The sequence below is a fragment of the Danio rerio genome, chromosome 11 (genome assembly GCF_049306965.1).
Source record: "Danio rerio strain Tuebingen ecotype United States chromosome 11, GRCz12tu, whole genome shotgun sequence".
Lineage (NCBI taxonomy): Eukaryota > Metazoa > Chordata > Actinopteri > Cypriniformes > Danionidae > Danio > Danio rerio.
In genome coordinates, this window is record NC_133186.1 from 8,006,559 (window position 1) to 8,150,737 (window position 144,179).

The following is a 144,179-nucleotide window of genomic DNA, read 5'->3' on the forward strand; positions in this document are numbered from 1 at the left end:
AATGTGAGATGCAGCACTCAAGAAATGTTCCTCCAAGCTGCCATCTAATTAAACTAGCGATTCAAGTGGTGATAAAACATGAAAACTTGATATAAAATTAATTTTGATTAAGGTAGACAAGTTTTTAATTTTAAGTATAACATGTTCACTTTCCCAGAGATGGGTTGCGGCTGGAAGGGCATCCGCTGTGTAAAAACGTGCCGGATAAGTTGGCGGTTCATTCCACTGTGGCAACCCCGGAATAATAAAGGGACTAAGCCGACAAGAAAATAAATGAATGACTAACATGTTCACATATTCATAGCCTTTAAATGTATGTGAAAATTATATATATATATATATATATATATATATATATATATATATATATATATATATATATATATATATATATATATATATATATATATATATATATATAAATTCTGGCATTGGAACTTATTTATACAATAAACAATAAATGAAATTCACATGAGTTACATGAAAAAATTAACTATTAGTTCAGATAAAATATACAATCAGCCTCAGTATCTGCTTGAAAGTGGAAAATCAACAAGTCTCATAAAAAAAGCACCTATTATGCATTAAAAAGGTCAATTTTTGGTTTTGGGGGTCTCCAACAAAAGTCTGACATGCATCCAAGGTCAAAAAAAAAAAAAAAAAGCACTTTCATTGTCTTATAATATGCATTCATTTTACCTAATTATCCCAATGACTCCCATACTGTATGATTTGTTCAGCAATTCAGTTGTTCCCAAACCCCTCCTTAGCGTGATGCTAATCTCCATTGATGTGTCCGATGACCCAGTCTATTGCGGTTAGTCGACTGCATTCAGCGTGAGACAGAGATAAATGCCCAACATGGCTTATCAACAGTTTTGAAGTATTCAGAGTGCAGGATGTATGTGTGAACCCAATGCAGGAGTGCATTAAAACAATGCAGTTTAACACCAGCATATTGCCCAAGTCTTAACCATAATTGATAACAGTGTCACACATTCAGTATTAATTCACACAGTGGTAAAAGCTGAACTATTTTGTAACTTGACCACCGCATTCATAAATTGCATTGCATTGTTATTTAGTCTTTTTTGGTAATTTACATTAAAATGTATTAATAGAGGCATATGATAATGCATTAAGTTATTTATACTTAATACTTATACTTATACTTAGCACTTCTTCCAACTTGCCTTCAGAGTATTTACTTTGTTTGGAAAAATAAATCCACCCTCCAGGGCCTTTATTTTGAGCAACCTGGTTGTGTGATTCTTTACCCCGTGACTATATATATATATATATATATATATATATATATATATATATATATATATATATATATATATATATATATATATATATAAAGTTGAAGTCAGAATTAATAGCCCCCCTTTGATTTTTTTTTTTATATTTCCCAAATGATGTTTAACAGACCAAAAAAAATTAACAGTATGTCTAATATTTTTTCTTCTCTAAAAAGTCTTATTTATTTTATTTTTACAAGAATAAAAGCAGTTTTTAATTGTTTAAATTTTAATTGTTTAAGGACCAAATTATTAGCCCCTTTAAGCTATATATATATATATATATATATATATATATATATATATATATATATATATATATATATATATATATATATATATATATATATATATATATATATATATATTATACAATAAAAAATCATTATACAATAGCTTGACTAATTACCCTAACCTGCCCAGTTAACCTAATTAACCTAGTTAAGCCTTAAAATGTAATTTCAAGATGTTTGAGAAGGGTCTTGAAAACTATGTTGAAAAATAATATTTATTGTAATCATGGCAAAGATAAAATAAAACAGTTTATAGAAATGAGTTATTAAAACTAACATGTTTAGGAATATGCAGAAAACGGGGAAAAAACAGGGTCCAATAATTCTGATTTCAACTATATATATATATATATATATATATATATATATATATATATATATATATATATATATATATATATATATATATGTGTGTGTGTGTGTGTGTGTGTGTGTGTGTGTGTGTGTGTGTGTGTGTGTGTGTGTGTGTGTATTTTTGCATGCAATTCAGACAGCTGTAGTTTTTGCATTCATTACTATCTCTCAAATTAATTTATTTTTAGCACCCCTTTACACTGTTAAGCCCCATCTTGGCACCCACAATAAAAAATCCTGTGGCCGCCACTGCTGGTTTGTCTGAACTTTTAAGATCAGTGCTATCTCTTCTTTTGTCAGAGAAGTTTCTCTTTATGACCCGGTTACATTTATCCATGCTGTAAACTCTCGAAACGAGGCTTATAAAACATGAATGTTTAATGGAGTGATAGTCAAATTACGATCATTTCCAGCCACCGCATACTTACGCATATTTATTATATGAACATGCTGTCATCTGTGAGATTATCTGAAAACAAATATTTCACGAATCACACGTGAACCTTGACATAAGTTGATTTGTGCACTCGGATCTGTGCTTGTTTCTATGTTGGATTGATAAATGAGGCCCACTATGAGCATAACATTTTGTAAAATCCCAAGTAACACACATGCTGAATTTATTGTTTGATGTTTTATAAGTTGCATTGTTTACATTTGTATGGCGTAGCTGTAAAATCAATTCCATCATTTGTTTTTCCCATGAAACCTAAACCATTCTTTCTCCAAGTTTGAGGCCCACAGGCGAAGAAGCTAAAATTAGAGCTTCACAAAAGACATGAAGGGCCATGTACATTTGCAGAAGGCCTCCTTAAATTTATTCTTGCACATCTGGAAAGACACATTCTTCAATGCTGCGTGTTCAAGATGTTTGGACACTCATACAAGTAGATTCCTCAGCTTGAGGAGATTCTCTGACATCAACTGGTCCGCACACTGTGGTAAAATTTGATTCGCAGTGGGAGTCGCCTCCCAGATGGTGCGAATTGCAATCGCTGTGTGAATTGGGGCGAAACTGCTGGGCTAAAGATGAAAGGACAGTATTGTAAGTAGCTGACAGGCCTTGTCGCTGAGATGGCTGCTCTAGTTTCACAAAGATGGCCTCTTTCGCTTCTTTCTCAAACCATCTGTCCTCCCTGTCCAAAATATTCTCATCACTGTCCTTTATTGAGTGATTCTTATCCTTTAGATGCTGGTACACGGCTGAGTCAGGGTTTGCCTGTTCTGTGTTAAATCATTGGCATGTAAAACAGTTGTGCCATTTTCAAAAATTGTAAATCAAGGGATCATCAATTTCATTGGACTGTGTTGCTTTTTGCATTTGTTCAGTGTGTGATCCTTTGGTGTACAAGCTTCTCTTCTGGTGTATTGCATTTGTCTCTGCTTAGTTTTACAGTTTTCCAAGTTTATTGTTTCAGTAAAATCCATGTTTTGGATGTCTGCAGAGTTTTACTGTTTTCTATTTCATTGAATTCAAAGCTGGTTACCACCCTTTTCTCCATTGTGAGGTCTTCAAACTTGTTCCTAGAGGGTCGGTGTACTGCAGATTTTAGTTCCAACCCTAATGAAACACACCTGAACAAGCTAATCAAGGTGTTACTAGGTATAATTGAAACATCCTGGCAGGTTTGTTGAGGCACGTTGGAGCTAAACCCTGCAGGGACACCGGCCCTCCAGGGAGGAGATTGGTGACCCCTGTTCTAGATGGTGCTCTAGCAGATGATGTGACCCAAAGAGCAATTATATAAAGTGTAAAACATGAAATGTAAAAAAAAACTCAACATACAAGTTTGTTGTGAATCTTTTAAATCAGTACCCAAGGCAAAATTGGAACTAAGCTAACAAAAACATTTTAGACCACAGTCTAAATATTAGTACACACTAGAGCTGCACAATTTATCGAAAAAAGATCGTAATCTCAATTCGGCCCACTAGACAGTTTTAATCTAGCATTTCTACGATTCTGCCAATCATATTTTCAAGCTCAGGAGAAAAGCAAAGGCCGCTGGACGAGTCTTTTCATTGTTTCACATACATTGCTCAGCGACATGGACACCTCCAAATGACATTAAAAGAGTCACATACTGCATTTAAAAGGTATAATTCACCTAAAAATGTCATTTTTGTCTTCATATAATGCTGTATTCGCGGCCGGGAAATAACATGTGACAACCTGATCTCAGGAGAAAACGTAAGTATTTTACATTTTAGCAGTTTAGTGGCTAATTCGTACGAATTCGTACGAGTTCAGTCGTAAGAAATTGTACGATTTTAAAAAGGAGGCCTGGCATCTAACCCAATCCCTAAACCCAACAGTCATTGGGGGATGAGCAAATCGTACTAAAATGTAAGAATTAGATCGTACAAATTTGTACGAATTAGCCACAAAATGAAAAAGTTACGAATTGCCGTGAGATTGTGTTGCATGTGACGAGAGCTGCTGACCGTGAGCTGTTGCCACAGAGAGAGCGGGCGCGCACCCTAATGATAGACGCGCACACAACTACTTTAGTGAACAGAACTTGCATAGGCTGTGAGTAAAAGGTAATAAAGTTGTAAATAATATTCAGTTTGTGGCACAGAGTGATCATCTGAGAGCCGCGCGCAAAGTATTAACAGCACTTAGCAGTGCCCTACTAAAAAAAAAAAAAAAAAAACAGCTTAAACCAGCCTAGGCTGGTTGGCTGGTTTTAGCTGGTTGACCAGCCTGATTTTAGAGGGGTTTTGGCCATATCCAGGCTGGTTTCCAGCCATTTCCAAGCTGGATTTTTCAGCAGGGTGAAAATAAAGCTGAAAGCGTGCACATCATTTAAATAATCATATCACATTTTAGAGTTATTATTACGACAAGCATTTAATGTTTTTCTTTCATAGCGAACACACAGTTGTGCATGAAAATAAATGTTTACAGTGTCAGTATAACTACTCTAGCCTCTTTAATGATGACTTTAGCAGTGAATAAAATGGTCTAATAATGTTGTCCATGACAGATTGTGAGCACATATCTCAAACATAATTTAAAATCAGAAATATTATAAATAGAAAAAAATTATTTATAGAAACCAGTAGACACACATATTATTACTGTTGTTTTACTGGTATCAGAGATATTGATACAGTATTGATCAGCACATCACTACCACTGGGCCACCGTGCCACCCCGCAATACAAATTTCTAATCAAACTTTTGCTATATTGCAAAACAAATTAATGTACAAAATGTCATCATTGAACATGATCTTTGCGTGATATTCGAATGAATTTTGGCATAAAAAAAAAATCTGTAATTTTGACCCATACAAAGGATTTTAAGTGTTGAAAGAAATGCATCCATGCAACTAACTGATTTTGTGGTCCAGGGTTACAAATATGCCATATATCAGTTCCCTGTTTGGCAGCTTTTGTATTGATGTGTCTGATTTAAACACATTTCTTTGTGTAACTTCATAGACAAGTTTTTCCTGAACATTTAATTATTTGCAAATGAGGCACAATGTAAAGAAGAGCAAAAAAATTTTTTAGTAACTTCATTACAACTTTATAACAACTTCAGATTGCCAGACAAGGGAGAAATACAAAATGAGCATTGTTAAGAGAATACATGGTCGGAAACCACATTAACCAAAGGTGTTCTGTCTTGCTCCTGGATTGTCAACTTCCTATAGAGTTTAGCTTCAATCTGCTCCAACACACCTGCTTCTCCTGAATACCTTGATTAGCTGGTTCAGCTGTGTTTAATTAGGGTTGCTGCTAAGCTCTGCAGGAAGGTGGCTTGCCAGGAGCAGTATTGGACACCCTTGATATAGACATGAAACGACTTCTCCAGGGCACTTATTTCTGACCCTGATTCCTGGAGTACTCCCAACACTCCGCATTGTGTGTTTCCCAAATCAAATACATAAGGTTCAACTCATCAGCTCATTAGTTGAGACTCCAAGCCATGAAACTGGTGTTTCAGATAATGGAGGCATGCGAAATGTGTCCTTGTTGAGATTCCTGCAGGATCATGGGTGGAAATAGTGACTCCAGGTTAAAGGTTTGCACTTATGTCAAGATTAGGGCCCCTTTGTGTGCCAATGGTGGCAATATCCAGATTTAAACAACAATGGATTGCATGCTTTTTGTGCAACTGAATATGTTGTTCTGCCTATTATGCTACCTAAACCACACAAAAAAGTAAAAAATAAATGTTAAATAAAAGCTACTAGATAATATAGAGGAGGATTTAGTAAGCAGGAAAAGGTATTAGATTTATTAGATGGTAGAAGATAGCATTATATGAGCAATGTTGGTTAAGATATTATAGCCTAATACTTTACTTATTAGACTAAATAGGCACGAGTAGCAGTGTGATATGGCAAGAATGTGTGTGTTATGCTGTGTTCACACCAGACGCGGAACGCACAGATAAATGACGCTATTGGCGCGTAAATAGCCGCGTGAACATTTGAGTTTACTCGCTTCATTCGCGTGTCAAACCCCGCTTCATTCACGCGTCAAACCCCGCTTCATTCGCGCGTCAAACCCCGCTTCATCTTCATCTTCTCTCTGCTCAACGACAGGCTGATGGCTGCCGACACACTGTATCTCCGAAGTTATAAATATAGTCACTGTCCTTATAAATAAACTGCATAGTAGAGGTGTGAACCTATACTGGTCTCACGGTTCGGTTCGGTTACGATTATCATGCCATCGATTCAATTCAATTCGATATCTCTGTGCATCACGGTGCATTAACAATGCTTTCCATACACAGTGTTATATTTTGGGGGGAGGCTATAACAAGCTGTCTGTATAAACACACAGACACACAGCACCACACTGTCTCTCATTCACACACATACACAAACATAGACAGCACCAAACAAACAAACACACACACACACACACACACACACACACACACACTTAAGCCCTCGCAATATGCGTTTAGCAGGGAAGCTCGCGATAAGTGGAGCAAAAAAAAAAAAAAAAAACGAAAAAAAAGAAGCACTTTTCCGACAGTCCCTTACTTAGAGCTCCGCTTACCGCAAGCTCTCCCGGCTAAACACATATTGCAAGGGCTTAAACGGAGCAGTGGTCATAATGTTGAGCAAAAAAAAGAAAAGAAAAGACAGCTGTGAAACATAACCAGCTTAGCCTTGTTGTAGGAAACACACTTTAGATCATTTTAGGGTAAGAGGTTTTTGAGTTATTTGCGCTATAACTGAATGTGTCAGGAATATCGAAAACAAAACCAACTTAACCGTGCTCATTTCTGGTGCCCCCCCTGGATGTTCAGCGCCTTTAGCATTTGCTTATATTGCCTATGCCACGGACCGGCCCTGAGTTGGCTCCTGAGTGTTGTAAAAACTCACGCTCACCTCCCTCGCTAAAGAGTGCATAGGAGATAATTGACGTCAGTACATAATAACCGGCAGGGCGGGAGCAAGCTGAACTGCCACTCTAGGCAAAGGCCGCCCTCAACCCCAATGTGAAAACAAAAGTGACCGGTTATGAAAATGAAGTGAGGTGTCGCGGACCTCTATTCTGCCGCCCTATGCGTGGATATAACTGAGGACGCGCGGGTGCTGAGAGAGGGAGGGAGGTGTCGCCGATGCTGCCCTCTCTATTCTGCCGCCCTATGCGCGAAATAACTGAGGACACGCAGGTGTCGCGGACCTAATCTGCCACCCTACGCGGATTTATCTGAGGACATGCGGGTGCTGATGGAGGAGTCGCTGCCCTCTCTATTCTGTCGCCTATGCGCGAATATATCTGAGGACGCTGGTGGTGAGGGAGGTGTCGCGGACATAACCGAGGACGCGGGTGGTAAGGGGGGTGTTGCAGACGCCGCCCTCTCTATATTGCCGCCCTAGGCGGCCGCCTAGGTCGCCTCTATGGACGCGCCGGCCCTGATAACCGGTTATAATTATTACTGAACCGATACTGAATTGTCCACGTCTGCATCGCGGTGCACCGAAAAAACAATAATATTTTTGACACCCCTACTGCATAGTTGCAATCTAAACAACTCTCTAAACACTCCCACCCAAAAAAAAAGCCTGAAATGTACATTATTTTGTCATTATTTTGTCATAACAGCTGCAATATTTGTAATATTAATTATAAGAACCAATATGAATGTTGTAAATATTTTGCCCTGGTATCCCTGGCAAACTACTTATGCTCTTTGCCTGTTCATGTGTTCAGTCTTAAAACTACTTTTAAAGTACTTGACAACCAAATGAGCAAAACCAGGCTACATGACCATGCCTGCACACATGCATACAGTGATTCTACACCTACTACTAGCTTGGGATGATCATTTTGGTGGATTCATGTGTATAGGGTTAATTTTGTAAAACAAAACAAATGTCAAGGATAACACATTTCTTGTAGGGTTTCTTCTAAACAATGTTATGTGTTTCATCTGTGCCAGAAAGTTGGAGCAAAATGAACTTTTGTTGTCTGAGACAATGACCCAGAACAATGACCCTGACAATCTTCACATACAGGCATGCACTATTCAGTATAGTACACACCAGGTTACAGCAGACACTCTGGGATGTTCAATGCAAGGTGTTCATGGGTTGCAGGCAGTAGTGAGTTCAGAATATGGACTGCAGCAGAGGTCACAAATACTGTCCTGAATTGATTCTGCAGGATCTCAAAGATGAACAAATGACCCCATTTGCTATTCAATTTGTAGCACCCGTCAATCTCAAAATGTATGGAGTGAAGACAATATACTTTAATAAAATGTGAGGGCAAACGAACATAAACCTACAGCTATGTAAACATTCACTAGGGTGAATTCACACAGACTGTTTCCAAAGCTTAATTAAATACATGTGGTGCTTTTAGTTTTTGAAGTTGGGGTCTCAAAGTATCCTATGTGCTGCAGTCTGTGTGAATTCAGTGACAGGCTGGTATTACATACAGAATGCACAATGCGGCAAAAAATCTGACAAATCAAACTACTCAAATTTGATATAGTGTTGTTAATGGTAACAATTATTTTAAAGAAAAAAACACTTTAAGGTTTCTTTGTGCAATTGTAATGATGTCAAGATTTCATGATTTAGCAAAATAACTAATTTCAATACATTGTAAAATAAAATCCTTAAAATTGATGGTAAAAAAAAGAAAAACAAAAAACGGTCAGCTCTGTGGTACGTTTCTGAAAATCATCGTTAGCCAGCTAAGGTTGCAAGTTTCGTCATTGCAGACGTCGTTCCAACTAACAATCGCAAACTTGTACTCCTGCAACTACACCTCTAGAGCTATAATTAGAAGCATAGTTCCCCTTCGGGAAGGGAATCCAATCATCTGAAAGAGTATATAAACAGGCCAATGAAATGCCAATAAGTTGGCAGCATCAGAATGTACAGCTGTCGCTACTTGCAATCAATTTTAAATAAAATCGCAGCGCGTGCCGAGCTGATTCAATCCTTTCGCTTCAGATCCTTTCACAAAGCTTTTGATAGAGTTGATGATGGTTTTTCTCTGTTGTTGCTGTTGCTGTTACTACACAGAGAGAGAGAGAATGAGAAAGCGGGCTGCTTCTCCTGGTCCAGAGTGTGTGATACGTGGCGCCATATGGTGGAGATGGGGTTCTCCCTTGCCTCACATTCTTTGGGTCCGGTCCTCCAGAGCGGTATGTATTGTTGCGAATTTCCTAAAAGAGCAAAACAGTCATGCAGGGCGTGTTTTTCAGGACGTCGCTCCAACTGTGCGTTTCTGGATGCGGTGGTTTCCTGTCCTTGGATGATGGGCACAAGCACTGTGTTTTATGTCTGGGGGTCCAGCATGTTAATTTGGTGCTCGCGGGCAGTGCATGCCATCACTGCGGTGGAATGTCTGTTGCGTTGTTAATATTGCGACTTGTTCTTGCAAAAGTGCCCTTACGGGATCATTTGATTATGCACAGAAACAGGATGCTTCGGCACCTCGACCTATTGGGGCTTCAGGTCAACCAAGAAAAGAGCACGTGCGCCCACGTGCAGAGCATCTCTTTTTTCGGGTTGGAGCTGGACTCGATCATCATGTCGCCACGCCTCCCCTGAGAGCCCACCTTGCTGATGTTAACCTGTCTGAGAGAGTTTGAAAGAGAAACTGTGGTCCCACTGATATTGTTTCAGAGGCTCCTGGAGCATATGGCATGTGCAGCCACTGTCTCGCTGCTCGGGTGGTCCAAATAAGACCCCTTCAGCATTGGCTTCACAATCGGGTCCCAAGATGCGCATAGCACGTGAGCGTGCACTGGGTGACTATCACTCCGCTGTGTCGCTGCGCCCTCAGCCTCTAGGTGGACCCTGCACTTCTACAGGCCTTTGTGTCTCTAGAACAAGTGTCTAGGCATGTCATCGTTTTGACGGATGCTTCCAGTTGTCATGGGGGGCCATGTGGTGCAGGCATGTAGCTGTGGGTCCGTGGTAGGAATCTGGTTGGCATTTTAATCGCCTGGAGCTGTTGGCAGAGTTTTCACGCTGCGCTGTTTTTTTTTACCGGTGCTAGAGGAGAAACGCGTACTTGTTAGGATGGACAGCACAGCAGCATGGCCGTACATCAACCACATGGAAGGTATCCGCTTTCGCCGCATGTCTCAGCTCGCTTGCCGTCTCCCCCGGAGTCACACATGGTGGAATCATTGCAGTGCAATTGATTCACATTTATCCTGAGATCCCAGCCCACTTAGGTGCCCTAGGTTCCTACAGCATTCTTTTTAGACTACGTAGTGAACCTGCAAGCGCTGTCTACGGAGGAGGCAGATCCAGCCCCTTTATTGCTGTGTCCTGTTCACGCTTTGCATAATATACAGACTGTATGCAGAGCTTTTAAATCCTCTGAGCAGCTCTTTATCTATTACGGCGATCAGCAGAAGGGAAGTGCCATATCCAAACAGAGGTTGGAACACACCCACTGAACAGTGGATGCCATCGCCCTTGCTTATCTGAGACAGGGCGAGCTGTGTCTCCCAGGAGTAAGAGCGCACTTCACTCGGATCCTTTTGGGCATCAGCATGCGGCGCCTCTCTAACAGACATTATAGAGCTGCATGCTGGGCGACACCTAATACATTGCAACATTTTTTAATCTTAAGGGGAGCCGATTTCCTTACCCATGCTGGGAAACCCCTGTGACTGAGAAAATTTGGCTAGGTGTTGTAAAATGCTTGCTTCGTCTCTCTCTAACACAGAGATACGTGCATTTTCTTGCTTTGTCAGGTGAGTTTCCCACTTGGCGAACCCTGGAGAGAATCTGACTCAGCGAAGGAGTCCATACATTGTTGCCATGCCCATTGGTCAGCCCGAGTTCTGGGTATAGGTGCCCGCTATGTGCGATCCCCACTGGCGATCCCATATGCTTACTCAGCCACGATGCAGCCCCTTCTCCCAGGTGGATTTGTGTCCTCCCTCCCCGCTAACCATCTCTTTTCATATGTGTACCCCCTTCTTGCCACAAGGGGAGTAGGTTGCCTCCGCAGCGTCCTCCAAATCGGGACTGCACATTCCCCCCTCCCCCAACCTCCCCCCCAAAAAAAGAACGGTTGCAATAGCAAACATGTCGTGTTGTGCGTTAGGATGCCAAAAACTTACATTTTACCATACACCCCACTGCTTTTAATGCCAACTGCAGACATTGTTTCGCTAACAGCGATGGATCATAAGAGCTGAATGGAGTAATGACCTAATTAAAAAGGCTGGACTCTGCAATTCTCATTTCATATCAGGTAAGTTCACATTACTTGTTGCCGTACAGGTGCAGTTCACTGTCAGAATGCAGTTGTTTTGTTAGTTGATTACCCAGGCCTTGTACAGTTCCGTCTTCTTTCCTTGTCTTTGGCTAGGTTTTTAGCACTACATAGTTTTAAATCTGGTGATAATGGAACAATATTTCTTGCACATGACCACACAGAACTAAATTGTCAGCATTCAAAGACTTGTAGGCCTTTAACTTCTCTCTTGTAAAATCACTTGGAGTTTCAATGAGATAGTTGTATATTTTGGGCTGGATGCTTGGCCATTTCATTTTATCCAATATCCATTGGAAGGGTGCTATCGCAAATGAACCTGTCAGATGAAAGCCGCTCCCTTTAACGCAAATATATATATATATATATATATATATATATATATATATATATATATATATATATATATATATATATATATATATATTAGGGATGTAACGGTATTGTAAATACCGTCATACCGCAATATTAATTTTTTTTCGATATTACCGTAGTCGCATGACTCTGTAAAACTATAGGTCTTCTGAGAAAATTTGCTCAGGCGAATGAAGCGAACGGGAGGTACCGGTAACTACAATTCCCATCAGCCCAGGCTTGGCCATAATCCCTTGCGGTCTGTTGTCGCTACAGATCCAGTAATGCGGAAATGGAGTGTGCTGCTAGAAGCGGGGATCAAAAAGATCTGGAAAACCCTAAAGCTGGTGTTGTCGCCGCGCGCGTACTGAATAGTGGTGTTGTCGCGTGCGTACTGGAAAGCGCGGACGGAGGGTATGTCACGTCGCGGGGGCACTTTTGATCATTTTGGAAGGGAACTTTCTATCCAAGACTAAAAAGGGCATGTGCACTGCACAGGTTGAGCACTGTGTGTGCACGTGCCTGCAAGTTGGGGAATACGACTAATCAGTCATGGGGACTGCAGAAACACAGCACACTGTTCAGATTGATGCAGACATGAGACCTCTATCTCACTCATGGTTTGCCCTCTCAAGTGGGGGAAAGACAATGCACAACGTTCCCCATTGCTAACAACCTGGGCCAAGTCATATCTCTCTTGTCCCAGAAACCTCAGTCCCAAATGAGAGGGTTTTTTTCTGTTGCAGGGGACATTGTAAATGCCCAGAGATACCAGCTTTTACCAGATTATATTTATATGATAATTTTCCTTTAAACCCATCTCTATCTAAGTGAGTGAGTGATTAAATGTTGAATGTGATGAGTTTTCAACACTACTAAATTGAAACTTAATTTTTTTACATGGTTTAAAATTTTTTTGTTATTAAAATTGAAGTTCCTGTTTCAAAGCTTACAGATAGATGGCTAATTTGTATGTCAGTGACACTTTTGGCACTTTTTTGGAGTATTTTCATAAGTTTTGTTTTTTCCTGTAAATGATTCAATAAATACCGTACCGTGACATTCATACCGAGGTATTACCGTACCGTGAAATTCTGATACCGTTACATCCCTAATATATATATATATATATATATATATATATATATATATATATATATATATATATATATATAGATAGATAGATATAGATATATATGTATATAAAATATATGTCATAACTTATCTCTAATACAACAACAAACTCTGTACCGCATCAGATGTCATGCCCTCACTGTAAATGCTAGCGCTCTTGTTTTTTTTTTTCTGCAACCTGAATGTTTACAAACCGGTAAGTTGTCAATATGTTCGTAATAATTATGAAGTTCTTTCTGATTTCAAATTTGCCTTCATCTACTTTTTTTGAATGCAGTAGAGGTGATGAATGGGTGATTGTTGGATGTTCTGGGGTGAGCAGGCTAAGCTGGTCCATCTCCAGCTCTGGGCATATCTGCACTCCTGCAGGCTGAACCCAGCTGCACAGCTAGCTTCTAATGTGGACTCATTAGCACTAGCGCTAAGTGGCCCTCTCAAATTAGAGCTCAATTTCATTTGCTCTTCCATAGTGTCCCATTTGTGCCATTCTAGAGCAACAATGCCAAACGCTCAGTGGTGAATCTTGTCTCTTGAATTTACTGTTAATGTGTGAGCCAGTCTATCAGCAAGAACATGAAATGTGCATTTGTTAACCAGATCATGATGAAAGGTTGTCGGTAGTTGTCAGTGAAATGTGAATGGCTCTTTGATTTTCAGATGAAATTTGTGATCTTTTCACAGTGAATTGGTGCTTTTTTTTCTTTTTTGGTGTGTGTGAATGCACAGTCTAATGCTATCCCTGGATGCCTACAAGAACATTCAGTCTATTCCTAAAATTCTGTCTGAAATTAGCTTTCAGACATGGTGCCAAGAACTCTCCAAGAACTCCCAAATGTCTTTCAAATAGCCTTTTCAAATGTTGAAAAAAGTTTGTTGAATAGCCTTTCTGCTACAAATGGCAGCTATTAAAGGCCGTCCATATCAAGCTGTGGGTGCACAGCCTTTGCTTGTGCGCTTTATTCTTGTCAAACCAAATTTGCTGACCTGCAATTCACGGGGATGCAGCTTTTCAAATGTCTCCTACAATGCCATCGTGGATGAGGAAGAAAGCATTAAAATGTTTCATCAAATTAATTTTAGACGTTTCAGAATTCATTTAGGCTTTCGTTTCAATTTAAATTTCATTGTTAAAATCCAAATCTGACACTGGAAAACAGAAACAAGAGAGCTCTGTCAAAAATAAAGCAGCAGGCATCAGCACAAAAGTTCAAGCGTTCCTCTAGAAATTCAGTTGTTTTTAAACCCAGTATGAATGATGTCTTCATAAATCCACTCAGAAACTCTCTGTTATGGACTTTGTTTGTGTGTGTGTGTGTGTGTATGTGTGTGGCTCACTCACGCAGCTTGCGCATTTCTTTTTTTTTTTTTTTTTAGCATTCTTCAATAACAGTGTCAATAATAATTAATCTGGATGTTGTTCATTCATTTATTTATTCATTCATTCATTCATTCATTCGTTTATTTATTTATTTTTTGTTTGTTTGTTTATGTACCGGTGTATTTATGTGTGCATTTATTTATTTGTTTGTTAGCTTTTGTATTTATTTTATTTATTTTATTTTTTATTTGTTTTATTTATTTATTTATTTATTTATTTAATTATTTATTTATTTATTTACCTGTCTATCTATATGTGCCTTTATTTATTTATTTGTTTGTTTGTGTGTTTGTCTGCTTTTTTATTTATTTATTTAGCTTTGTATGCTTTTATTTGTTTATTTATTTGTTTGCTTATGTATGTTTTTTTTTATTTAGAGGTATATATGTATTTGTGCATGCACATACTGTATGTATTTTTTTCATATAATTAGTTTCCTGTGTATTTATGTATGCATTTATTTATGTTTTTGTTTGCTTTATTTATGTTTATTTATTTACCTTTTTATTTATTTTTATTTATTTATTTATCTGTATTTATGTATGCATTTATTTATTTATTTATTTATTTATTTATTTATTTATTAGTGTTTGTGTTTGCTTTGATATGGTTTATTTATTTATTTATTTTCCTTTGTATTTATGTATGCATTTATGTATTTGTTTGTTTGTTTGTTTGTTTTTGTATAATTTTAATTAATTAATTAATTGATTAATTAATTAATGTTTTTATTTATTTAGCTTTGCATGCTTTTATTTACTTGTTTGATTGCTTTTATATTTATTTGTTTGTTTATTTATTTACCTTTGCATTTATTTGTTTATTTGTTTGTTTTCTTTTGTATGTTTTCATTTATTTATTTTTTTTTTTATTTAGAGGCATGTCTGTATTTATGCATGCACACACTGTATTTATTTACCTGTGTATTTATGTATGCATTTATGTATGTGTTTGTTTGCTTTTGTATTTATTTACTGCTGTATTAATGTTTGTTTGTTTGTTTGCTTGCTTTTGTGTGTTTTTATTTATGTATTTATTTATTTAGAGGTATGTATGTATCTGTGCATGCACATACAGTACTGTAAGTACATATTTATTTATTTACCTGTGTATTTACGCATGTGTTTATTTAACAGTGTATTTATCTATGCATTTCTTTATGTGTTTGTTTGCTTGCTTTTGTATTTACTTATTTATTTTAAATTTTATTTATTTATGCATGATGTACAATGCATTTTATTATTTGTTTGCACTGTATGCTCTTAATCTTAGTCTTAATCATCATCTTCAAGTTTTTGTTGATTAATGTAACAATTTTCCCCCTGCAGTATCAACATTGTCTTTATTTACAAGGGATCATTCATCTTCACAGCATCAGTTGATCTCTTTATCATTTTGTTTCACTGACACAAATATTAACACTACCGTCTCATAAGGACAATAGCGGAGATCTCTGCCTGCCAGACAGCGGCCTACATGTGGAGCTGCTTTATAAAGACACAATAATCATGGGATTTGATTGCCTGTCCCTCAACCTCAATAATTGATGACTCCAATATTTACCCCATTACCTGTGTGTTGTAAACATTCATTACGGTAGTGTGTTTGAGAGAGGTGTGTGGCAGCGAGCACAAGGGAGCCTGGCCTGAGGGGAACTCCTGTCAGTTTGACTAATGACAGAAATGAAAAAATATCTCCTAATTACTTTAGAAAAAGGTACAGTACTGCGCTCCTTATCTGTGCAATATGCATTTTAAAACTTTGTGCAGGTTTATTACATTTAGCTCTTTCCATCGTGGCACTGACATTAGAGACGGAGCAAGTTCTCAAATTTCAAATCAAATTTGAACTCTCTCCATGAAAGGCTAATCCCATTTACGACATTATTGTATTTCTATTGACATTAGCAATTTTTGGGGGGTAATATGTAAATAGCAGTCACAATATTAAAGCAAAAACTGCATCTTTCAGGATTTTGTATATTCATCAATTTTAGTAGGCTTATGGATAAACTTTATATCTTTTTTAATTAAGAGGTCTTTAGAATTGCGTACAAAGACAGCATGTTCAGCTATAAGCTGAGCATCTCTGCAAACTGATAGGAAATAATCATAACAATTTTTATTTAGCACTATTGCTAAATAACAGATAATTGGTCATCTTTGGAACAAAATGTCCCACCGCAAATTAGTAGACAGAAAATAGAAGATGTTAAACTTTCTGCACCACCTTAAACTTCAGATCCTGTAAACATTTCACTGATTCAAAATAATCTACAGTGCTTCGAAATCCAAGATCAGTAAGAGCTAGATACAATTATACATAGTTCTAAAACAGCTGTGTATGTTAGACCCAATTCCAACAAAATTACAATAACATGAATTAGTACATTCTGAAAGAAAAGAAATACATCAAAAATGTGTGTGTGTATCGGGGGGGACAAATTATTGGGTGTATCTAAGCTCTTTGGGTGTATCTGTCTCTCTTTCAGTGAACATGTGACCTTGCTCACTATGAAACCTGTGCCTTTTCACTCTGTTAAAGTTTCAATAACAGAGTGTGTGTCACACAATGCAACATAATGGATACTTTTTTTATACAGTATACACAGTGATCTGAAAATGTCCACTGCAGAGTATGCAAACCCATCAGAGTGTGACAAATCATGCAGTGCACTGCAGTAAACGAATGCTAGGGTACTCACAGTATCACATGCATCACACACTCTGTACACCAAATGTTATGCTATTAAATTTAACAACTATTAAATGCCAGTGGTGTAAAGTAACTAATAACAAATTCTCAAGTAACTGTATTGAGTAGATTTTCTCAGAAATTGTAATTTACTAAGTAGTTTTAAAAATGTGTACTTTTACTTTTCCTTGAGTACAACTTTCCTTTAACCTGCAGTCACTACTTTATTTTTTCTTGTTCATGGGAATTAGAAAAATCAGTCCTGTGATTCCTGTCCAATCAAATCACACATAGAAGGTAAATTGCATCATAATGAACTACTTCAAGACATGTGCACTTTAGCATTGCAGCAAACTCTGGAAGCATTAAAAGTGTCCAAGTAGATGTTCAAAATTTTTAAACGCATTAGCCCAGAGACTGTTTAGATCAGGGATGCCCAAACACAGTCCCGGAGGGCTGATGTCCTGCAGATTTTAGCTCCAACTTGCCTCAACACACCTGCACGAATGTTTCTAAAGCCTAGTATGAGCTTGACTAGCTAGCCCAGGTGCATCTAATTGGGATTGGAACTAAACTTTGCAGTACACCGGCCCTCCAGGGCCGAGTATGGGCACCCCTGGTTTAGATGCATATCACTGATGAGAAGATGATGGATATTTACTGTATGATGACCGAAATGGCCTTATACACCCAGCAGGCACAAGACGTCAACATGCCGCCAGATGGAAATTGTACCCTAACGTCGTGGAGATGCTACATTTAGCTTGGAAATAAAAATCAAGTTTACATCAGAGCTCAACGTCAGCCCGATGTCAATGTCCAACGTCCAACATAAAACCAACCAAATATCAACGTCTAATGATGTTTAAGCTTGATGTTGTTTCGACGTTACCACTATGACATCTATCAGACGTTGAATTTTGGTTGCCATAACTGATGAATAAATGTCAGTATTTGACGTCAATAGGATGTTGGTTTAAGATGTTGGATCGACATTGGATTTTGGTCACTTTCTAACAACCTAAAATCAATCAAATATCAACGTCATTTGATGTCATTATTGGACATCAAAATAACGGTGTCCTTAGACGCTGACTAGACATTGAATTTTGGTCACCTGACATCACAATCTAAATCTAACCTAACATTAACGTCTAATGACATTGTGGGCCTGCTGGGCAATAACTAAATGCACTACAGAATGTTACTTTTACACACACATCAACAAATTACATTTAAATGCATTAACTTTTAACAGCCTAATACTCACTACTCATGAGTACTTTTAAAAGGGCTTCTTTTGACTCCTACTTTGAGTAATATTTACAACAGATACTTTTCCTCCACTCACACTACATTTTGAGGGAAGTAATGGTACTTTTACTTAAGTATGCTTTTTTCAGTACTCTTTATACCACTGTTAAATGCACAATAGAACATGTGTACATGTGTACATTAAAATCTGAATAAGGCAATAATACGATTAAAGTGTTTACATGAGCTGCTTTTTGATTGTTCATGATCTCGTTTTACATCTTATTGTACATAGATCAATATGTAAGTAAGTAATAGGTATGTAAGTAAGTAAGTTCGGGTTGTAAGTTTGTGTGCTTCATTTTTTATTTTTCAAATTAACGGCAGTTTGGCAGTCTCACTTTCATTCAGGAACATTTCATGCATGTACCCCATGACAAACTGAGGTATTAGATGCATGTATGAAGTAAGGACTGGTTTGCACAGACCATCTGCAGTGCAAGGATAAAGAATGAGCCTCCTCCATTCGGCATCTTTACTTTCTCTTGACTTTACTTTTACTCTGTTCTTTACTTCTTTACTTTTATAGATAAGGAAATGGTGTTGTATGCACTCCACTGAAGACATCCATTAGCCTACATGTTTAATTTTGTTTGTTAAGTGCAAAGATTTGTTTCAAACTATTTGTAAATTCAGTTCTACTTTCCAGCAAATAATAAATGAAAAATAATAAAGAAGTATGGTCAAAAGACTGAGTGAAAAACCCGACAGGTGAACAAATCTAAATTAGTTTTTTATAAAAGCAAATAGAAATATGGACATATTAAATAATACTACAAATAAAAATAACATGATACAAGTTTAAATTGTAATGAATAAAAAGAAGAAAGCCCCCTAAGATGAAGAAGTCATGGTAGTGTTTTTTATTATATTTATGAATAAATCTAAATTTTTGCAACATTTTAATCCTCTGTTTTGTTTTCATATGTAAATATATTTGTGTATTGCTGTACATCCTGTATTTATAAAGCAATGTGTAAGCATTTGGACCTGCATAGCCGCACAACTAACGCACTTTGCGCTGGAATTAAGACCAGCTTTTAGTTGGTCAATGGTGTTTTCTATTTCAATTTTTCAAAATAGCAACGCACAAACAATGCTCCTTAACACACCTCCTTTTTAGACCAGCACAAGCATGAGTCCAGAAAGTGGCACAAACAAATTTGCTATTAAAACAGGCTATTTAGCGCAAAACGTGAAAATTACAGTTGCGCTGGTCTGAAAATAACAACAAATCGCGCCAAACGTGTTGCCATTTTTTTTTTTGCACCGGGTGTATGATAGGGCCCTTTAATTTTACAACATGTTGCAAAAAATCTTAAATCAGCAATTATGTAACAAAAAAAAAAAAACATGCAAATTCAAAGAACTGGTTTTGGGTTAATGAGTTAATTTTAGGTTAATTTTGACTTGGGTTAATAAAGCATGCTTTGTAAAAAGAATTCTTGATAATTTATTAAAAGAATTGCAACATTCTTTAAACTGTTACTGGTTTTTTTATCTTAATGCTAGCTAATTTAAATGTTATGATTTAAAGTTATAATTTTAAGTGTGTGAATTAATCTTAGCGCAGCCACCAAATCTCATACAAATGTTGTTAATTACTACGAATTATGAAATGTCTCATTCATTTGGTTTCAGAACACAAGAGGCTAAAAGCTGATTGTAAATTCTACAACGTCTACTTAGTAAAGGCCTGAAGTACTGCAGAGTATTGTTACTCTCCTAACAACACAAGAAAAGTTGATGCATCTTTTCTGTTGTTGAGCTTTAGAGCGATTCCATGTGATTAGTGCAATCAAACCCCCCGATGTCTTTTGCGCATTGAGTTTGCGGCAAGAAATATTATGGGATATTTGTGTTTTATAGAAGGAGACCGTTTATCACGGCCATTTTTCATGCTGTCAAGTTAATTACCAGAGAACGGAATACGATTACACACACACATACACAAACACATACACACACTCCTTTGTGCACAGAGGAATACTAACACACCCTCTCACACACACACTCACACAAATACACCTAATCCCACCCCCATGGACAGCCAAACTAAATTGTTAGCCTGGAGCAGCAAACTTGCCTCTGTCACTTTTAGACGCAGCTGAATATCTGTCCATCCTGCTTGGAATAACAATCACTATTACAAGGTCAGAGCAGTTTTAATGTATTTATTTCATTTCTCAGGGGTTCTTTGAGAGGCGGAAATGAATCATGGCTCTATTCAGGGGTGGATGCCGGTTATCCGTTCTAAGGTTACATCACATCTATGTTTGCTAAAGGATTAGAGCTGCCGTATAGGTTCCCAGGGCTTCATCATACAGTAGTTAATGACTGCAGAAAACAACATTTAACCCTTGGATGAAATGAACAGCTGATAAGGATCAGGGAAACAGTCCGAGTAAAAGCTGCAGTGTGTGCAGCTACATGTTGATGTATATATTAATTAACAAAAAAAGGCTTGTGAAGTGCTGTTCATCTGTGTGAAAATCATTTGTATTTTGGTAGTGTCTTGCCAGTGTGCTGCCGTACTGTTGCTTTTTCTTTTTTTTAAACACATGCCATGTGGTTGCTATGGAGGTTTTGAGCATTTTCTTATTGGCCTAAGTAAAAAAAGGGGGAAAAGACCACCGCCAATGCTTCATTACATTGCTTTCTCTGTGTAAGGCCCAATGTTATCAGTTTTTATTTTTTATATTAAATCAGTTAATCATTTTGATGGTTCCGGAAAAGTAACAGCACATCTCACCAAGCTGCACAAGATGCATGATTTGTGTTATGTTTTGTTCATATAAGCAGTGTTGGGGAAAGATACTTTTAAAAGTAATGCATTACAATATTGATTCACTAGTTAGTGGCGCAGTAGATAGCACAATTGCCTCACAGCAAGAAGGTTGCTGGTTCGAGCCTCTGTTGGGTCAGTTGACATTTCTTTTGAGTTTGCATGTTCTGCCCACGTTTGCATGGGTTTCCTCCGGGTGCTCCGAATTCCTCCACAACTCCAAAAACGTGGTACAGGTGAATTGGGTAAGTTAAATTGTCCGTAGTGTATGTGTGTAAATGAGTGTGGATGGATGTTTTCCAGTGATGTGTTGCAGCTGGAAGGGCATCCGCTGCATAAAACATATGCTGGATAAGTTGGCGGTTCATTACGCTGTGGTGACCCCAGATTAATAAAGGGACTAAGCCGAAAAGAAAATGATTTACCATCCACAATATTGATTGACTATTTACATAGTAGCTGCGTTATTTAGATACTTTTTTATAGTAGGTAACGCGTTACATTACTCTTGAGTTATTTTGCGTTATTTTTTATCACATGGCTAAGGCTTAATCTCCTTCAGAACTTGTTTTTTTTTTTAAATAAATTTTAATAGAGGAGTTCTGCAATTAAACTTCATTAATTTTCTTTTCGGTTTAGTCCCATTAATCAGATGGTCTCCACAGTGGAATTAACCGCCAACTTATCCAGCATATGTTTCACGCTGTGGATGCCCTTCCAGCCACAACCCAACACTGGGAAACATCCATACACTCTTGCATTCACACACATACACTACGATGCTTGTGCACCCACAGTTTTGCTGCTTTCAAGAGATCTCCAGATCAGCAGCTGTTGCCGCTTTCGCTTTTACCATTCTTTGACCAGATTATTTCTGGGCTTAACATTAAGGCCCAATCCCTATTCTACTCAGCCCTTACCCCTACCCCTCGGTTTGCGTGTTCACATGAAGGGGTAGGGGTGTCCCAATTCTCTTTAGCTTGAAGGCATAGGGCTAAGGGAAAGGGTATACCCCTACGAGCAGAGATTTTTCAGCAAAGTCTAATGGCTGGGAATTACCTTATTATAGTGTCTGCTATAATTTTAATGTTGTTTTTGTGTGTTTACATAGATGAATATGGCCACGGTGTAAATGCGCAGTATAGTTACGATCTTATTGCCACATTATATCATTATGATAACATGATATTTGCCTTCAGTGATATCCTGAAGATAAATACCAAAAATAATGCAACTGGAATAACTACAGCAGCCGCGATTGTCTGATCTCATATGAAGCAAGAGATCGCGATGACAGATGATGATGTGTGCAGGTGTTGTAGTGGTGTCCCAATTTTTAGGGGTAAATTTTGAAGCCCTTCCCCTTCACCATCGGTTTTAAGGGCCATGTCCAAAACATGGACCACCATGTTTTAAGGGCCAAAAATAGAATTGGGATTAGGCCTAACTGTGTGCATGTGATCAACCTTTCACTATCGCACACAGAATGTTTTTCACCTGCTTTCTTTTGCATGCAGTTATTTTTGTTGATATGGTTTAATTATCATCTTTTAGAATAACATGGCTTTGATAGGTGATTAACTCTCCATTTATAGTTACCTCATGGTCTGAGATCTTTAGTCTGGACAAACTACTGTGTATAGTTTTAGATAAATGAGAATATTTTTTGAGAAAATTTTAAATGAGAAAAAATTGTTTTATAAAGAACATTTTTTGTTGAATAAAAAGTGTATGTACACAGCTATATTTAGCTTGTTTTGACAAATTTTTTATCATTTGTGGCAAGGAAATAATTTGTTTAGTGTGACCAGAGAAAATAAATGGTAAATTCTTAGTGTCGAGCCCTAAAACATGTAAAATAAAATTGAGGTATGTAGACACATAATTTAAATCAAGTAATTTTACCATGCCAATGTCAAGGCAAATATATTTTTCAAACAACAAAATTGTGGCTAGTGAAAATGGCGAGTGACTAGTTACGTTGGACAACTACTAGCCACAGTGGCTGGTGATCAAAAAGTTAATGTCAAGCCTTGCCTACAGCCAATTTAGTTGATTTAATTCACCTATACCACATGTCCTTGGACTGTGGGGGAAACCGGAGTACCCGAACACGAACACGGTTAGAACATGCAAACTCCAAACAGAAATGCCAACTGACTCAGCCGGGTCTCGAACCAGCAACCATCTTGCTGTGAGGCAATTGTGCTAGCCACTGCTCCACCGTGACACCACACATACACATGAAATAAAAGCCCAGTACATGCCGTATACAGATTATTGAAAGTTTAAAGCAATATGTTTGCTATATTTCTATTATTTGTCTTAAGTAAAATCACTGTCCGTTATTGAGACAATCCTCTTTTCCTTTTCTCCGATGTGTTCAAAATAAAAAACACATTTTCTCATTGACTGTGTGATTCGTTGTAATCAATTTTAATTTAGCAATTTATTTTTTTTAAAAGCTAATTAATTAAAGTAAAAAGTGACTCACATATTATTAAATATTATTAAAAATCAATTAATATTAAAAGCTCAAATATTATAATTTTTTAAGTAATGTGTTACTTTACTTGTTACTTAGAAAAGTAATATTGTTACATAACTCAAGTTGCTTGTAATGCGTTACCCCCAACACTGCATATAAGACTGTAACAATGATGCTTAACTATGCAAACACAACTTCTCTTTTTCACAGAACGTCAAAAAAAGAGAATGCTGTCAGCTCAAAGTGTCAACGTACAGATTATAGACAAAAAAATCATCATATACTGCATCTAATCTGAAAAATGAAAAGCTGTCAGTCATCATGACTTAAATGAGCCAAACTAGCTCTACATTCTCTCCAGATGGTTTCGTTTTTGGGTTTTAATCTCATTCACGAGAGGGAGTAAAACAAGATGTGTGTGTTTTGCCACATAAAAATGAGAGAGAACATGGAGTGTTTTTGATCACATGAAGTTACAGATAGAGACAGAGCTTTATATAATAACGGCTCAGAGCATGAGAGACTCTCAGTCTCCCAGGAAGGAACATACAGTGTTCTTATTGGAAAGCAGGGATTTTTCTATGTGTGTGCATGTGTGTGTGTGTTTGTCAAGACTCAGATATGAGGCGGGATATGACTTAACTAACGCTGTCGGTCCATTCAGAGAGGCTCAGCTGATTTTGGCAGCTTTGCTGTTGTTTCTTGGTTGCTTCTGTCAAGGAAGGAAATGAAAAGACAACTCTTGCCATTCCTAATTAAAAAATCTAGTTGCACCTGCACTGAAGCAGCTTGGAATTCTACATGCTGGTGTGCTCTTAAGTACTAACAAGTGTTAATGGTGTTTTGAAAATTATTGAATTTGGAATATTACTCCAATGATCAGATGTCATTCATTCATTTTCCTTCAGCTTAGTCTTTTTTTATTTATCAGGGGTTACCACAGCGAATCAACCACCAAATTATTCAGCGTAAAGCTGGGTGATATTGCAAAAAAAAAAAAAATTATATATATATATATATATATATATATATATATATATATATATATATATATATATATATATATATATCAAGATATCGATAATTATTGAATTTCTTTTAACAATACATTCAGGAATATTAAGTTTTTTTTTTTTTTTTTTTTTTGACCACCTTTTTTAATTTACCAACATTCCTAAGGCAAATAGTTTTAATAGTCAAAAACAAAACATATTATAAATATTAGATTTCTTAAAAAGTGTGCAATGGTCAACATCTGTAAGGTGTCAATAATAATGATACAGTAAACCTTAAACTCTCTAAACAAAACTAATTATGATAATCAGATCTGAGCTTTCAAGCAAAGAGCTTAGAATGACCAAGAGGCGACACTCTAGTGTATGTTGAAAAACAGCCACTAGAGGGCGCGGCGGCCATTTTGGAATGAAAACTCCAATAGAACAACAGCATATTATAAGTCTGTAAGATAAACTATTACAAGTGCAGATGATTGTGATAATAAGTGTTGTATTGTCGTCTTTCAGGTTGTATCTTAGCTTTAATGTGCTTTTTGAATAAATAAATAAAAAACAAAGCAGCTGCTTGCCATCGTGACAGTAATGAGATCCAATGGACAACCGACTGCTTTTACTCCAAAATGGCGGAATCCGGGGCTGTTTCTGGGCGCTGCTTTTTCAATAGCACATTCTATTGAGTGTTGTCTCTTGGTCGTTCTAAGCTCTTTGTTTCAAGTAAGAACTAACCATCATTATTCAAATACAAACAACAACATTACACATTGTGAAGTTGAAAGACTACATTACCCCTATGCTAAAACATATTTCAGATGTGGTGCTGGCTGGGATGCACAAGGAAAGAAACCAAAAAGCCACTCTGGTAACATCCTTTTCATCCATCCTTTTCATCCATCCATCCATCCATCTATCTGCTTTTTTTATTTACAATCTCCTCACTGCTGCTATATGGCACACATTTTCACGTGTGTTGTTATTCTGACCTGAGGTGACAAGTGCAAGCACGTTATTTGTCTGCTGTTATTACTGAAATGTGTATATTACAAACAAAATGTAAAGCAGATTGGGTAGTTCTAGCATTCAGGGCATTCAGAAAAGTTCAGATGTTTTTCAACTAGGTGTACCTGGAAAATGTGTGCACGTTACGCATGCCCCGCTTGCACACCATGTGCACGTCGCTCCCGTGTCCATGTTGTGCGCTCAGCAGCCACGCTTTAATAAAAATATAGACTTCATACCAATACAACATACTGCACTTTTTTAAAGAGATATTTACAATAGTGTTAGGTCAAAAAATACCAGGCCTAAGTCAGCATATCTTTTACGCAGTGGATGACCTTCCAGCCATCCAACCTAGCACTGGGAAACACCTATAGACTCTAACATTCACACTTACACACTACTAGAAAACCCACACCAACACGGGAAGAACATGCAAACTACGAACAAAACTGCCAACTGACCCAGTCGAGACCACTGAGCCACCGTCCCAATCGTGATCAAATGCCAAATCATATAATAATGATAGTAATAATGATTATGATAATAAATATATTAATAATAGCAATAATTATGTTCATATTTTTGTCAATGATGTTATAAAACAGTCATTACGCATTTGTTAAATAGAGATTCAGTACATATAACATAAATACATAATTTGTTACATCTCGATAGTAAGCACAGAAACCTATTCAATACAGCAGTAGTATTACAAAACAACAAAATAAAACAGACTAATACATAAATCATGTACAGAATGTACATATCATAATATAAACAGAACGGTACATCAAAATGTAAAACACTATTTCAAATCATCTATTCATTTGTTTGTTCATTCCTCATACATTCATACACGTATGCAATTATGTGAATCAATATGTACTGACAAAATGCATTCATTATGACCCCAGTACCAAATCATCAGTCATCACACAAAAACACAGCTTAGGGTTTATTTGATTTAGGAAAGACCTTGACATTTATTTTACATTCAGACATGAAGACCAATTATATTCTGTGGTCACACTATTAGACATCATATAAATAGCCACACCAGCATAGTCATACATAATTCAAGAGTTTCCCAGTTTGCGACAACACTAACCTTCACTTGGGTTAATTAAGTATCTGTTTCAAATTCATGTTCTGTTGCTGTATAGGTGACATTTTCCCAATCCTAAAGAAAAGGAAAAAATGCAATATTGTTCGTTCACTTGGAGCTAAATGTCGTCTGAAGGAAATAATAAAATCTACCATTGTTGTTTTATCAGTTTTAAAAAAAAGAAACGTTGAAGCTAAAAGGCCAGAAGCACCATGATTTAGATGAATCGTTGCCTCTATAGCATTCTCTGTCAATTACTGGCAGCATATCCTTCTTATTTGTACATCATTATTTGATAAAGTCTATAATGTTTTAAACAAATGTCTGTGGTTATTGTTGAGTGGAATTAATTCTAGATAAAAGGAATACTGTTTAGGAATCTATCTGTCTAGTTATCGAATTATCTATGTATATGCTTATTTATATTTATTTTATTCTCGTTTTGTTTGGTATTTATGTTTGGACATTTATTTATTTATTTATTTATTTATTTATTTATTTATTTATTTATTTATTTATTTATTTATTTATGTCAATGCACTTTAGAGACACATTGTTTAAAATAAATGTACAAGTTAACATACAATTCACAGAATCTAATAAAATATTAAATTAATTGAAAATACACCTTATATTTAAAAAGATATTTTAAAAAGATGTTTAACTCAAAATAATTTAACACTTTAAGTTGGACTATGTTACACTGTGTATGATTTCTATATATATTCAGTTCGCAAATGTATTTGCAATAAAATTTGTGTCATAAAAGCGTACGTGGTGAATATTTGTGTGGTAAAATACAGTAGAATTAAATAGCAACTCACTTGAATTATCTGATGTTCGGGTTGGTGTATAGCAGGAATTATTCACCTGCTTTCTTTAACTTTAACATCTGTGTGAATAGGACTTAATGTGTCACAGTATTATCGCAGTATAATGAGTGTATTCATTGAATCATTTGCTTGTTTTTGCATGAAGCTTGCTCAACATTTACTTGTAAAACTGGGAATGGTTTTTGTCATTTCAGTTCTCAGCATCCATAAAATGCATTAGGATTTAATTTATTAATTGTTAAAGATTTCAGTGTCAGCATATTCAATCATGTATTTATTAAAAACCTTTGGTTTGGTTCTTATAAGTTATAGCACACATCACTCAGTGAGAGAAAATAAAACAGCTTGTAAACAATGACATTGAATTGACTTTCACTTAGGCAGTATATTAGTTAATATGTTGATTATATAATAAGATTTCACTTAACCAGATCACATAATAATAATAATGTATATTGTAACTTAAATGACTTTAATTGGCCTTGCATGCAAACTGCATATTTACAATATGTATGTGTGTAAATATATGAGCAATTCCACACAAGTAGCACTGCAATAAAGCTGTAACCTACTGTATAAGCCATAATATCACAGCAGTGGTGGATATACAGCCATATCGTACTGCTTCTCTTGTGATAATGCGGTTGTATGAACAACAGTTCAATGGCACAATCATTTAAAAAAAAAAAAAAACTTTGTGTGAGGAACTACTTTCTTATGCCAAACATTCACATCTGCAGTTGACAACAGAAGCCATTGCAAATTAAAAAATGTCACTTTAGATCTAGTATTTGAATTATTCTAGTAGTACTGTACTGAACTACTACTGTACTTTAGTGATGACAAAACAGAGATTTATACAGATCAAAATAATAAGGCAAAACGGTATAAAACAAGATAAATCTAAAGAGTTCTCCTGCATTTCTCTGCTGCTTTCAGGGAATTCAAAACTAATAATTGTATATAAAAAACGTATAACTTACAAAAACTTAACATTGAAGCTAAATCTATTTGCTCTGGAGTAAATAAATGATTAATGTGAGCAAATTTTGCCTTGAGATATAGCCTAAACTAATTAAATTTCACAATAGATTACAATACAGACATCCATTAAACTCCTGTAACAAGGTGTAATTATAAGTATAAGAGCTTTCTGTGGTCAATGAAAAGCAGCTGGAATTCCCATTTCCAAAATACCAAAACCCATTTTATAATAAATAAAGTGCATATTTGTAATCTGCAATCTCACCTAAAAAATAAAATAAATAAATAAATAAATACAGCAATACAAAAGAAGGAAATTGACTTTTCTGTAATCATTTGTTTAGCAGCAGTTTAAACTATCCGCTGAAGTCCCTTAAAAATGACTGAATCATTTTATATTTTTATGGAGGCTGTACATATTTAAAGTTCAACGGTTGTTCTCAAGGTCAACTATAAAAACCATTTTCACACCACAAACACTACTGGCACACCAACACAATCTCACGGCAGGTCGTAAGTTTTTGATTTAGTGGCTGATTCGTATGAATTCGTACAATCTTATTTATACTATTTAGTATGATTTGCTAATCAACCAATGACGGTTGGGTTTAGGGGCTGAGTGGGGTACAACAGCTCCCTTTTAAAAAATAGCACATTTTTTGTACAACTCAACTCGTACGAATTAGGCACTAAACTGACAAAACGTAAAATACTTTTTGTCAGTGAGATCAGGCTGGGCAAACACATGCACCACCACCAAAAAATGTTACACTTGCGCAGATACCTTTAGCATTAGACAATATGCTGCGTCGCTCATTGATTAAACATTGATCAAATACTCCAGACTGATAAAAGAAAAACATAAACATTAAGAGAGTTTGTGAATAGAAACAGTTGTTTCTTTATGCAAAATACATTAAAGGATTGAAATGTAAAATTTCTGCCTTATTTTAGAGGTTTAGTAAAGGTGTATCATTTTTGATCCAAAGGGCGAACTGCGTATACATAATTCTAGGACAACAGGAGGGTTAAAAACTAAGCTAACCCGTATGCTGTTACACTTCTACTATCTACCCATTAACAATCCTACTATCTACAATCAACCACTCCTCTGGAAAGGCTACCCATGTGTCATATCTTTTTGCCTGATCAGTCAGGTTTGATTTCATCAATATAAAGTTTTACTAAGTGAATCTTTAGCCATTTTCGTCACCACACTCCAAAAATAACCAAAAATAAAGGTTACAAAAGTTAAATTGGTGCAGTGAGGGCATAGAAAAGAGGTGCTCAACCCTGTTCCTTGAGATCTAACTTCCTTTCAACCCTGATCAAACACAAATAAACCAACTCAGTAGGATCTGAAGGAGCACTTGGTAATTAAAGACAGGTGATCAAGGTTGTAGCTGAACTCTACAGGAAGGTTGATGTTTAAGAACAGGGTTGAGCATGCCTGGCAAAGAAGGGTTTTAAAAGGACCATTGTATTCCTTAGTGGAAAAAGCATTTCAATATTCTAAAGCTAGCCTATAGGCTCATTCTGAAAACGTAGCCCTATATACATTTATGGAGTGCTCCAAATAGGTTCCAAGGTTTTTTTTTTTTTTTTTTTCTGTGTATGCTTTTTGGGATTTCAAATGTCTCTCATGAGTGCCATTCTCGCCTGGTGTTCTTTCGTAAATCCACTGTCGACTAACTGACTAAATGTCTGACTGACCGACTGACCCCCCCCCCCTGCCTTCTTTGTCCCTAAACCCAACCAATAGTGTTTTCAAAAGTACAGAATGACTGGCCCACCCATTTCCCTAAACCCAACCAACAGTTTTAAAAAGCAATCTAGAAAAAGAAAAGCTTTTTGCCTGATTTTAACACGCTTTCAGATTTTACCACATTCTCCCCGTTATTTACCTGTTTATTTTATTTTTTGGATTCTGTTTTTGTTTTACCTGCTTTCTGGAACTGTTCTTCGCCGAACTCAAACCCTGTCATCATGGTCAACTCCTCTCTGCATCTCAATTCCACCAACGTACATGGCGAGCTAACTGGACAAACTGTGGGAAAGCTATCCATACGGAGGTAAGCGGTCAGCTATAAGTGAGAAAAGGAAGCGTCCCATAGCGTTCGTTTTAAAAATGAAATGCAGCAATACGTACTTCTGGCTACAATAATTCATGATCTCCAAAAATATATATAGGGCTAAGTTTTTTAGAATGAGCCAATGTTGTGTAGAGCAGTGGTCCCCAACCCACGGGCTGAGGACCAGTCCGTGAATCAGTTGGTACCAGGCTGCACAAAAAAAAAAATATTTATTTCTGTCTTATTCATTATCTGATCTTTTATTTAGAAAAATATTTCGAAAAAAAAAACATTCTTTCTGTTACATCTCGGTCACTTAAATGTCAAAATTTAATCCACATGCTATCAAACGCAATAAGAAACAAACGACTTGAGAAAAAGTTTCTTTTTGCGAAGAGGAAAAAGCCCGGAGAGGGACCCATGAACTGCCAAGAAATGCATGTACAACCCATTTTTCAACAATTCAGGTGAATCCAGCTTGTCTGTGCAAAAAAAACTCAATTGATGGAGATCACAAATGATGGAGGAGGCCTGATCACATCTTTACCGCACACAAGTTCGGTATTTCCAATATAGATGCGCATATTGGGAGCAACGCCGTTGAAAACATCTTAACTTTCCAGAATGTCTTGAGCGCACCGCAAGTCACATGAAAAGAACTGACCAATCAGCTTTTTTCTTTGTATGGATTTTACATTTTGGTAGACTAATTATCTTAGACAAAGACAGAACACTGCAGTGCATTGCAATTTCCTCCATTGATAAAACTTGTATCAGAGTTGCAGCAAGGTTTTTTCAGCTTGTCATCCTCTGAGAAAACCCCCTCCCTCTATTCCGGGCTGCAATAAAATTGTCAAGCATTGACTGGTCCGTGGTGATATAAAGGTTGTGGACCACTGTTCTAAAGAACATCTTGCCCACTTCAAAGAATGTTTTATGCAGTTAAAAGCCTCAAAGCCAATGAGCCTTTTTTTTTTTTTTTTACCAAAAGCATGTTAGTATGCAGCAGATATCCTGAAACATAATTTGAGGGCATGGCCTTGGATATCTGTATAATTGCACCCTAAATATACAAACATGAATAACAATTATATTCGATATAACAAAATCAATACAGCACAACATTTTGTGAAAACCCCAGAGAATGAAGCAACACATCAGCAGATCTGCAGGGAACAAGCACATTTATCATAAGAGATCTGCTTCATTTGTTGAAAACAGAATAGAATGATGCTGCTCGACCAGCGAAAGATTTTCTTCACAGTTTACCACCATCAACTGGTGTGATTATCACCACTGCAAAATCAAATTGCCTACACAGAAAGAACCTACATAAACATATGTTTTAATATAGGTTTTGATAAAGGTTTTTAATATGTGGCAGATAAAATTGGCAATTTTACTATTTTATATGTACATATATGCACATAGAGTTGAAGTCAGAATTATAAGCTCTCCTTCGATTTTTTTTTTAATCTTTAAAAATTTTGCAAATGATGTTTAACAAAGCAAGGAATTTTTCAAAGTATGTCTGATAATATTTTTTTCTTCTGGAGAAAGTCTCATTTGTTTTATTTCGGCAAGAATAAAATTAGTTTAAAATTTTTTAAAACCCATTTTAAGTTTAAAATTAAGTTTAAAACTATTAGCCCATTTAAGCTATTTTTTCTTTATTTTTAAAATATTCAATTTAATCATGGCAAAGATAAATTAAATCATTTAATAGAAATGAGTTATTAAAACTATCATGTTTAGAAAAGTGTTGAAAAAATCTTCTCTGCGTTAAACAGAAATTGAGGAAAAAATAAACAAGTGGGCTCATAATTCAGGGGGGGCTAATAATTCTGACTTCAACTGTATATGTGTATATACGTGCATACATGAATCTATATATATATATGCACATATATGTTCACCTATATGTTTACCTATATGTTAGTAAAAATATTAAATCCATAGCTGTCAGACAACATATATTAAATCCCATGTAGAAATTTACGTTTTTTTTTTATCTAAGACCAACCAAATAGCACAAGAACGGAGTACAAGAACAAAAATAAGACAAATAACTTAACAGAAAAAAAACTATAAACCACTTTTCCATCTTCATACAAGAAATAATTGACCTTTCAGGAAATGTTTCAGGAAAATGTGTAAACATCATAGCTTTTCATCTCCTCTCACTACTGCAAACAGTTTGAGTTGCCTTAACTTACATAAGTGTAAACGCTAAACAATTAAAACAAACTTTAAGATGTGAATAATAATCATACAGTAAACCTCAAACTCTCAAATCTGAGCTTTCAAGTAAAGAAACTAAATATAATTATTCCAATACATACTGAACATTAAAAATTGTAAAATTGAATGACTATACTACCCCCTTTTCTAAAAAAATCCTTTAGATGGGGTGCTAGTGGCTGGGATGCACAAGAAAAGAAACCAAAAAGCCACTCTGGTGACACCCTTTTTTATTTACAATCTTCTCACTGCTGCTAGCCACCGCATTCATTTTTGCATGTGTTGTTATTTTGACCTGAAGTGACAAGTGCCCCTGGCGTCTCAATTAACTAAGCGACCATCAATCGTTTCCACAGAGGATGACAAGTTTATGGAGAAAGTAAAAAGCACTGCAGTGTTTGCATGTGCTGTGTTTGTCTAAGGTAATTAGTCAAACATTACTACTGAAATCTGTATATCCCATACAAAGTGTGAAGCAGATTAGTTAGTTCTACTTACACGAATTGCATAGACATGCTGGATTCTCCTGATTTGTTGACAAATGGGTTATGGATCCATTCCTTGGCAGTTCGTGGGTCTTTCACTGGGCTTTTTCCTCTTCACAAGGAAACTTTCCAGAGACGTCCTGTTTCTTACTCGTTTTGCTGCTTGTGGGTTAAGTTTTGGCATTCAAGAGTCCATGATGTAACCGAGAGAATGTGTTAATTTTTTTAAATGAAAGATTTATCGAAATAAAAGATTGTTCAGACTCAGGTAATAAATAAAGAGATTTTTTCAACTAGGTGCGCCTGTAAAATGTTTCACATGTGCGCCACTTGTACATGTGCGCATCACTCGCTAATGCGTGTCTTGCAAGTTGCACACCTCCATTGGAAATGACAAAGTGACACCTTAAGTTTATTAGCGATCAGCAGCCATATTTTCATAAAAATATAGGGCTTCTAACCGAATCTTATTTTTATCAATATTGACAATAGTGTACAGTCAATAAATATTGATACTGATTTTTTTCGCCCAGTCCCAACTTCTACTCTATTTAACACTGTAATTAAACATTCTTTATCATTCATTCTTTTTTTCTTTTTTTTACCGAAGACTTAATTTTTACTGAAAATTTTTTTTGATGCTTGTTCAAACTACTTAATAAAAATGAGCTGAATCAGCACATCTCTTGAGTTTTTTTCGGGACAACTTAATTATTTTATGTTTAATCCACTTTAATTTGTAATTAAAAAAATTAAGCGATTAACTGATTTGTGTTGGGTCAACATGAAGCATTTTTGTTTTTACAGTGAATGTAAATAATAATCGTAGTATTGTATGCGTTTATACTGTAAAAGATACATTGTGATTCAAGCATAATCAACCTTTGCACAAGGGCCTATGTGTATTCACTATGGTCTTTTTTATTTATTATTTTGTATGAGTTTCATTCAGTCCAAAGCAATCTTTTAGGACCACCTGATTGATTTTCCATAACACCTTTAGGACCTGCAGTTTAGCAGTAATGTAAAAATACCCAAAACGCCATGGAAATGAACTCAACAAATTTGATTAATTTAAGAAAGCTGGTATTATTTACAATGCAAGGCTGTAAGGCATTAATTTCATCACAGACCTACAGAATGAAGTCATTTGAGTTGATTGAAATGCACAGCATAATTCGATCCGCCAGTTGTGTTCCATATTACACCTCTCCTGCGCAGCCATACAGCTAGTCTCTTTTTATTATCATCAAAAGCATTTCTTGTTTCGAATAAGTGGAAGAAATTTAAACTGCTTCCACTGATCCACGTAAACGAACACACCGCGGACGTGTGACAGGAAGGAAAGACAGTAGTTCAGAGCGGAAGCATATCAATAAAAACTCCAATGATACATTATTAACACACGCTGCTTTGCAATGTCAGACTGACGCTGTCCATCTCGAACTTTCCTCAGAGAATCAATTAGGAGATAAACAGCATTGTTTCTTTGGCTGTGGGAGATTGCACTGGCTGTCCATCCTGTTTTCCTGGGGCAAGGAAAATGGACAACAGAGTGGCGTCCATTAGGAATATAGACAAGTAAAAGTGTTTGTTTGTGCAGTGGTTTTGTGGGGGAGGGTTTGAGGCTAAAAGCATTGCAGGTGATGCTGACATGCATTAAGTCTGCTGCTGCTGTGTTTGTTAAGTAACTAGCATTGATAATTACTGAGATACTCTACCATGTCAAATAAGCAAATAAATGCTGTGTTTTTTGTATTATAATATAGATTAGAGAAGAAATAATGGTTGAGGATATCTAATTTATTCTAAAATGACGATAAGCACCTGTGACTGCACATTCTGTATTAACATGCCAACTTGCTACACTGCTTGCCAACTGTAAACCGCCTACAGTTAGAATAATGAGCTTTATTACTTGCCAGAAGAATTTCAGCTATTTTGTGTGTGTGCGTATGTGTGTGTGTGGATCATTATTAATTTGCTTATTGTTTATTCATAAGGCTTTCACCTGTTTGGATTATTTCATCAGCCAATAAAGATAGCAAGAGTTCGTTCTCTCTGTTCTGATTTGATTAATAGATTTTGACACAAAAATGTAATTAAATGTGTACATATTATATTAAATATGTGCTTTCAAATGTATACTCACCGGCCACTTTATTAGGTCCAACTTAAGCAGCAACTTAATGCATTTAGTCATGTAGACATGGTCAAAACAATCTGCTGCGTCAGAATGGGAAAGAAAGGTAATTTACATGTAGGTGGCTTTGAACATGGCATGGTTGTTAGTGCAAGATGGGCTGGTCTGAGTATTTTAGAAACTGCTGATCAACTGGGATTTTCAAGCACAACCAACTTCAGGGTTTACAGAGAATGGCCTGAAAAAGAGAAAATGAGTATTGGTGCTGACCATATCCATCTGTTTATGACCACAGTGTACCCATCTTCTGATGGCTACTTCCAGCAGAATGACGCGCCATGTCAAAGCGTTAATCATCTCAGACTGAGTTCCTGACAATGAGCTCACTGTACTCAAATGGTCTCCAGATCTTAACCCAAAATTTCTGAGGAAGATTTTCAGTACCTTGTTAAGTCTATGGCACAAGGATTAAGGCAGTTCAGAAGGCAAAAAGAGAGTCCAACCTGGTACTAGTAAGGTGTACCTAATAAAGTGGCCGGTGAGTGTATTAAAATGACAGAACAGCACAAGTGAACATTATCAACTTATCATGATAAAGGCTAAATCAACTATATATAGTGATTATTATTTAAATAAAACACACTATGTATATATTCTTTTAATGCATAAACATCAAGAAAATAGTTATACTGACCTTTTTTTTAGTATTCTAACTGATAAAAACACATACAAGAAAGCAATAAAGATATTGAGATTGTTCTCTCCGTGAAATTGCCATGATTAATGTGTGCTTTTCTGTCATTTTAATATATATATTTGAAAGCACATATTTGTTAAAATATGCAGACATTTAATTACATGTCAAAATCTATTATGACTATTAATTGAACACAAATTAAAGGCAAAATGAACAATATATAGTAATCATTACCTAAAAAACACACACAATATATTTACTTTTAACACATAAACACCAAAAAAAAAATGTTATACTGAAGTATTTTTGGTTGCAGAAAGTATTCTATTTCATAAAGATACTTACAAGATAGCAAGAAAGCAATAAAGATAGCTAGAGATTGTTCTCTTCATTTGCCATAATTAAATTGTGCCGTTCTGTTTTTTAGACATTTGAAAGCACTTATTTGATATAATCTGTACACATTTAATTACATTTTGTGTCAAAATCTTTTATGAAAATTTAAAGAACATAACCATTATCAACTTATAATGATAAAAGACTAAATCAACCGTATAGTGATCATTACTTTAAAAAAAACACACACACACACACACACACACACACACACACATATATTTACTTTTAACGCGTAAACATTAAGAAAACAGTAATACTGACCTATTTCTGGTTGCAGAAAGGATTCTAATTCATAAAAACACATACAAGATAGCAAAATAGCAATAAAGATATCACTCCATTTAATTGCCATCATTCATTTGTGCTGTTCTGTCATTTTAATATAGACATTTGAAAGCACATATTGGTTATAATATGCACACATTTTGTTTCAAAATGTATTATTGCAGTCAAACAAACACAACTGACCATTATCATCATATGATGATAAAGTCTAAATCAACCATACATAGTGATCATTACTTAGAAAAACACATAATATATTTACTTTTAATGCATAAATATCATGACAATAGTAATACTGACCTATTTCTGTTTGCAGAAAGTATTCTAATTCATTAAGACACATTCAAGACAGATTTTGGGATTTGCCCTTTCACAATTGTTTTTTAAAATTATTTAATAAGTTAATAACAATGTATTATGCACATTTTAAAATAGTTTATTGAACTCTAAAGTTTATTAGGTTTAAAATAAATTGTTTCTTAGCTGGGTTGCAACCTAAAAATGGCATAAAGGGGGAAAATATTACCATCGGAATTGTCAAATGATAATCTTAATGCATTTATTTTTTTTCTTAAATAGTTGTTAGTCTATTTAATTGTCTATTTATTTATCTGTCTGTCTGTTTGTCTATCTACCCTTTTAGAAAAAAAAGCTTTATTCAATTTTGAATGATGTTTTCAATAATTTTTTGCATTATAAATATTGGTTAGGATTGAGTAGAGCCTTTGCATTTGCAGTATGCATTTATTTAGAAATGATATAACACACTCATTACATGTATATAATATATTATACAAATAGACCTCACATAAGATCAAATAAAACCTGTCTATGTATCGTTAAAAAAAAAAGCATAAGTATTCCTGAATAACTCTTTCTTTCCTTTCTTTTTTTCTAATGGAGGGAGTGCAATTTCAAGCGAACGCAATGCCTAGCTGTGTTTCTTTCATCATTGTCCTCTCTAATGACTCAACGACCGCTCAACAATCACTTTTGTACAGCTCTGTCGAAGTTTTAATAGATGAAAAATGAAATCGAGCCTGTGCGACTTTTAATGAGCATTGGCCTGTTATTCCCCTTGTTATCTGGTAATTAGCATATATTAATGTTCAGAGCCACATACCCTGCTAAGTATGTATATATTTGATCAGAGCTTTAAATAACTGCCAATCAAAAACACACAAAAAAGTATGAGTCCTGAGAAGGAAAGGCACTTGAGAAACAATTTAATAGCCACGGGAGAAAAACTCATTTACAATGGTAATAAGCATCTTCATCTCCTCTTTAAATCAAATGAATGGCTCTCTCAATAACCTAAAGTTATAAGAGTAAAAGACACAAAAAGGGCATCAGAAGGCAATAGCAGACTACACAACTGAAGCATGTAGTGATGTTTTTAAGGTTACATTAAAAAAAAGCAGAACATAAACAGTTCACAGCGGTGTTCTTCCTGTCATAAATCCTGCAATACATTTTAAACTGCTTTGAAATGGGGCCAACCATTCATCATGTGTGGTGTGTTTCAATCAATGTATCTTCAATATATATATTTTAGCTTTCTTTATCATTTTCATAATCAGCCTCAAGCAAAAATGTATGTGTCTGCACATATGCTCGCTGGCCACTTTATTAGGTACACCTGTCCAACTGCATGTTAACGCATAATCACATGACAGCAACTCAATACATTTAGACGTGTACACATGGTCGAGACGATCTGCTGCAGTTTAAACCGAGCATCAGAATGGGGAAGGAAAGGTGATTTAAGTGACTTTGAATGTGGCATGGTTGTTAGTGCCAGACAGGGTGATCGGAGTATTTCAGAAACTGCTGATCTATTGGGATTTTCATGCACAACCAACTTTTGGGTTTACAGACAACAGTAACTCAAATAACCACTCGTTACAACCGAGGTATGCAGAAGAGCATCTCTGATAACACAACAGGTCCAACCTTGAGGCGGATTGGCTACAGCAGCAGAAGACCACACCGGGTGCCACTCCTGTCAGCTAAAAACAGGAAACTGAGGCTACAATTTGCACAGGTTCTCCAAAATTTAACAATAGACGATTGGAAAAACATTGCCTGGTCTGATGAGTCTCGATTTTTGCGGCAACATTCAGATGGTAGGGTCAGAATTTGGCATCAACAACATGAATGCATGAATCCATCAATGCTTCAGGCTGGTGGTGGGGGTGTAATGGTGTGGGGGATATTTTCTTGCCACACTTTGGGCCCATTAGTCCTAACTGAGCATTGTGTCAATGCCACAGCCTACCTAAGTATTGTTGCTGACCATGTCCATCCTTTTATGACAACATTGTACCTATCTTCTGATGGCTACTTCCAGCAGGATAACGCGCCATGCCATAAAGCCCAAATCATCTCAGACTGGTTTCTTGAACATGACAATGAGTTCACTGTGCTCAAATGGCCTCCACAGTCACCATATCTCAATCCAATAGAGTACCTTTGGGATGTGGTGGAACAGGAGATTCGCATCATGGATGTGTAGCCGACAAATCTGCAGCAACTGTGTGATGCTATCATGTTAATATCGACCAAAATCTCTGAGGAATATTTACAGTACCTTGTTGAATCTATGTGACGAAGGACTCGGGCAGTTCTGAAGGCAAAAAGGGAGTCCAACCTGGTACTGGTAAGGTGTACCTAATAAAGTGGCCGGTAAGTTTAAGTGTTACAGATTGGACAAACGTGAATATTTTAATTACGCTTCATAAAAAAAAATTAAAACAAAACAAAACTTGGGCCTTTAAAGGTTTTGCACTGGGGAAATACATTTAAAAAGGACATCTGGTCTCATGCAGTATATGACTAAAAGGGAAGGAGTAGTGTGTATTGCACTGTGAACACAGTAAAATCTACTGCTACAAAGCTTTTATTGGTAAATAAGGGATAAAGACATCTTCTTAAGAATGCTTCCCTAGTGTGAAGCTTGTTGTAATATTTATTTTTTTCTCATTGAGAGTGTAGGCGGCAAGCTTAAGTCGAAGCTTGAACCTCTTTTTTTTTACACAAAACCTCCATCTTATTCACTAAACACCGGTAATCCACTTTAACCCATCACAATCTGTACTGATTTAACCACTTAAGGCATTGTATTAAAAAAAATATATCAATGTAAATGAGCTATTTATATTAGATGTTTCAATAAAAAAGTAGTCGTGTGTGCACATGTGTGCCTGTGTGTGCATGTGTATGTATGTATTATAAAGTCATCAACAAACATGCTACTGTGATGACCGAATAATGGAGATGATCATTAAAATGTGATGCAGTGTGTAGCAGGAGTAATGCATTCCACTCAAGCCATGATCACACTGGACTTGACTGCATTCTAAACACTGTTCATTGACATGCTAATCCTAGACAGTGGAAACACAAGCTTGTGTAAATACGTTTTGCATTTCACTATGAAAAAAATAATAATAATAAAACTGACTTGCAAGTTAGGGTGGCACGGTGGCTCATTGTTTAACACTGTTGTCTCACAGCTAAGGTCGCTGGTTTTAGCCCCGGCTGGGCCAGTCAGCATTTCTGTGTGGAGTTTGAATGTTCTCCCTGTGTTGGCGTGGGTTTCCTTCGGGTGCTCCGGTTTCCCCCAGAGTCCAAAGACATGCATTATAAGTGAATGGACTATATGCACAGCTAGTGTTTTTCAGCCAGTGATGAACTTCCAGTGAAAGATTTGTGAGAAAAGGCCTTAAACCAGCCTAGTGAAGGGGTGGGTTCTTTTTTTTCAAAATTTTATGAAATATTTAGTGCTGGGTTAGCTTGTGTTCTGGAATCATGTGAATGCTTTTTGCAGTAACAAAAAATAATTACTGTTTTTCAAGTTGCTTACTAAGATCATGTGCATATTTTGTCAGTGCAAACACACTATTTATTATTATTATTATTATTATTTATTATTATTATTATTATTTTTTTTTTTAATCCATTCTTATGGGGACTTTCCGTAGAGGTAGACATATAGCCAGAGTTTGTACGGGTGCTGGAAATCCTGGAAAATGCTTGTCTTTTAATATAGTGTTTTCAAGGTTAGAAAAGTGCTTGGATTTTGGACAAAGTGCTTGAACCTGCAATTGCAGGGCTTAAAATTGCTACTGTTTTAGTTTCGTATGTGTCCAAAATCTCATCTATGCAAGCTCAAAATATATTTGGGAGCAATTGTGTACATGCATAAAATTGTTGGTGTGCGACCAGTTTTCATTGCAAAATGTTCACCGAATGTGTGTATTTAGGAAACAAACATTCACTTCAGAATTTTTTCCGCCAAAAAAAAAAACGCCAAACGCAGCACAAACAGTTTAAAACTGTTTACATGTAACTTATTATTTGCAAATGTTATCTTAATAGCAGAAACGGTCTTCTCATTAGCTACAATATTAGTTAAATCTTAGTGAATGCAAGCCCTTTTGCGATGGTGAACACGCTGCAGTTGCACGACTGACAACATTGTGACGATTAAATAAAGGATTCAATACAACATCTCATGATTAAAATGTGTGCCAAATGCTGCTACTTGCAAACTCCTTCCCTCAGGCTTTACAGTGAATGGCTTAGACCTATAAGGATTTAATTTGTTACATCAATTTTAAATAGCAATGCACATGAAATCTTATGAACGACTGGTCATGAAAGTTTGGCACTACACCCAAACAAAATCAGACTGTAAGAACGAGACCAAAACTTAAAAAGATTTTTAATAACTAAACTTTTTCTATTTATTTATTTATTTATTTATTTATTTATTTATTTATTTATTTATTTATATTTTATTTTTATTTTTTATTCCAATAAATCCATGTTCCAAAGTATTGAACAATTTAAGTTAAAACGTCATATTGTTTTTTTTTTAATAGCACAATGGATTTAAATGTAAAAAAAAAAGTACATACAGCATTTACAAAGGTAATTTACTGTGCTGGAAAAGCATAAAATGTGCCTTGAAAGTGCTTGAAAAGGGCTGGAATTTAAAGTTGGAAAAAGTGTAAGAACCCTGTATGGCAGTATTCAATAATGCAATACATAGTGCTAATCAATATGCACAACACTGATAACAATTATTTGCTGTGAAGTGACAGCTGACAGCTGAGGATTCTGCTTGGTAGTAAAGCCTTCATCGGACAGTTCATTCATTCATTCATTCATTTTCTGTTCGTCTTAGTCCCTTTATTAATCTAGGGTCTCCACAGCCGACTAAACCGCCATCGGACAGTTATTTTCCTAAAAATAATGGCAAAAATAGGCAATGCAATGTCACGGGACAAATCAATTATGTCTAATGTAAGTAAGTTACAGGACGTCCCAGCTAATTCAGCCAGTTAGTCTAGAACCTCATAGTAGCGACAGATTCTCATTTGTTAGGAAGTTAACGTTAGTCTTTTTTGCAGTCTTTTTGAACATATGTTCAATAGTGCCTGCTTTCTCGTCAATCTCTCTTTCTTGTTTCGTAGGTCGTGGGCCCTTTAAAATGTCTAAGGGGGCCCCCTAAATGTGTAGACCCCTAGAATCGACCTTATTCCCCCCTTTCCTTGACTTGGGCCCGTGTTTTTTGCCGCCGGTGTCCTCCTTGTGTAGTCCTCCTAGTGTTGACAGAATTATTTTCTGTTCAAATGCTTGACCAAGTAGGTGAAGTTAAAAGCAGTTGAAAGTTCTTTAGAGACTGGGCATAGACTGACTTCCACAGAAATATTTTAGATTTTACGCTCAGTGAAATCAAAGTAATGTCTGTATTTCCATTTGAAGAAGCAAGCACTCTTGACAGCAGCTATTTCAGTTGGCGTTCTCCAGCAATTAAAAAGAGCATGTTTATTAACTGACCTTGCAGCAGAAAACATGATTTAAAAGAAAATAAATTTCTTCAAAAAACCATATTTGTAACGCAAGTAACGCAATTACATTGACTAGTAACTGTAATCAGATTACCCAAATTTAAAATGTAATTTGTTACATTACTGCGTTCCTCAAAAATGTAATAAGAATACCTAAACACCCAACTCTGTCGGTGGGTTATGTCACGTGACTCGCATCGCTTGATGCTTCATGGGATTCAAATTACTAGCCATAGTTATTTAAATTTATACTCTATTATAAAAAATATATATATATATTTAAAATTACATAAATTAATTAAAAGAACCAATTCTGGACCTTTTGGTCGTGGGGGGTGGGTTGTTCGAACCACTCGAGCCCCCCCTGGCTGCAGGCATGTATTTTCAATTTCATTCAGTTCCTTTCACAGCAGCGATGTTGTAATGTAATTCTAATATAATCAGTTAAATAGACTTAAGCATCCATGTGGATATTAGAGAGTAAATAAGACGAAAGACCATTTAAAAGCAGGTGCTGTTTAAATTCCATTGAAAATACTAGGGAAAAATAAATTTCCCTATTTTAAAGACATGGCATGGAAAATATATAATTTAATGCAGTGCTTCTTGTTTGGTCTGATACGCGATTTATATTGTATCTCAGCCAGCCAGTGAAGATTGCAGTTTTTTTTAAAGAAATGAGATCTTAAATGCGCCGATTTTGTATGGGATGCCAATTCACCGGAAGCCCTGGAGGCCGGCAGACTGAAATGAAGATAAAATGGTGCATGTACCCTATTGGATGAATTAAATCGGCCGTAATGTATGAATGAGAGAATGTATGGGTGTTTCCCAGTAATGAGTTGAGGCTGGAAGGGTATCTGTTATCGAAAACATATGCCAGAATAGTTGGCAGCTCATTCCGCTGTGACGATACCTTACAAATAAGCGACTAAGCTGATGGAAAATGAATGGATGAACTGTAAGTTCAAACTGCCCTGAATTTAAAGAAAACAAATTGACAATTCTCGCATTTCAGCTGTATTATTTGTTGAGAATTATCAATGTGTCCAGGGTTTAATATGCAGAAAGTTGCCAGAAAGATGAAGAATTACATCATGCAAATTGTGCCTAGTGATAACTTTTTGTGTTTGCACCATTGCCTGATTTGCATATTTGCGTTTAGTCAATGAAAAGGTGCAGACAATGAGTGAACTCCCGAGAGAGATTCCACATTAATGACATCACACACACACACAAAGCAGTTTTTCATTTGATATGAGCACAAAAGAAAGATCACACATAATCGGTTACTACAGTAAGGTCTGCCTCTGACAATGAGTTAACATTTTCAACCTACTCACACTAAAATAAAGGAAAAAAACAATAGAGAAAATTGCATAGGGTACTGTGCCTGTTTTTTTTTTCCTTTTTTTTTTTGTTAGGTTTATTTTTGCTACAGTTTTATTTTGTCTGAAATATTCCTTTCATCGTAGGGCCAGTTTCAGCAGTCTTTGATCACTTTTCATCAATATTTTGGAACGGGGTGCAATTCTGTATTACAGTCATGCAGTATGTGGCCACTCCTACGACAGCTGTGGAAAGTCGAACCAATGGGAGTGCAGCAATCGTTGACGTAGGCTTGTGTGAAAGATAAAGAGCAACAAAGAAAAAAGGGGGGAAAATGCCTCTACACTCCATGCTTAAACTACGTCTGTGTTAAGCTGCTTTGACAAAATCTACATTGTAAAAGGGCTATAGAAATCATTTTGATTAGAATTTATAGCTTGTCTACATTATACACAATATGATTTTAAATAATTGTTTCACATTATGATCATGTACTCAGATTTCCATGCATGTGTTTGCGCAATACTATTTGCTGTACACAGTTTGCCTTGGCATTTACTTATGTTTGGGTAATGTTATACAAGCTGACAAAAAAAAAAAAATAAATAAAAACATGAACAGGGGTGACATGTATAGAGTGCACCTGGCTTTAAATGTGTTTTTTGTTATAATTGTTTTATATAAATAAACAATGCTTGAACAATAAGAGAAAGGCACTAATTCATATTTTTTCAATTACACAAAAGACTGAGATAACAGTCCCTGTACATTCACAATCTTTCCATCGTCATTAATAATAAAAATACAACATACAGTTGAAGTCAGAATTATTAGCCCCCCCCCTGAATTATTAGTCCAGTTTATTTTTTCCCTAATTTCTGCGTAACGGAGAAAATATTTTTTTTCAACATTGTCTAACCATAATACATTTAATAACTCATTTTTAATAACTGATTTATTTTATCTTTGCCATCATGACAGTAAATAATATTTTTCAAGACACGTCTATACAGCTTAAATTCATATTTAAATACTTAACTGGGGTAATTAGGTTAACTAGGCAGGTTGGGGTGATTAGGGAAGTTATTGTATATTGATGGTTTGTTCTGTAAACTATCAATAAATATATAGCTTGAAGAGGCTAATAATATTAAACTTAATTTTTTTGTTTTTTTTAAATTAAAAACTGCCTTTATTCTAGCCTAAATAAAACAAACTTTCTCCAGAAAAAAAATATTATCAGGCATACTGTGAAAATTTCCTCGCTCTTTTAAACATCATTAAGGAAATATTTAAAAAAGAAAAAAATCAAAAGAGGTTTAATAATACTTTATTAATATACTAATACTTTGTTCCAGAATGTTTGTATCAAATGACACTGGAAAAACAAGTAATCAATTGATTCAACATCTAAATTACAAAACTGCCATACATTTGAGTCATCGATATTGAATTATATACAAAACAAAAAAAGAAAACATTTATTTATATATATATATATATATATATATATATATATATATATATATATATATATATATATATATATATATATATATATTCTATTTTTTTTTTTTTTTTACCTATAAAGGAGCTGAGCCCCCCTAAAATAATAATCCTAAAATCGCCCCTGCTCCTGATGGTCCATTTGAGTATTAGTAGACTGTCTGCTTAATGTCTGTTGATACTGCTCCTTCAACAGACATTTAACTCACTATAAGGAATTTTGCAAGTACGTTTCAATTTACACTAATGCTAACCCCAACCTAACAGTCTACTTATAAGCTAATGAGAATTAGTTGGCATGTAGATGCAATGTAACTTAAATAAAAAATAAATAAAACGGATCATCAAAATAAAGTGTGACCCATTTTTCTTATCATAATGAGTCCAAATATAAGCTCTCTTAACAGGTCCTGGAAAACAACAATCTGTTAGACAATCTCTGAAAAAAATAGCATTTTATATAAGTCAAGTTAACATATTACATTGATCTTAAGATCAATTGATTTGGGAGTTATTGTTGAATACTTTATTCGTTCCTTCACTAAGTTAACCATTTGCAAAGGTATATTCTTAATAATTTTATCATATATATTTAGGGGAACAACTTATTTGGTATTTTCTACAGAAAACATGACAACTCAACATATTTCTTAAATTATCTATAACGTGTTATTGACCATTTCTTCCACCATTCATCACTAAAAAAAATACTGTGTTATGTTAAAGTAACCAACATAGAAACAATTACAGCATCTCTCCTACCCGATTAAGTTGTGTTTGAATGATTTCGAGCTCTTTGTGGTGACTTTGTTTCAATAGAACGATATTCTGGGAGCAGCTGTCAGGTGTTGGGCCGCAGAGGTTCAGTTGCAGGGTGGCTGAATGTTCCAACAGGTTAGTTCTGGGAAAGATGTGATGGGTGGTCGCACGGCAGGATTCACATCCTCGCAACACCCAGAGCACTTTCTGTTCCCCTATCATTCCCGATTCTACGCCCAGCAGCCTCCAGTAGGGGCCCTGAGCTCTGCCTTTGTGCTGATGTCATTTACAGACGCTGCCTCTCAGCGTGGCTAACGCTCAGCAGTGACGGCCAAATCAGACCCCATGAAGAGGGATTACTCTTCGCAGTATTGTCCCTGCTATAATGCTGGAGATGGGTGTCTGTTATCTGCACAACGGCCGCATTTCACCCTGACAGGGACGCCTGGACTCCTTTCATTGTTTTCTGCGTGGAGCGCAACACGACCCCAGATGAGAATGCTAACAGCAGCGTATCCAAAGAGGAGGCGCCCTCCTTTGAACCACACTGGCTGATCTGGTGTTGGTGCTATGACACCCACCGCTATCTCGACACCGCTGTATCATGGTTTAGCTAAGCTGAAGTGACTTTTTAGCAGCTACTAAATAGAAATTCAATAATCATTGAGTTAACCTCTACTCTTGGCTCTAAATGGGCAATTAAAACACTGTTACAACTAAACAATACTAATGATGAGCCATTATTCAGGCTTGCAGTGGCATTTCCAGTTTTAAATTTTAGCCTCTTGGTTGTCCGCCAGAGGATTTTAATATTGAGTACTGAATATTTTTGGGCCATACTTAAAATATTTATTTATTTAGTGGTTTCTTTGAATGTACACTGTAAACAAAGATCTGTTTATTAACTATTTACGTATTTTGTGATTCGTTTTCCATTTATTTACAGTTGAGAATTGCATTATGTATGGTGGCAGAGAGAGCATAACATGTTGGAATTTAAGAAAACACGTGCAATTACAAAAAACACCAGAGATCTTCATCTGTTTGACAGCACACGTGCTGCAAATCCTCAAAACACAAACATATTCTTTTTTTAAACGCACTGCATTTTCACACAACACAACGCAAACAAATTAATTACAAACTGCATTTTTTCACAACAAAAACAAATTAATAACACACTGCATTCTCACAACACATACAAATTAATAACAAACTGCATTTTCTCAAAAAAACGCAAACAAATTAATTAAACACACTGCATTTTCTTACAACACAATCAAATTAATAAAACACACTGCATTTTCTTACAACACAATCAAATTAATAAAACACACTGCATTTTCTTACAACACAATCAAATTAATAACAAACTGCATTTTCTCAAAAAAATGCAAACAAATGAATAAAACACACTGCATTTTCTTACAAAGCAAACGAATTAATAACAAACTGGATTTTCTCAAAACACAAACAAATTAATAAAACACACTGCATTTTCTCACAACGCAGATAAATTTATAACACACTGCATTTTCTTACAACGCAGACAAATTTATAACACACTGCATTTTCTCACAACGCAGACAAATTTATAACACACTGCATTTTCTTACCACGCAAACAAATTAATAACACATTCTGCATTCTCACAACGCAAACAAATTAATAACACACTGCATTTTCTCAAAACACAAACAAATTAATAACACACTGCATTTTCTCAAAACACAAACAAATTAATAACAAACTGCATTTTCTCAAAACGCAAACAAATTAATTAAACACACTGCATTTTCTTACCATGCAAACAAACTAATAAAACACACTGCATTCTCACAACTCAAACAAATTAATAAAACAAACTGGATTTTCTCAAAACACAAACAAATTAATAACAAACTGGATTTTCTCAAAACACAAACAAATTAATAAAACACACTGCATTTTCTCAAAACGCAGACAAATTAATAAAACACACTGCATTTTCTCAAAACGCAAACAAATTAATAAAACACACTGCATTTTCTCAAAACATAAACAAATTAATAAAACACACTGCATTTTCTTACCACGCAAACAAACTAATAAAACACACTGCATTCTCACAACACGACGCTAACAAATTAATAACAAACTGCATTTTCTCACAACGCAAACAAATTAATAAAACACACTGCATTTTCTCACAACACAAACAAGTTAATAAAACACACTGCATTTTCTGACAACGCAAACAAATTAATAAAACACACTGCATTTTCTCAAAACACAAACAAATTAATAAAACACACTGCATTCTCACAACTCAAACAATTTAATAAAACACACTGCATTCTCACAACACAACACTAACAAATTAATAACAAACTGCATTTTCTCACAACACAAACAAGTTAATAAAACACACTGCATTCTCACAACTCAAACAATTTAATAAAACACACTGCATTCTCACAACACAACGCTAACAAATTAATAACAAACTGCATTTTCTCACAACACAAACAAGTTAATAAAACACACTGCATTTTCTGACAACGCAAACAAATTAATAAAACACACTGCATTTTCTCAAAACACAAACAAATTAATAAAACACACTGCATTCTCACAACTCAAACAATTTAATAAAACACACTGCATTCTCACAACACAACGCTAACAAATTAATAACAAACTGCATTTTCTCGCAAACACAAACAAGTTAATAAAACACACAGCATTTTCTGACAACGCAAACAAATTAATAAAACACACTGCATTTTCTCAAAACACAAACAAATTAATAAAACACACTGCATTCTCACAACTCAAACAATTTAATAAAACACACTGCATTCTCACAACAAACCGCTAACAAATTAATAACAAACTGCATTTTCTCACAACACAAACAAGTTAATAAAACACACTGCATTTTCTCACAACACAAACAAGTTAATAAAACACACTGCATTTTCTCACAACACAAACAAGTTAATAAAACACACTGCATTTTCTCACAACACAAACAAGTTAATAAAACACACTGCATTTTCTCACAACACAAACAAGTTAATAAAACACACTGCATTTTCTCACAACACAAACAAGTTAATAAAACACACTGCATTTTCTCACAACACAAACAAGTTAATAAAACACACTGCATTTTCTCACAACACAAACAAGTTAATAAAACACACTGCATTTTCTGACAACGCAAACAAGTTAATAAAACACACTGCATTCTTACAACACAAACAATATGATAAAACACGCTGCATTTTTTTACATTCATTCATTGATTTTCTTGTCGGCTTAGTCCCTTTATTAATCCAGGGCCGCCACAGCAGAATGAACCGTCAACTCATCCAGCAAGTTTTTACACAGCGGATGCCTTTCCAGCCGCAACCCATCTCTGGGAATTATTCATACACTCTCATTGACACATATATACATGGGACAATTTAACTTACCAAGTTTACCCATAGCGCATGTCTTTGGACTGTGGGGGAAACTAGAGCACCCGGAGGAAACCCGCACAAACACAGGGGAGAACATGCAAACTTCACACAGAAATGCCAAATGAATCAGCAGAAGCTTGAACCAGCAACCTTCTTGCTGTGAGGCGACAGCACTACCTACTGCGCCACCTCACAGCCAATAATAATAATAATAATAATGATGATGATGATGTTAATGATGATGATGATAATAATAATAATACGAATAATAATAATAATGATGATGATGTTGATTATGACAATAATAATAATAATAAAATTAATAAGTATAATATTATGAATAATAATAACAACAACAACAATGATAAAAAAATATAATCTTCATCACCAGATGATGGGTTTTAAAACTAACTGTTCAAATGTGTGTTCCACATATGTAAATGTAGGGGAACAAACAGCATGAGTTTTGCACAATTATTCTACATCTATTTGTACAATTATTCGAAATGTGCATCTGGAGAAGTTGCTCTCGGCAACCTCAAGGTTCCCATGGTGATGGGATGTCAGTAAGTGTCAGCTCAACCTTGAACCGTGGGGAAAAAAAGAAAAAAACATTTGGTGCTATATGTGTTAGGCTCCCCTGGTGACTATTTAAAAGAATCGCACAGCTGACATCACTTGTTTTAGAAGATGCACATGCGAGTCTTTGACCTCGTGTTTTTTTGGGAATTGGACCATTACAAGAGTTTAGTGCTACACAGGTGAGAGATTCACAGTGGGTCAAGTGCAGAAAAAATAAGCATATGCAACAATTCAGAGCTTAAATGAGATAGATAGATAGATAGATAGATAGATAGATAGATAGATAGATAGATAGATAGATAGATAGATAGATAGATAGATAGATAGACAGACAGACAGACAGACAGACAGACAGACAGACAGACAGACAGACAGACAGACAGATCTATCTCTATCGATAGTCTACAGAAAAACCATTGTTATACAATAACTTGCCTAATCAGCCTAGTTAACCTAATAAACCTAGTTAAGCCTTTAAATGTCACTTTAAGCTGAATAGAAGTTTCTTTAAAAATATCTGGTAAAATATTATTTACTGTCGTCATGGCAAAGATCAAATAAATCAGTTATTAGAAATGAATTATTAAAACTATTATGTTTAGAAATGTGTTGAAAAAAATCTTCTCTCCGTTAAACAGACATTAGGGGGGGGGGGAATAAACAAGGGGGCTAATAACTCAGGGGGTTAAATAATTTTGACTTCAACTGTAAATATATGTAATTTATTGTGTAATGTTGTATGTTTTAAAACACATAACTATATGAAAGTAAACAAGTCACATGACCGGAGCAGAAGGTAACAGCTGATGTTATGCAACAGATTAGTAAAAATGACATTTTCCATAGTAGTCTGGATTAATTCAATTCCCTTTCAAAAAAGAATATATTGTTATATATCTAAACAGGATTATTTTTGAGAAAAAAGAATATATTGTTATATATCTAAACAGGATTATTTTTGAGAAAGAGAGAGAAAATCTTTATTAATAGCAATGTAGACTCATTGTGAAGGCTGCATTTCATCTTTAAAACAAACGCTACGGAGTGGTATGACTTCGTTCCTTTTTGCGCTAACCAACTGACCTCTTACCCTCGTATGGACGGCTTTCTCGCTGTTACCAGTTTGTACAGTAGGTTGCCATGTAAAATGGCGGACTTGACACGCAAAGCGTAGTTGACCACGACGCCGGGGTTCGAGTCTGAAGGACGAATAGTTTCAGAAAGCAGGTAAGATGAAAACAGAATTTTAAAAAAATTTATAAACAAGTAAATAACAAGGGGAGATGTGGTAAAATCTGAAAACATGGTAAAAGAAATTGGACTGCTTTTTAAAACTGTCGGTTGGGTTTTGGGAAGTGGGTTAGCAGGTCAATCTGTGCTTTTGCAAACACTATTGGTTGGGTTTAGGGAAAGAGGAAGGTGGGTCAGTCGATCAGTCAGTCAGTCAGTCAGTCAGTCAGTCAACAGCAGCCTCTGGTCGATTTACCTCAAAACAGCAGGCACAAATAGCACTCGCAAGAGAAATTTGAAATCTGAAAAAGAGCACACAGCGTCCTCTGGTGGATTTGTGAAATCAAAAACTGCAAAAAAAAAAACATACCTCCTTGGATGAGAATGATTTGAAATGAGCCTTGGTTTGTCATTGTCATGGGATTTCTTTGGTTTATTTCCCTATTGTTCTCACCTTTGTTTTATAATCGTTAGTCAATTGTAACTAAGTTCCTACTGTATCCAAAATCACTCTTATAACCATAAATTGTGCCCTATTTGACAGAGCACCCATTTCTAGTGGTGTCCAAAACCCTAGTGGACATTATGAATTGTATTCAATCAGTTCCACAATGCACAGCAATAACTATAACTATAGTCTATAACCCATGTGCACTCAACAGCCAGAAAATCCCCATAATGCACTGTGGAGATAATCGCGCCTGATGAATTTTAACATCTGACCACATGATTAAGTGCAATCTCATCAGTGTAAGTTTTAAACATGACAGAAATCAAAAGTATTTGTTTCATTACTAAATTACAGCGCACTAAGAATTAAACAACTGTCCCACAGGTCTGACCAAGAAGTTGAAAATTAAGTCTGTCTGAGGGATTTACAAAGCAGCCAAACACAAACAAAATGGCATCCATTTCACTCTTTCAAGTGGACTATAATTGTAGACTAATATAGGGAATAGTGAATGAGGGGATACAGTGCGATTTAAGATAAAGCACCTGGCCCAGTTTCTACCCAGTTCCTGGTCTGGTCTCATTCTTCCCATTGTCATTCTGTATCAGTGGCTCCTTGCTCTTTGAATGTGTGTATATTCTCTGAAGCTTATTAAAGCGTATATCTAGCTACATTTCTTTTTGATTCCTAATAAACATCTGTGATAGTATTTTTGTACATTGTTAGTTCATGTTAACTATTGATTTGACTAATGTTAACATTTATTCATTCATTCATTTTCTTGTCGGCTTAGTCCCTTTATTAATCTGGGGTCACCACAGCGGAATGAACCGCCAACTTATCCAGCCATTTTTTATGCAGCGGATGCCCTTCCAGCCACAACCCATCTCTGGAAAACATCCACACACACATTCACACACACACTCATACACTAAGGACAATTTAGCCTACTCAATTCACCTGTACCACATGTCTTTGGACTGTAGGGGAAACCGGAGCACCCGGAGGAAACCCACGCGAAGGCAGGGAGAACGTGCAAACTCCACACAGAATTGCCAACTGAGCCGAGGCTCGAACCAGCGACAAAGCGACCTTCTTGCTGTGAGGCGACAGCCCTATCTACTGTGCCACTGCTTCGCCCCATGTTAACATTTAGTTTTAATTTAATATATTTATGGCTAACTACTTTAGCAGTGCTAATTCATTTCATTCATGTGCACAGGGTTTATTGTAGTTGTTCTCGTTGCAGTTAAGTTGTCCATTTCTTAGCATAAATTCAACAAAATGTACAAACATAAGTCACCTGAACTAGTGTAAATGCCATAAAGATGGATGTCATAGTAACAAGAAAGACTTGTTAGCCCTATTAAAAGTAATGCAAGTCCACAACCTTCAAAACAATCCCTCTAAAACTGGACTGCTGGTAATCCCAGTCAGCCCAATCATTAACCATAACATTAACCACCGTACAGCTGTGTACTCCAACAATAACACCTCCCAGAACCACATTGCTACAACTGCCCATGCATGCAGATTTGCTCTATATAACATCAGGAAGATTAGACCCTTCATATCTGAACATGCTGCTCAACATCGCCTTGTGGTAGTACCCCAAAGGGCCACAAAATTGCAAGGACCTTCACTTTTAATGGTCTACGTGAACAGCTGAGTCTCTGGCCATTTTTATGAAAAATCTAATAAAGCATCTGTTTCAGCAATACTTATAATCATATAATTGTCCAACAATAGCACTCCCTATTGAAACATTGGGCAATCTTGAGTGTGCTTCACGCAGGTTTCTTTCCCCTTTAAGTCCCTTACACTCTGTTACAAGAACTTGATAATGAAAATAAATAAATGCTAAATTAGCTTAGACCTTCACTTATATATTGCTGCTCTCTGGTGGTTTGAAGTGCTACTTTTATCATCGTTTATTAGTGTGCTGGGGAAAAAACATAGCTGCTAGATGAACAAGGCCATGTCCACATGTACACAGGTATTTTTATGAACAAAGTTTTTCCCAAGTTCATTTTTAAAAATTCAGTCCACATGAAAATGTCAAAACACACAATAAACCATGCTAAGGGCACTCCAAACCAATAGGTGGCGGAAACAGTTTTATGCTGGGTCTACACCAAATGGGTCATTAAGTTTTTTCTTAAGTACATTGTATATACAGTTGAAGTCAGAATTATTAGCCCCCCTGAATTATTAGCGCCCCTGTTTATTTTTTTCCCAAATTTCTGTTTAATTAAAAACTGCTTTTATTCTAGCTGAAATAAAACAAATAAGACTTTTTCCAAAAGAAAAAATATTATCAGACATACTGTAAAAATTTCCTTGCTGAGGCAGATTATTGTCCTGCATTGCAAACAACACTGAATATGCGATGCATTTGGCACTGACACATTTTGACGAATGTGTAGTTTTTCTTCTTTCTGATTGACCAACACTGCTGGGTTCACACCCAAACCCGTCTGTGCCAAACGCATTGCAAACTCAGTGTTGTTTGAACTGTGGGATGATAATCTGCCTCTGTTACAAAGTTTAATAAACTGTATGCTGCTGTGTGCTGTTTTCTCCTTTCTGATTGGCCAACACGGCTGGTCCACACCAAACGCGTCTGCGTCATGAGGCAAAAAAAACGGTTGTACTGTCCACATGAAAACACTGTACCCGAGTTTCAGAAAATATACACATTTGTTTTGGCCATTTTGAAAATACTAGTGTGGACTGGTGCTAAATGTAAATGTATTGTAAAGCCCTTTCGAGTGTTATACATTTAAAATAAAAAAGACTTCTCAGGAAGGAAGAAAGGAAGGAAGATGATAGATAGATAGATAGACAGACAGACAGACAGACAGACAGACAGACTATAGACAGACGGATAGATGGATTGATAGATGGATGGATGGATGGATGGATGGATGGATGGATGGATGGATGGATGGATGGATGGATGGATGGATGGATGGATGGATGGATGGATGGAAGGATGGATGGATGGATGGATGGATGGATGGATGGATGGATGTTTGGGTACAACATTTATGTTGTACTGAAAGAGCAACTAAAGGGAAGCTGCTGACAGTCTCACCTCATCTGTGAAACACTGTGATGATGTAGTTATGGTTTGATATGTATCACTGCAACTGGAACAGAAGCTCTTGTCTGGAACAATGATGTGACTGAAGGACTGAATCTGACGACAATAAAAGGCATTGTATATGCTTTGCAGCACTTCACTTTTCTGCAGTGGATTGACAGCTGATCTGAAACGTGCTAGTTCCATGCAGTTTTCTGTGGGTATGCTTATTTAGTTCCAGTGAAAACAAGAATACACAGGATTGACTGACTGACTCTACAGTGAGCGACTGACTGATTGATTGATTGATTGATTCATTCATTCATTCATTCATTCATTCATTCGCAGTTAAACTATTTAGATATTTTATGTGTAGATATTTGTTTATAAACCATGTGGACGTTTTTTAATTTTTTTTTTTTGCAGGAAAAAAAAATCTAAATAAAGTATGAAGTCAATCTAGGACTATATATACTTGCAACATAAAAGAAAGTTTTGCAAACAAAAAATAAAGCAAATGAAAATGAGCATTGCAATTAACTTGAGAAGTTTTTTAAAGGTAATACTGGAAAAAATATTTAGCAAATATATGTATATATTTTTAAAAATTACTAATATTATTTTTTTCACCTCATGATTTTTATTTGTAGTTCTTTATTTTTGTTTGCAAAATTCCTTTTTATTTCTCAAAACTTAGTTTTCATTTTTTTTTTTTTTAGATTTCCATTCTTTTAAAAAAAAAATTGCTCAATACTTTATTTTTTGTTTGCAAAACTTTCTTTTATGCTGCAAGTATATATGGCCCTAAATTGAGTTTCAGATGATTGTTTTTTCAACATAGGCTCATTTTGAAAACATAGCCTATAAACATTTCTGGAGATTGTGAATTATGCAGCAAGAGCTACAAATCGTTTTTTTGTCTTTAAAATTAACACTATGGGGCAGTATGATGCTGTTCCTTATCTTGCAAACCAGCTGACCGCTTACTTCCAACTGTTACCAGTTTGTCCGATAGCTTGACATGCACAGAGTGGAGTTGACTGTGATGACGGCGTTTGACTCCGGTGAAGAATGGTTCCAGAAAGAGGCAAGACAAAAACAGAATCAGAAAAATAAAACAAACAAGTAAATAACAGTGAGATTGTGGTAAAATCTGAAATGTGGTAAAAATCATGGGAGGGCTTTTCTTTTTCTGGATTGCTTTTCAAAACACTTAGATTGGGTTAAGCGAAGGGGTGGGCGGGTCAATAGATTCTTTTGAAAATATTACTGGTTGGGTTTGGGGAGGGTGGAGGGATTGATTAGTTGGTCAGTCAGTCGACACAGCCTCTGGTAGATTTCTGTGGGAACAACAGGCGAGAAAGGCACTGGCAAAAGATATTAGAGATCTGAAAAAGCATACACAGCGGCCTTTGGCAAATTTGCAAAAACAAAAACATCAAATAAACTTAGCTCCTGAAACATATTTGGCGCTCTTCGGAAATGTATATAGGGATACGCAATCAGAATGAGCCTGGGTTGTTGTTTTAAGATACAGATATCTCAAGTTAGCCAGTGGCGTCAGAAACACATTTCACTAATGATGTTAGCTTTATAGTTCAGTTATTTATAGAAGGATGTTCCTAAATAACAGTCCATAAAAAACAATAGACACACATTTTTAACACATGAGACTGATTTAATAAACTGAATTGGTAAAGAGTATTTAGGCAACTTATAGTTTGCTTAAAAGCTATATTATTCTGCACTGATTTTAAAACTATACAGTCTCTTTCTCTCTATTTTCCCACCCTCCCTCACCACAAGAGTTTTCTCATGAACACTTTTTCACTGTCATTTTATCCCCACACGACCCTGGACACTTCTGGCACTCACGCTTTTTTTTTTTTTTTTTAAGCTAATGATGAAATAAGCAAGCGTAATTAAAAAACATATTGAAAATCATCCCAATGTTTCTCTAGGTGACAATGAGAGAGGTGAAGTTATTATACTCTTCCCCTCCTGCAGTGAAGGGGAAAGGTATGGACACTTAAAACCAGCAAGACACCCCGTATTTGTTGTTCTTCTGTTGCTTTTTTAATTCGCCTGTGTCTGATTTATTATCCACTGTAGGTGGGGAACGTTTTTCTCTGTCAGAGCCTGTTGGTTGGCCGCTCTGGTTCTTTATTGCATCTTCACGATCACGAGTTCATGAGATTTGGCTCTGGCTTCCCAGACTGCGGCGGGTCTCGTGTGTTTCCATGAATTTTTTTTTTTCATTATTTTATTGCAGCTCTGTTTAAGTGGAATTAATGCAAGCTTCTCAAATCATTTGTCAGTGGTCTCCACAGACCAGGCCCATGTTATGAAAAAAAGTTTATGCCACTAGTAGCACTTAAAAGAAATCAGCATTTAAGGGGATATTTTGCCTAAAATTAACAGACATAGAAATAAAACTGATTTTGGATGACATGAAAGTTGATGAAACCATTTTTTTTATTGCTATGACCCAGATAGTATATGATAGCTAACTGTGAATTAACACAGTTCTTTAGTTTTAATTGTTTTATGTTCAATCCACTTAAATTTGTACAAACATTTAAGTTAACCTAACTGATTTGTGTTGAGAAAACATGAAGGTATTGTGTGGAAACCTGCATTCTTCCCAGCGTAAGTTCCGTCGTTACAAGCTCGTTAATTTGAAGTTTCCCAAATCCATTGTTGCAATTAACATTTGCAAACTGCGTCGCAAACTTGTATGCTTGCAACTTCACCTCTAGAGCTGTAGTTAAAATTATAGTTCTTGGTTGTTTTCTATTCCCACCTATGTCCTATTGCTTTTTCAACATTTAAACTTGGAATGATTAAAAAAAAAGTCATCTCTCTAGGTGTATTTTGATTTAAGGGCGTTTTTAACAGTTCAGTTTTAAAAATCTTCATATTGACAATTGCGTTCCCTTCGTAGTGTACTTTTAAATCATTCATGCCACTTTGAACGCAGCCGTGGCTCATGACGAAAACTATATTTGACCTATGATTTTTAATATGTATTAGGTTATTTATTAAGAAGTATCTGGGCCTGTTGGTTGGAACATTTCTGCAGTGGTTTGAATGTGTCAGTTGTAAAAGTAGACTTAAACAAATTAAAATAAAAAATAAACAATATCCTTATTATTATTATTATTATTATTATTATTATTATTATCAATAGTAATAATAATAATAATAGTAATAATAATAATACCACTTGTAATAATAATAATAATAATGATAATATGAATAATAATAATAATAATAATAATAATAATAATAATATGAATAATAACAATACCACTAATAATAATAATAATAATAATAATACCAATAATATCAATAATAATAATACCACCACACAAAAAAAATGATTATAATAAAAATAATGAATATTAATTTAATTAATAATATTAATAATAGTAATTTTTATTATTATTATTAGGTAGGGTTTTTTTCATATCTTAATAAATATCCTACTGTAAAATTACAATCCTTAACAATTTATGTAGATGTGGAATGTGGAATATTCTCAATAATATTAGGGAAAGAAACATTGGCTGTATGTGCTGTTTACATTAATTTCAATTGATATGGAAAACGAGTGCATGTTTCTACTAAAACTAATATTGGACATGTCCTTGCAAAACAATGTAATTTGCACCAAAAGATTATGGGGATTTTCTCTAAAGAAGTTGTTACTCCACATCGCTTAGAGCGTCATTATAGAGGTTTTACGTTATGACTAACTCAGTTGAAACAATGGATCGGCGACAAAGAAATGATGGTTTTGGGAAACACTCGTCACTACATTGTTCTTTTCCCTAACGATGCATCACACTATGATAGTTTAATCGTGAGTTACGTCGTTGTTTGGGAAACGCACAACAGGATAGTTGGTTGTAATTTCTAATGTGAATTTCATACGCATGATCAATATTAAATTGATAAAACTGATGTGAGTTTTATATTTATGGTGCGCTGTAATTTCTATCTACATTTTTTATTATTATTCCCACTTATTGGTTGATGCATGTCTCAAAGAGCTCAATACAAGTCTGGCTGTGTTGCCTTTGAATCTCCAGGGAGGTTATGTGTGTCAGAGAGCTTGTAAAAGCACATCTTCACCTAGGCCCTGAAAGCACTCGCACTTCACCAGTGAAAATCAACTCAATGTCTTAGCAATTAGCCACAATCTATCTGATTAAGGAATGCATGCTGTGAATAGGAGGAGTCGTGTATTTTAGATCTTGTCGTGCTAATTAGGTTCCTCAGCCCGTAATGGCCATTTTGATAGATGAGAACTGAGCCGTCCTACACCTTGAATGTCAGTATGGCAGCTGAAGTCAAGCTTTTATCTGAATTAGTGTAACAGTAGAGGCTACAGGCACATCTAGACCTTCATTAGCAAGCCGACATACAAATACTCTCAATTAGCCTGGAAAGAGGAACGAGACATGGCAAGTGAATAAAGCCAACAGAGGAAGTTTCGCCGTGGCCCTAGGGCTGATATTAGTCTGGTGTAATTACGATCATTAGCCACGTATTTACTTTTTTTTTTTTTTGGTTAATCAAGTTCCTTTTTGTCATCAAATTTGTTTACACTTTTGCAGGCTTTTACCATATACTCTATTTATTTCTAGAACTATCTTTTAATAGTAAGGAACTCCAAATCTCTCAGTGTTGACACAATTGCTGTTGGAAATGAAGCCTTACTTATTTAAGTGCTTTATTTAATTAAGCTGCCATTTGGAGTGGTCGATTGTTCACATTATGCAGTAGTCATTCACCATAAAGGCTCTTAACAGTCTTTGTTTATCGTGTCAATAAACAAGGTGCAAGATCATATTAGAACGTAATAGAGCTTTAGCAAATGCAAAACAAGAGAGATATGCTGATGTTGAAAACCGTAAATCTAAGTTTATTATTTATTAAAGAGAAGTATTTTGTGCTTTAGGGGCGAAGCAGTGGTGCAGTAGGTAGTGCTGTCGCCTCACAGCAAGAAGGTCGCTGAGTTGCTGGTTCGAGCCTTCGCTCAGTTGGTGGAGTTTGCATGTTCTCCCTGCATTCGCGTGGGTTTCCTCCGGGTGCTCCGGTTTCCCCCACAGTCTAAAGACATGCGGTACATGTGAATTGGGTAGGCTAAATTGTCCGTAGTGTATGAGTGTGTGGATGTTTCCCAGAGATGGGTTGCGGCTGGAAGGGCATCCGCTGCATAAAAAAAACTTGCTGGATATTGCTTAAGTTGCCGGTTCATTCCGCTGTGGAGACCACGGATTAATAAAGGGACTAAGCCGATAAGAATATGAATTATTTATTTTGTAATAATTCAATAAATGAATTAATAAATGAATTATTTATTTATTTATTTATAATTGGGTTAAATGTGTTCATTTTTGTTGGCCGTGAATAGCAAAGCTCATTTAAAACATCTCAAGCGACTAAATATGGTAAGTTTTTAATAGTTAACATTTATTTTAGAAATACCACCAGTCAATTTTGTTAAGAAGCCAATTCTGCTCAACAAGGCTGCATTTATTTGATTAAAATAATTATATTTTAATTATTAAAATAATTATTTAGTTATATATTATTACAATTTTAAATAAGTTTTCTTATTTCATATAGAGTGCTCAGCATAATTGAGTACACCCCATTTTGAAAATGAATATTTTAATTACAATGTAATTTGGTGCATTTAAACAAAACAGATTTATCTAACAGATATATTTATTATTATAATATAGGTCACCTAAACATATTTAGAAACTGAAAGATACAAATAAACTAATGCAAAATATTTAAAAAAAAATACAACCTACAAAATTTTATCTAATTGGATTTATTTTTTTGATTCTCTTCGTTCCTGTCACTGTGTAAAACTAAAGACTGTGACTGACATGCACACATAACATTACACTTATGCATAAAATACATACACTTATAAACATGGATCTTTGTTGTGTTATCAGTATTGTGCATGTGTGTGTTGTCAAAGTTAGCATTGTGTTTATGTAAGTATCTCCATTTCATGTCAAACAATAGCCCATTTCATGCTGAAATAACCAAAGACACATTTTCTTATAAACAGCATTGATTAACCAGACATAAAAAGATTACATACACTTACCGGTTTCCATTCCTTAGCAACAAACCTGTTTACATTTCAAACAAAAACATTTATTCTTTTCCCCGCTTTCACTTCAGAGCAGCCATTTTGGATGACATTGTCAAGGTTACAACCCCCTGGTCAGTGATTAAAAAATCACTGTTCTGTTGTTTATATTTGTATTGGTTATTTGTTGTGTTGTATTTGGAGATTTGTATGCATATTTATTTATTTGCATTCATTTATACTTCTGTTTAATGTCTTTTTATGTGTTTGTTTTTTTCATGTCACCCTACAACCTGTAGAATGGTTTAACCTATGGGCGGGGCCAATGATATAAAGTGGCCCCAAACCTTCACTGTGGGTTGGTAGTTGTAGGAGTAGGATGTATTCTATGAGAGAGTGTATCAGTAACCGATTTTTTTTTTCAGGTCATTGGCTTGATTTACTGGAACAATCCTGTATATACTTTGTGAATATTAGTTTATTTATCTTTAGTTATTTTGTCACTTTTTCTTTACTGTCTCAAATCACTCTTTACTTTCACCAGCGGCTTCTGTAACACTTTGTGCACAAATGTAATATTCTATAGCTTTTTATCAAAATATATATTTAAAAAAACATAGATTTATGAGGGTTGTGCCTGTACATGCTGAGCACTGTAGTTTCAATTTTAATTTATTTCTGTGATTCAAAGCTGAATTGTTTAAACATTTCTCCAATCAATCAACCTTTATTTCTATTGCACTTTACTTCAACCAAGGTTGAACAAAGTGCTTTACACAAGTAAAGACTACTTATACAGCACAACTAAAAAAGCATTTCCCAGTACTGGGTTGCAGCTGGAAGAGCTTCTGCTGTGTAAAACATGTGCTGTATAAGTTTGCAGTTCATTCCGCTGTGGCGGCCCTTTCTAAATAAAGGGACCAAGCGAAGAAAAAAAATAAATTATTGAACTGAAAAGCAGACAATGCAAAACAATACAAGAAATACAAATAAAATACAACAAACATTAAAACATCAAGAAGTGTCAGTGCTATTCATTAAAATCCAATTTAAACAAGTGAGTCTTAAGCTTGGCTTTTAAAAAGCTGCAGGTCAGTGATTGTGCGATGCTCGGTAGGAAGAGTATTCCAAAGTTTAGGACCTGCCACTGCAAAAGAGCGATCACCCCACTGCTTCTTGACCTTGGGACTTCAAGCAGTTTGTGAGTGTGCAAAATTTTGCATAACTAAGGAGCAAGGCCATTGATGGAAATAAAAACAAACATCAAAAGTTTAAAATCAATTCTAAACTTAACAGAAAGCCTTAATAGATCTTCAGTGTCACATAATCCTTCACAAATCATTATGATATGAAGAATTGAAAAAAAAAATGATATGATGAATTGCTGTAATCAGTTATCATTAGTAAAAATCACTAATAACGATTCTTAAAGTTATCAGTGACAAAATTGCTTCATATTATCGTGGAAACTGTAAAACGTAAAACACATAAAATGTGATTATCGACCTATACCGATCTCTAGCCGATCAATCGGAGCATCCCTAGTTTTATTTTTACTCTTGAACAATTTACTGTGAACAATAAAAGTAAATATATTTTATTGGTCTTTTGAATAGTAGTAATAATAATAATAATAATAATATTAATAATAATCACCAACCTGATTTCACTTAGTAGGACATATTCCTGGATTAACGTCTATGATGATCCTGGAACAACATTTCAATCAGCCAATCAGAATTAAGTGATACGCTTACCGTTTATGTTAGGTTTAGGCTTACGGTTAGGTTTATGCACTTCTCAGACCCCCTAGTTTCTCAGGATTTATTTTTGTGATTTTTGCGATAAAATTGACTGATTTTGTAGTGGTAATTCCCAGTAATTTGCAGACAATTTTGCGATTAAAAAAATAAATATATAATCTAAAACAGATCTAAAACGGTAGGGATTGAGCCAAAGGGCGGTTGTATAACTTTTATTTTTATCCATGATTTTACGTTCTCTCAGATTTCACTCCCCAGAGCATCTGACATCAGGTACCTGACTCAGGACATCCATTAGGGCTTCGCCTACCGTAATACACCTAAAACAGGGATTGCTGTAAAACTCATCAATAGCAGGGAAGTGTTTTCTCTCGTTAACTGTAGGAAAAGAGTTAAGCGAAATCATTTGTCCATTTGATGCATATCATTATACCAGCCATACCTGTAAAGCACAAATACAGTCCTTCAATTCGGTCACGTCCAGAGTCGTCATACTTGAATCAATCTCGCTCATTGTAGGCTGCTTGCTTTTCTGTCTATTCCACTGCTCCGTTAGTAAGTTGTTTGCCGATTCTTTTGCAGTCTGAAGCATTTCAAATGCACAAAATGCCCTATCGCACCACAGGATGCCTAATCCAATCTTTGCATTGACCTCGCATTTAAATCACTCGCACTTCATCCACATCTGCTAACTGCACAGCCTGCAAAACATTCTCCACTCTCATGTTTAAATTGTGAGGATGCAGGTGAGACATCATTTTTTTGAGAGAGAGCCTCAATACATCACCTGCGCTCCGTATACAACGTCTAAAAGTCATGTAAAACAATTAATTGCAAACTGAAATATAAATAATTCGATTATATAGTTTGGAATTGGATGTTTTATGAGTTTATTTATGTTTCTTGCAATTACTTTGTGTTTAATTTAAGAATTTTGCTAAATTGCTAAAATTTTAGACTTTTTGTTGATTTTGCATTGAATTCAGTGATCGCGGAATCACAAAAAACTAGGGCTTCAACATGATTGTTATCCAACTATTACTTTTTAAGAGTAATTTACAGTTATGGTTGGTTTAGTGAATAGTTATGCAATACATTTTTGAAAAAAATATGGTCCAGGATCAACATAGAGGTGTTAATCCTGGATAACATCGTACTTGGCAAAATCATGACGTGCAATAATAATTGATTATTATTAAGCAGATCATAGTAATAGAACATTCGAAAGATTATATGACACTGAAGACTACACTGTAAAACCCAAAAAGTTAAGGTAACTCAAACCATTCGAGGAAACCAATTGCAACAAACCGTTTAAGTTCAAAACTAATCCCAATGAGTACTCTGAGCTTAATCCATTTGAGTAAATGAAGCAATTTGAGCACAGTAAAACCCAATAAATGAAGAGACAACTGAGTACAGAAAAACCCAATAAGTTAAAGCAACTCAAACCATTTGAAAATCATTTGAGTTAAAAAATTAATCTATATGAGTACTGTGAATTTACTCCATTTGAGTTGAGGCTTAACCCCTTCAGATCTGAATTATGTTCCAAATTTCAGAAAAATGGGATGTCATGTGATGTCCATTGTAATGAACGTAGGGTCTGAAGGGGTTAAGGCTTTCAGAATCTGTATCTTCACACCATAGAGAATTGCCTTCAGATAACCCCATAAGATAAAAGTCTAAGGGGGTCAGATCGGGAGACCTTGGGGGCCATTTAACTGGCCGATGACCACCAATCCACTTTTCAGGAACTGTACATCTAGGAATGCTCAGACCTGACACCTATAATGTGGTGGTTCACCATCTTGCTGGAAAAACTCATAGAAAGTGCCACCCTTAGAGCATAAAGCACCTGAAACTACGAATGCTGGAAGCCTGTGCTGGCATTTCTCCTGCGGTGTTGCTATCAGTGTGTGAAAAGTGGAAGAAGAGGGTTGCATTGACAATCCAACACAGTGGGCAACACATTGAACACATTTTATAAGCAGTCAGACATTGTGAATAACTCATGAAAGAATAAAGTTATGTTAAAACAGAGCACACCATTGTTTTTCCTGTAAAATTCCCAATAAGTTTGATGTGTCAAATGACCCTCTTCCAATTTAAAAAACAAGAGTTGGATCCAAGATGGCTGACTTCAAAATGGCCACCATAGTCCCCACCCATCTTGAAAATTTTGCCCCCTCACATATACTAACGTGCTACAAACAGGACGTTAATGTCACCAACAATTCCCATTTCATTAAGGTGTATCCATATAAATGGCCCAACCTGTACAATAATTAATACAAACTTTAACTACATTCAAAAAATGAAAAAACTGTTTATTTTTATATTCTATACATCAGTTTTTATTCTATTTTTATATAAATGCATCTTTTGTTAAATGATTAAGCTTATTTTAAAACCAAAAACTTGATTCTGATTCCAAACTTTTGACTGGTTGTGTATCATCTGGTTGAGCTCCTTTCTAACCACTAAACTGCCTGCTACACACACTGCTTATAGCAATTGTTATTTTAGCAGTTACCAAAAAAATATTGAATCTTGCTGTGAGGAAGTATAGGTCTGACGCTTAAGGAGCCTAAATGGCTCTAAAAATTGCACAGAGGGAATGGAAGGTCAAATCAAAACAAAAGTAAAGTAGCGTACATACTGTCCAAGTGTAACTCTTGGGTGCACTTTGCACTAGCAGAGAAGGTATTTGGTCCCACCTCCCCCTTTGCTTCCTGCAAATGAGAAAGAGATGTAGTCACTCCCCAACTGTGAGTGAGTGGCTGTTGAAATGAAAAATACTCCCAGTCGCCTCTCAGAGAAGGACACAGCAGGCCACATGACATCAACTAGCGAAAATGCACCGCCTGCTACAAACAGAACAATTCAGTCAGTGTTAGTTCCCCTGGCAAATCTGAAGCCGTTTACTTTAAAAGGTGTAGTCTTTATTTATAGGGATTATAGCAATTGGCTTATTTCTTCCTGCTGTTTTTTATACATTTCTAAATATTTCATAATCTGCAGTTGTAATATGCAGTGTGCAAATTATACATTGATGATGACGTGGTCAACTTTTTCAGGTAGTAGTTTGGTAATACATGCTTTAGTGAAAGTAATTTATGAATGTATTTAAATCAAATCTAATTTCTAAATAAAATGTATACATTTTCAGTATTTTGAGGGATATTTAGTGACTATTTTAGAGGTTATTGTAGGTCAAACTATACAAATTAGGTGTCTTATTTCTTCTTCTTTTTTTTTTTTTTAGGCTACATGCAGATATAATCCCTTATTTTACAAGAGATGTGTTTTGTGACTACTTAAGATGTCTATTGGTGCTCTAGAACTGCCAGTTTCAGACTGTTAAGTGATATTTTTCCTAGGATTGATTGATGCGATTATGCATTCACAATGGTATAAACCGTTACAGGGTGGATTAAATTTTTATTTATACTATACATTTTTAATTATTATTATTTAATTTAAAGATCAGAGATCAGAGAAAGTTATTTCTTACCAATAAAGGGCTGACCCCCCGATACATATTGGTTAGATGTCTTTCAGTTGTAATTTGCAGTGTGCAAATTATACATTGATGATCGATTGGTCAATTTTTTTAGTAGTAGTTTTTTACTAAATGCTTTAGTGAAACAAATTCGTGAATGTATTTCGATTACATCTAATTTCTTAATAACATTTATACATTTTGAATGTCTTAAGGGATATTTAGTGACTTTTTTAGAAGTTATATTGAAGGTCAAACTATACAAATGATGTGTCTAATATTTCATTTTTTAGGCTACAGGCAGAAATAAACACCACAAGAAAGGTGTTTTGTAAATATTTAAGATGTCTATTGGTGCTCTAGAACTGCCAGTTTCAGACTGTTAAGTGATATTTTTCCTACGATTAATTGATGCAATTATGCATTCTCAATGGTATAAACCGTTATAGGGTGGATCAATTTTTTATTTATACTATACATTTTTAATTATTATTATTTAATTTAAAGATCAGAGATCAGAGAAAGTTGTTTCTTACCATTAAAGGGCTGACCCCCTGATACATATTGTTTTGATGTCTTTCAGTTGTAATTTGCAGTGTGAGTATTGTACATTGACGATTGGAGGGTCAACTATTTTGGTAGTAGTTTGGTAATACAAGCTTTAGTTAAACAAATTTATGAATTTATTCATGTATTACATCTAATTTCTTAATAACTTTTATACATTTTAAGTGTTTTGATGGATATTTAGTGACTCTTTTAGAAGTTACTGTAGGTCTGTTGTGATGAGTCAGAAGGCATTGAATCCATTTGCAAGCTTTATTAAGAGCACACATACAAACAAACACAAAGGGGCAATCCAGGAGACAGAACGTGGGACAGGCAAAAGTTCAAAGGCAGGCAGATATCTTACTGGTCAGAATAACAGGCTGGAGATCAGGGGCAGGCAGATGTCTTTCGTAATCGTAGAACAAGCACAGGGTCAGAAACACAGATCAGTCCGAAGCAGGGAGTATGGAACACTCAGAAATGACAGCCAGGCAAATCAAGACTTCGCAACGAACCGGAGCGTGAGTGCGGTATATATACACGAGAGCTGATGAGTTGCACCTGGACCGTAATCAGTGCCAGGTAGCAGGGCTTATGGGATTTTGAGTCCGTGAGTCGAATCAGAATTCTGGCGATGGTTCCCTCTGGTGGTGCACAAGAGGGTTGGCATCTCCCTCATTTACAACAGAACCCCCCTCCTGCGAGCGGCTCCTGAAGCGAGAAGGCACCTGACGCCGGGGTCTACCGCGCTGTCGGGGGGCTGGTTTCTCTGGGAACCTTTGATGAAACTCTTCCGTGAGAGTTGGGTCTAGAATATCTCTAGCATTCACCCAGGACCGTTCCTCTGGACCGTACCCTTCCCAGTCCACCAGATATTGGAGGGCGCCACCCCGACGTCGAGAGTCCAGCACTTCTCGAACGAGGTAAGCTTCCTCGCCCTCGATCATGACAGGTGGAGGGGTCCTGGTTTCCGATTCCTCCTCAACCGCCTCCTCTCGTGGACCACCAGCGGGTTTGAGTAATGACATGTGGAAAGTAGGAGAAATACGATAATGATTAGGCAAGGCTAAGCGAAAAGACACTGGAGTAATCTGGCGTACAATTTTGAATGGCCCTACATACCTGGGACTGAGTTTGCGGCAGGGCAATCTCAGACGAAGGTCTCGTGTCGACAACCACACCCACTGCCCCGGTTGATACGTGGGTCCCTGGCGTCGGTGACGGTTCGCCTGAATCTCTCTCCTCCTGACTGCCCTCATGAGATGTCTGTGAGCCTGGTTCCAGACATCCTCACTCCGCTGCAGCCAATCCGTGACAGCAGGTAACTCAGTGGATTCTCCGGACCATGGAAACAGGGGTGGTTGGTAGCCAAGAATACATTTGAATGGCGTAATACCCGTGGCTGGCTTTATTAATGAATTTTGTGCATATTCTGCCCACATCAGATAGCGACTCCAGTCGTGCTGTTGCTGATGACAGTAGGAACGTAGAAATCGAATGACTTCTTGATTCATACGTTCAGTTTGGCCGTTGGATTGAGGATGGTACCCTGAGGTGAGACTAACATTAATATTTAGATTTTTACAGAGAGCGGACCATACCCGGGAAGTGAATTGGGATCCCCTGTCTGAGACGATATCATCAGGTAAGCCAAACATTCGAAATACATGATTGCACAGGGCTTCTGCGGTTTCAAAGGCAGAGGGCAATTTGGGCAACGGTATTAGGCGACAAGCCTTGGAGAAACGATCAACCACCGTGAGAATGACTGTGTTGTTCTGGGAAACAGGGAGATCCGTAATGAAGTCCACCGCTATATGGGACCAGGGCCGTTGTGGAACCGGTAGCGGTTGTAACAGGCCAGCAGGGGTTTGGTGAGATGCCTTCGTGCTTTGGCAAATTTTACATTTCTGAACATAATTAATTACATCCTTCGTGAGGGACGGCCACCAGAAATGGGCTTTGACTAACTCCAAAGTTGCAGTGATGCCTGGATGCCCCGAACTGGGAGTGTCATGAATATGGGTCAGTAATCTGGTACGTATGTTATTGGGTACAAAAATCAGGTGATTCGGACAGTCTACTGGAGGGTTGTTTTCTCGGTTGGCCTCTTGGATCTCGGTAAGTATGTTCCACTGTACTGGAGCCACTAGTAAGTTCGTAGGAATAATGGTTTCATCACTAATTGGGGTTTTATCCTCTGATAGCCTGGATAGTGCATCTGCCTTACTGTTTTTACTCCCTGGTCTATAGGTGACAATGAAGTCGAATCTGGTGAAGAACAAAGCCCAACGAGCTTGTCTGGGATTTAGACGTTTGGCTGAGCGAAGATATTCCAGATTCTTGTGGTCAGTTAATATGGTGAATTGCTGACTAGCCCCCTCCAGCCAGTGTCTCCATTCTTCCAGGGCTAATTTCATTGCCAGTAATTCGCGATTTCCCACATCATAGTTTCGTTCTGCGCTGGTCAATTTACGGGAGAAGAAGGCACATGGATACATTTTGGATGGTTGACCCTGACGTTGAGATAACACAGCACCGACTCCTGTGTTGGATGCATCCACTTCCACAATGAAAGGTAGGTCTGGGTTGGGATGACGGAGAATAGTAGCTGTGGTGAATTGAGTCTTCAGATCGCTAAATGCTTGGCGTGCTTCAGAGGACCAGGATAGTTTGTGGGAATTTCGTTTGGTCATGGCTGTTAATGGTGCGGCTATTGAACTAAAGCCTCTGATAAACCGTCTATAGAAGTTGGCAAAACCTAGAAATCGCTGCAACTCCTTGAGATTCTGGGGTAACGGCCATCGTTGAACTGCCTGTACCTTCATATCATCCATGGTAATCCCTTCTGCACTGATGACGTATCCCAAAAAGGCGATCTGTGTCTGGTGAAATTCACACTTCTCTAATTTGGCGTACAGACGATGTTGAATCATGCGTTGCAACACCATACGTACATGTTCAACATGTTCCTTCATCGTGTTTGAATATATGAGGATGTCGTCGATGTAAATGATGACCCAGCGATCCAGCATATCCCGAAAGACATCGTTCATAAAAGATTGGAACACGGATGGACAGTTTGACAGGCCGAAGGGCATTACCGTGTACTCATAGTGCCCCCTAGTGGTGGAAAACGCGGTCTTCCACTCGTCACCAGCACGGATTCTGACAAGGTTATATGCACTGCGAAGATCAAGCTTGGTATAATATCTAGCCTTTCTTAATTGTTCCAGGGCAGGAGGTACGAGGGGTAATGGATAGCGGAATTTTACGGTGATTTCATTGAGCCCTCGGTAATCAATACAGGGACGTAAACTGCCATCTTTCTTCTTTACAAAGAAGAATCCAGCTGAAGCAGGAGATGTAGAAGGTCGGATGAAACCCTTGGCCAATTCCTCGTCGATATATTCAGACATTGCCTTGTGCTCAGGTTGTGACAGAGGGAATATTCGACCCGTTGGAGGACTTGAACCTGGAATTAACTCAATAGCACAATCACTTGGTCGATGTGGGGGAAGTTGAGTAGCTTTTTGTTTGCTAAAAGCTTCATGTAAGTCATGATACTCAATGGGGATTAGTTCATCAACGAGTTCAGGTAACACATTGGTGGTTCGTAATGGAATTTTGTGAATGGGCTGGATGCACTGTTTCATGCATGACTCACTCCACTGCAATATCTGTCCGTCCCTCCAGGAGATATGAGGATCATGTCGCCTTAACCAGGGCAGTCCCAACACCAGTGGATGATTAACTGAATCAATAATGTAGAATTGCATTTCTTCAATGTGTAGAACACCAACTTGTAACTGTAGCTTATTCGTAATCATACGGATGCGTCCTTCACCCACAGGACGACCGTCTAGTGCTTCCACTGCAAGACAGGAATCATATGAGCTGAGAGATAGTTCGTGACAAAGCAAATTTCTTAGATATAAAGTTTCCGGCAGATCCAGAGTCGACAAGAGCCGTAGTATTAATCATTCTTTTATCAAATTTAATAATCACAGGAATCAGTACACTGAAAAGTGCAGGAACATGGGAAGGACTCACCGATTGAACTGGTGTCTGAGGTCGTACGCTGCAGGTGGATTTCCTGTGCCCTGATTGACCGCAGTACAGGCATAGATGATTTTGCAATCGATGCATTCTTTCTTCATGGGTGAGACGGGTGAAACCCAGTTGCATGGGTTCATCAGGGGGCGTGTCACTTGAAACATGGAGCTGTGTGCGAGGATTTCTACGGCTGCGAATCAGATGATCAAGACGGATGGTAAGTTCAATGAGTTCGTTCATTTTCTTTCCTTCGTCACGGCAAGCCAATTCAGATTGTAGATTGGTATTCAGACCCCGTCTGAATAGTGTCTTCAGTGTATCCTCAACCCAGTTAGTTTGAGCGGCGAGAGTGCGAAATGACAGGGCGTATTCTGCAGCTGTGTTACGCCCCTGTGTAAGAGAAAGTAACTGCTCACCGGGGCTTCTCCCATCTGCTGGGTGCTCGAACACTTCCCGAAATTGCTTGAGAAAAGTTTCAAATGTGGGATAGTTACATTCCTCCTCCTTCCATATCGCTGTAGCCCATTCCAGCGCTTTCCCCGTTAACAGGTTGCATACAAAAGCCACCCGACTAGAATCAGTGGGATATAATGGAGGTTGTTGGTTAACAAATAGTTTGCATTGCAATAAGAAGCCTTTGCAGCGAGAAGGTGACCCATCAAACTTTTCAGGAAAAGCTAATCGGGGACTTACGGTAGCCGGAGCATTGGAGACATGCGTTGGTTGAGAAGCTGTCATGGTAGCAGGCGGGGTAACTGCAGGATTCGGATGACGGAGTTGCTGCATGGCTCTCACCAGTTCCTCCGTGAGAGAAGTTAGATGGGTGAGTTGTTGATGATGGGTGGCTAACTGAGTGGCTTGAGCGGAAAGTTCAGTCGAGACTTGTGCTAAAGCTGCTGGATTCTGTAGTGGCGAAGTCTTCTGTTGTGATGAGTCAGAAGGCATTGAATCCATTTGCAAGCTTTATTAAGAGCACACATACAAACAAACACAAAGGGGCAATCCAGGAGCCAGAACGTGGGACAGGCAAAAGTTCAAAGGCAGGCAGGTATCTTACTGGTCAGAATAACAGGCTGGAGATCAGGGGCAGGCAGATGTCTTTCGTAATCGTAGAACAAGCACAGGGTCAGAAACACAGATCAGTCCGAAGCAGGGAGTATGGAACGCTCAGAAATGACAGCCAGGCAAATCAAGACTTCGCAACGAACCGGAGCGTGAGTGCGGTATATATACACGAGAGCTGATGAGTTGCACCTGGACCGTAATCAGTGCCAGGTAGCAGGGCTTATGGGATTTTGAGTCCGTGAGTCGAATCAGAATTCTGGCGATGGTTCCCTCTGGTGGTGCACAAGAGGGTTGGCATCTCCCTCATTTACAACAAGGTCAAACTATACAAAATATGTGTCTAATTTTTCATTTTTAGGCTACATGCAGAAATAAACACCACAAGAAAGGTGTTGTGTAAATATTTAAGATGTCTATTGGTGCTCTAGAACTGCCAGTTTCAGACTGTTAAGTGATATTTTTCCTAGGATTGATTGATGCGATTATGCATTCACAATAAACTGTTATAGTGTTGATCAAATGTTTATTCATATTATACATTTTTAATTATTATTATTTAATTTAAAGATCAGATATCAGAGAAAGTTGTTTCTTACCATTAAAGGGCTGACCCCCTGATACATATTGTTTTGATGTCTTTCAGTTGTAATTTGCAGTGTGCGTATTGTACATTGACGATTGGAGGGTCAACTATTTCGGTAGTTTGGCAATACATGCTTTAGTTAAACAAATTTATGAATTTATTCATGTATTACATCTAATTTCTTAATAACTTTTATACATTTTTAGTGTTTTGATGGATACTTAGTGACTCTTTTAGAAGTTACTGTAGGTCAAACTATACAAAATATGTGTCTAATTTTTCATTTTTAGGCTACATGCAGAAATAAACACCACAAGAAAGGTGTTGTGTAAATATTTCAGATATCTATTGGTGCTCTTGAACTGCCAGTTTTAGACTGTAAAGTGATATTTTTCCTAGGATTGATTGATGCGATTATGCATTCCCAATGGTGTAAAACGTTATTGGGTGGATCAAATGTTTATTTATATTACACATTTTTAATTATTATTATTTAAGATATAGCTCAGAGATCAGAGAAAGCTATTTCTTACCATTAAAGGGATGACCTCCCATATATTTTGTTTTGATGTCCTTCAGTGGGGATCAAGCGTTAATTAGGTGAAAAACTTAATTGTTTTATTTTCACTCCACTTAAATTTCTAAAAACTAATAAGCTAACTTAATTCCTTCATGTTTTCCCAACACAAACTGGTTCTGTGTAACCCAGCATTTTCTAGCGCAAGCAATTTCAAGCTGATGTTAATAAGAAATTTGCTGCAGTGATTAATGCTGACAAAATGTTGTCAAAATATGTACAGTATATGCTAGGGATGGGCGATATGGCAAAAATGCAATCTCGATAACTATTTTCCATATTGACCGATAACGATATATATTTTGATATAAGTTGTTAATGCATCCAGATTTAAAAGAGTCCCCCAACAATGACTGAAGCCACACAATTTAGAGGGTCCATTAAATGGCATAACATTTTTGACTCTTAGATCAATATAGAGTTCAGAGCTTGTCGATGTTCTTGACATAAATTTTATCACGATTCGATATAACATCATTTATCAGCCCATCCTTAGCACACTCAAAAAATTATATTTGACGCTTGTTCAAACTACTTATTTAAAATGAGCTGAACAAACAATTGAAGACAAAATTGAAAACAAAAACAACAACAAAACAACAAAAAACAACAAAACAACAAAATTCTTGAAGGTTCATTCATTTTCTTTTCGGCTTAGTCCCTTTATTAATCTGAGGTCGCCACAGAGGAATGAACCGCCAACTTATCCAGTATATGTTTTACGCAGCAAATGTTCTTCTAGCTGCAACCCATCACTGAAAAATATCCATACACACTCATTCACGCACATGCATTACGGACAATTTAGCTTACCCAATTCACCTATACCACATGTCTTTGCACTTGTAGGGGAAATCAGAGCACCCCGAGGAAACTACTGGGGAGAATATGCAATCTCTATATAATGTTAATAAATATTTAACAATTTATCTTTTTTATACATTTAATAAATGTCACCTTGATAAACAGAATAATTTTCTTAAAAAAAAAAATGAAAAAACCTAAAACATTTGACCGGTAGTGTATATTATTTTATATCATATACAGTTAAAGTCAGAACTATTAACCCCCTTTCATTTTTTTTTTTCTTTTTTAAATACTTCCCAAATGCTGTTTAAAAGAGTAAGGAAATTTTCACAGTATATCTGACAATATTTTTTCTTCAGGAGAATTTCTTATATATATTTTTTTTTTTATTTCGACTACAATAAAAGCAGTTATTAATTTTGTAAACACCATTTTAAGGACAAAATTATTAGCCTCTTTAGGCTAATTTTTTTTTGTCGATAGTCTACAGAACAAACCATAATTATAAAAAAAACTTGCCTAATTATCCTATCCAGTTTAGTTCACCTAATTAACCTAGTTAAGCCTTTAAATGTCACTTTAAGCTGTACAGAAGTGTCTTGAAAAAGATGTAGTTAAATATTGTTTACTGTCATAATGGCAAAGATAAAATAAATCAGTTATAAGAGATGAGTTATTAAAACTATTATGTTTAGAAATGTGTTTAAAAAAATCTGCTCTCTGTTAAGCAGAAATTGTTTAAAAAATAAACAGGGGGGGCTAATAATTTAGGGGGGCTAATAATTCTGACTTCTACTGAACATATCTATTGTACAGTTTATCTAAATATGCAAGTGTGTATTTAGATATACATAATATGCACATACACATATATGTCTAAACAAACATTTATTTTGGATGTGATTTATTTTTTATTATTAATTTTGAAATAGTTTACATCTTAACTTTTGTGGAACTATAAACACATATGTTTGTGTCCATATATTTTTATATTTGCATTTTCAATACATCAAGTTAAATTAAACGAAAAGCAATGTCGTAATTTTGTAAAAAGACTATGATCGTTAAGATTCTATCCTTCTTTTTGTTTTAGGGATGTGCGGATGAGAATGTTATTAATGGGATGTCAGTCGCTGTATTTGTGTGTGACCCTGAAGTGAGTGCTGTTCAGGCAAAATACACAATTTTCTGTTCTGACTTCTCTCAGACTCCCACAAGCTGCTTCATACGTATCCAAAACTATACTCCCGACACACACACACACACACACACACACACTTTTTATTTTTTAAAGAGCACTTTCTCATTCCTATTCTCCTTCTATTTGATGTAGCAATGTGACTTCAATAACAGCGGCTCTATATAAACATACATTCCAGTTTCTCTCCGTGTGTGTGTGTGTGTGTGTGTGTCCGTGAATCTGTGTGCTATGAGCTGACAGAGGGGTGTAACCTGATCCACGAGGTGCTCTTTTTGTGTAAATGAAAGCAGGGAGATTTTTTCCCCCTCCTCGTATTCATGCTCAAACCATCATCCTGTTTGGTATGTGCCAGGTTGTTTCCTCTCATAAGAACTACAAGGTCACAGCAATTTCCCAAAGTCAGAACTGAGGTCAACAATACGCTACCCTCTTATATCATTTTCAGATGGCAAGAAAAACACGGAGGAACCATTGGGAAATTGTAGGCAAAATATATGAGAAAGTAAAATGCGTCGAGTTTTACACAGAATTTAAATTTTGAGGGCTAAAATGGGAAACATTGGATGCTTTAGTTATTAAATTTGAACAATAAAGAACTCATCTGAAGTATTATGTTAGATCATGATAATTACAACATTTAATAATTCATGGTGTTATGGTTACGCATTAGAGTTGAGCTAATACAGACAAAGAAAAGTTGTATCTTGTATAGATGGTTTATATTGTATATAAACTGATGATTGCATGAATATTAAATGGAAATATAATAAAATAGAACAATACTTATGATTGGATGAGCTAATGTTTTTTAATATTTTGTCAAAAACAAACCAAAATTGCTGCATACCTCATTCCAGTTATTAAAGGGCTATTTCATCCAACACACAAAAAAAGATTTTTGCTGCTTGTTCAAACTAATTATTTAAAACAAAACAAAATAACTTTATTTATTTATTTATTTATTTATTTATTTATTTATTTATTTATTTATTTATTTATTTATTTATTTATTTATTTATTTATTTATTAAATTATTTATTTATTGGTTTGTTTATTTGTTCGTTATTACTATTATTATTATTATTATTATTATTATTATTATTATTATTATTATTATTATTATGGATATCAATATAGATTTTTGGGCAGATGTCAATAAACGATAACTAATAAGATTTGTAGGCTGATATCCGATATACTATAGCTGATAATTATAAATATTTCAAAAAGTTATATTTTTATACAGTAAACAACTGGTGTTAATTTAAAAACTTTATAAAGGTTTGAACTTATCTTATGAACTGAATAGTCTATAATCAAAGCAAAAAAAAAAGGTAAAGATGGGTAAAGGTAATTACATAGATTTAAATTAATAATTTTACAGCATGCCAAAAATAAATAATTTCCTTTTCTTCGCATAGCAAATTAACATGCAACTTAAGGAACATGGTTACTTGGAACATGGTTGCAACATAAGGAACATGGTTACTTACTGAGTTATTAAGGACAGTAAATAAACAATGTGAGGAAAGCTCCATTACAGTGCGCTGGACAAGTCTGAACAAGTTCCGCCCACGCAAGTGTGAGGCACGCAGTTTAGTACAATTATATAATTTATCGGCTTAAAGATATTTTAATAATTTAGTCATCGGATCAATAAAGTTAATCTTAAAAGTAGCATTTATCGGCTGATAACCATATGGCCGCCGATATATTTTGCATCCCTTATAATTATTATTATTATTATTATTATTATTATGTAATTTATTATGTAATTTATTATTATACAGTGGTTCGTCATTTTAGCACAGTTCACTTTTCGCAGCCCTGCAGTTTAGTGGATTTTTATGTGCAATTTGACATGCTTTTTTTTCAGCACATTGTGTTCTGCATCCTGATTGGCTGTAGATCATGTCAATCAATCTTCTCTGTGTCTTCTGAACAGTACAGAATGCGTTCAGTTTGCCAAATTAACATAAATCATCGAACGCTAGCAGTGTTTGTTCCAACAAGGATGCAAAATGGGCTGTAACTGTCCGCAGCAAGACCATCGTGAAGAGGGTTGCACACTGGATGCGCCGCGCCACACAGCAATGCATTTTAGAATTGTAAACATACAGTAAGTTTATCTAAGGGTACGCAAGTTAGCGGCTGTCTGCGATGCACAGCTATGACTCACGACACTGTTCGTATTTCTGCAATGCCATCTAAACAATTTCATTTAAAAAAAAAAACGTGAATGTGAGCGTCCGGTGTGTGTTACTTCCAACTGTCATGTGTGCGATGCACCCACTGTTAAGGACCCACTTAAGAGTCTGCTTTGAGAAATGCATTAACTGTTGTGCAAATGTAAATAGTCTTGTGAGAAAAGAACCAATGCGACTGAGAAAAACTCAGTCCATTTCATTTGAAATTGATTTGTGATGAAGATGAAGGATGAAAACTGCTTCAGTGTTCTCAATTAATGCACTTTTTTTGTCAGTGACAGTAACAGAATTGTAACGGTAAACAGTAGTTCATTTGATTACTCGTTAATAAATAAAGTATTGCTGTTAATAACTCTGTTTATTTATGGCGTGGTTATCGCCATCACCCGCTATGAAGCAAATAATTATTATTATTCATTATCACATTATAATCATTAGTGTATTTTAAGATGTTTTAACCAGTAGAGCCCTGGTTCATATTGCGACCGCCATTACAAAACCCTTCTCCCCCGAATAGCACATCAGTTGCGTGGCAGTCATTTTAGCTCTGGATCTTTCCGGCTAAATCTCAGGCCTTAGAATAGGAATTGAGCTTGTGTGGAGCGAGCGCTTAGATTTATGAGCTGAAGATGCTCATCTAAAGCAGCAGCACTGAGAAATGTCAGGAGGCTTCATTTAAAGGATTACAGCCCTAATAAGCAGCCTGATCCTTCAGTCCTTATCTCTCGTCTGGAACGCAGAGTCCAGCTGCTTCTCAGATACTCGTGAAGAGCTGCGGATAATTAACACATTAAAGAAAAGTCCTCAATGATCTATACTGGAAATCCTGGAGTGTGCAGACCGTCAGATGCTGAGGTGAGATCTGATGTCCAGTTAGATTTTTTAAAAAACTTTTTGACTTCTTTACTACTTTATTTATCTGAGTGTACAGACATAAAAGTTGATGTTCTCATCTCCAGTCTGATGAGATGTAGTTTAAAAGAAAAACAGCATATAATAGCAGATGCTTCTCAAACAAACAGTGGCCCAAAGGGCTCTATTTTGATGGTTCATGCGCAAAACAGAAAGCGCAGGGCGCAAACACTTTCAGGGTGTGTCAGAATCCATATTTGCTAATTTAAGGACGGGAAAATCCGCTTTGCGCCATGGCACATGGTCTAAAAGGGTCGAGTTTACTTTCTTAATGAGTTATAGGTGGGTTTTGAGAATAAACCAATCAGAGTCTCATCTCCCATTCCCTTTAAGAGCCTTGCGTCGCGCCATAAGCGAATTTGCTATTTACATGACATAAAGTTTGTGTGAGTGGAAAAACTGAGCATTTCACAAGCAAACAGTTAACAGTTAACAGTTTTTTTTACAGAAAACAGTTAAACAGAGCACCTACCGTGCAAGAATAAGAGATAAATGAAATACTTTGACTTTCGCTCTTGGATAGGGAAACCTTTGCACAGACATTGATTAGCTTATAAATAATTCTTTTCGTTTGTTAAGCGCAAATATTTGATTCGAAACAATTTCTAAATTCAGTTCTAATTTCCAGCAAACGAATAAATGAACAATAATAACGAAGTGTGTTTAAAAACCTGAGTTATATCCTAAAACACATGCTGTGCCCCATATGGTCTAAAACCTGAATGTGGGCAAATCTAAGCTTGTTTTTAATAAAACAAATATAAATATGGATATAATAAATAATACTGCTAATAATAATAACGTTATACAAAAGCAAATTGTTATGAATGAACTGAAAAAGCCTCCCGAGATGAAGGCATAAAAGCAATAATTTTTCATGTTTATGTAGGCTAGAAAATAATATGTTTTTTTTATATTTTAATCCTTTATATTTATATCCTATATATATTCTTATTATATCAAATATATAGGCCTATCCTTAATATTTAAATTTTTTCATATGTAAAGATATTTGCGTATTGCTTTACATCTTGTGTGTAGGCTATTAAGCAGTGTGCAAGTGAGGCGCAACTCTGCGCTGGACTTTAGACCGGGTTTGTTTTGGTCTAATGAAAAATCTATTGTAGTTTCTCAAAATAGCAACGCGCCAGCGGTCTGCCTTAGAACGCCTTCCTTTTTAGACCAGAACGCCTATGGGCCCACATATAAACGCTAATGCATTTGCTATTTAAAGAGCGTGACGCAACGCCTCAAAACGACTCTTGCGCCAAGCTGAAACTAGCAAACAAGTATTGCGTCGCGTCTTGCGCCACATTGCGCCGGGTGTATGATAGGGCCCAAACTGTGTGGAACAAGTGGTTTTTAAGAGTTAAACACTCTGGGATAGTAGATTTGCTTTAATATTCATTCATTCATTTCGCAGCAGTCACACAATGTCGTAAGACGTTAATATTTGGTTAGATTTAGGTCATGACATCAGGGGACCGAAATTCAATGTCTAGTCAACGTCTAAGGACAACAATATTTTGACTTCTTAAAGCGAAGTCAAATTACGTTGATATTTGGTTGATTTTAGGTTGTGTTAAAAAGGGACCAAAATCCAACGTCTGATAGATGTCATAGTGGTAATGTCTATAGAACGTCAAGGTAACATGGTTAGATGTTGATATTTAGTTGATTTGAGGTTGACTTTAGGTTGGACGTTGGACGTTAGCTCCTTTCACACATACAGACCTTTCCGGAAAATTACCGGCAATTTTCTGGAAAGGTCTGTATGTGTGAACAGGCCCTTTTTAAAAATACCGGTAAATTTGTTCCAGCTATTATCCGGAAAGAGAAGTTGTATCATTACCAGTAATTTGTGTGTCTGCGTAAACGCAGAAGGAAGATTGCCGGAAAAAGCGCGTACACGTCTAGAACATGCTGACGTGAGACGTCTACTTTAGCCAATCAAAACACTTAGATGCATTCACGTCCACGCGATTTATGAAAATAAAAGCCTTTGAATATTTTTCCAGACACATTAAGCAGCTAGATGTTAGTCAGATAGGGCGAAGCAGTGGCGCTGTCGCCTCACAGCAAGAAGGTCGATGGGTCGCTGTTTCGAGCCTCGGCTCAGTTGGCGTTTCTGTGTGGAGTTTGCATGTTCTCCCTGCGTTCGCGTTGGTTTCCTCCTTGATTACCTTTTAGCTCTGCTTCCTTCAGTTGCTTGACGTGTCGCATGTGCCCATTATAAATATCTCGACATGCCAAAGGGTTCTTCCATATGTTTTCATCAAAGTAGTTCACAACACTCATCCATCCACAGAGTTTGTAATGTAATCAAATGTTTACAAATACAAACGCAGCCATTTAGAGGTCATTTCTGGTTAATGATGTCAGAATTTGCCGGTATTTTGAATGGATGTGTGAACCGTCTTTTCCGGAAAAATTACGTAACGTCCTTGTCTGTGTAAACAGTGCTTTTTTAAGTTTACAGGTAAAGTCGTTCTGGAAATTTTCCAGATATTTACCAGTATCACTGTGTGAAAGGGGCTATTGACGTCGACCTGATGTTAGGTTCTGCCGTCAACCCAATTTTCATTTCTAAACAAAATCCAATGTCCCCACGACGTTGGGGTACAACACCAATATGACATCATGTTGACGTCCTTTATCAGGGGTCACCACAGCTGAATGAACTGCCAACTTATCCAGCATGTTTTTTTAAAGCTTACCTGCTGAAATATTAAGTGAAGTTTATTCATAAACTAATTTCGAGAGGATCACGTGCTTATGATTTATCACGTCCAGTCTCGCATTTGCTAATCACTAATCTTCCAATCATATGAGCCCTAAGGCACCATAAATAGTCTAAGTTTCCAGTTCACTTTATCTTCGTTTGGAAGAAACCCCCCTCCTCCCCTATTCTCCTCCTTTACCTGTAATTGGGCGGCACGGCGGTCCAGTGGTTAGCACTGTGAACCACACAGCAAGAATACTGCCGGTCCTAGTTCGATAGGACCGGTGAGTGTTTCTGTGGGGAGTTTGTATGTCCTTCCCGTGTCCGCGTGGGTTTTCCCCGGGCTCTCCGGTTTCCTCCCACCATCCAAAGACATTCAACATACTTAACAATCAAGCTGGTCTAATTCCTTACGTTCCCTTAGCTACAGCGGCAGGGGAGTTCTGAGATCCACCGAGCTCAGGCTACCTTCTTGCTCTGCCAACGGGAGGAAGCCCCGGGCTCGAGGAGCCCTTGAGCTCGGGGCTCTCTCCCGGGACAGCATGCCAAATAAGCTTTGTAAATCATCAGCTAAGTGTGAACTCTTGAAATGTATGCACTTTGCTGTGGATCAAATACAGAAGGTAACAATACATGCCAAGAGGCTACACTTATTTGATGGAAACAGTCCTAAAACAGTAAGGAAAAGGAACAGGCGAGAGTTATGTGGCAGAGGGACTCTTTATTTAAACATTTTATGAATTCCCAAACACATAGCTACTGTTCTGGGTCAAATTAGCATTCTAAATAGCATGTAGATGTACATTGGAACATTCTGAAAACCCTTCAAGAGTTTTAAAGTTTATCTCACTTTAAAAATAAATATATTTATCTATTTTTCAGTGAATATAGGCGATGTATTGTGGTGCATTTAAACAAAACAGATTTATTAAACATATTTATTTATTAAAATAGTGTTTTAGTCACCAAACATATTTAGAAATTGAAAGATAATACTATTAAATTCAAGCTAAATTTTGTATCTCAACAAAATTTTTAAATTTTGTTGCTTCTCTTGATTTTTCCTCTTTTTAAAATGTATATTTAATGTTTTTCTATAACACACATTTTGGTGTCCTGGTTTTTTGGACTGTTATCATGAGTTATTTTATTAGATAAGCTCTAGATTTGGCTTCAGCTTACTATCAAAAATATGAATTTAAAAGATAGATTTATGATTTTTGTATTTTGGATAGATGTAAAAGATTTATAAATATTTCTTTCTGTCTAAAATAATGCTAATATAGGGAGTGGGTAATTACTGAAAACCTCATGGGGGCATTTTATAATATGGTTTAATTCCTTAACATTGGTTAGATACTTTAGTTAATTGATTTGAACAATACAGACATTATCTGAATTATTGTGTTAGATGATGATAATTACAAGATTTAATAATTCATACGGTTAATATTACGCTGTAGAGTTGAGCTAATATAAGCTAACAAGGAAAAGTTGTATCTTTATAAGCTGATGACTAATATAAAATTTTTTATTTACTATTAATATAAAATAGCTTTTCTGATTGGATGAGCTACTGTGAATATTTTTCATGCTATTAATATTACGCATTAGAGTAGAGCTGATATAGACCATTTCAATGCGATGATCTCATTGGTCCATGAAAATTTCCTGCTTGTTGTCAAACTATTACATATCTGTAACAAGAGGCGATTTAATCAGAACTTGATATTGTAACATTATTTATCAATATCTGGAACTTTTTGGATCCTCAGAAGCTATGGAAATTTCAAAGGTAAAACCGGAAACTATTGGTATTGTTTACATCACTCAAAAAGGTGACTAAACTGATAATTAATATAAAAAGATTGATAAATAATGTTACAAATGTTTTATGCATTGACTAATATTAACCAACCAATGACGATATGGTGTACCTTTATTTATTTATTTATTTATTTATTTATTTATTTATTTATTTATTTATTTATTTGTTTGTTTGTTTGTTTGTTTGTTTGTTTGTTTGTTTGTTTGTTTGTTTGTTTGTTTATTTATCTTTTTATTTATTCTTTTGTACATTTATTATTATACTTATACATTTGTTAGTGTATTTATTTTATTATTATTATTAATACTATTACATCACTCAAATGGAAACTAAACTGATGAATAATATAAAAAAAAGATTAATAAATAATGTCACAAATGTTTTATGCATTGACTAATATTTGCTAACCAATGACGATATGGTGTACATTTTATTTATTTATTTACTTATTTATTTAGATATCTGTTTGTTTGTTTGTTTGTTTGTTTGTTTGTTTGTTTGTTTGTTTGTTTGTTTGTTTGTTTGTTTGTTTGCTTGTTTGTTTGTTTATTAGTTTATTTATTCACTTGTTTATTTATTCATTAGTTTATTTATTTATTCATTTATACATTTATTATTATATTTATATATTTGTTTGTGTATTTATTTTTTGGTTTATTATTATTAATTATATTATCATTATTATTCATATTATTATTATTATTATTATTATATTTACTTTTATTATTAATAATTGAACGCTGGCCTCAACAATTTGTTATTCTGACACCTATTGATGTAGATGAATATTTTTCAGAATCATTATATATATATATATATATATATATATATATATATATATATATATATATATATATATATATATATATATATATATATATACTGTAATACTTTTTTGTCTTTATAAAACACTTTAATAAAAAACACTTTCCAAAATAAACAGACATTAAATCATTTTGTCTAAGCTTAAAGATGAGCAATCTTGAAATAAATAAATCGCTATATAATAAACACGTTGCTCCAGGTGAATTGTACTCGTGGGGTTATCACAATTTAGTAGATCAATAAAAAAAGTGAGAATTATGCATCACATATTACTATTTGTCTTTGCTAAAAGTATTTGCATACGGTATATATATTCATGCACAGTTCCTTAACATGCTAAAGAAATCTATAACAGCGATGTGACATGCGTGACAGCCATGCTAGAGATCCGAACTCTGAGGGATGGAAGTGGCAGATGGTCACGGACCGACCCAAGGTCATCTGGCACCATTACTGCCTGACCGCTGGATTTGAAACCCAGCACTCCTCTTTCTGCCTCTCTGTGTCTCCCTATCCACACACACACTTTTAAACTTGTAAACTAGGTCAGAGAAAAGCAGGAACATGGCCCTCCTATCTTCATTTTAACACACACACACACACACTTACTCCCCACCCATTATTTTATCCCAGGCTGATCTTCTGGCTCTCACATTCAGACACACACACACTGCACACAGACACACACATTTTTGCCTTGAACTCGCCTAAATGCTTTTGGTTTTTTGGAAATTGCCCTGGCAGAATCCAAGAGGGAGGTGGGACACAACATTAATGATCTTCTTCAGGCATGGAAATCCTAGCCACACAAATACAGATGCCACACATTCACTGGCTCTTATTTTCTTTTTTCGAGAACAAACCAAAAAAAGGCGGAAGAAAAAGACGATGTTTCCAAACTCTTCCACAATCCTGCAGCTTTGTAGTAAAAAAAGGGGGGGAAAATGTGGTTTATACTATCTCACCTAATCATATAAATCTGATTATCACAAAAACAGCCGCTGCACTGCGTACCACTGAGTCAATCTGCATTTGCTTTTCTTAGAAACAAACCGGGAATATCTAATGACAGCACGTCTCCCGAGACAGAACCTGACACTTTATTGCAGAAGATGTGCGCTGTTCTTATATGTTGTTAAAGGTACATTATTATGCGCAGCATTTCTATCCTGTGAAAATTGAGCTCTCCTTTTTAAATGAACCAAGGAACAACTTAACATTTAACATTTCTTATGTTGCATATACAGTGCTCAGGATATACAAGTACACCACTTCCAAACCTATCGTTTAAATTTATATGTTTAAGAAAGCTATACAGTACTATATTTATGCATACATTAGATTAGTCAGTACTGAAGCCAAATCTGGAGCTTATCTAACAAAATAACTTTCTATAACGGTCCATAAACTAGTACGCCCAAATTTATGTTATAGAAAAACATGAAATACAAATTTAAAAAGAGGAAAAATCAAGAGAAGCAAATATATATATATATATATATATATATATATATATATATATATATATATATATATATATATATATATATATATATATAATAAAAATATAATATAAAAATATTATATATATATATATTATTTTGTAAAATTTTTGTTGCTTGTAATTTATTTTTGCAACATTTTGCTTGAATTTATTTGTATTATCTTTCAATTTCTAAATATGTTTAATGACTAAAATATTATTTTAATAAATATATCTGTTAATTAAATCTGTTTTTGTTTAAATGCACCAAAATACATTGCCTATATTCACTGAGTAATGGATTCAAAATATTTATTTTTAGAATGGATTGTACTCAATTATGCCAAGCACTATATAAACAAAAGTACAAAATATGGAGCAAAATTCTAGATTTTTTCTTGTATGAAAAAAATGAAATATTAACTATAGATATTTAAGATATTAAGTAAGAAAATTACCAACAATCTTTTTTATTAGTAATTTATATTAAGAACTTCATTTAGACAAATTTGAAGCCAATAGTATCTGTATTTGGCTTCATTATCTATATTAACAGTTGTTTCTCATCCAAATAGTGCCATATCCAAACAAACCATACATCAATTGGAATTTTATTTACAGTATACAACTTTCAGATGATGTATACATCTCAATTGACACTTATGACAATCCATTTTAGTCATCCACGGTCGCATATTGAAATTGAGCATTCATCCATTGATCTGCACAAACTGAAAATAAATGAAGTCTGCAAAATTGTTGCAAACTATTTATACGTGTTGAATCTAAACAAATGAAATTTAGTAATGTTCAACTTAAATTGTTTGTTTAAATCCAGCCCAAATAAATAGCTTACTACCACTTAACTTAAAAATTTAAATTGTAAATCCAAAGAATCACATTTGATTGTTTTTTCAGTGCACATAATAATTGTGTTTCAAAATTATAACATTTTGGAAAACTGTTTGCTAATAATTTGTATGTATTTGCACTTGATTAATCGCATTCGTACATTTTTGTGCAATTAGTTAAATGATTAGGCTTGGAGGTGAACGTTCACGCTTATGGTTTGTTAAAAACAATTCTTAAAACTTAAAAATTACTTAAGGAATGTGAAACATTTCTGCTTTCTCATGACATGGAGTTATTACAAGCTGGTTTCCTGATATTTACAACAGAAAAAAAGCTTTTCTTTGGCCGGATAGTGATGTGAAGCTGGGTACTGATGCTATCAGACCTAATTCCAGTGCAGTAAAGTCATGCACTGGGGGGGAAAAAAATGTTGCTTTAAATCTAGCCATCTACAAAAATCTTTTTCTGAAAAGAAGCCATTCAAACAAAACCACATTCATTTCCTGCAGCAGAAATATGCATGTGTCCAGAACACAACACATCTGGAAGTCTTTAAGAACATACATACACATGACACAGTGTTTCAAACCCTCTGATGAGGTCATTGGGTGCCTTTTCTCCGTCTTTTGTTTTCCTTGAATGGATAGAGCATCTCTGGGCTACTTTTGTTATGATTTTAATCCATCAGAGCAGCTATGATGCGCACTTTTACACAAATATCTAGATGTTAAGAACAGAAGGTACCCAATACAGTCAAGTTCAGATGTGTCTTGATGAATTAGCTTTACAGACAAGCTCCCGCTCAACACATGATTTAGTTTGAATGTGTATTCACCGAATCATTCTTGAAAGCAGAGTGACACCTAAAGGCTGCAGCCCTCCCCCAGCCACGCACTCCATTTTTTCCTTCTTCCACGGGTCTTCCACATTCAAGGACACGGTGATTTTGGGTGGAGAAAAGTGATGAGCTTTAACTTTTCTGTATCTGAGAGCTCCGAGCACTGGTACGGGGCATCAAATTCCTTCCCCCTAATGACTCGCCTCAGGCGGGCTCGAGGTAAAGCGCTGGTTTCATCTCTCGGTAGCTCCATCTGATTGGCCGGCGGGAATAGTCTGCCGCGTGCCTGCTCCCCAGCCAGAGATTGCCACTGCGTAGACTATTGTGTCTGGATAGCAACATTTTTGGCAGTGGCACTTTGAATTTATTCAATGTGACACCAAGAAATGCTTATTTAAAGCAGTGTCGTGCTTATACATGTATATATACAGCTGTATATGTAGATTTGTTCAGACCTGGCCATGTCGCGGAGGCACTGCAGCAACCGACGCGTTTGATTCAGTCAAAATGTCCAAAGCTCCAGTGGTCAACAACAATGAGGTGTGCGCGAACTGTCAGCGGGTTTTAATTAGCGGGATTACAGACACACACAGCATGCGAGACGGTGCTTATTAGAAGCGAAACAGAGATAGACATCGACGAAGGATAGACATCCTTTGAACATCCCCAGTCCCCTTTGTGCTTTGACTGCCGTTTCATCACCTGTGAATATTCATCAGTGGGAAGAAAAGCCACTGTTAATTCTGGCAGAATCCAGGGGGCTTATCATTTCAGTGGTTAAACACACCTCGACATTATGGTCATTCCATTGAGTTCAGCAGGTCTCGGTTACCCGCAGGTGCTGATTTGGTTTGGATCAAGTTAGGGCTTCAGATTGTCTCTGCGCTGACCTTTTTCAATAGGAAAGGCCTATTGAAATGTGTGCATGGGTGAATGGTCGAGGCAAAACCTATTCAAACAGCATACAGTTGAAGTCAGAATTATTAGCCCCCCTTTTTATTTTTTCCGCCAATTTCTGTTTAACGGAGAGATTGTTTCATTCACATTTCTAAACATAATAGTTTTATTTATCATTTAATAACTGATTTATTTTATCTTTGTCATGATGACAGTAAATAATATTTGACTAGATATTTTCAAGACACTTCTATACAGCTTAAAGTGACATTTAAAGGCTTAACTAGGTTAACTAGGCAGGTTAGGGTATTTAGGTAAGTTATTGAATAAGGTTTGATTGTTCTGTAGACTATCGGAAAAAAATACAGCTTAAAAGGGCTAATAATTTTGACTTTAAAATGTTTTTAAAATTTTTTTTTTTTTATTTATTCTAGCCGAATTAAAACGAAGACTTTTTCCAGATGAAAGAATATTATCAGACACACTGTGAAAATTTCCTTGCTCTGTTAAACATTATTTGGAAAATATTTGAAAAATAAAAAAAAAATTAAAGGGGGGCTAATAATTCTGACTTCAACTGTATATTTGAATACCTGGCGATGAAATTTAACATGCGGTTTTAAAAAGTTACACTATTACAATTCTTTGTTTTATTTAATGAGTTGAATCTTGTGATCAAAATGTTAATGTTTGTGAAATGTATCACCCTTTTAAAACCCATCATACCTTTGGTACAGATGTTTTAAAGGGAACTTCAGTCCTGTTGTGCAATTAAATGATACAATCTATATATTAATATTGTACATTCAGAATGTTACCTTTATTATTTTTGCCGTTTCATGCAGTTAAAATGATGAATACTAGATGATTACATTCAGTGTGGTTTCACTAATAATATCCTTTGTTGAGTTCCCTCAGATTAATTTCAGTGGAAATGATCAGTGCAACACTACATTAATATCCCAGCTTGAATCCGAGAAATGTGAGAAATTTACTGCCCTCTTTTTATCAGTGGAACTAATGGCCTCATATGGTGTCTTTGTGCCATTTTAATTGTTGTCATAAATATTTTGAGTATCTCATCTAAAATATGAGATACTCTCCAAACGGAAATAAATGGATGCGTTGAACAAAGTTATCACACCAAAACAAGTCACATCCGTTCGAAATAATGAAATAAAAGTGTCCCGATGCTTTTTGTGCGCTGAAGATTTCATTGTGATGAACAAATTTCACTGTTTGATTTGCACGTGCGCCAGAAAAATAGTTGGCCAGCATTTTTTTTCTTTTTGTTTTATTCATCTGTTCAATGTCCTCAGATTCAGATTTGATGAAGACAAGGATAATTAACTATCTCATCAGCAAAGGATTTGAAGTGTTTTAATCAACCGAGAGAAAGAGTCGAGTCAGACATGTTATTGTTCAATGGCTGTGCATGACTGTGTGTGTGTGTGTGTGTGTATGAGTGAGTATGTGCGTACATTACATTAAGACTAAAAAGAGGTGCAAGTCAGATTAAATAAGAGCTAAATTAGTCGTCCTATTTAGTTTTTCGCTTACGAAATCCTAATTCTTTCTTTTAAAGTAATTTGAGAATTAATTTATTTCTGGCATTTTATTCATGTTTTAACACCAAACAAATATTAAAAAAACATTTAGATCTAAAAATATATTAAATAAAATACACAAAGCGCACAAATACCCATGATCATTGTGTGTGTGCTGGTATCGAGTGCGTTCTGGTGATGTTGATAGTGGCTTATTGTGTGTACCAGGCTTCCAGCTGAGCCAATTTATGATATAAAATCTACCTCCACATAATTGTGGATCTGCATATGGAGCTTATGAGACAAAAAAATTCATTTCATTATTAGAAACACATTTTGCCAGGTGTGCTCTGAGCCGAACAAATAGAGTTTCACACACACACACACACACAGACACACGCACATAACCTTGCTTGCCTTTTGTCTGTGGAGACACCCACACGTTCTGTATTCTCCTCCATGTCAGACTGCCGGGGACACAATCCACAATTTTCTCCTTAATGCTCTTACAATGGTTTTATTTAGGTTAATGACCTGCAATGTTTGTAAACAGTAACATTGCTAATTTTAAAATAGCACAGATTGACAATGTTGATTAACTGTGGGGAAACCAATGCAGATTCTTCCACAGCTAATGCTAATGCAAAGACTGGGGATCAAATTTATCATGCGCTTTAAAAATGTTGAGCCATTTACACTATTGCATTTTCTTTGTTTTATTTAATGAGTCGTATGATCAAAATGTTAAGGTTTTTGTAAAATGTATCCATATAAAACCATCACATTTTAATGCAGATGTTTTAAAGGGAACTTCAGCCATGTTGTGCAATTAAATGATACAATCTATATATGAATATTGTACATTTAGAATGTCTTTCATATGTCAGAATTTCAAAATAGCACAGATAGATAATGTTGATTAGCTGTGGGGCAACCAATGTAGATTTTTCCACAGCTAATGCTAATGCGTTTATATGTAGATTTCAGATAGCTAATATAATTAAGATAATAGAGCTTGATTTCAATACAGTATATGTACAAACTCAAAAGTCTAAAATTGTATTATTGTCAATAATTAATTCAATTAATTATAATAAATTATTTTATCCTCATTCGTAAGTCCTTTTTTTTTTGGTTAAAATCGTTCGCTAAATGTGTAAACGTAACTGCAACAAAGACTCATATTTTATTGTTTACAATGTTTTTTTTTTTTATTAGAATATGCAAAAATCATACAAATACAAGAAAACGTCAACAAATAACAAATACAAAGCAACGAAACAAAAACAAAACAAAAACAACAACAATATAGTCATGTACTGGTATGTGCGTGAGTGTGTGTGTGTGAGTGTGTGTATGCATGTAAAGGTAACTTGGTGGACAGGTCAGAGTACATACATAAGGAACAATAACAGTCTATAAATGAAGCAAGTGTCACAGATATAGATAAAACATATAGAAAGAAACCAGTCAGAGGTAGGGAGTAACAACAATGCTTATTAATGTATGATAGTAAAAATGAGAGTAAAAAGAAAGAAAGGACAACAGTAATAACTGACAACAATAATAATAAATCACAAGTGCTACACCAACTACTACTACAAAAAAATTACTTATATTAACATTGTTTACATTGTACATTGTTTACAATGTTAATCGACCGTTGACATATGATTCAAATAAATATATGGTCATTAAATTTATATATCTAATCATTACATATATTTTTTTGATTCCCATTTCAAAAATTAATGCAAAGCAACGGACTGTAGTGAATAGAGGAATGAAAACATGGAATGAATCACCATCAGACAATTATATGCTTTGTAACAAGTAAAATGAGGTTTAAAAAATGTTGAAGAAATATTTTATGGCACAGTATTAAGTGGATTGTTGATCTGGATGTTATGTATGAATTTTGTATTTTTATGTTTTTATTGATCTTTGTTGTTATGTATTAATGTAATTTTGCTTTGTGTTCGATGGACCTCAGGAAGAATAGCCACTAGCTTTGTAGTGGGATCCTGCTAACTAACTAACTAACTAACTAACTAAACAAATAAATTAATAAATAAATAAATATTAGAAGAACTGATTAAAATTGATTTTAACCTTTTATTGTTTGTTTTTAATGCCGTCGATAGCCTTGCTCCTTCTTATTTATGCAAAATTTTGCACATTCACAAAACCAGCAGGGCTTTGCGATACTGGCTAACTTCTGCTTTAAATCCCACGGTCAAGACACAAGCAGTGGGGTGATCGCTCTTTTGCAGTGGCAGGTTCTAAACTTTAGAATACCCTTCTGAGCTTCGTACAATCACTGGCTTGTCAATTTTTAAAGCCAAGCTTAAGACTCACTTGTTTAAATTGGTTTTTAATGTTTAATGTTTGTTGTAATTTATTATTTCTTGTAGTGTTTTGAATTGTCTGCTTTATAGTTGTGCTATATAATTAGTTTTCACTTTGTTTAAAGCACTTTGGTCAACCTTGGGTGCAGTAAAGTGCTATAGAAATAGTTTGATGGATTAATTGGAGAAATGTTGAAGAAAATGCAGCTTTGAATCACAGGAATTAATTAAAATCCAAACTACATTGCTCAACACATATAAGTACAGGGAGTTCGGTACAAATCTATCTTTTAAATTCATATTTTTAATAGGAAGCTTTACAATATTATATTTGTGTATATGCATTAGATTAGTCAGTACTGAAGCCAAATCTGGAGCGTATCTAACAAAATAACTTACAATAACAGTCCAAAAATTAGTACACCCAAATGTGTATGGTATAGAAAAATATTAAATACAAATTTTAAAAAGAGGAAAAATCAAGAGAAGCAAATGTAGTTCAAATTGTGTAGGTTGTATTTTGTTTTGCTTGAATTTAATTGTATTATCTTTTAATTTCTAAATATGTTTGCTGACTAAAATATTACTTTAATAAATATATCTGTTTTTTAAATCTGTTTAGTTTAAACGTACCAAAATACATTGCCTATACGCCCTAAGAAATGGATAAAAATAAAATTTTCAAAATGTGATGTACTCAATTACTGAGCACTGTACATACTATAGATTATATCTAATGCAACCATGTAAAATTACAGTTTTACAATTTCTTTTTTTTTTTTTGTTCAAAATTTTAGATTCAAATGAATATGTTTAATACTTGCATATTTCTGCTATACCATTTGGCAGATGTATTTAACAATACATATGTTGAATGATATGATGTGGTAATGATTACTGTGAAAAGTGTTAACCAAATAAAACTGAATTTCAGCAAAGGTTGTACCAGCTCATAGAAAAAAAAATCCTTATTTATTTGATGTCACGACAAACTTAAATTTATGACCTATTCAACATTTAAAAGCTCATTTATACTGGTTGTGTTTTGTGTGTGTATGTGTGCGTGTGTGTGTGAAGATGTCTAAAAAGGAACAGGGTTTACAAAAGATCTGACTATTAACGCTGTAACTGGTACAGAAATCAGCAGAGGCGGATGTGATGGGATGGATACATTATTAAGTACAGCTTCATCATATTCTCTGTGTTTCTGTGGGACTTATTATTCCCAGCTTTTTTAATGAATAAGGAGGGAAAGGACAAAGATGATCAGGGTTTGATTTATGGAACCATTGGAGAGAACACCACCATCTGGTTTATTGTGGAACTACATCAGAACGCTGCCAAAACACATGTGCCACTATAGCCCGATCAGACACGCACACAAACACTTCACACAGCACAGCAGTCTCTCACACACATTTCCAGCTCTGGGTGTACAGATTAAGCCTGGATTGTGATCTTAGCTGTGTTTGGGATTTCAGCATTCAGTTTGCCAACTAGAGTCGTAGATTGACAAAGATTACCAAGTTATAAAGGCAACCTGGTATTTCATTTTTTTTAAATATTATTTTATTTTATATATATGAAAATAAAAATGTATTAGTAAAATATACATTACTATAATAATATACTTAATATTATTATTTATTTAATATAATATTCAGGTGATATCAGTTATCAGACCTCTTGTGTTTTTTTCTCTCTTTCAAATATTAACAAATGATGTTTAACAGAGACTTTCTGGAGAAAGTCTTATTTGTTTTATTTTAGCTAGAATAAAACAGTTTTAAACTTTTTAAGGTCAAAATTATTACCCCATCTAGGCAATTATTTCTTTAAAATTTCTACAGAACAAACCATAAGTTGGCCTAACTTGCCTAGTTAACCTAATTAACCTAGTTAAGCCTTTAAATCCCACTTTAAGCTGAATATACTAGTATCTTGGAAAATGTCATTGTGTATTATATTATGTATAAATGTTATTTTATTCATTGATTTCATTTTGGCTTAGTCCATTATTATATTTTATATAAATATTGTATTATTTACTGTCATCATGGCAAAGATAAATCAGTTATTAGAAATTAGTTATTAAAACTATTGTTTAAAAATGCGTAGACAGAAATCACCATTAAACAGAAATCAATCATTTAAAAGGGCTAACATTTCTGACTTCAACTGTTTATACTTTTATTTATATATATATATATATATATATATATATATATATATATATATATATATATATATATATATATATATATATATATATATATTTTTTTTTTTTTTTTTTTTTTTTTTATATATATATAATCATATTCAAGATGTTCACATTCTTAATCAACCCAGGCTCATTCTGAAAATCTATCCCTATATACCTTTCTGGAGATTGCGAATTATGTGAACACTACAGCATTCCAGCTGACCACTTACCTCTAAATGGACGGCTTTTCTGCTGTTACCGGTTTGTTCAGTAGCTTACCGCATTTATCAGTGGACTAGAGATGCGGAGCAGAGTTTACAGCAATGGTGTGGATTGAGTCCGGCAAAGAATGTTTTCAGAAAGCAGTTGACAACAACAGAAGCCAAAAAATAAAATAAACAAGTAAATAGCAGGATGAGAATATGATAAAATATAAAAACATGGTAAAAATCAGCAGAGGGCTTTTCTTTTTCCGGATTGCTTTTGAATACTTTGCTTTTGGTTGGATTTAGGCAGTGTTGGGCAAGCTACTTAAAAATGTAGTAACCTATAAGCTATTAGCTACTTGGTAGTAGCTACTCTACTTATAATGTAGCTTATCTACACTAAAAGCTACCCTCTGGGAAATGTAGCAAGCTAAGCTAAAAGCTACTTGGCAAAAGTAGCTACTTGTAAGTAATTTTTGCAATTTAGATTTTTTTAATTGATGCAACTTAAATCCAAGTTAATCATATCTTAGTGATCAATGAAACTATCAATAAAACATATGAAGCAGAATTGTATAGTTCAATTATTTAGTGCAAATAATATGATGTACCAAAACGAAACAAACTATAGTATATAGCAGCAAAAAAACTAAAAAATCCAATAAAACCAAGTGTTACCCAATTAAAATACTATAGTAATTATAGTAACATAATGTAACATAAATTCCGCTTTTAAATAATAGGTGACCTATATCTTTCGCCATGAGGCTGTGTTCAAAATGACATGAATATTTTTAAAGTGCGCTTAAAGGGAACACAATTGTATACATGAAGATCGCTAAAACTAAACTGTAAAAATAGTTTGAAAGCAAATTACACGTAAAGGAGATGACCTTAATGCTTTTTTATTTTTAATGATTCCAACTTTAAATGTTAGAATGCTCTAAATGCATAGGGCATGGGGGATAAGTGGGAATAGAACACAGCCAGGAACTATAATTTTAACTACAGCTTCAGAGGTGTAGTTGTGAGTGCTCAAGTTTGCGACGCAGTTTGCGAATGTTCGTTGGAGTGGGGATTTGAGAAACGGCAAATCAACAAACTATGTTTGTAATCATGGAACTTGGGACCTTAGTTGGCTAATGATGGTTTTGGGAAATGCACCCTAGAGCGAGAGGTTGCAGTAACGCTCCAAAAAGTTTGTTGTTGACCACTGTTAACAGGAAGAAGAAGAAATCGTCATTTTCACCATCATATTGATTTACTTTAATTGGCCAGACACTGGCCTTACAGCTCTGTGAATGTGGGTGCCATCACTTAATGATCCTCAATTGGTAAATGTAGCTTGTGTGGACGCTACTGCACTACTTGCTTAAAATAATAGCTTTGTTGTTGAACAGCTATTTGATTTAGAAAGTAGCGATGTTACCGCCACTATATCGTGAAATGTAGTTAAGCTAGTAGCGTCACTACTTGTATCGACGCTATTGTCCAACATTGGGTTTAGGGAAGTGGGTGGGCAGGTCAATTGCTGCTTTTGAAAACACTGAAGTTAGGTTTAGGGATAGAGGATAGTGGGTCAGTCGATCGGTCGGTCAGTCAGTCAGTCGACAGTGGCCTCTGGTGGATTTAAGCGAGAACAGCAGGCACAAATTGCAAGAAAAAATTGAAAGAAATTTGAGATCTGAAAAAGCGTACACAGTGGCCTCAGTTGGAGTCGTGAAGACAAAAACAGCAAAAAAAAAAAAGTACCTCCTGGGATTGTTACGAAGGGGAGTAACACATGAAATGAGGTTAGGATCCACAATGCAGGTTTATTCACAGTCAGGTGAGTGGTGGTCAACACAGGTGTGTGAGGACATTCCAGAATCACAGTCGAATACAGGCAAGAGGTCAGAAAGGCAGGCGGCAGGCAAAGACAAAGAGGCTAACAAGGCTAACGGTCGGTATACTAGATAACAAGACTTGGAAATGCGTTGTAATGCTACTGTGACAGATAACAAGCCTCTGCAAACTGAAGGGGCGAATGTGTGGCTTAAATAGTGTGTGTTAATCAGTCTCTGACAATCCTCAGGTGGTGTGAATGTAATCAGTCTAGATGAGGAAGTATGTGTGAGAGTGACCGGAGTGCATGTATGAATATGTAATGCAGAAATGGCAGATTTGTAGTCCATGGTTATTGTAGGTGCAAACCAGCGATCTTATGGGAAATGATCGCTGGTAATCGTGACAGGGATGTATTTGGTGCTTTCTAGAAATGTATATAGCGGTACATTGTCAGAATGAGCCTGGACTGTTCTTAAGTCTGCTTTTCTTGGTGGACTTGAAATCTCCATCTGGTGAAATTATTATGAATGAGTGAGGGGGACAAATCACATTGACTTTTATTAAAAGAGGCACCCAAGACCACTGGGAGACCAGAAGATCGTAAAGAGATGGTGGTGGGTTCTTGACTTGGGCCTGTAAGCAACTGCCTAGCAACTACCCAGAGCACCTTAGCAACCACAATGGCCTGGCAGCCTCTCACCACAGAGCAAAGCAGTCCTTAAAATCAAAAGAAATCCAATATCCGGCAAACGAAGATGATTCATTCAGACATCCTTTTTTCCAGATTTTATAGTGAAACAGCAAATCGGCTGTAAACTTGAAATGAGAGTTCCAGCTAGATGTAGTGTTTATGTGCTGGGTGGAGTTGACAGTTCTGGGTGGAGTTTGTGTGGTGGGATATATTCGGGGTTGAACCGAGCAAATGTGGTGGATGGAACTGTGGGGTTTTCTGTGACCTCATAGTGGCTGCGCATTAGTAATGCCTACACCTGTTTCTGCTCTGTTTGGTTTTGCTGGAAATGTCTCGTTTTATGAGTAATTTACAAAGACTCCACAAGACATTACAGCAATGATTTTCAGCCGTCAGGCCAATAAAATGGTTCTGGGTGGGTAACTGCATTAAATAGTCTTTGGGTGGGTCATGTAGCTTAGTGGTTAAGATCTGAGCCAAGAATTGAAAGGTTATAGGTTCAAATCCCAGAAGGCTTTATTCAAGAAATATCACCATGGTACCCTTGAGTAAGGCACTTAACCTTGGGTTACATCAGGAGAATGCTCCTGTAGTAATAGTATGTATAAAATTAACTAAGTTCTTTTTTCCCCCTATATGATTCACTAAACGTGTTAAATATGCTCAAATGAAAATAGCAATACTAAATATATACTAAATATACTAAATATAAATAAAGTTTTCTGAGATTTCTCTGGTAGGATGTTTTCAGAACATATTTTCAATCAAAATATATTTATGCATAATTCTTCTGATTCAAAAATGGACATCATTCTTTATTTTATCCCAGACAGAAAATAACCCCAGAGGGATATTCTCTCTCAACTATCTTTCAATAAATTCTTTCTGAATTACATCAGAATACATGGGAACAATAGTTGGGGATCACCATCAGTGAAATAGATTGGGATTATATGCTTTATTTTGTACATAGTTTTTCTATATGCGCCCTACACAATGCAAGATTTTCCACAAAGCACACTACACTAATGCTAGATTAGCCAAAATGTACCCAGATAGAAGTTGTACTAGGTGTCAGCAATGTCCAGCAAATCACACACACATGTTGTGGGCTTGTCCAAGATTGACAGTGTTTTTTTTTTTTGTTTTGTTTTTTTGTCTAAAATATTAGATATTTAAAAAAAAAAAAAAAACTTAAACATATCAGCCACTCCAAACCCCCAGCACTATTCGGAATTCCTTTTGGGTCAAATTTGCCTTCAACAACACAGAATGTAGTTACTTTCACAACATTATTGGCTAGGAGGCTTATTCTCCTTAAGTAGAAACAAACATCTTTTGTTTGAACCACCTTCATTAGACAGATGGATACACTTTTTTTTTTTTTTTGTATTCAAAGTTGGGGGAAAAAAGAATTTAATTAAGAGGGTCTTTAAAATATTTTTACAAAACATGGAAACTTAAGCAGAAGAGGAATAATTATTGTTTTTTTTTTGTTAATTATTTATTCATTTCATTATTTTTTTACTTTAACTGTGTTATTTATTTAACTATATTGTTGTCATTGTTATGGTCATTGATTCTTAGTTGTATATGATACTGTATCTGCACAAAATGTTAATAAAATATTTGGCAATAAATAAATAAATAAAAATAAATTATTAAGAAAAAAAATTATTATTATTATTATTTATTTATTTATTTATTTATTTATTTTTCAAATTTCATTAATTAATTCCCAGCATTTGGTCACACTGGATTACACTCAAGCAATGTAACCATAAGAGGATACAAAAAACACACATTCCAATATGTCCTTTAGTAGTATTTTTGTCTGGAAGTACATTTTTGTTGTGCATATAGTTTATTTTAATCTTCACTCTATAGTCTTCCCAGATGTTCCTGTTTAGTTTTGTTTTTCAGCATTAAAATAAATAGTAAATTCAATACTGCTGATTGTTTTTGTTTTTGTGTCAGGTCAATTTCATTGTAAGGCAATAATTTGATTAAATGCATTTCATAAACAATTAAAATATTTAAATATATAAATACATGTACCTTACAATGTAATTAGGCCTGTCACCACATCTGATTTTGTTGTACGATATATATTGCACCAAAATATATTGCGATAACCAATATTGTTGTCATTTTAAGACCATTTTATGGCACTCATTATCATATATTGCTAGAATGACTGTATAATATCATCACAATGCAAGTTCAATCTTCCAAAGAACACAATTTTTTATTCTTAAGAATATTTCATTTAATTCTAGTCGTTTAGCAATTTAATATTTAGGCATTGGAATTCACATGTGAAACACATATCTTAAACAAATAATAATGAATGTTAATAACAAAGTGCAAGGTCAAAAGTAAAACTAAAAAGAGTCTGCAATATCTGCCACCAGATCTATTTTAAGTTGTCAGACACCGACATGAAAATATACTATAGTAATTTACTGTAAATTCTATAGTATGTTTTACCCATACTGACACCTTCAATATAGGTAGAGATGGCCAGTGAGTATATGTTTTGATCACCAAAAATTATTGAGATCATGTCCATGTATTGTGTGATAAGTCAATATATCGATTATTGTGACAGGCCTAAATGTAACTTAACTCCTTATGTAAAAAGTTTTACTCTTCATCTGGTAAATCATCAGTAGCTGGTAATTCTGTGGGATGCAGTTAAAACTTAAAATAGTTGTTTATTTCACTAAAACAAACATTGTTGAGGGGGGGAAATAGTTCCCATGGTTTAGCTTTGGGGTTTTGAAATAACTCCAGCTATCCAGGTGTCCCAGGATTCAAGCATCGGCTGATCTGAGTCTCTCAGCACAGGTGAGGTTACGGCCTAGACAGCAGACCACAGCGGAATGTTGGTGGCTTGAAATGTTTCCCTCTTGGCTGACTAATTTGAGGGTCTAGTGGCAGTCTGATGCTATAGGAACTGGGCCATTTACACAAAGGTTGCCTGTTCTGTCGTAAGTGATCCATGAACCAGAGAGTTACTGAGATTACAGTCCTGTTCTATCAGCATTGCGCCCTTGAGCAAGAAAGAGAACGGCTGCCCTGAGGGAAACCTTGTAGATGTTTCTGGACAAAATCATATATGCAAGATGCTAACGTATATTGTTTAAGTTTTTAAATATTTTACTTATAATATAAAATACTTTATTTGCATGAAGAATACATTAAAACCCAAATACACTGCAGATCTCTTTTGAGTAATAAGAAATGTCAAAATACATGTAAAATAATGCTTCACCATCATTTAGCATAACAAATAAAACAAGATTTTACTCATTCATTCATCCATTCATTTTCCTTCAGCTTAGTTCCTTATTTATTAGAGATTGCCACAGTGGAATGAACCGCCTTAATCTGCTTTTATTCTAGCCGAAATAAAACAAATAAGACTTTCTCCAGAAGAAAACATATTATCAGACATACTATGAAAATTTCCTTGCTCTGTTAAACATCATTTGGGAAATATAAAAAATAATAGTAATACATTAAAGGTGCAGTAGGTGATTGTCTTCAGAAACATTTTTTGTTGTGCTGGTTGAAAGTCTTTTCACAGACCAATAGTAATGATTAAAGTAAATGATCTAAATGTATTTATATTTATTTTTATATTCTGGGTAAGGCATAAAAAAAAAACGTTCATCCAATTAAATACAGTCGGGCCGACATCTCTCATAATTCCGATAAGTAACTCAAACTGTCAGTCAATAAATGCAGATTTGGGCTTTTGCGCATGCATATCCGCCATTGGAGTGTGAATGCCTGCCGCGGGTGCACGCCTAGATGAGCGACACATGCAAGCGAGACTGTCAGTTGCGGCAAAATCAAATGCTGAATTTAAACTTTTTAAATTCCTGAATCGGTATTGGAGTTGGACTTTGGAGGAAGGAAGACACCACACCATAGCTGAAGTATTTCTGTTAGAGAGGTAATGTTCTGTTTTAAACTTAGTCACACAGAGCTGATGTAGAGTGTATTGTGTTATGAAGGGGTTCTATGCACAGACGTGTTGTTCAGCCACTGAAATCTCCCGGTGGACGCTAGATGTGACTATTTTTAGTTTCATAAGGAAGCTTTTACAGCATCGATGATGTAGATTTATAATTAGTTTAACAACATCAGCAAATAACGCTATTCCGCCTACTCTGCTTGCTGAGTTGAAGTTGCTTTTATATTCACATTGGGTCCTTTCTGAACAATGACAGCCTGTGACACCCTCCCGGTATTGCTTACTGCTACTCTGAATATTCAGTCTAAAATAGCATGTAAGTGTGGATTAGTAAGTGAAATTCCTGCACGCCACCTGGCCAACCACTACATACTTTTCTAACAGACGAATGAACTGGGTTGACTGCTGTTGTGACGCAGTGGGCGCGCTCTTAATTTCAAGAGGCGTGGCTTTAAAACGCAGTCCCTTCCTGCCGTCCAAAGCTAATATGCTATCCAATTAGCATTTTGGCAGATCACCTACTGCACCTTTAAAAAGGGGCAAATAATTCTGACTTCATCTGTATGCTTGCTATATTATTTAGGTATGCCACCATGCCATTATTTATTTTCGCTGCTCACAGTGTGCCAAACAATAATCTCCAACCAATAAAAGTGATTGTAAATGTAAGAAAGCTGATTGGTCGAAAGTGACTACCATTACGTGTGTGCGCAACTTTGCTCACTGTTTTTCACTCTGACTCATTCACGTTCTCTCTCTCTCTCTCTTACAAAACACACACACACACACACATACAGGTATTCACTATGCAAAAGAGTGGTAAAAGCATGTTTTCGAAAGGTTCAGTTCATAAAGGTTCACAGTTCAAAGGTGTACATTTTAACCATTTATCTCTTTTGAATAAAAATCAAATCAAAAGCAGAATAAATTGAGAGGAGATGATCAAAGAAATTGAGATATGAAGTTTAAACTACTGACATGTTCTATCAGCTTGGATAAATTCTTGGTACACGAACACAAATTCCAGTTGTTTTTTATCCCTTTGATATATATATATATATATATATATATATATATATATATATAATTTCTTTTCTTTTTTTTTTGCAGATCCTGCCAACTGCTCTTTGGACGTCTGATGACCATACTGTGTCTGATTGTTGGATGACAGCTTAACTATTTCTTCAGTTCGCTCAGTCCACTGGGAATGTTAAGGGCCCCGAGCGCTCCAATATTTGGAAGTGAACAAAAACTTCCCTTGTGAGCCTGGAAAATGTTTATCATCACAGTCAAAGGCTTGGCTCTCCGTCATGGCGTTCTGCCGCTGATGGAGAAGGTAGTTTGGTATGACGGAGACAGCTGTGAAGTCTCTTTTTAAGAGGAAGCTGTTGTAGGCCAGCTCACACCTGTAACATGTCACTCAAGGACTGTCAACACAAATAACGCTCATTAATCATGTTTATAAAAGCATTAATCTCACGGCTGGGTGGATAAAATGTGTTTTTCCACTGGTAAGTTGAGCGGCTTGATCTGTGTTAATGTATCTCGTAATGATTTTTTAAATTCCTCTTGGAGGCCCTGGATAATGAGATACTTCTTTAACGTCAAATATAGTCGTGACATTTCGTTTATGCTTTATTTAGGCTGAAATGTAAAACTTCAAGCATCACAGTTGACGCTCTGACATGAAAGAGCTGGAGTTTTCAGGCATTTTATCTTCGTATGTCATCAGCCAACAAACGCTCAGTGCCAAATTTCACAGCTGATAAGATTTATTCACCGAAAGATTATTATTCAATGGATAAGAGCTGAAGTTATGCATATGATGATAGAAAAGTGAATAAGCCATGACAGCATGGTGATAATAAAATGCAATGAAACACCGTGATTTAAAACTGAATAACTTGAGTATCTCAGAAATTACTTAGGACCATGTTGCAATGCAGAGACTGTATAATGTAATACATTATAGGGGAGACTGGGATTAGCTGTCACGCTTATTAATCAAATGAATATTTCTCTGGGTGGCTTAAGTTTCAAAAGATGCTTCTATTATAGACACATACATGGTTTTTACTGTAAAAAAATAAAAAAATAAAATGCATCAATTATACTGTATGAAAAAATACATGTAAAAGCCATGCATGCAAAAAAAAAGTGCATCAATTTAAATAATACCCCCAAATACCCTTCACAAAAAAATAATAGTGGAAATGTTAGTTAGTTAGTTAGTTAATATGGAAGGAAGGAATGAAAGAAGGAAGGAAGGAAGGAAGGAAGGAAGGAAGGAAGGAAGGAAGGAAGGAAGGAAGGAAGGAAGGAAGGAAGGAAGGAGGAAGGAAGGAAGCCAGTCAGTCAGTCAGTAAGTTAGTAAGTTAGTTAGTTAGTTAGTTAGTTAGTTAGTTAGTTAGTTAGTTAGTTAGTTAGTTAGTTAGTTAGTTAGTTAGTTAGTAAGCAAGCAAGCCAGTCAGTCAATCAGTCAGTCAGTCAGTCAGTCAGTCAGTCAGTCAGTTAGTTAGTAAGTTTGTAAGTTAGTTAGTTAGTTAGTTAGTTAGTTAGTTAGTTAGTTAGTTAGTTAGTTAGTTGGTTAGTTGGTTGGTTGGTTGGTTGGTTGGTTGGTTGGTTGGTTGGTTGGTTGGTTGGTTAGTTGGTTAGTTAGTTAGTTAATAAGTAAGTTACTTAGTAGGTTGGTTGGTTGATTGGTTAGTTAGTAAGATGGTAAGTTAGTAAGTAAGCGAGTAAGCAAGCAAGCTAGTCAGTCAGCCAGTAAGTTAGTTAGTTAGTTTGTAAGTTAGTTAGTAAGTAAGTAAGCAAGCAAGTTAGTTAGTTAGCAAGCCAGTCAGTCAGTCAGTCAGTCAGTCAGTCAGTCAGTCAGTCAGTCAGTCAGTTAGTTAGTTAGTTAGTTTGTAAGTTAGTTAGTAAGTAAGTAAGCAAGCAAGTTAGTTAGTTAGCAAGCCAGTCAGTCAGTCAGTCAGTCAGTCAGTCAGTTAGTTAGTTAGTTAGTTAGTTAGTTAGTTAGTTAGTTAGTTAGTTAGTTAAATAGTTAGTTAGTTAGTTAGTTAGTTAGTTAGTTAGTTAGTTAGTTAGTTAGTTAGTTAGTTAGTTAGTTAGTTAGTTAGTTAGTTATTAGTAGGTTGGTTGGTTGATTGGTTAATTAGTAAGTTAGAAATTAAGTAATTAAGTAAGTCAGTAAGTGAGCAAGTAAGCAAGCAAGCCAGTCAGTCAGTCAGTAAGTTAGTAAGTTTGTAAGTTAGTTAGTTAGTTAGTTAGTTAGTTAGTTAGTTAGTTAGTTAGTTAGTTAGTTAGTTAGTAAGTAAGTAAGTAAGCAAGCCAGCAAGCTAGTTAGTTAGTTAGTTAGTTCGTTAGTTAGTTAGTTAGTTAGTTAGTTAGTTAGTTAGTTAGTTAGTCAACATGTTAGTTAGTTAGTTAGTTAGTTAGTTAGTTAGTTAGTTAGTTAGTTAGTTAGTTAGTTAGTTAGTTAGTTAGTTAGTTAGTTAGTCAACATGTTAGATACCTACAAGGCACCACACACACACACACACACACACACACACACACACACACACACACACACACACCTTTTCTGGTTCTCCATTGATTACATTTTTGTAAACCATTATTAAAAACAGTCATTATTTAAATGACTGTAACAGTCATTATTTAAAATGCAGTTAATATTAAAAAGAGATGTTTCTATAAGACCAAAATCAACACTCTATAATAATTTCTGATGGGTCATATGACTAGACTTGGAAAAAATAGAATATATTTCAGGAACAAATCACTTCTTTTAAACTCTAACAACATACATTGCTTTTATTGAGTTTTTGATTAAATAAATGCAGCCTTGGTGACCATAAGAGACTTCTTTCAAAAACGTTGAAGAAAATCTTAATTATTCCAAACCTTTGACCAGCAGTATATATAAGCAGTCAGAGACACATATTTGTCATGGTATATCTGATTGGCTGATCTCGGGTTAGTTTTATCACCCCTGGCAACAAATGAGGTTAACTCCTCCACTTCCCCTGGATATTGTGTCTTGCCTGTGCAAATGTGTGGCCAAGTGACGGGGAAGAGTAATATTCCTCTGCCTAGATAAATATTTCCCTTCATAATTCAAACCTTATCTCCCGGAGACTCCTGTAAAACAGGAACATCTGCTCTGAAAACTGCCTTGTTTCTCGACGAATAAAGGCTCTGGGTGTTTTCCAACATTTGTTATTTATTCTTCAGGATCAAATAAACAACGAAATTCCTTAAACATCTACCAGAATGCTTAATTCTTTAGTCGCTTATAAACATGTTTATGTTTTTTCTTAATAGTTTTTTTTTCAGTTGCGAGGAATTCATTGTTTATTATTCACAGGCTTCGATGACCATTTGGAGTCAGCAAAGCACGACGTAATTCTAACACTATGTTGAGGTCTGATGAAACCTTGTAAACCTATGTTCTTCATTCACAAAAAAAAAAAAAAAAGATGTTGGTGGCCTATTCTCGACCAGAAGACTTTGTTGGAATAACAAATATGGCAGTATGGCTCCTTTCACATGCTGGCTCACGCTGACCCTTCCCAGGACCCATGGAGGCAGGCAGGAAGCCAACTCAAAGTGAGCCGCTCCTCGCTGCTCAGGTGACCAGGAAATAGCTGGTCAGTGTTTGTGACCATCTGTCTACTGTAGTGGTGGTGAAAAACAGCAGGGCAGCAGGGCTACATAATGAGCGCAGTGTTCACATCGTTTGGGTTGATGTTACTTGGCAGCCCGAGACCCTGATACTTCGGCAAAATCTGCAAACTGGAACGTTTTAATCAAACAGGAGAGTAACAATGACCAAAATTGTGAACTCTGAGAAGTATGTTTGACTAAAAAGCAGTCATATGTAGTACAAAAAAAAAATGAAGACGAGATCTATTATGTATAGTAGTGCAGTTAATTTAACCTTGCTGGTTATTTTATTATTGTTTCCACAACTAAGCTAATAGGATATATACTGAAGGATGCTAATAGGACTTTTAATTTGCCAGTAACCTGGGTTAAGCGCTTCCGGCGACCTGTATGCCACTGTAAAAACCGGCACGTTTAAGCTCTGTTTTCTTTAAAAACCAGCAACCTCCACTAGCTGAGTGATATCCGATTTAAAGTGGGTCTCAGATTGTACAAGAATCACTGCATTAAAATACATTTAACCTCGCCATGTCTTTATGATATGAGCATTTATTTTACCCCTGTATATTCAGCTTCTGCGCTAGCCTGCCAATTCTGACGGGCACGTGCAAGTAAACGGCTTTTTGTCTCGTTTTACGTTTGAGCAACTAAATGAATGCCAAAGTTTATTTAACTGAACGTATTTAATGACATTACAACATCGACGCTGTAAAAGGAACCGTATAAAATGGAAAAAAGTTCACAATAACAGGTCACCGGAAGTTTATCAGTATGGGAAAAACACTATCTTGGCATATACCCTATTGAGCGCACTACAAATTTAACAATTCATTGTTTTTAATTGTTATGTAGACTATATATTAGTGCTTTATTTTCTCAATGTAGATTCCTAGATATACAGTGCATCCAGAAAGTATTTATGTGGCGAGGGGGCGTGGCCGAGAGCCGTGAGAACGGAGTGAGGCCACAGCGTAAGTGGATACACCTGCGGTGCGCACCTGCTTCGGATCCCACGGAAGGAGCTCTGGACGATAAAGGGAGTAACGATGGCATAGGAAGCCGAGAGAGGACCGGGCCCGGACATATTTTACTTTTGCTTTCAGTTTGACGGAGACTGCCGTCCGTTTGTTTTGGTTTAGACACTGTCACTGTCACTGTTATTAATAAATCCTTTAAAAACTCCGTCGGTTCTCCGCCTCCTTCTTTCCGGCGGCCGAAGGGCCGTGAACTTTATTTTTTCCAGTGGAAGGAGGAGGCGGAGAACCGACAGAGTTTTTAAATGATTTTAAACTCCGTTCCCACGGTTCTCGGCCACGCCCCCTCGCCACAATTTATAGCGCTTCACTTTTTTTTCACATTTTATTATGCTACAGCCTTATTCCAAAATGGATTAAATGCATTTATTTCCTCAAAATTCTACACACAATTCTCCATAATGACAATGTAAAAAAAAAAAAAAATTTTATTGTAGCAAATTTATTAAACATTTAATGACTTTAAATGACTTTTAAAGACATTTTTAAGACCATTATGAGTTAAATTTCAGACTTGTACAGGGCTAAATCTAAGGATTTTTTACGAATATCCCACTTAGAAAAGATTTTCACTTGTCCAATCAAAAACTATTACAATTTAGTACATTTAATATTACAATTATAATATTTTATTTTATATTTAAGCATTGTTCTCTGATGAGTCCACCTTCACTGCCTTTCCCACATCAAGACAGTTACAGTGTAGAGAAGCCCCAAAGAAGTGACCACCCAGACTGTTGCTTGCCCTGAGTGAAACATGGGGAGTAGATCAGTGATGGTTTGGGCTGCAATTTCATGCCATTCCCTACGCTCATCACTTGTGCTAGACAGGCATGTCACTACCAAGGACTACCAAACCATTCTGGAGGACAATAACTTGAATGCGTACTATTATATCAGGATGATATTGCACCAATACACACAGCAAAACTGGTTACAGAGTGGTTTCATGAACATGAAAGTGAAGTTGAACATCTCCCATGGCCTGCTCAGTCACCAGATCTAAATATTATTGAGCCACTTTGGGTTTTTTTGGAGGAGCGTGTCAGGAAACGTTTTCCTCCACCAGCATCAGTGACCCGGCCACTATTCTGCAAGAAGAATAGCTCAAAACCTCTCTGGCCACTGTGCAGGACTTGCATCTGTCATTTCAAAGATGAATTGATGCTGTATTGGCCACAAAAGAAGGCCCTACACCACACTAATGAATTATTGTGGTCTAAAACCAGGTGTTTTTGTTTCATCGTCCAACCCAGCAGGAAAAACAAATGCTGTAGAAGTCAAGGACTGCTGGTTTTCAACATTCATCAGTATGCTTTTGACTATAGAGGATAGACATATAGCACATGCATTCGTTTTAGAACGTTTTAATTTAAACAAACAGATGTTCTAGTCTTCATAGAGGTCGCCTGGTGGAAAAGGACGAATGAAGAACGAAAAAGAATTTCACTTTAACAGAGCTTGAACTATAATGTATCTTGTGTGGAGATCTCTCTCTCTCTCTCATGACCTATCAACATCCCTCACTCCTCAACATCCCCAGGACATATTGTGTTTGGGCTTAGCTGACTGTATCTACAAACACCCTGTTTACAGATGGGCCATTTGTTTTCAGAGCTTGTAGGAGGCAGTGTTCAGCATCGGTCAAAGAAACATGAATCAGTTCAGCGCTTAAAATCTTTACAGCAAGTTAAAGGTTTACATAAGTACATGTTTTTTTTTCCACCATAGAAACTAATGATATTAATATCTTCATTCTCTTGTCCCTGTTATCATGACTTATAGTGCCACCAATGTGTTTGAAACGTTTTTCTTAAATAGTTTACCAGCATTACAGGTTTGTTTCCTTCCAGATTCAAAGTCAGGTTAAGTCAAACTAATGTGTATAGTGCTTTATACAATGTGGTTTAAAACAAGTTTAAAGTAATAGCATGCTAATCATGAAAAAAAAAAATCTAATTACATTTCAGTGGTAAAGCAACTGTGCAAATAAATGGCATTATTAAAATGACATTATTCAGTTTTAGTGCTGAACTTAGTTCAGTGCTGGTTTTAATTTATTGATATTAGTTTAATTTGTTGGTTAATTATAAAACAAGTTAAAGAAGCTTTACATAAATAATGTCTGTAAAAGCTCAAATAAGTTCAGTGTTGATTCAGTTAACTTCAGTTAACTTATATAGCATTATTGATTTTGAAAGTCCTTTAGTCAAGATATAAATTAGATTAATCTCTAAACAAACACATTGCTGAATTACTATAGACTTTTACTCCTATTAAATTGAGATGATATAAAAATTCCATTGCAAAACTTCATTTTATATGTAGTACCGGTACATTTGGACATGTGTGAATGCAAATTTGAGGTCTTTTATGTAAAAGTTTCATGTTAATATCACTTCATTGAAGATGTACACTCACCGGCCACTTTATTAGGTACACCTGTCCAACTGCACGTTAACGCAAATTTCTAATCAGCCAATCACATGGCAGCAACTCAATGCATTTAGGCATGTAGACATGGTCAAGACGATCTGCTGCAGCTCAAACCGAGCATCAGGATGGGGAAGAAAAAATAATTAAGTGACTTTGAACGTGGCATGGTTGTTGGTGCCAGACGGGCTGGTCTGAGTATTTTAGAAACTTCTGATCTACTGGGATTTTCACGCTCAACCATCTCTATGGTTTAAAGAGAATGTTCCGAAAAAGAGAAGAAGAGAAAATACAATTACTACCCTAACTACTAACACAAAAACAGAGGTCAAAAGGCTTTAGAAATAAAATGGCGTCAAACTCCCGATACACTATTTACAAACTATTTACAAAACAGGCAACCACATTTAGGGGCCATCCAACAATCAATGTCAGCAGGCAAAAAGGTCAAACAAGCCAGTGGAACAAACTACCATAAACAAAGCAAACACAAAACAACTTTGACACATACTAAAACTCTACTGCATTATACAACATACAAACATTTCAACAAACACAAAACAAGTGACCAAAACAAGATGGGTGCCAAGGAAGTTGTGTAATGGCTTTCAAAACACTGTAGGGGAATCAGGAGCAAGCAATTAGTTGGAAGTTGCCAATCAGATGTTTTCTAGACAAAGCAGAGAAACCGATGAGACAAGACAACCATAGGGTTGAAACAGTGTAATGGTGTGGGGGATATATTATTGGCATATTTTGGGACCATTAATACCAACTGAGCTTCGTGTCAATGCCACAGCCTACCCGGGTATTGTTGCTGACCATGTCCATCCCTTTATGACCACAGTGTACCCATCTTCTGATGGCTACTTCCAGCAGGATAACGTGCAATAAAAGCACAAATCATCTCAGACTGGTTTCTTGAACATGACAGTTCACGATAAGTTCATGACAGTTCATGTACAGTTCACTGTACTCAAAAAGGCCTCCACAGTCACCAGAGCTCAATCCAATAGAGCACCTTTGGAATGTGCGGAATGGAAGGTTCGCATCATGGATGTACAGCTGTCAATTCTCCAGCAACTGCGTGATGTTATAATGTCAATATGGACCAAAATCTCTGAGGAATATTTCCAGTACCTTGTTGAATCTATGCCATGAAGGATTAAGGCAGTTCCGAAGGCAAAAATGGGTTTAACTCAGAACTAGTAAGGTGTACCTAATAAAGTGGCCGGTGAGTATACATCACCTATATATTATATAATTGCACTATGTTTATTTAATAACTTTAACTGTTTAAAAAGCTGTTAGTTGATGAGTTAAAGTTATTAATAACTAATAACCTTTTCAGATTTTCATGATAATGGAATAATGTGTACCTATCACGATTCAGGAAGGATGAGGGAGTGAGGACTCAAATCCAATAGAAGATGGTTTATTATTAATTAAAATAAAACAAAAAGGATAACAAAAACCACCCCGAGGGGGAAGAACATAAGTATGATGCAAACAGGCAAACAAGCTTAACTGGGCTGGCAAGATAGGACTGGAGCAGGAACACAGGGGAGAATAGATGACGAACTGGCACAGGACAGCAGACATGAGGGGATTATAAACAGAAGTAAATTAACATACAAACAGATGAACACAATCAACTCATAATGGGTTAACAAGGAGGGTGGGACTAGACAATGAGAGAACTCATTAACCGCGTGTTCATGACAACACAAGCACGTGGTGCGTGCTAAACACAACACCAACAGAAGACTGAACGCAAGACACGAGTACACAATGAACGAAAACACTCACCGTGCACTCACACACGCAGCATGCATATTTCATTCCAGCGCTGACCGAAACCCCATGACGAATGAAACACCACGTTGCAGACAGAAGAACGTGAACACCCGGAAGGGAGCGTGCACCTGCAAACACGCAAAGACCTCACGTGTCCGCATCAAGCGGGGACGCGCACAGTCCATGCTCAATCACATCTGGCATACAGAGACACACACACACGACAAAACAAGTGCTCGACCCAAGAAAACTCGAGCCGAGCACAACAGGACAGGACTAGACAGAGCTAGTGTCCGGACTCTGCCACCAAAACAAGAATTTACAAGACCAGAGTGGCAGAACCCTGACAACACCTTTTATAAAGGTGCTTTGAAAGAATAATTATTGTGAAAAGTGCTGTGCAAATAATCTTGAATTTAATTTAATTTAACTAATGCTATGTAAAAGTAAAAAAAAACAAAACAATAGTAATAACATGGATGGAGAAGTTTTTGGAGCTGAACAAACATGAACCCTTCATGTAGAGAGACATACGGCTTAATGAAGCCATGAAGGTAATAGGGACACGGGCAGCACTGGAAGTAGTGTGAGCCAGGAACGGTGTCAGAATCAAATTTTTTGCAGATATTGGCAGTCATTGAAGAGACCTGAGAAGAGTAATGTGAGAGAATTTCTGGAGGTTGACGGCAAACGGTATTTTGAAAGCCCTAGAGGGGATGTGTAGCAGATGTTAGTTGTCCGGCAATGAAAGACATTCCAGAAAAGACTGGAGCCTGGAGCTTGGTAGAGTAGGTGTTGAGGATGGGCCTTTTAGTTCTTATGCTGAGGAGAATGAGGTGGCAGGCCCTGGCAATTGTCATGATGTGGTCCACAAAACTGTTTTGGCAATAAGGACATTAAGCTTGAGGTGATGAAGAAAAAAAAAGCCTTACCTGACCTATGTGAGACCATACAAAGAGTTTTAATGCCATAGAAACAGATGGGTGACAAATTAAAGAGAAAATCCATGTAAATTCTTAGTAAGGTGCTGGGCCACCACACATCGCCAGAATCACTTTAGTTCTCTTTGGCATTGATACTACACCCTCTGCAACTCTGAAGGGGTGGAACAAAGATGTTATTAGTTGTTTTGATGTTGATCGAGAGCTCTTTCTAATATGTCGATCCAAATCGCAGTGTTAAAAATGGGTTGAGTTTTTGTGATGGTAAAAATATGCTTCATACAGTATGTTTTCCATAAATATTATACTATTCAATAACCTTACTAACCATACTAACTATTTGATGGCATTGCCCTACTGAAAGAGATCACTTGCATCAAGAAAGACATTTCCCATATAGTTAATAGGCCAAGACAAGTTTTGATTAAATGCACTGTTACCAATATCTAATAATTAACATTTTCTGTATTTTGAGATTCACAAGTTTTCCATTTATTTATGGTTGTGAATTTGATTATGGGGCCTTGATCTCTGCTTTTTCAACTTTTGATGTGGAAAATTCAAAGTGACTTTTCTTGACATTTTATTAGTTTGAATTAATAAAATGTGGATAAAATTAATATAGAGAAATAAATATAGTGTAAAACAACAGAACATGTACTGGCAGTTTAATATACATAACTTTAAACTATTAAAAATGTTAATAAAAGTCACTTTTTAAAATTTTTCAAGATTAAACGTTGTTGGAAGAAAGATCAAGGTCCCATAATGTAATTATAAAAGCATAAATAAATGGGGAAAAATAAAGACATGAAATGACAAAATACATAAAACTGATAATTTAAGGATATTTTTACACTCCATATTGTTCATGATTTGATGGAAAGCTAATAGTTACTTCAGTTTTAATAAATAAATAAATAAATAAATAATAGTAAAAAACATGCATTAAAGATATGCTACATGATACAGTATTTGTTTGCATGCAAACTTAATAATGTTTCAAATAAATACAAACCTTAAAATGTATAGTGAAGTTACTGAAAATGTCACTTAAAATGGAAGGGAATATATCTAATGGTCAGTTTTTACTAGTTAACTTTATATTGTAAAGCATGTGTTCATCTGACATTTTCTGCCTGATTATAAACAGTAACTTATCTAGCAGCTCATCACAAACAAATGAAAAGTCATGGATCTATATATATATATATATATATATATATATTGTCGAAGTCAGAATTATTAGCCCCCTGGTTATTTGTTTCCCTAATTTCTGTTTAACAGAAGAAGTTTTTTTTTTCCACACATTTTTAAACATATTAGTTTAATAACTCATTTCTAATAACTGATTTATTTTATCTTTGCCATGATGACAGTTAATAATATTTGACTAGATATTTTTCAAGACACTTCTATACAGCTTAAAGTGACATTTAAAGGCTTAACTGGGTTAATTAGGTTAACTAGGCAGGAGGCAGGATTGGGTGTTTGGGCAAGTCATTGTATAACGATGGTTTGTTCTGAGACTATCGAAAAAATATAGCTCAAAGGGGCTAATAATTTTGTTCTTAAAAGGTGTTCATAAAATTAAAAAACTGCTTCTATTTTACCCGAAATAAAACAAATAAGACTTTATTCAGAAAAATAATAATAATAATAAAAATAAATAAATAAATAGTATATATATTATTATTTTAGAATTTATTCTTAGAATTTATTTATTTTTCTATATTTCCCTCATGATGCAAGGAAATTTTCACTGATATATATATATATATATATATATATATATATATATATATATATATATATATATATATATATATATATATATATATATATATATATCTTTAAAAGACCTGTTGAAATGGAATTGAACCAGATTTTCGTAAAAACCCAAACAATGCAAATATAAAAATATAACAAAATAAAACATTGTTGTGTAACAACAATGGAATGAAACAAGGCGATTGTACAGAACTATTAAAATGTATTCAATACTTTTTAATAAAAGACTTTTTGAAGATGGCAGCTTAAAGACGCCTCTCATATAGAGAATGAAGTCAAGCATTGCTCAGGTGTGAAGGGTTTTTCACAACTTCAACAGAGTGTAAAAATCGTAATAATTCCGTGGGATCTTTATTGTATATTTTCTATTGGATTCAAGTCAGGTGATTGGCTGGGCCATTCTACGCTTTCCGAAAGCATTTGAGAGTTTCCTTGGCTGTGTTTCAGCTCATTGTTTCGCTAAAATGTCCACTCTGGTTTCATCTTCATCACCCTACTAATGTAGACGTTAGACTGAAGCAGCTAATATTCATTTATAATGATGAAGGGCAGAGGGTTACTGAAGAACTATTGAGAGATTTCAGCTGCTGTCTGCACTTTCACTGCCTTTTTACACCTCCCTTTGTGTTCAATACTTTTTCCCTGTGTCATTTCAGTTTTATTATTCATAACTTAATTTTTAAACTAATTAATATTGTTTTCTTTGCATATATGGATTTCTTTGGTTGTTATCAACATCACTTTTAGAAATATGTTTTCTGAGAAAAATGGTGGCATGTTGAATACTTATTTCCCCCACTGTATATCTCCCAACATTGTTTCATTGACCGTATGTACTGTATTTAGTCTTAGCGTGAATCTGTCATTCATAACAGGGGATTTGAAAGCAGCATGTACAGTAAGTGTTTTTACTGACTGTCTTATTTGTTAGCGTAGCTGAGGTTGATAGAAAACAATTGTTCTGTTTTCAGGACATGCTGAAGTTGCGTTTGGTCTCATACTGTGTCGTGCGGTGTAGCGAACAGTTGGAATGGAAAGGGACACACACACACACACAAAAGCAAGTCTTCTGTGTTTCTGCTGACTCCAGTGTAATGCTAACAGGACAACAGTTCTGTGTCTCAGGAAAAGGACAGAACAAGTCAATAAACTTTCCGAGGTCTACATTTTGTGAGGCAGCAACAGATGCAACCGTGTTTTGAGCCTCCAGCAGATACAAAAACATAACACACCACAACTCTTGAGAAATACTGTATACAATGTGTCTCTGATTTACAGACCATAGCATTGTTGTGCTATTAGATGTGTATGGTTTTATATTTTACATTAACTGGTATATACTGTACATTAGCTGGTGATTAATTTAGTCATCATTTGTTCAATGCATAACAAGGTTCCTCGCCTATTTAGTTTCAGAGAAGTAACAGCAACCCATATTAGAGCCTACCTCAGGCATAACAGATCCCAGCGCTGCACTGCAATACAACTTCAGAGCAGGAAATCTCACTTTCTCTCACTCAGGTACACCCAAAACAAAAATTGTAGTCACAGACAACACACTTTGTTCGTACCGACAGACATACACATGCTCACATCCTTTCAGTAAGCCCTTGGAGACATAATTGCCAAACTCAGCCTTTCCAATCATCCTCCTATACTTGACCCCACACTGAAAATAAGTAAAACTACTGTGTCTTTCATTCCAAGTACATTTTTTATTTTGGGTTGTAAAAAAATATAGTTCTGATTATAACCATTTTTTTTACAATTCGAGATTACTATATAAAAATATCTAGCAATAAAATTATAAAAAAAATAACTAGCAATAGTATAGACTAGCAATTCACCTTATTCTTCGCCGGCGAGCGGGCGCAGCCATTTGAAATCTGGCTCGAGACTTCCCGTCTCATTCACTTACATTCATTTTTAGACATTAAAAACTGCTCGTTTTGCTGCTTGATGTAGCAAACTGATATTTTCTTATTATATTCTTCTACTTGGTCTGTATAGTCATGCAAACATTTGTTTGTAGAGCAAGTGGTTTGACCGTTTTCTGCCGTTTATTATTCCTAGTCATTTCTCCCATAGGCGACTGAATCGGAAGTTCTAAAACAATCGCGAAAACAGGCGCACGTCCGCATTTTAGATAAGGTCAATAGCATTAGTTCTAAAAATAAGTAGTTGTAGCATAGACTTGTCACGTATCTAAGTTTTAGGAACAACTAATACTGAATAATAACTTGACTTCTAGTTGATCATTTGGTTTCAGAAGTGGCTTATATGAAAGGCAAAGGCCTCTTGATTACACTTATTTTACCAGAAGTAAATATGATCATGCCTTGAAGGTCTGACTTTGCTTAGACAAAAGTCTTGTCACTTGACAGAAATAAAGTACAGTATAGAATTTAAAGTCAATACTCCCATGAGCTTGGACGACTGCATCCATACATCTCTGCACTGACTCAAGTAACTTAACAATAAAGTCATCTCGAAATGGCAAAGAAAGTGTTCTTGCAGGACTCCCAGAGTTCATCAAGATTCTTCGGAATCATCATCAATGCCTCCATCTTGATCTTACCCCAGACATGCTTAACAATGTTTATTTCGGGTGACTGGGCTGGCCAATTCTGAAGTACCTTGACGTTCTTTGCTTTCAGGAACTTCGATGTGAAGGCTAAAGTATGAGAAGGAGCGCTATTCTGCTGAAGAATTTGCTCTCTTCTGGGGGTTTGTAATGTAATGGGCAGCACAAATGTCTTGATAGCTCAGGCTGTTGATGTTGCCATTTACTCTGCAGATCTCTTGCACGATGCTATACTGAATGTAACCACAAACCATGATTTTTCATTCACCAAACTTCGAGAATGTGAATTCATGCCCTTTCAAAAGAGTACCCATAAAGTGGTGCAGTACGGTTCACTTTTTGGAATCTTTTGACAGTAAAAATGGCTATAAAAGCACACCGAACCGTACCACTCGATGGAAACGGGCCAATACTGTAACAAAACTGTTATAAATTCAGTTTAGGAATATCTCAAACCAAGATAAACACAAAACAATCGATGAAATATGCATAGATTTTACAAGAATTTGAACGCTTTAGAACAGTACATCTATAAAGATGTTAAAATGTAAAAGATTCACGCTTGATGTCAATATGTCTATGCAAACGTAAGTGTGGCAGAACTCAAGTTAGGCGTTTACAGCCTATTAAAGTCATTTTCCTTAAAAAAAACTGTGCAGTGAACAATTATTTGTGACAAGAAGTGACATATTTATATGCAACAAATAGGCGATGTCACTATGTCAACTATACTGGAAACTGTTTCAAGCATGTAATGCAAACTAAATCACTTATCTCAGCAGTCGCTCGGTGAGGAATTAAGACCGGGGTGAGAAAGCCAGGAGAGAAAGTACGGAGATGTCTAAGGTTTTTTTTTTTTTCTTGACAGGAAGACGTTTGCATTCTCCTGCGGGCATCAACTCCCTCTTGAGTAAGTCCTATTAAATCCTTTGGCTTCTGCCTCATCACATGGTGGAGAGATAACAGACAGCTTTATTTACCCTACTGATTTCATGCTACATTACTAACACATCTCACCCTTGTCATCCGAAAATTCTGGATGGTTTGGCTTCTCTCCAACATTCTCATCTACATAAATTCAACAACCGTTTTTTTTTTTAAAAGAAAAAAAACACACGCAGGAAAGCCTTCATGCGAGTATTCAGGGGTTTACAGACAGATGAGAATGCAATGTCCTACACACAGCTGACAGGTGTTCAAAATTCATGTCAGGTTATTTACATGTATGTCTATCATTAAAAACCTAGCGATGTTTCAAGCATTTTGTACATAACATGAGCAGCATTACTGACTGTTGGAAAACTGTAATGCAATTATTCCACCCGACTAAAAGAAAACAGCATTTACGATAAAAAATTCGTTGTTCTTTTAGTTTTTTTCAACATGATTTCAAGAGTTCACACTTAGATAATGCTTGACTATTTAAGCTAGTTTGGCATGCTGTCCCGGGAGAGAACCCTGAGCTCAGTGATAGATGAGGCCAAGGCTCCCGCCTGGTCAATAAGCATTAGGGGGGATATGAGATTAGGTAGTTCTCGATAGCTCCAAAAATAAATCACTATTGGCGCTAATTTGTAGTATGTGCTTGTGACTTTAAATTTGCATGGTTTTTGAGTGTGGGAGGAAACCGGAGTACCCGGGGAAAACCCACGCGAACACGGGGAGAACATGCAAACTCCGCACGGAGAGTATCGGTTGGCTCAGCTAGTGTTGAACCAATGACCTCCTTGCTGTGGGGCAACAGTGCTAGCCACCGAGCCAACATGTCGCCCAAACTGAGGAGGAGGGAGAAGGGAAGGATGGGGGGGCGGGGAGGGAGGATGGGGGGGGTTCCAAAAGCGAAGATGAGGAATGAAGTTTAGGCTGGACATTTATATTGAATTTAGAGTGATCCGATTGGGTAGTTAGTGATTAGTGATAGGGATCAGCTGTAGTCAATTCTATCACGTGCTCCTCTCGAAATTAGTTTTGGAAACTTCACTTAATAAGTTGAAACAACAAAGCTGTTTCAACTAATCTGTAATGGAGTGTTTGTCAACTCAACTCAAAAACATATTCCCATACTTCCAATCCAGCAACATTCTCCATTGTCTCAGACACAGAGGAACACATGGATCAGAATACTTCAATTTCAGACTCTTAAATATTATAACAGTTAAACGGTGGACTATGACTATGAAAATGAAGGTCACACTATGGATGACACCTTCCAGTGAAGGATCTTTTCAATCCTGCCTTCCAGAGAAAGGATTTAAAACATTCTCTCAAAGAAGGAGAGAGTGGTGTTGTATTGAGAGTGGTGTTGTAACTAAGAGAGTAACTCGGAGGAAAACTGGAAGAGAAGTGAAGGAAGGCCTGACACACAAGGCTATCCGAATTGCTCAAAGACTTCAGAACTTTGCTGCGTGTTCCAGCAAGGATTTGGTCACTGGATTCACAGTGCTTTTTTTCCCCAAGGCGTCTGAAACCATATATACCAAACCAAAGTATACTCGATGCGTCCGCTAGCTCGCTTGAGTGCGCATCGCGAGTGTGATGTCATCACTGTGTTCGCGGAGGTTCGCTTTGGGTGCGCGTGACATAACTTCGGCTGGCGGGGCGTATGATTTTTTGAGACTTGAGCGAACAGTTGGTGCAGGGCCGTATGTGATTTGAGTTGAATATGAAAGACTTTGAAGAGATTTTGTCTGAAACAGGTATGACTGTACAGACATCTTTATGATCTGTGATCATAGAGATAACCAGATGATCAATAATTCTTGGCCGGAAATTGCAACAGCTGTGGGAAAGGAGAAGAGTTTTTGTTAAAAAGTTTAGAAAAAACTTGAGGGATAAGTTTGTTAAAGCCAAAAGAGGCCATGGCAAAAGTGGAGAGCCGGGTACACAATTACAGCATATGTTTTTCCACCGTTTATAGGTTTAACACTAATGTATATATTACAATTTTGAATTTAAAACAATTTAATCAACCCGGGCTCATTGTGGAAACGTAGCCCCGCGGACATTTCTGCAGACCGCGAAATACGTTCCGGGAGGTACGTATTCGAGCATTTTTTGTTTTTGCGGATCCGCGAAAAGCCGCTGTGCGCGCTTTTTCGCTTCTCTTACCCCTCTTAGGAGCGCGCGCCAGTCGCGCCCGCTCTGTTCTCGCGTGAAAAGCCGCCGGAGGCCGCTGTGGAGCGACCGTCTGTCCAACTGACTGCCTAAATGACTGAACGATCGACCAGCCGGCCGGCAATATGGCCGACCCGGCAGCCCTCCTCTTCCTCCTACCCTAAACCCAAGCGACGGTTTGCAAAAGCCGTCCAGAAAAAAAAAAAAGCAAAAGCCCTTGTCTTTGATTTCGACCGCGTTTTCGGATCTCGCCACGTTCTCGCCCTTATTTTTTGGATCCTGTTTTTCATCTTATCTGATTTCTGGAACCGGTCTTCCCCGGACTCGATCCCGGTCGTCCCAGTGGCTGGCTCCTCCTCCTCCGGGCCTCCACTCCGCCGACGTAGCGCTGCGAGCTAAGCGGACAAACTGGTTGCAGCAGGAAAGCCCTCCACACGGAGGCGAGCCGTCAGCCGGCGAGAGCAAAAAGCAGGAGCGGAGCGGCGTCACACCGCCCCGCAGCGTTCGCTCAAAAAAAATTAAACGTGGCTATACGTACCTCTGGCCTGGTAAATCGCTGCCTCCAAAAACGCCTGCGGGGCTACGTTTCTAGAATGAGCTTGGGTTGAATTTAATAGTTACAAAACTAAAATTAGGGAACAAATTATTGCTTTGATAACTGGAAAGAAATATTGTTCACACTTTACAATCAGGTTCATAAGTTAATGTTAAGTAATGCATTTACTAACATGAACAAACACTGAACAATGCATTTACTACAGTATTTATTCATGTTAATAAACGTTAGTTAATGAAAACAGTTATTCATTGTTAGTTCATGTTAACTCATGGTGCATTAACTAATGTTAACAAGCATGGACTTGAATGTTAATAATGCATTAGTAAATGTTCAAAAATGATTAATAAATGCTGTACAAGTGTTGTTCATGATTAGTTCATGTTAGTAAATGCATTAACTAATGAACCTTATTGTAAAGTGTTACCGAAATATTTGAATTTATCAGTTTACAGTATACTGATGCCCTGTTTCAGGAATGTTTGGAGCATTACTGTTTTTTTTAGCTAAAAAGTGGACAGAAACTAGTCAGACATTAATGCGTGAATTATGGCAGGCTAAATCTAAAAAAAAAAAAAAAACATGTATTTTTTTCCTAAGTGTACTTTTTTTGGCTTTTATTATTCTTCATTCATTCATTCATTCATTTTCTTGTCGGCTTAGTCCTTTATTAATCCAGGGTCGCCACAGCGGAATGAACCACCAACTTATCCAGCAAGTTTTTACGCAGCGGATGCCCTTCCAGCCGCAATCCATCTCTGGGAAACATGCACACACACATTCACACACACACTCATACACTACGGACAATTTACCCAATTTTATTCATCTGTATTGCATGTCTTTGGACTGTGGGGCAAACCGGAGCACCCGGAGGAAACCGACGCGAAGGCAGGGAGAACATGCAAACTCCTCACAGAAATGCCAACTGAGCCGAGGATCGAACCAGCGACCTTCTTGCTGTGAGGCGACAGCACTACCTACTGCGCCACTGCTTCGCCGCTTTTATTCTTGCCATAATAAAATATATTTGTAGAGCAACTCATGTTCTGTTATCATTAAATTTTTAATAAACTTTATTAGGTAAAACTGTCTGATATATGAACAAAAGCAGGTCATGCATCAACATTTGATTTAAAAACCTTGAATGGTTCTAAAAACCTTTATATTCAGTAAAATAATTTATAAAAATAATGAAAAAGAATTATTTTAAAAGTATTGAATGATATGACGTAGTTCTGGAAACTTTCTACTTCTCTGTTTATCCTTCTGACTTCATGGTCAGTTTCTTTTGACCCCACCCTTGTCGTTTTAAAGAATTTCACAACTACGAATGTATAAAATTATAAAAGCCTCGTCCATTTCTTGCCGTGCACGAGAAGTTAGCGGAGGTCCACAACGCGGGCGTACGAATCCAGCTTAACCGTCTCTTCAGTCCTAGGTTGAATCAGAGGGCCCAATCACTCTACCAAAATATTACAGAGACGGTCCCCCACTTTGAGTCTCTGGGAATCATCGTAGGATGCCCGATCAACCTCCCAACCTTCCCCTATCATCGCTTTCATCCCTACACCCCTACAATAAAGTCTAGCTCAAAGTGTGGCGTGGTCCATGCTGGTGAAATAGCATTACACCACCCCTTTAAATATCAAAAGCTTATTCTGGAGAGGTTTTAGTGTAAGGGTTTGGACAAAATTTGGAGAGCACGTAGAGATATGCACTAGAATCCAACACTACAAGCATCTCCCCTCACTGTGCGAAACTGATAAGATGAGAGCTGCATAAGATGCTAAACAGCAGGATAAGAGGCAGATTATTGTCCGGGCAATCAGTCAGTTCAGGCTTTTGAAAAGGAAGTTTAGTTAATTAATAATATATTTACCAAGAAAAACAACAGCTTTGAGAAGACGGAGAAAAAAAAATAATTTAAGAAAATCCCATTTTAATCGCTTTTCTACATTGTAAAGAACTGATCTTGTTCTACTTGTCTCTCTTCCGAGAAGTATAATCATTATTGTAATTATAATAATTATAATTATAACCATTACTGTCAATCTACACTTAATTATGCTCACAAGTGGAAAGTAAATCAGGAAACGTTAAGAAGTCGATTGTTCAAAGCTTGTTTTGTCTCATTTGAGGCCATGGGGATTCATAAATATTCCAGGTCTTGGCATTCCAGTTCCTTGAAACCTCAGAAGAAAAGGCATGCATAATGAGTCCAAGTCACAAGAGAAATGTATTCGATTACAAAGAGAAAAAAAAAAAGAACAACATTTGTTGACATTAAGACTCGAAAGCACTGGACAGGCTGACAAGACCATTCATTCTCCTCATTACTTGACCACTACAACTCACAGTGGCTGCCCGTCTTTCTAAAAGTTAGTTGCTCAGTGAAAATTGAGCAATCGCTGTGGCTGTTTGTAATCTTAAATCAATACCTGCTAGTGGGTCAAGAGAAGATGGACGGGAGGCAAGCTATAGGCATTCCTTGCATTCCAACTGAGGGTATGAAAAACAAGAGCCAAATGAAGCTATCAGTGTTAATGAATCAATTTTCATTTAGCAAGCTGTCCTTCACAATGACTGAGGAGTGCAAAGGTATAATGGTACGAATCCCCGCACTTGAAAAACACAAGCATTCAATTAACCAAGTGATCTAAATGAGACTATTGAATGAGTACTTGACATGAAAAAAAAAGAGCTGCACACGACAGACCCATGAGCTCAGAACATCATTACAAAGGAGTCTGGTAACCAAACTGACTGAGTTGAAGACTACAGGACAATAATCCCTAGAAGGATCCTGAACAAGCCTCTATAGTTGGCAGATTCCGGTTGATTCGTTTTAGGGTAAGATAAGTCTAGGCTACATGACACTAAATAAGTGATTTCCCTTTATTTAAGGATGCTGCATATTCTTCGGTGATCTTAAGTAAAGGAAAGTGCTTCAGGGTATAAGAGCAAGTAATAAAATAGAGCCTATATTTCGTTGCGCTCAGCAGCTATTCACTAATAAAGCTCTATATTTAAAATTTCATTTTTACATTTTACCAAATCAAATAAAAACATAAACACTTGTTTGAGGACACCGAACACATTTTGTATTTGCAGTTTTCCCTAATTGCGTTTATAAAGCAGCCCTGCGCAGGACTGGATGACAGAAGAGAAGGTAGTTTCTGCTTTCACTCACCCAAAAATGCTCTGTTTGCATGATTCGATTAATATCATCGTATCCAAATACTTTAGAAATAATATTTTGAACTTCCTCTGGGACCTCATGTATCAATGCTGCGTACGCACAAAAACTTTGCGTACGCCAGGTTTCACGCTCAGAATCGCTCACGTTTGGATTTACTAACAATGAACTGAACGTGGGAATGTGCGCAACTTCACGGCAGCTTTATGGCTGGCGTACGCACATTTTTTGTGCGTGTGTGTTTTATTTCCATTGGCGACTCCTAGAGGCAGTTGTTAAATTGCACTCTACAAAGTGTCTGAGCCTTGCAAAGACAGCTGTATGAGACGGGTTCATCTAGCAGGTATATAAGGTTTCCATACCATACAGTTGACCAGCTAAACATTAAAGCGCAAATTGCAGCGGTCGCCTGTTTTCCCAATGTAATCTGAGCGATCTACTGCACGCACATTGCTATAAAGACACTATCTGAAGATGAATTTGCATGCGTGAATCAGAAGTATGTCCATTCAATAAATGTGCAAATAAAATATGATGCACAAACTTATTAATGATTCCTACTTGTCTTTCTCGTTATAAATAGTAGGCAAAATCTGAAATGTAGCGGGGGAATAAAGAATAAAAGAGTTCATTAGACGCTGGATTCGAACCGAGTTCATGCTCGAACGTGTCAAAGCATGTAGACATGCGACTTTTGAGTTGCGCCACTGAGACTGTTGTGAGAACCGCAACATTTTACACCTATAAATCACACTATTTCGTTTTAATCCACTCAGTGCGATGTTCAGACCCAACTGTGTTAACCGCATCAGCTAAACTCTCTATTTTTTTCTTTTGTTGTTAATTCCGGAGAACAAACTTGCAAATAACACCGCTTTTCTTTGGTCTACCTCCAAAAGCAGCACCTCCAATTCACATTCTGTTCAAAGTTTCTCTCTTTGCTTGCTCTTGCCGTTGCTTTTTCGTTGGGTTTTGCCATAAGTAGAGTCATTAGCATATTCATATGGGGGAGGAGGCAGGGAGGGGTTTTGTGCTCTTGCATGTTGCGCTCAGTTTCACGTTCATTCAGATGTACAAAAGAATATGCGTGAGATTCGGCGTACGCAGTGTTTCATACATCTGAACTTTTTTCTGCGTACGCACATTTACAGCTTTGTGTACGCAATGTTTTAGTATGATTTCCACGCAAGTCTTCGTACATGAGGCCCCTGGTGTTTTTTGTTTTTAGAAAATATTTTTAAAAAAATGTTCAGACAGGCCTTTGTAAAATGAAAGTCATATATGGCTTAAAAACGGTTTAATTTATATAATATGTATATACCTATAGGGATGCAACAATACAGTTAACTCACGGTTCAATACATACCTTGGTTTTTTAACATGGTTTTCCGTTCGGTTCTCATGGCTTGACATGTGTGTGTTTTTTTTATTCTATAGGCAATAGGAACAGTAAGAGGTGAAGGAGAAAAAAAAATGGTTTATTGCAATACGCATTTTGTTTAACTTAAAAGCCAAGAAAAGTACAGTAGTTCCTGGTGTATTGTATGAAAAAAATTAAGACTGAAATCATACAGCTGCTGGTAGACCATGTACAAACTGGGGAACACATAAAATCCTACACTAAAATAAACATACATGAAGTTAATAAAGAATTAGAGATTAAAGAATTAAATTGGCCATTTCAAATAAAAATATTTGTACTTAAGTAAACATAAATAAACCATCTTAATTATCTCGGTGCTGAAAAAATACGAGACTGTAGCCTGTAACGCGGATCGAGTGCTTTTATTAAATGACAAAAGCCCACATCTCCAATCACCAAAAACGGCTGCAAATCTTTAACAATAAACACCCGCACTACCTTTGTTATTTTATGTGTCTCTCTGAACCAGTTGAGTATGTTTGCTTGAAAGATTCAGCGAGGGATTGTTGCTATTTGGAGGACTTGATTACCTTCTCTGCTATCCTGCCTTCAGACTGTGATGTTGCTGGGTGATGGCGCCGCAGATGTGCAGTCATGGTTATATGTGTAAAACAATGCTTGCACACAGTTATTTTTTGTTTACCGTTTTTTTTTTTTTTTTTTACTGGCATTATGCTTAACGGCAAAATCGAAATGTCCTCACGCCGCAGATTTGAAAGACGCCGGCGCTTTCTCGAACTGTTGCCTCACTTCACCGGCACTTCCTTGTACTGTTGCCTCAGCCTGACTTCACTTCAGCTCGCAATGTTAAAGTGTTAATTAATGGTCAGGCGCCCCCTAACTTTAGAGCATAGTGACTGGATATTTACTCACGGGGAGGAGTTTCCTCATCTCAGCTCATAGATTTAGAGGCACACACAGTCAATTCAGGGATATATAATACGCACATAAATAATTTAAATGCAAAACCGAGAAAACCGCAATTCACAAGCGTGTATTGAACCGTGGAGGTCGTACCGTATGGCTCAATATTATATTGAGAATCGTGGCATTCCTAATACCTACATTGTTATAGCTACTGTAGCTGGTATTTGTTTTATATTGGTTTATTTATTTAATGTGATTTTATAACATCAGATATTTGTAATTCTTTAAATTATTTAAATATAGGCTGTTTTATCAAGACACGACACTATTGTTTTGAGCATACAAAAGTGGACAGTTAATTTGTAAAGTTTTGTGTCTTTCTGTTGTATTCATATTTTGCATTAACTCCAAAATAAAGAAATAAAAAAGAAGCCGCTCGCGGCATCAACAGAGCTGTCAAGCAAGCGCTCTTTTGCCCGGTCTCTTACATGAACAGGCATCTAAACACGCCCGTATTATGCACAAACACACCTTTTAAACTTGACAAAAACTCTCCACAACCTTTACTGGCTGCTGTGTCTTTAATGCGCAATTGAAGAATCAAGGAGGACGCAGCAAAGAAAAGTCACTTAGGCTATAAGTTAAAATTGTATTATTTTATGCAATGCAAACCCTTACATTTAAAAGGGAAACATAAGGATGATCATAAGCGAAAAGACCCTTAAGCCTATGAGGTGTTTTATGGAATAGCCTACCTTAAACTGACCAGCTATGCTTTCTTTCCCTTATTTATTTGGCGAATGTATTCGTGTGCGATCGGAAAACTAGTGTAATGACGGCATGCCATCTTATCAGACTCAGGCAACGTCCATCTCTCCTTTTACTCCGAAGCCCCAGCTGGCCCTCTTTGGCCCAAGGTGTTCAGCTAGCCAAAAAAAGCCAACCGCTTGCCCTGAGAAAGCCCCGCTTTGGCCTGATAAGACCCCGGAAGTTACAGTGGAAACACGACTGGCCTTGACTCACACGCTTTAGGCACGATAGTGGAAACGCGGCTAATGTTTTCAAAAGCCAACTATAAGAGAAAAGCCATCGTGGCCATGTGCTTTTACCACTTGTAGTTTACACGCTTACAACGGGGGATTCGTCGGCCGTTTGTTAAAGGAAGGACCAGAAAAGACTATTGCTGTATGGGACTTTGTCAGAGCTCGACTTTACAGTACACAGTTCATGAAAAATGGTTGCCTCCTTGTTTTCTCTAGCTTGCAAATTATGTATTTAATTGTGGGGTGGTGGTTGAAATTTCGATTGTTGTCCGGGATAAATAACAAAACAGGAGGGTGGAGGGAGATGGGTCTGAAATACAGGAGACTCCCAGAAAAAAACAGGAGTGTTGGCAGGTATTCTCCACTCTTGACTACAATATTGTCGATAAGCCATAGTGGGTATTTCACTCTGTCTCATGCTAAACGCTGTCAACCAATCACAACAGACTGTCATCTGTCCAATCAGCGCAGACTAGCTTCGCGGTAGGGAGGGGTTTGGGAACATATGACATGCTGAACGAATCGTATGGGAGTCTCTGGGATAATTAGAAAAAAAATAACTGTATATTCTAAGACAATCAAAGTGTTTTTTGACCTTGCATGCATGTCAGCCTGGTGTTGGAGACTCTTAAAACCAAAATATAACTATTTTTATTGTATAATTGGGGCTCTTTTAATAATTCAACAGTAATGCCATCAAATCACAAGTTCGAATACTGCAGTAAAAGAAGAAGCAAACAACTATGCAGCGACTTCATGACCTTCAGTCATTGTGAAAATGAGCACGGCTATATTGTTGGCTGTTCATAAAACTGCAAAAGCAGTTAGGACAATAGCAAAAAATAAAGAAATAAAGGCAGAGTGTACTGACTTTAATCAAAGCTTGTATCAAGTGTCAGCTGTTGACACTTTCATTTCGTTGATTCAAGAATCACACCGATGTGTCAACGCACGTTTCAATTTCACTGCTTTTCTCTGCTGTTGCTAAGTAACATCATCACAGCCTCGCCTTTGTTATAAGAGACAAGGGATGAAACAAGCAGTTTTTGCAGTGCAGTTTTTAGTTTTCAAGACTGACCTCAGGTTAGATCAAAACATGACAAGGTTATGCACTGAACTCTCGTGTGAGACAGTGTGGAATGACATGAAGTGTCATGCTGTGGATTTCACTGTATGTGTGGTGTGTGTGTGTGTGTGTGTGTGTGTGTGTGTGTGTGTGTGTGTGTGTGTGTGTGTAAGATACCTTGTGTTTAGAAACCCTGAAGAGAAAGAAGCAAAAGTCAGAGAGGTCAGACGCAGCTCAATGAGATTTTCAAACACAATTCTCCAGATGTTTCAATGTTTTAAGCCTTTTATTGCTATTAAAAACCATTCTCCTGAATGAAAATCCAGGCACAAAATAAGATTTGGCATTGTGACATGATGGACAAAAGGAAAATGAATCCTGAAACGGTGTGCTGAATGAGTGAACACTGTTTCCAGAAGGAATTAAACAGTTAGCTGTTAGTGAACACCATCATTACTTACAAACAGAAAAAATAGGGGGGGGGGGGTGAAAAGACAGCAGCCAAGGTTTTTAAACAGCACATTCTCAATTCCATAAACTCTGAATGATATTGAATGATTGATATTGCCGACAGTCACACAGAGCTCCTCAACAACACACTGCTGAGTAGTGTTGGCACCAGTGTGGCTTGAGCTTGCACATCCAGGTCACTTTTACTACAACACTACATCAACATTTACTCTAATCAGATTCAAAGCAAAGCTCTGCAATTAGCACTTAGTACAGTACTTTCATTAAAGGTTAATCCGTTCATAAAATGACTGACACACCCCAGCGAACAATTTTGTGTTAAATAGACGTCTAATAAATGTAATCAGCTTGGCTAAAACAAAGCTAAACTTGGGCTGTCAGTGAAAATCTAATTGACGTCTAAGAATAATCCAAGTCATATAGAACGATTAGACAGACTTTATATGTGTTGTGTTCGTATGATGACTAGTCTACTTTTAGCCTATCCTAAGATGTCTATTAGATTTTCACTAATAGCCCAAATTTAGCCTTGTTATAGCCAAGACGACTATGTTTAGACGTCTATTAGCAACCTAATCTCATGACAAGTCGTAACTATTTGATTTAGTGGCTAATTTGTATGAATTCGTACATTGTAATTAGTTCAATTTAGTAAGATTTGCTAAACCCCCAATGTCGGTTGGGGATAAGGGTGGGGTTGGGTGCCACACCTCCTTTTTAAAATCGTACATTTTCATTCGACTGAACTCGAATTCATACGAATTAGCCACTAAACTGACAAAACGTAAAATACTTGCGTTTCCTCGGGAGATCAGGCTGCTATTAGATATCTTTTAAAAACAAAACAATGCTTGCTGGGACTGGAAATGCCGTGGTTAAAACGAACAAGCATATAAACAAAACCTTTAAATGAAATGTAAACATTTTAATAAAAATAAATAGCGTAAATTAATTCAAGTATCTTCAAGATGCAGCCGTCCGAGTTTTAGCACACTGAGTTCAGAGAAATTACCCAAACACACTCTATCAGCAGCAACGTTGAAAATCCCTCTCAACACTGCTAGGACACACGTCGGACAGCTCAGATGCTGAGGTTCATATTTGCATCGACACAATATGGCTCTTTTTTCTACTTTTTTTTTTTTTTTTTTTTACAGACTTGCATCCCTTTAGTTGATCTCAACTTTAAATTCAGAACAGGCATCTATAGTCTAGTATAACATCGAGCATCTACTCCAAGCGTTTACAACTCTTAACCTTAATAGGGATAAAACACTAAACCAACCCATACAACCCCAAACTCTATATCTTAACACTCTCACTTCCTTGGAAGGGCATTCAAATGACATGAATTCCAGAAGTATAGTCTTTTGCATGTGTTTTTCCTGACTGCATGCAACAACACATGTATTATTTTGAATGAATAAATCAAGCTGGTTGATAATCTAAAGAAATAGACAAGAGGTCCCATACTGGAAAACAAATTCCTGATTTTAGTCTCACATAGTTACAGGCCATTGGAACACAAGAGGCTGCTTTTATGCTTCGAATGTTATCACTCGATTGAACATTATTAGTGGTTATCAGCTAGTAGATATGGGTAAGTAGGGGCTTTCTGCGCCTACTTGTAGGCTCAGATGGCTGTTATTAACCATCCACATAGTTAATCAGCTATACTAATTGACTCTTACGTTACTGTGATGGTTGGGTTTAGGTTGGGGTAGATGTTAATAAAATACAATTTTTGGCAAATTTAATAAATAATATAAATAATTATCATGGTTAATCAGCTATACTAATAGAGAAGACTCCAGATATGTTTTTACATTACTGTGATGGTTGGGTTTAGAGTTTTGGGCAGGGGTAGATATTAATAAAATACAAATAATGGCAAATTTAATAAATACTTTGAATAATTCTCATGGTTAATCAGCTATACTAATAGAGAAGACTCTAGATATGTTTTGACATTACTGTGATTGTTGGGTTTTGGGTAGGGGTGGACGTTAATAAAATACAATTCATGGCAAATTTAATAAATAATTTTTATAATTCTAGTGGTTAATCAGTTATACGAATAAAGAAGACTCTAGAATCAGATCTGTTTTTACAATACTGTGGAGATTGGTTTTAGGGTTGGGGTAGGCAGGGGCGGATTTAACCAATATGAAAGGTAAGTGGCCACTTAGGGCTATAAATAAATATCTAGAAGTATAAATTATACCTATGATAAACATATAAATATAACATCATTTTCTATCGGATTTTGTGTAGTGAGAGTAAAAAATAAATATTTTTTTTACATAATTTAATATTATTTAACATACAATTAAATAATAACGTAGTGTTATGCAATAATAATAATATTATACAAAAAATATCCACTACCCTCAACAGTCCCGCAGTCAAATTTATAAAAAGATATAGAAATATTTTTATTTGTAAATTAATTTTAAGACATCTAATTATTTAAAATGTAAAGCTTATGTTAAGATAAACGTAGAAAAGAAGATTGAGTGATAAAGAAGCTGCAAAATAAATACAAATTAAATAAAAGTATTTCTACTTCACTTTATTTGAACTATTTTTACTTTTATTTTTTTACTTTATATTCATTTCAAGACTTGGGGCCCCGTGGCTGGAGTTGCTTAGGGCCTTCAAATCACTTAATCCGGCCCTGGGTGTAGGGGTAGACGTTAATAAAATACAATTAATGGAACATTTAATAAATAATTCTCGTTACCTTCTAGCCGCAGATGTATGTGATAGCTATAAAAAATGCAGGGTTCCACACAATTCATTCATGTTGTTCTAACACAAATTTACATGGATTGAACATAAAAAAAATTAAGTTGTCCCAATGAAATCTCAAGAATTGTGTTGTTTTAGCTCTTTTTTTTCTCACTTTAAAGCAGCTTGAACGAGCAAAAAAATACTTTGAGTGTACCAGTAGGTGCAGAAGGCCCCTACTGGCCCATATCTATCAGCTGATAACCACTGATAACGCCCATTTAATCCAGTGATAACATTCAAATCGGCTGGCTTTTTTGCCTGTCATCATATACATTGCGTTTCCCATTTCTATCGAGATCCTGTGAATGGCCAATTGTAAATAAATATTAAATAATATAAAAGCTAAAGTGAGGATTAATAAAGTCACGCCATGTTGTGTATTAATAAATAAGTCAAATAAATAACACCATGGTCAATGAAGAAAAGTGAATAAAGTCTTTCCTGAACCCACGATCCTGCAACAATGCGCTGTAATCCGTTGTAGAAGTCCTTGTAAAGATGAGAAGGTTATGAATTTATTTGCAAGCATCCTAAGAAACATAACAATTCAGCAGATCATTTTGTACAGCAGACAAGGAGGCAGAGAACTGCTCGATCATATGCATTAAACAATCCCCATCAATATGTTTGTTGAAGGTCCCAGGCATTGCGCCCTGCGAAACAGGTCAATATATTCTCTCCCCCAGCAGGTTGTGGGTCATCAGAAGTGCCCCATTCGTGCGGTAAACACACTGCGGGGGCGCGTTGAAGATGAAGAGCGGCCGAAGCTAGAAGATGGCCACTTGATGATGAACTGGGAGGTGACTGGCAGCAGATACCTGCACAGACGGAGAGAGGAATCAGAAATGGGGCTTGGATGCCAGACTCAAAGGCAGGATTAGAGGCACAAAGGTCACCTAAAAAGATCAGGCACTTTTCCTCCCTATTTGCTTCCAATTCTCCGTCAGCTTGATGTATCAGATTCCTATCGCCTCCGCCGACCCTCACGTTTCCACTGTGCTGTTTTTTTTCTAACAATGAGTGACACAAGTGGCTGAACGTGACTTGTTTTACCAGATAAGAACTTGTTTAATGCACAGGATGTTTCCAGACAGGATAACAGGTTAGATAATTAGGGCCTAGATGGAGACATGAAGGGTAACCAGCCTGGACAGCTGACGACCCACACAAGCTAATGTCAGAACAGCTTAATTATAATTATAAACAAGAAACAAGGCAATTTGAACAATTAATTAAATAACGCAGTGACAAAAAACAAGCTGTTGTGGTAAATATTCGGCACATACTCAACCATTTGAATAAACAAATGCTATACAATAGTCTATCTGTAAATATATATAAGATTAGTCAGTACCAAAGCCAAAACTGGAACTAATTGAACAAAATAACTTAAGATCACAGTCCAAAAAATAGTAAATCTAAATTAATATTACTGTAGGTTGAGGGAAATATTAAATACAATTTTAATAAACAGGAATGATCATATAAAACATTATCAATATAACATTTACTCAAAACTGTATGGTTTGTCATTTTTAGCAATAACTCATTTGAATTAATATGTATTCCTAAAGGTGTTAGGTGATAAACTCTTATTTTAATCGATTTAAATGATTAATAAAACTGTTTTGTTTAAATGTACCAAAAAGTATTGGCTATAATCACTGAGACATTGATAAAGCCAATCCAAATTACACCTCTTAGCCCTTCCCCCTCGTTTTGCGCATTCACGTGAAATGCTAGGGGTGTCCCAATTCTCTTTAGCTTGAAGGCATAGGGCTAAGAGGAAGGGTTAGATAGCCCTTGAAACTGAGAAACCAAGAGGAATGAAAATTTTCCAGAATACAGCACCTACAACAGCAGCATGGCTGCATATGAAAGTCAGGAGATACACAAATTAATAAATTGTCATTATTATGAATTTTTACAACAAACAAGCACATGTTTTAATACATTCATAATCGCATTTTCACCGTCATGCTTTAAAAAGAAAAGACCAAAAAACGCTAAAATAAAAACTGCTAATTTCGCTATCTATAATCCATAATGATAACTTCTGTATAGTAGTCCCACAACATACTTTCACATCTGACATTCAAACACCCTGTCAGAAAAAAGTCTAGTGGTTGGGAATGACCTTTTTACAGTGTCTGGCATAATGTTAATATTGTTTCCTTGTGTTTACATATGGCCCGTTAACACTGAGTGGTACAGTACGGTATGGTATGGGTCGGTATGCATTACCTTTATCAGGCTTGCGTTTGCACTGCCAAAAGGGTACCAATGGTACTCAAAAAGTTGACAGAAACGACAGTCCACGTCATTGTAACAAGAAATGTCAAAGCAAGCTTCTGCGTCATCCACATACTGTATCATATAAGAAGCACTTCTCACAAAACAGATGCTTTATATGCATAAATACATGTGTATAAATGTTCATTACTGACCTTTCTATGAACAAGATTTGATTATAACTGCAGATCAATGTGAAATAGCCTGCTGTAACATCTGCGATTATATAAAATGAAAAAATAAATGCAACATACAGTATATGAACACATACGGACTCTTACAGTCTCTGATATGTTACCAATTACAAAAAAAAAAACGACACACAGGACCAGGGCTGGACTGGGGCAAAAAATAAATAAATAAAATAAAAAAAAAATCGGCCCTGGATTTTTGGATTCAATCAAAATGCTATCTATCTGTGCATGTCCAATATGTTTATCAACTTCTATTTTACAAAAACACAAAAGCCATACATATTAAATAAATAAATAAATACAGACAATAATCTCAATTTAATTTTTGTATACTGTCCATAAAGATTTTTGTTTAGTTCTAAAAAATACACTATTCATTCATTCATTTTCCTTTGCCTTAGTCCCTTATTTATCAGGCGTTGCCACAGCGGAATGAACTGCCAACTATTCCATTCCATTCTATATATATATATATATATATATATATATATATATATATATATATATATATATATATATATATACAGTTGCACAGACAGACAAGAAAAAGAGAATGATGTTAGCCGTTTCTTCAAACTACCTATATAAAATAAGCTAAGTCAACACAATTACTGATGGGTTTTCTGGGACACTCCAATTAAATTAGCAAAAAAAACAAATGAGTTCACTTATTTTAACTTGCAAAGAGATTATGCCAACCTCTTGAGGTTTTTCCTTCATTTTTGTAAGTTGGTGAAGTTTTGTTCTTTGCCACTGTCACCACTGGCTTGCTTGGTTTGGGACTTGTGGAGCTGCGCATAGAGGAATTTGCTCTTCAGTGTTTGGACTTTTTAAAAAATGAAACCACACTGAACAAAAACTAAACTAAACTGAACTTCAACACTGAAAACTGGACTGACAGTTTCAATTTACTTGAATTTCCATGTAAAGCTGCTTTGATACAATCTACATTGTAAAAGCGCTATAGGAATAAAGATGAATTGAAAATTGGACTTGAACGTTGTCCCAACAAAAACTGACTGTGTGAAATGGATTTTTTTTTTTTTACAGTGAAACAAGTACTAAAGTTTGTCGGCCGTTTAAGTAAAATAAAAACACCTCATGTCATGTTAAAATAATAGTATTAAATGTGAAAGAAAGAAAAAAAACAAGAAAGAAAGAGAATGCAGAATGGCAGATCTCTTTTCAGTCAAAACACTCGGAACAAGCACATGATGCGGCTTTGTACAAATGTAATGCTGTAGTTACGACAGCAATACATAATTCCAGTACAAATTAGGACTGCTCTTTATCTAACAAAAGAAGATTTGTTCTAAAGCCCCTGCTGCAGAAAGACAGGGCCAAGAGACTAGGGAAGAATTAAATTAACTTTTATAAAAGCACGTCCTTGAATCTCCTCATGATACTGCTCTCCGCATGCGTTTGCAGTGCATTTCTGTGTTATGGATCCACTCTGGACAGAAATGAATATGGATGAATATTTCCGTTGCATATATCGAGCCACCTTTCGCATCATGTGCATATGATCTTTCCTTATGTTCCTTTCATTAAAGCTTTCAAAATCAGGGCCGATTCTTTGCTTCTTTCCTCCGGGAACTCCAGACAGGTGAGTTCTCAGGAATTGGTTTTTGGGTTGGGGTTGAGGCTCATTACCATATTTTTCACTACAGACTGCTGAGTCTGGTCAACAAAAGGAAATGTCAAAGGAATATGAAATTCAAATATGAACATATATGGAGGTGGGCCTTTCTGGCTCTGAAGAATTCCCTGTAAGGAAGTCTCATCCATGAGAGAGCTCCATCACTCAGGGTCCAATCAGGCTGCAGGCAGTGTTTAATTGGACCTCTGTGAGGATTCCTCCAGGTCTTTGGCTTTTGATCATTGAGCAGTTCTTGGAAAAACCTGCCAGTGCAAAGCCCCTAGAGAACCGCCAGCTGTCTAACCTTCGAACGTGTGTGTGCTTTACTAATTACACACAATCGCTCGAAGATCTGCACATATCTCACGTCTGTTTGCTTGTTTAAAGCCACTCTATCACCCAACTGCCACATGCCGCGCAAAACTTTTGGAGAAAGAACTTTTAGACACTTTGCCAGAAAAAAAAAGACGTTTTCATTCACCATATATCATATCACACTTCTCAAACGCTAAAAAAATGACTAGATAGTTCTACATCTTGACATAAATTCTCACTAAATTTTAAATGTCAACTCAAGAGACTTGAGAATGTCTCCTTCTATACTAAAAGTTCCATTGCTTGAATTAAAACTGATTTCTAATGACTTAATTGATGGAAAACCTTGGATTTTTGTAACTTTTGTAATAATTTATGAAATATGAACTACAATCTCTTTTGTTTTTTAAAAAAAAGAGAAGTAGGTTCCATTGCATGAATAAATACTGAATTCTAATGACTTCATTGATGGAAAAACCTTTTAGATTTATTTTTTTACCTTAGTAATGATTTATGAAATATGAACTAGAATCCTTTTGTTTTTTCAAATTCATTTTAACTCTGGTTATTGCAATCAAGAGGCAATATCAGAGTGCTCACATTAGTGTTATTAAAATCATCTATAAATTCAGTGGATTTAATAAATATTCATATTATGCTAATATTAGGTATATGTTTGCAAAATGTGACAAAAATTCTCACAAAATTGTAAATGTCAGCTTACAGAGACTTGAAAATGTCTAATTTTATACTAAAAGTATTGCTTGAATAAAACTGAATTCCAATGACTTTATGCAAAAAACCTTAGATTTGTTTAAATCTTGTAATGATTTATAAAATATGAAATACAATTCCTTTTGCGTTTCAAATTCATTTCAACTCATTTTTTATTTTATTGGGGAGAGCAATCAATCGGCAACAGTACATCAGATTGCTCACGTCAGTGTTACTAAAATCATCTATAAATTAAGCGGATTTAATAAATATGCACATTATGCTAATATTTAAATGTTTGCAAAATTTGAAAAAAAATTCTTATTAAATTTTAAATGTTAACTTACAGAGACTTGAGAATGTCTCCTTTTATACTAAAAGTATGTTATAGGTTCCATTGCTTGAATAAAAACTGAATTCTAATGACTTAATTGATGGAAAACCTTGGATTTTTTAAACTTTTGTAATAATTTATGAAATATGAACGACAATCTCTTTTGTTTTTCAAATGCATATCAACTAACTTGTTTACTGGCTAGTGCAATAAATCTGCAACAGTACACCAGACTGCTCACATTAGTGTTATTAAAATCATTTATAAATGATGCGGATTTACTAAATATTGATATTATGCTCATATTAGGTGGATGTTTGCAAATGTCCATCATGTGACATAAATTCTCACTAAATTTTAAATGTCAGCTTACAGAGACTTGAACATGTCTCCTTTTATACTTAAAGTGTTTTGTAGGTTCCGTTGCATGAATAAATACTGAATTCTAATGACTTCATTGATGGAAAAACCTTTTAAATTGTATTTTTTTACCTTTGTAATGATTTATGAAATATGAACTAGAATCCTTTTGTTTTTTCAAATTCATTTTAACTCTGGTTATTGCAATCAAGAGGCAATATCAGAGTGCTCACATTAGTGTTATTAAAATCATCTATAAATTAAGTGGATTTAATAAATATTCATATTATGCTAATATTAGGTATATGTTTGCAAAAATGTGACAAAAATTCTCACAATATTGTAAATGTCAGCTTACAGAGACTTGAAAATGTCTAATTTTATACTAAAAGTATTTTGGAGGTTTCATTGCTTGAATAAAACTGAATTCCAATGACTTTATGGAAAAACCTTAGATTTTTAAAAATCTTGTAATGATTTCTGAAATATGAAATACAATTCCTTTTGCGTTTCAAATTTATTTCAACTCATTTTTTATTTTATTGGGGAGAGCAATCAATCGGCAACAGTACATCAGATTGCTCACGTCAGTGTTACTAAAATCATCTATAAATTAAGCGGATTTAATAAATATGCACATTATGCTAATATTTAAATGTTTGCAAAATTTGAAAAAAAAATTCTTATTAAATTGTAAATGTTACTTACAGAGACTTGAGAATGTCTCCTTTTATACTAAAAGTATGTTATAGGTTCCATTGGTTGAATAAAAACTGAATTCGAATGACTTATTTGATGCAAAACCTTTTAGATTTTTATTTTAATTTTGTAATGATTTATGAAAAACTTTCATTCATTTTCTTTTCAGATTAGTCCCTTACATTTATTCATCAAGTCTGGCAACCAAAATCCAACGTCTGATAGACATCATAGTGGTAACGTCCACACAATGTCAAGCTGTAAGATCATTAGATGTTCATGTTTGGTTGATTTTAAGTTGAATGTTGGACATTGACGTCGGTCTGACGCTGGACTCTGACAACAACCTGATTTTCATTTCCAAAAAAAATGCAACATCCCCCGATGCTGGTGTACAACGTCAATGTAATGCCAAGTTAATGTCCTGTGCCTGCTGGGATGTCAGACTGCACAAACATGGTTTCGCAATTATCGCATAGATCGCGTCATCAGATTCAGCGCTCCCATTTGTTTCTTTTGGATTAGCACTCATTGTGGCTGTTTTCAAACTGCAGGAGAGTGTCTGAAATCTTCTGAAACTGTCAAAACTTAATCAGAGGACAAATCTGATCACAACAGGCACTAAAGCCTAGTTCTCAATACAGGATTTTAAGCCTGATTTGAGCACAATTTAAAGGTTAACGAGCTCGCGGAATGATCGGGATGTGATCAGGGAAAAATCAGCGGGTACTCGACGCATGACAGTCTTAAAGAGTTCACACTTTAAGACTGTCATGCGTCGAGTACCCGCAGATTTTTGAACAACGCATCAAAGAGGCTCGCTGAAGCATCGCCGACACCTTGCAATTGGAAATCCAGTATCTAGTATGCTGAATATTCCAGAGCAGTCGACCGACTCGACCTCATGTGCGGTCAGATGTAGTGACGAGCTAAAGCCAATGAGAGAGCATATCAGCATGAGCTGAACGGCCGTGTGCTCAGGAGCTAAACAGAAATGTCTGTGATTGGCCAGAATGGGCATCGATGAACTCGCATCATTCTGCATTAACACAGACACGAGAGCAGGCTTTTAACAGTGGAGCTAGAATTCGGTAACTATTAACATATTTCTGTGCTGCTAAATAGCTCCTGTTTGAAAGTGAAAATGAAACCAAGGCCCAGACATTTGCGTGTTCTAGTATCTTAACTACATATTCATAGGTTGTATTACCAAAAAAGATTACATTTTTAGGGTAATGGTGTCATAAAATATGATGACAGATTAATTTTAATATCTCAATAGAAGTTTTGAATGTAAATGTGATGTGACAATATGATGTTTTATATGAGAACGGTTAGTATGACCAGTATGGTAATTCTAATATAGTTACAGAATTCTAGTTCCACTGTTAATATAGCCTACTCTCGTGTCCGTGCTAGAATGAAGCGAGTGCATCGACGTCCATTCTGACGTTTCTGTTGAGCTCCTGAGCACTCGGCCATTCAGCTCATGCTGATATGCCCTCTCATTGGCTGCAGCTCGTCACTACATCTGACCGCACATGGGGTCGAGTCAGCTGACCGCTCTGGAATATTCAGCATGCTAGATATTGGATTTCCGTCTGCGAGGTGCAGCAAGCCTCGTTGATGCGTTGTTCGTAGTTCATACATAAAGACTGCCGAGCGCCGAGCACCCACAAATTTTTCCACGATCTGTCGGCATGCTCGTTAACTTCCAAATCAGCCTTAAATCAGGCTTAAAATCCTGTAGTGTGAACTAGGCTTTAATGGCTGCTGCGATTGAACATTTCAGACACTCTTCTGCAGTGCGATTTAGCTGCAAAGCGCATCAAGCTAAAAACCAATAGGAGCTGAAAAACCAAAAGCCATATTTTTTTGGTCACTTCAAACAAACTCAAGGAAATGTCAAAACACTTTTATTAGTTTTATTAATAGTTTATTATTAATTTATTATCATTTTTTTAAATGGTATGTCCAAATGCAGGATCGAGAAAGTGTCATGGATGGATGACGTCAAACTTGGGGCGCATTGATTGTCGTTCAGTGTGGCATTATGACAACTGAGATCTTACAGTGTGACATGGAGATCACATTAATGCAGTCTGACATGCAATACAGTCCATGACAGGATTATTAGAAATCGCACAGTGTGAGCTGGGTTTTACCTGAAGGAAGCAATATTATAATAAATAATGCTGATTTATTTATGTATCCATCTTTGTATTTTGTGAGTTACTGTTGATTTAGGGTTACATTTAATCTCTAGTTAAAAAAAAAACTGTACATGTCAGAGTCCTCTAAGTTTCTATTGAAGTGAGGACAGTCAAGTGATAAATGTGAACAAGGAAGAAAGAGGATTGGATCAAGTAAGAAAAAAGCATGAGGCTTTATACTCGAGCATCATTTTCCTAACGAGCCAAAGCAGATGCCGGCTGATTGAAAAATAACGGATCCCCAAGGGCCGTTCCAGCAATGAGTCGTCAATGAGGCATGTCCTGAGAGAACACAAATGTGAGAAGAGAGTAGATGTGTGTCGGTATGGAGAGTGGAGAGCAAATCAAATACAACTGACTGGTTTTCTGTGGCTACACTTTACAATAAACAGGTGGGCAAAGGTTGGTGGCCAAAGATCAGACATGAGGGAATGAGTGTGATCCAAAACCAAAAGGTAAAGCCAAAGGATCACAAGACGAGAACCATTCGTCAAATAAGGACACAGTTTTGGGTAATCCATTACAGGGGAGAAAAATAACTAATCATTTTGCATGATTCATATGTTAACAGAGTCTTCGCCAAGGCCTTGCTTCCTGCCTCCGCCGCTGAGACTGCAGCTCTGAACAAGACGTTTAGCCAGCGGAGAAATTGAAATGGTCGTGCCCAACTGAGTCTGGTTTCTCTCAAGGTTTTTTTTTTCTTCACTTTCGGCAATTGGCAAAAGTTTTTTTTCCCCTCGCATTTGTCACCACTAGCTTGCATGGTTTGGGATCGGTAGAGCTACGCATCGATGGATTTGCTCTTTAGTGTTTAAGCTCTCAGTAGTGATTATTAAACCATACTGAACTGAGCTGAACTAAACTTAAACACTAAATGCTGAACTACACTGTTCCAGTTTACTATGATCTCTTATGTGAAGCTGCTTTGACACAATCTACATTAAAAAAGCGCTATACAAATAAAGGTGAATTTAATTAAATTAATATTAATACAATCTAGTGTGCACAAAAACAGTGACAAAACTTGCATATAGAAGATGTAAATTAGAAAACGTTGGTCAGTTAAATTATGCTACTGTAACTAATGTTAATTCAGCAATAATTCTCCAGTACCGATAGCAGAACCATTATTGTCAAAGCTTATCAATCCTTCGGTTATATTGTAGTACTGATACCAATAAAGATACCAAGATCTAAAGATTGCAGTGTCACTTCCACCTAAATGGATTAACATTTCTTTTGCCATCACCAGTATCTCATCAAATCTTCTGACCAATCAAATTTTCTCTAGTATTTGACATGTCCTGCCTAGGGATGGGTATCGAAATTCGTAAACAGCATAATAGCTGTAATAATCTATACAACAAAAACTATTTTAACAAATACAGTAAAAAACTACAGCAATTACCATAGTTCTTTTATTGTAGTTTTTTGATGAAGAAAGAAAATAAAAGTCCTCGATAGATTTGCAGTTAAAGACATCATAACACTGCAACCTTATAATATACAGAGCATATTGACTGATGGTGAGGATGCTAAAATATCTATCATTATATTTCAAATGATTGTGTTAGATATAAAGTAAACCCAAGTATTAGGGTGATGATAACTACTGTACACAAAAGACCAGAGTTTCAATAAATTGTCAAGCTGAATTGCATTATTGTATTTCTGCTGGTGCACTGAATAGTAATCAGGTTGAATATATGGAATGTAAGTTTCACCCTCAGTGAATTGAGGAACATTTTCCCATAAACAGTCAGAACTTGTCTGTATAGCACAACATTATTAATGCAAGACTGAATCTGGTAAATCAAATGTAATCTTCGGTATAAAGGACAACATTTACTTGGAAAGGGTGTGTTTGCACTGAAAAGACTATTGACTTTTTATTCATGAATTAAATATGAGTGTTTGACCTGAAATGCTACATTCAAAAAGAGTCTGATTTATGAATTTGGCCAAAACTTTTTTTTTGTTTTGGGTTCTCCTTTTTGCCTATTGTGAAGTCACATAAAAAAATAAATAAAAAGGCAGAAGCCCCCCAAAATTAGCAAACTTGTATATTTCTTATATTTGCAGTAGTATACAGTTGTACCTGCCGCATTCAGTGTTTTTCAAGCTACTGTAGCTACAAAACTAAACACGCCTGAGCACATAAACCAGGCTCATTTTGAAAACATAGCCCTATATACATTTCTAAAGAGCGCCAAATGCATCTTAGCAGGTACGTTTCTGTGCAGTTTTTGTTTTTGCGAATCCACCAGAGGGGCTGTGTATGCTTTTTGAGCTCTCAAATTTCTCCCACAAGTTCCATTCGCGCCTGCTGTTCTAACGTAAATCCAACAGAGAACGCTGTAAACTGACTGACTGACTGACTGATCGACTGACCCACTCTCCTCCTTCTCTAAACCCAATCTAGTGTTTTCAAAAGCACTGATTAACGGAAAGTGATGCGTTACGTTATGCTTGAGTTACTTTTGCGTTACTTTTCCTTACCTGGCTAAGGTTTGATCTCTTTCACAGCTTGCAGGTTTTTTTCACCTTTTTTTATAGAGAATCTCTGCATTTAACAGCCACCTATATAACCTACAGCAGGGCTATTCAATTAGTTTGTCATGGTGGCCAGTTCATGAAAGCAATCCCAAGTGAGGGGCCAGAGAGATTGGACTTGCAATATAAGTGATGACACAACAGCAAAAAAAAAGTCCATATGCTTTAATTCTGCTCCTTAAGACACCCACGTTTGTTTTTCCTACAATAAAAGGTTAATATGTTGTATTTTGAAACTACATAACATCACTGCATTGTACAATGTGGCTCTTTTACAAGCATATCCAAGCACAAAATCAGTGTATTGCTTAAGAAGGCTTCTTCTACATTCAGACTCATTCATATGGTATGTTTTAAGGCTCCTACACAGTGTTACGAGACGTTTTTCCGCATTCAAACCCAATCGATTTTCACTGGCGTCAAGCAGAAGAGTATGCAAAATCACTCCTTGACATTAGATGGCGCTACACAACTTTAAGCTTCTGACACCTGCTTATAACACAGAAGAAGAGGAGGAGGATGTTCACGCGCTTGGTGTTAAAGTTACTGGTGACTTGAACAAGCATAGATGGTTCGAGCAGCAGCTCCAGCTCTAGCGATGAAGAAATGATTATTGTTCACAAGAGCAATCGGCAGCTGCACATTCATATTGCCTCTCGGCATCTTCTTCAATGTGCGCTGTCATTGAAAGTTTTGCACTAGAGCACCTCCAAGTACTGTTTATTGTAACTTCAGCAGCTCCCTGCACGTGAACAAAAGTGCCTATCTGATTGGTGGAGAAGGTTTTGACACGGTGCGTCAAAACAAAAAAAAAACTAGCATGAGGCGTTTTTTTTTTTAAATGACACTTTTGCGCCTGCCGTTTTGCGCGTTGGTGTGTACGATCACATTGGCGCTCTTTATTTAGTCACGAGGCGTTAAACGTAGATGGAAAACGCAAGCAAAAAAGTCTCTGTGTGCACGGGCCTTTAAACTGCGTAGCAATTAGGGATGCAACAATTACAGATTTTGGATGTTAGATTATAGTCTGAAGAATAATCATGGTTTTACGGTTGTCATGATTATTATGCATTTATTAAATTCAAAACACTACTAGTTTAGAAAATCACAAGAAAGCTGCTTATATTATAAAGTGTTGTTTGTTGCTGCTCAGTAACCGAAAACAGCACAAAATTTGAATAAAAAGCAAAAATTTCTCTCTTTAATAAATGAAAAGGTTTTTGATTTAAACATGAGTGATAATTTTACAATGAAAATAAATGACTAAACAATAAATAAATACAAATATTTAATGAATAAAATATTAGTATTTGTCTACTGTTAATTTATTATTATGTTATTATCATCTGCGTTCGAACACACATAATAATTTTAATAATGTTATAATTCGTCTAATGTATCTTTTGTTTACATTGCACTGAAAGCCACGCACAACACTCACCGCCACAGCGTGAGATAACTTCTATTGTGTGCATATCCAAGTGTTTTTGGCTGCTCGCACCACTCGCTTAATGACACTTGACTCACTCTCTGTGCAGCCTTCATCTGTAGCTCATGCTGTATTGAACAGACACACGTCACTTTACACCTATAGTGACCATTTTTCGACTGAACTAAATTTATTTTTGATGTCTTAAGGTTGATTGCTACTTCTGCGTCAAGTGCACATGTATGATATGGCGCAACCTACGAGTGGAAGCATAGCCCTTATTGTGGCTGACGCGAACTTCTTAAAAAATGTAACTACAAGTTGCAACGACGTGTAGCAGAAGCTCTGTGATTGGCCAACTTGGTATTACTGACGAGTGTGGGCACAGGTATATATATATATATATATATATATATATATATATATATATATATATATATATATATATATATATATATATATATATATATATATATATGACAGTAACTCAAATAAAATTACTTATATTTAAAAGTAATGCGTTACTTGTTACTTTGGAAAAGTAATATTATTACGTAACACGTTACTTTTAATATGTTACCCCCCATACTGCCTTTCGTCACTGTCAACTCCACTCCATGTCACAAGTCTGCCGTCATACGGAAAAGCTGTCCATATGGAGGCAAGCGGTCAGCTGATAAGCGCAAAAAAGACCAGTGTCATACTGCCCTGTAGC

The 144,179-nt window shown here is 36.0% G+C and overlaps 1 protein-coding gene and 2 long non-coding RNA genes across 14 annotated transcripts in view; 1 reads left to right on the plus strand and 2 right to left on the minus strand.

Annotated features, from left to right (window-relative positions):
• Nucleotides 1-20,612: 20,612 nt before the first annotated feature.
• LOC137496671 (uncharacterized) lies at nt 20,613-105,406 on the plus strand. Of its 2 annotated transcripts, XR_012386983.1 has the most exons (4): nt 20,613-20,713; nt 33,248-33,300; nt 102,053-103,612; nt 103,782-105,211. It is a non-coding gene; the product is annotated as an uncharacterized lncRNA (long non-coding RNA). The 2 variants fall into 2 exon arrangements; XR_012386982.1 differs by lacking the exon at nt 33,248-33,300 and having other exon boundaries at nt 103,782-105,406.
• Nucleotides 105,407-127,719: 22,313 nt separating this feature from the next.
• ttll7 (tubulin tyrosine ligase-like family, member 7) overlaps nt 127,720-144,179 on the minus strand; it is a 169,521-nt gene continuing 153,061 nt past the window's right edge. For 7 of the 11 annotated variants that reach the window (XR_012386843.1, XR_012386842.1, XR_012386845.1 and 4 more), the window contains exon 21: nt 130,362-131,540. Coding sequence is in view for 6 of the 11 variants with exons in the window: in XM_073916046.1 (XP_073772147.1) it covers nt 131,423-131,540 (118 nt within the window). In the remaining 5 variants the exon portion in view is untranslated. 11 annotated transcript variants of the gene reach the window in all.
• On the minus strand, nt 134,255-137,186 carry LOC141376534 (uncharacterized). The gene is made up of 3 exons (XR_012386988.1): nt 136,703-137,186; nt 135,508-135,661; nt 134,255-135,464 (listed from the first exon to the last, which is right to left on the minus strand). It is a non-coding gene; the product is annotated as an uncharacterized lncRNA (long non-coding RNA).